This window comes from Ciconia boyciana, chromosome 1, assembly GCF_034638445.1.
Source record: "Ciconia boyciana chromosome 1, ASM3463844v1, whole genome shotgun sequence".
NCBI classification, from domain to species: Eukaryota; Metazoa; Chordata; class Aves; order Ciconiiformes; family Ciconiidae; genus Ciconia; species Ciconia boyciana.
The window spans coordinates 17,444,824-17,589,002 of NC_132934.1; the positions used below are offsets into that span (position 1 = coordinate 17,444,824).

General features: G+C 40.4%; 1 protein-coding gene across 2 annotated transcripts; it reads left to right on the top strand.

Annotated features, from left to right (window-relative positions):
• Positions 1-598: 598 nt before the first annotated feature.
• On the top strand, positions 599-113,382 carry CPNE8 (copine 8). Of its 2 annotated transcripts, XM_072860038.1 has the most exons (21): positions 599-1,130; positions 13,413-13,453; positions 20,974-21,020; positions 34,162-34,265; positions 38,101-38,140; positions 39,375-39,451; positions 48,941-49,004; positions 53,695-53,798; positions 55,589-55,693; positions 62,067-62,108; positions 68,033-68,108; positions 79,048-79,101; positions 82,190-82,251; positions 91,919-91,965; positions 92,728-92,909; positions 94,859-94,986; positions 98,588-98,690; positions 102,146-102,203; positions 105,018-105,091; positions 111,194-111,264; positions 111,633-111,820. In XM_072860038.1, exons 1-21 carry the CDS (start codon positions 991-993, stop codon positions 111,679-111,681), a joined length of 1,668 nt encoding a protein of 555 aa, XP_072716139.1. In that variant the 5' UTR covers positions 599-990; the 3' UTR covers positions 111,682-111,820. The 2 variants fall into 2 exon arrangements, with proteins under 2 accessions (XP_072716139.1, XP_072716130.1); XM_072860029.1 differs by lacking the exon at positions 111,194-111,264 and having other exon boundaries at positions 602-1,130; positions 111,633-113,382.
• Positions 113,383-144,179: the final 30,797 nt, after the last annotated feature.

Here is a 144,179-nt window from a genome sequence, read left to right on the forward strand (position 1 = left end):
GGTCTCTTCTTTCCCTCCCACGACCCCTCCTCGGAAGCTCCGCCAGCGCCAGGGGAGGCCGCGCAACCCGCCCCGCGCGGCCGGCGAGCGCGCGCCCTGCGCCCCGCCACGCGCGTCCGGTCGCGTCGCCCCGCGCTCCCCCGCCGCGGCCCCTCTGCGGCGCCCCCTGGCGGCGCGCGGTCCGCCCGCCTGGCAGCGGAGCCGCCGCGCCCCGTCCCTCCCCTGCGGCGCCGGGCGGCAGCCGGCGCTGCCCGGAACGCGCCCGGCGTTTGCTGCCGGGCTGCCTTTTCCCCTGTGGCCCGGGAGAACAAGTCTGCCCCACCGCGGGCCCGCCCGCAGGGCGCTGAAGTTGGGGACGTGACCGTCCGGGGCGCGGCCCGCCCGCCGGCTCCCGCGGAGGCCGGGAGGTGCTCGGCTGCTCGCTCACTCACAAACGGGGAAAGGAGTGGGGGGGGATTCCCGGGCTAGCCTGCGGGACGGGACGGGAGTTTCCGCGCAGGGGCCGAGGGGGAAGAGACCGGGGAGGCGCGGGAGCGAAAACGCCCTGGACCGCCCCCCGGAGTGGCTTCCACGGCGGCCCTTCCCCGCCCCACACCCTTTGGGGTCGCGCCGGCCCCGGTGCCGTTTCCTCCCCTGCGGGCTCCGGTGCGCGAGCGGGGCAGGTCGGCGACGTGGCGGCCGGCGCGCTGCGTCCCTTCGGGCGGCGACGAGCCCGCCCGCGGCCGCTGCCGCTCCGCCGTGGGCCGTCCGTCCGCCCCTCACACCGGCCGTCGGGCAGCCCGCGCGCCCGCTCGCGGTGACGTCAGCGCCCCGCTCCCGCCTCAGTCGGCGGTGGCAGCCCGTGGGCGGCGGTGCGGGCCGGTGCTCGCGCCACGGGCGGCGGCGTCGCGCTGTGGAGGGCGGCCTGGCGCCGCCTCTTCCCCTCCCTCTCCGCCGGCCGGCCGGCCTCCCTCCCTCCCTGCCTGCCTCCCTCCCTCCCTGCGCTGCCCCATGTTCGGGCTGGAGAAGCCGGCGGGGCAGCAGAAGCCGGGCAGAAGTGGTGGGTTTCCGAACATGGCGTCCGTGGGGGATTTTAACGTGCTCAGCTCCAGCATCCCGGCCACCAAGGTGGAGCTCTCCGTGTCCTGCAGGTACGGCGGCGGCTCAGGGCCTCCCTGCCCCCTCGCCCCGGGGCGTCGGAGGGGGCAAACAAGCGAGCGGGCTGGTCCCCGCGGGGTGCCGGGGCGCGGGGCCCCTCGCCCCGGGCTTGTCAGCGGAGCGGGGCGGAGAAGGGGCAGCGGCCGGGCGCGGCGTTTCCCTCCACATGCCCGGCGCTGTGCGAGGCGCCTTCCCTCCTGTCCTCGGAGAGCGTGCCTAGCGCGGGGAAGTTGTACATCCTCAGCCTCGGGCAGAGCCTGCGAGCAGCCCGAGGTCGGCTGCCGGCGCGCTGCAGCCCGCTTGCCGCGCACTAGGCGTGCCCGCGGCGCGGGTGCTGCCGGCGGACCCCGGGCGAGAAGCGCCGGCGCTCGCAGCGGCTGCGGGCAGCTGTCGGCTTTGCCGAAACGGGCAGCTGCTGCTGCCTCCCCCGGCATGGGGGAAGCTGGCCGGAGGGGAGCGGGAGCCCCGTCGCCCTGCGCGCAGAGCGTTTTCTCCAGCGGGTAGTGAACTTCTGGAGCTGTCCCAAGTGCCGCGGGTGGGGACGGGGAAAACTCCCATCCGGAATAATCGTTTCGTAGATTGTTTAAGGCTCTCTTGCAAAACTGTTACGAAACCGGGCGCGTTACCTCGTCACGCTTTATCCTAACGCTGCTGCCGATAAATTAAAAAAATGCCAACCCGTAGCACAAAACCTAGTGCATGCGGTTTTGTTCCTCGACATTTATGTGGCCATGGTTTGTTTATCGGTATTTCAAAAATCCTGCTTTCTCCCTCGAACCACAAAGAATTTCCCATTAGAGGTCTAAAAATATTTTTGTTTGTGGGCTTGTATGTTCCTATTTTCATTCACGTTTCGCAGCTTCATTAAGTATTCCCTAGTAGGTGCGGAGCAGTGGTTCCTTTCACCAGCAGAGTTGGCAGCTTCTAGCGGATAATTTGAACTGTTGGTGTTGTTTCCTGATGGGAAATGAGACAAAGTTTGTGCTACAGTCCGTTGCTCCATTTTCTAACGTAGCTGCCCGGGAGTTGCTGCTGTTAACACTACTTCTCCGAGGACAGAACAGCAGTGCTCTAAACTTAAATTGTCAGACCGCTGCCTCTCTTCCCTTAGTAAATAAAGTATGATTTGATGTTTTATCAAGGGCGCATTTCAAAAGAAGGCTGAGATGATGAGAAATATAGTAAGATTGAATTTGGAACACTGAAACAGTCTCTAGGCTGACTTATGAACACACTTACTGCCTGTCTCTGCAAAGTTCACTGGCAACAACCACAGAAAACCATGGTCCCATGCAGGGCGTGCTGCTATGCAGGACCTTTAGTATTACTCTGAGGTTCTTCAAATAACCTGTCACAATTACAGATGTTGGAACATTTATGCTGGATTTGACCCAGTTCACTTATAACAGGAGTTTCTTTCATTCCAGGTATCGTTTGTATAAACTTGCAATGTTTTCTTCAAACCTTAGTTTTATAGTGATTTGAGGATCCATCAGATAGTTACAAAGAAATGTAGGGATATGACATAGTCAATCATTCTGACCTTAGTTACCTTACTTGTAACTAATTTCAGTATATAGTTTACAATGTTAATTTCTCTGTAGGTATCTTCAAAAGCCATGGCTGTTTTGTTAAAACTGCTTTTTTTTCTTGTTTAAAAAAATGGTCTCCCATCCTGATATGTCTCAATGTCAAGTGCAGAGGATGGGAATTTCCATGGTGATTCCTTTCTTCTTTGTGCTGGAATGACAGCTTTTGATTACAAAATCATGCTTCAAAATTGAGTGTAAAATGAATGACATTGGGGCAGCGATTAATGATTAACACGTTTGTGATTCATCTGTAAACACATTCATTGGCTAAAGCTCTCGAAAAGTAGTGTTAAATGAAATTGTGACATACAGTGAGAGTAAACTGCAAAGTTCAGAGAATGCTGAAAATTCTTTAATAATTAGCAGTTGTGTATTCCTTAGCACCTGGAAAGAAATGCTTTTAAAAGTTTGGGTCATGACATTAGTTTTCCTTTGATACCTGAAGAGTTGTAGAACCAATTTGATCACTAGTTTATGTCAACAATTATCAGCTGATAACTATTCTTTCTTCCTGGATTTTTTTTTTCTTCTTTTTCTTTTCTTGTTTTCATTATAGGAAATATGGGAACTTCTTCCAGTTTGTACAGGTGGTGTAACTCGGTGGTCAGTGAAGCAGTGAAAGCTGTTTGTGCCACAAAGTATATTTGTGACTCTAGACAGTATTTTTTTCTGTCTGTCTTTCTGTCTGTCTGTCTTCTTATTGAGTAAGGATGCAGCTTCTAGTCACTTAGCTTTTAATTCTGTATGGTTCGTCTGTCAGCACTTCCCAAGTTAATTTGCCCTGCATGCCCACACTGTCAATGTTACCAAATTAGCCAGGTTCCAGTACTGTGCAGATGGCACTGCACTACTTCTTGTTCTGCAAGCCAGGCTGTTTTAGCTTCAGGGGCATATCAGGTAGGCTTTAGGAGAAGTGCATCTTGTAGGATAAGAAATTGTCTATGAAAATTATAAAATCCAGAAATGTTTTGGGTATCAGGTGATGCTCTTTCTGAGGTTTCTTTATGACTAAAAGCTTTTAATATCATTCCCATGGCTTATTGAATGCCAGCATTGGCTGTAGTTTTACAAATGCTAGAAAAGCAAGAAAGGAATTTAATTCTTTCTAGTTGTTACTACTCAATGCCTATCAAACAAAAAGTTCATGATTCTTTTCAGACTCTTGTAAGATGTAGATTTCCAAACCTCCGAGTTTTTTTATCAGGAATCTGTATTCTTTGGCTCAAGAGACAGATCTAATGTGGCAGCACAAGTTAAATGTGTCATCCCAGAGGATCCTCTGGTGTTGGTAATAGACCACTATTGTCTGGATCAATTGTTCTAGTAGCCATCTCCCTCTGTGCCCCGTAGCTCCCTTCATCACATGCCTTGAAGGGCATCCATGGTCTGATGGATCCCCTGTGATTTCACTGTCACCTGCTATGCGATCTTTATTTGTTGCGGCCTGGTATAGTTTTGCACGACTGTCATGTAGTGAAGGATCAGGACCTTGGCCCTCCAGTCGGTGTGGAAGAGAGAATATAGGCTGCTCTTTGTCTTCTACTCCACTACTATTTTCCAGTGCAAAGGCTTCCCTTCCTCTGAAGGGGTGTTTGCACTGCATACTAATTATAGGCCTGTGCCTATACTACTGAAGATCCTACTTGGATCTTCACTTACCAGCTGTGTGTGTAAACTTGTGGTCCCACGTGAGCTTGAGGTAAGCTTCAGGCCATGTGTCTGTCATCCTGTATCTCCCTTTCTGGTGATGTTCTTCTCTGATTCCAATCTAGTTAATCTTGGAAAAACTTCATATTCTGTTCCCATCTTCCCTACTATCAGTGCCATTGCTGTGTTGTTGACTGAACTAGCGTATTTAATGCTGAGAACACAGGTAGGTGATGGTTATCACATATCTTGAAGTTGGTGCTGTGTGTGAGCATATGAAATTCAATGGGCTCTCAAGTTTTTCACTTTTTATTGTGATCTGTATAATGGTGATTTATGCTCCTCGTGGTTACTGTGTGGACTGACCTAGTTTTTTTCCTGTGGTCTCCTGATTCAGCCACAGCCTTTATGAAACCTTATCTTACAAGAAAGGCCAAGAGTTTCATTATGCCTCATGTTAATGTTTATTTACTTACCAAATGAGGAATTATCAGTCAGAATTATCTTTTGAGAGTAATTTTTTAATATCTATAGGAAAGTGAAGCTGTAGTTTGATCTCTTTATGACTTCTAGTAGTGTATCAAAGATGACATGGTTATCTGAAAGATGGTAAAAGGGTTGTAGAATATTGACATAGTACAGGATCACTTTGCTAATTCAGAAAGTTTGTTATGATAGTATTGCTGTGCTAGGCTTTATGCTCAATCAGGCAGTCTGTCCTCATTGTTCTGGGTTTATGCTGGATAGGCGCTACACTGGCTGTATTCCCATACCAGGCATAACGTGCGTAAAGGCAGCATAAACTCCTTATCATGGTTAATTCAACAGAAATACAATTGGTTGCCCATGCCTGGTTTGGATCAGTTCTATGCTGCTTCAAAATTTGTACAGAACTCTAATATTAATGAATGGGCTGAATGGAATTAAGCAACTCCTGTTCTCAGTAATGAAGATAATTTAATTTCAAGTTTCTTGCACAGAGGAACAAAATGTATTACTTCAGAATTTTTGCCTTTCCTTTTGTTTGGCAGTCTGAAAGTCTTAACCAGCCACTTTCTAGTGGTTGTAGTACCCCAAAGTATATTTAATTATATCTTTGATTGTCCTAGGCATTGATTTCTGGCAAGACCACTTCTCTCCAGCCTGTGTACTTATCTCCTGTTTTTTTGGAAATATTAATCTTTTGTTAGAAATCTCTGTCACAGAAAGATGCAATGGTAAAAGAGATATCCATAACAAATTATTTGGGCTTGTAACTCTGTATAGTACAAAATACAGAATATAAAATTCATCCTGATTGTAAGTCTGGTTTTCATTTTCCTGCTTTCTCGGTGTATGTGTGTCCAGGTTGCATTAAAAGTCTGTAGTGTGGTTACGTGTGACTGAAAACAGAAAGTTGATCTTGCGTGTTTTTGCTTTGCAATGAAACTGCCTAGACAACCAGCTGGCTTCAGCTGAGAAAAATGAGTGTATTGGGAAAAAAAATATAAACGGGTGACAGTGTCCATCAAAATAGTCATGGAGCTGCATTCCTGATAGCCTACATAGTTCACCTATGTGTTTATATTGTTTAAGCCTACATAGTTCACCTATGTGTTTATATTGTTTAAACTTTAAGTGTGCAGCCATGTGACTTCTGGAATTTAAGGCAGATCTGTTGCCCTGTAAATTCAGTCTTGTGATTGCTACGAATAGGCACCAGGTTTTATGCTAACTGTGCAAGTCTCAGGACTTGTCAGGTTTTGTCTAAATTTGTCTTTGCCTACATGGGGCTTTGGTTGGGTTTGCTTAACTACAAACCCAAACCCAGTGTTTTTTCTAATGACCAGGTGGCTACTGCTTAGTTAGTTTCACTTTGGCTTGTCTTTGTGTAATTGTGTGGTATAACCATATTTCTTTCTGCAGATAGTAGTAGCAAGTAGTTATTCTGTGTATAATGATGTATCTGTGACCCTCAAAGAACAGTGTAGTGCAGAGGAGCATCGGCATGGTGTGCTAGCAGAGGCCTTGCAGGTGGGGACACAGGATGCAGGGTGAAGGAGCAGGAGCAGAGGCTGAAAAGCAGGGGCTTGGGATGCCACTGGGGACCCCAGTGCTGTGAAGAGGTCACCAGTGGTTGGTAAAGAAGTGCAGGCTGGGAGCTGGGCAAAACCAAAAGAGATAAAAGAGCAAGTCTCAAGCAGGTGTAAAACACACCATATACAGTAAATTTGGACGTAAAATGGAGTTGCAAACCAATGAAGCAAGAGCAAGATGTAAGAGCATGTTGGAAAAATAGCCCAGGTGGGGATCCTCAGAGTGGGGAGGAAGAAGCCATCAACATCATAATCCTGAGACCACTGGCTCCACCCCTGCCACCACTGTAAACTTCATGCTTCTCCCCAGACAGGGTGTGGGACACTGATGGACGGCTCACTGTAACACCCTCCCACAGCTGAAGCCAACAATCTTAGGCCTCAGAAGGGTGGTATAAAGGAAAGCCTGACAGCAAAAAAGGGCTAGGTACTAGGAAGTATGTAACAACTTTAAATGTATTATTATGAAGACTTTCTGTAGTAGTAGTATTTTCGTCTTTTTTTTTTTTTAATTTCTCTGTCCATCTAAGCAGTGCCTCACCTACCAACACCTCTGCAATGGCTGAGAAAGGATGAGGAGTATTACACTGATGGTATACGTTTGCTTCAAAAGTGACTTCTTTGATGTATACCTTTTTAAAGAGTTGTTTCAGAAAAACTGTGCAAAACCAATCTGTATGTTTTATATATTGTTATACATTAATGAAACACTGTATTAACTATACATTACTAAAGAAATCAGGTCTAAAATAGGACAGCATATCCATGGATTTGGGTGGGCTGGGTGAAAGTAGCTGGAAAGGACTGGTGAGTTGACACTAGATTGTCTTTTGACCACCAGCAATCCTTAGTGCCATCTCCCAGGATACGTTGCTAGTAGCTCAGAGCCAGAGACTGTTTATCTGCTCAGCCTTAGAAGCATAAATGTAGATGGTTCATTCTGTTGGTTTCAAATAATAATTGGGTTGGTATTGTAGCAGAGTTCAACCAGTTTGTGATATTCCTAAATGGACTTTTTTTAATTTAAACTGGAACAGTCCAAGATTGTGTTCTGGTCTGCTTCATCTGCAAGACTATCTTTTCATAATCCAGTACGTCCTGTCTGTTTCCACAGAACTGCTTCAAAACTATTGCTATGTTTAAGTAAATAAACTTGGCAATTCCTTTGGGTTTTTTCAACCCCCAGGAGCAGTCAGCAGTTTTAATAGAGGTTTCATCCTAAAACTGTTTGTGTAAGTCTAGCCAGAGAAGACTTTCTGTGGGTTGTCATAAAACTCGTGGAAGCACTGCTGGTCTAACCCTTCTCATTGCTTCTTTCTTTTCCCCTTAAGAGAATGGCTTCTGAACCAATATATGTTTAAATTGGCAATGAAAATTACTGGGAGGCTGAAAATTATTTCTTCATCTTCTTGTGAACAAGAAGAGTCAATTACTTCTCCAAAGGTTATGAAGCGGTATTGTGGATGTTTTCTTAAGCTTGCATATCAGAGATATGTTTGCTTTCTTCCCAGTCCTTCTAGTGCCCCAAAGAGCGGAGGCAATCTGAACAGAAAGGAAGAGGTCATCCTAATTGCATCTTAGTCAGGAGAGCCACCATTTTCTCACCTGTGAGCCTTTCCTAAGAGAATCAGTTATTTTGACAAGAAGATAAAATTCTGAGAAATTGTCTAATCTGCTCTTAGGTCCAGGGCATTTTGAATCTAGAGATCTGGAGGCTAATAGCTTGCTTTTTATTGTGTTCTGACAATACAGAAGGAGAGAGTAAATAGCTAAGGAAGGGTGACTACGTAAGCTAGCACTACAACTGAAAAGCTGTTTGTAAAATTAATCTACAAGAAGTCAAGTGTACTCTTCACTCAGGTAGGCTCTTTGGATCATACGTCATCTTACCTAGGACTGACTGTTGCAAACCCAATAATATCAGTTAAGGCTGAGGGACAGCAACTACTAGAATGTAATACAGTTATATTACAACTAGTAGTAGAATGGATACTATTCTGCACAGTAAAAAGTGAGGAGATGCTTCTTTTTTTCAGGATCTTCCTTGAAAAAGGCACATGGGCCCAGCATTAAGTGAGGGAAACAGAAAAGCATTTGTTTATTGAACTGTTTAATGAACTAGGGACAATTCCTCTTCCCATCGATTGATACAAGTGTACTGTGGGAAAAGTAGTGTATGCTTATATGAGAATATAATATATTGAAAATGTATGTTTTCTAAAAATTAAAAATAATTTTTCCCGGGTAACTAACTTTTGTGTTTGCAAACTGCCGAGTGCTTTATTTCACAACCAAGAAATCTTTGCATGCACTTAAGTGTAATCTAAAGATGAAGAGAAACATAAAACCTTAGCACTCGCAGAGATTCTGATAAATCCATCTGAAGTAAACCACATTTTTATCATTAAGGATTTCAGAGCTGTTGAAAGCAATGTATAAATAAGTATTTTTCCAGTCATATGAACACAGTTGGGTTTGTTTTGGTTTGGTTTTTTGTTTTGTTTTGTTTTATTTTTATTTTTTTTTAAACTAGAGAAATCGATTTTAAACAATTCAGTTCCATAGTTACTGTGGTCTGTTCTTCAGTGCCAGAATTCTGTCATTTCTGAAGGGGGGATTGGATTTACTTCTGCTTAGCAGTTGGGCTCAACAAATGGTTAAATTTAAAACTAAAAAATTACAGAGCAGGAAGTTCAGATATTGGTCATTAAAATAAAGTCAAATTTGAAGCAAAGTATATGTAACAAGGTGAGTAAATGTTACTTTTTAACGTAGGTCCGTCTTTGCCAACATACGTATAATGCATAGAGTATATGAGATTGTACAAAGCAACATAGACTGTAATGATTTCTGTTTAGCTACCACTGCTAACTAGATCAGTGAATCTTGAAGTATCTGATTTATACATATGAGATGTTTTTACATTAAACATAGTACAAAAGACTTGACGTTAGGAAGCATTTCTTTGCCGAGAGGGTGGTCCAACACTGGAACAGGCTTCCTAGAGAGGTGGTTGATGCCCCAAGCCTGTCAGTGTTTAAGAGGCAATGGACAATGCCCTTAACAATATTCTTTAACTTTTGGTCAGCCCTGAAGTGGTCAGGCAGTTGGACTAGATGGTCATTGTAGGTCCCTTCCACCTGAAATAGTTTAGTCTATTCTAAAACAATTCTTGAAGCAAAGCACTAGGTAGAAACTGTTATTTTGACAAATCATGAAACTGTGTGAACAAAGTGATTCTGCAAGTCATAGCTAAATATGTTTTAACTTTTCTTATTTACTAATTACTTTTTTTTCCCCTGGGGAAATTGCTGTCATTATACAGAAAAATCCCAGCATTTCTAATCTGTCTTGTGCTTTCCAGTTTAGACTAAGTAGGTGTTATTGCTATGGCTCCTATTTGTTTTTTTCCCTTAGTCATCTATGCTATTGCAACCATTTTGGAAGGTCCATTCTAGAATGGGCAGGTGCAGAATGAATTCCTTCAGGATCTGTGATGGTAGAATAATGCTTTCTGCACAGATGTTCCTAGACTTCTTCGCTGTAGGTATTTGATGTGCGTGTTTCTCCAGGTAAAAGCATGTATCTCTTTTTTTCTTTTTCCTTCCTCATAATTGATAGCAATTGCTTCTCTTTTCTTTTTGCATTCTTTATCTAAAAAGCTTAATGGGCATAGAAAAAATATACTCACCATGTTCAGTCAAAATAGGAGTCTGTTTCTCTTGATACTTTGATTAGGAGGAAGAAACAGAAGTTTCAGGTATTTCTGGTTTCTGAGTTTGTAAGCTTTTCTAGGACTGTTTCCTGAGACAGAATAGTGTACTACCAAAGAGAACGCTTTTCTCAGGAAAAAGGGAAAGAAATACACCCTGTGTCACTCAGCCTGTGCAGAAAGTGCCATTGACTATTAAGGGGATAAAGACTACATAAAGTTCCAGAAATGCATCCAGCGTTCTTTCTCCTTTTGCTTTTAGCATTTCTTTTGGTTGTAGATTGTCCTATGCTTATGTGCCATGCAGTTTTTATATATTTAAAGGAGCATTTTGATTGTTTTCCTCCTAAAATGAAAATGCACAAATGAAATTGAGCAGCTTCTTTGTTAGGTGATTTAGTGGACAAATCAGACTTTTTTTTTCTGTTGGCAATAGTCTTTAAGTTCCTTCTGAAACTGCCTGCATTGCTTGAACAGCTTGTTAAGTTCTTACGTTACTATTTTGGTTGGTTACTACTTATTTGGAAGATCGGGCATGTCTGCAAACTTTGCTGAAGACATTGTTTATTTATGGTAAAATGTATGAAGGGTCGAATTGAGGATATTACAAGCTGTATTATTTCAAAACTGTGAATTAATGACACTTACTGACATTGAATTACAATGTTAAGCTTTGGCATCTCAACCCTTACAATCCTTTCAGGGATACTGTCTATGTAGAAAGGTTCTTAATTCGAGAAGTCCCTGAGCAGCAAGTGGTTGGTGACCAGGAACATTCTTGGAAAGTATTACAGATTCTTACTTTGTTTTTACGCTTTTCCCACTGCTGGAATAAGAGTATCAGGATAGACTGAGCTTTACAGTACCTGTTATGGCCAGTCTTTATGTTCTTATGTATATGGGAAGAACTCTATGTGCTTTCTTCCTCTATTCCTCTATGAGAATAGAGGAAGAAAAACTGAAACCTAAAAAGGAACACAATAAGAGTAGAAAATATTTAAAAAACTCAAAGCACCGTAGCTCAGTATAAGAATCATTAAAATGGTTTAATCTTAATCTGCAGTCACAAACACTAACATACCAATTATAAGGTCATTGTATAGTATTTATGCAGAGGAATTAAAATTGCTTGGAATCCTAATGGCGAGCATGGGAGGCCTATCCCAAAATCTAATGTACTATTTCTTTCATATAACCCTAATTCTGGGGTTTTATAGCAATTCATTTTGGGTTAATAAAACCAATTCTAGTTATGGTTTTCTATATCTGGCATATCTAGGTATGTATAATTAAAGAGGAATAGGAGGCAATTTTCATTTTGTATTGGCAATTTTGATATTGCAGAACTTACTGTACTGTCTTTTAAAGCAGTTTGTAGAGTTCATTGTCAAATACAGACTTGGAATCGCTGATTTTCCTGGGTTTGTTAATATTTCAATTTATATTTGCACATTTTTGGTTAAGATGGAATACAGTGTCTCTGAGTATAATAAATGCATATATAAAAATCCCACTTCTGAATCGATTAGAGAAGCTCTGAAGAAGTAGCATGTGCAGACTTCAGGTTCATTCACAAATACTAATTATAAACCTAGTGCCTACTTTGGCTAAAGTAAATAAAACAGATGCGCCCAACATTCTTTTAAAGCTATCTTTTGTTCATATTGCTTGTTCTGAAATGTGGACTTGGCAGTACCTAAACTGGGAATACAGTATCTTTTCCACCACTGTTCATTAGCACAAAAATAATGTGATTTAGGTCTGAATGAGAGTAATAAATGGTGACCTTTGAAGAGACTGTACTAATTATTAAAAATAATAAGCTGTAAGGGTTGTAAACTGGTTATTTAATCCTTCCTCCTGCTCCAGGGTAGGATAAAAGAACTTATTAGGACTTGTAGCTACCTAACATGTGCTTAAAGACCTTCAGTGGTGGAGATTTTGCATCATGTCTGGCCACCTTTAACAATGAAAGATGGTAAAACGATGGAGTGCAGTGCAGAAGATTCAACTTAGGGTTAAACCTGTTCCTACTTGCTCTGTCTACATGGAGATCAGCTTCAATTTGCAGCACTGTTTTCCTCATAGATATATTCTATAGATTTCTGATTAATTCTGTTTCCGCTGGACTCTGGTGGCTCCATGTCTGTCTCAGATTGCAAGAAACTGGAATCCCCAAAACATTATTGCCTGAATGGAGTTTTTCCAGTATTATGAAGACCAGACAATTACTCTAAAGTGACACTTTTGTTCATGTATTACAGTATGCCGTCTTCCCAAAGGCACAAGATTCCTGACTTGCATTCAGTTTGAGGTCTACTGTGATGTAGACCATTTTTGTGGTCTACTGTGATGCAGAACCATTTTTAACATAACTGCTGTATATCCAGCAGTAAAATGCTGTGCTGCATTTTAGCTGTTGATTAAGTTTAATACCTAACTTAAACTACCTGCCTAAGTTTAATAGCTCTTTCTTGTCCCTGTTTGATAGCGTCCTGTTTTCAGACCATTCTTCTAGTTTGTCAAGATAATTTAAATTTTATTTTATTTTGTTTTATTTTTGAATGATGAAATGTTGGTAACTATTCTGAGAATTGTTTTCTGGTCAGTCCTGCTTCTCTAGACTTATTGTTAATTTGAGTCTCCTCATCTGTGTATGATTCTCAGTTGGTTGAAGTGTGACTACGATATCGGGACTGCATTGTGTAACAAAGAAATTAGTTCTTACTACTTTTTCCTAGGTATTTTGTAGATATTTAGAAAAATCCTAATTTTGGTCTATGTCCTGTGTATGCTTTAGTTCTTTCTACCTTACTCATCCATGACAGATCCTTACAGATATTTGCTGATGGCTCTGAGATGTCATAGCCATTCTTTTAAGTAAAGTCTAAAGTTTTTGGGTTCAACTAGCATGTTAATATCTGGTAAAAGTCTGTGATTTAAAGGTATTTCTGTGGCTGATGTCCATTATATATATTTAATGTGCTTGTTGTGTGTTGCTTTTCACTTCATGGTATTGGATTATAAGAGCCACTGTTTGCTCAAATCCAAAATGTATAATAAAATGAAATATAAGAAGATTCAAGTGTTAGTGCTGACTGACTTCAAGTAAATCTTACATATTAGGAGGGTAGAAACCTAAGCTGACTCTCAATCAAAATGGTTAAAAACATATATGCATTGGTATCTGATTTGTATCTTTCACCATTTTTTATAAATAAGATTATTTTTCTCTCTTTTTTTTAACAGAAATCTTTTGGACAGAGATACATTTTCTAAATCTGATCCAAGTAAGTATATAGCATTTTATTGTTTCTTCTCATCATATATTGCAAAAGTGTAAACAGTGGATTAAAAATTAGGTGAGTGATTTTCTTCAGTGTCAGTTAGGTTTACATTGTCTTTGTGTCAATTATTTAAAGTAATTAAGTTACTCTTAAATATGTTACACTTACAGGTTCTGTTATATGAACTGGAATTTTAAAGACTCTGTATTCAATATTACTTTCCTGAGCTACATTATTTAGCAGTCAACCTACATTTTCCTAAAATTAATAAATGCAGAAAAGTTTTTCTGTTTTTCTATCTGTTGTTCTAGATTTATTTCAAAGCTAGTAAGCAAACTTCTAACTAAACTAGAAGTAGTTGTTGCTGCTGGTACATAGTGTCCACTAATCTTAGAGTCAAACACTGAAAAATAAAATCAGGTTAATTCATCTCCGGGAAACATGACCTTTCCTGATCAAAAATAGTATGGTGGTTTATGAATTAATGTTTTCAGATATGTAAGACAGTGACATCCATTTTCCCCTTAAGTTTTATTAATGTATGACTGGATCCCAAAAACCTCTCGTGCCTATGAATTTATATATGATGGGACTTTTGATTTAAAATCCATTACTATCTTCCTGTATTGGACATTTTATAAAAAATTTATCAAGGAACTGAGACCGCAAAAGATTTCCTTTTTTTCTGATAGTGTTTAATCAAAGTACTTCTGTAGTGTTAATTGACTAGTCCTTAGGTTATGGTGTCTTGAGTCATGTTGTCTCCCCTACAACTCTCTATATCTTTTTATCTGTAAATTAATTTTCTTTTTTTAAGCCTGGGCTTTTCTTCCTTAGAATACCACGTATTGTGCTTACTAACATTGGAAATAACCTGAGATGCATACACTCCTATCAAGTGTCTGGACATGTAATCATGTCCTGATGGGATATACTTGAATATTGAGTCATGTGACAGTATGAAACATTTGGGTGCTTTTGTGAGAATATGTTTGTCTGTTCTTAACCAAAAGTTTCTTGAGAGACATCCCATGCTAGACCTTTTATAGGAAAAGCTTCTGCTTCCTGGGGAAAAGCTGCATGAAGTTAGGAGTACCTTTGACATTCCTAACCTATAAAACATTTTTTTTAAAAAAGGAGACATAGGCAATACCATGCCTCTGGTGTAGGGAGATCATGCAGAAGCAGAATTGAGTGTCTTGCATATGACTAACTGTTTTTCAGTTGGCTAATAAAGCCTCAGTTGTCTGGGTTAAGCAATTTTGAAGAGTGGTCAGTGACCTATTGCCCCTGATAGATTGAATTCAGAGATCTCTCTGTTGAATCAAGGCAGCTTTCAATGAAAGTGACGAGGTGTCTACTTTTTGAGCGCAAATATTATTAGGGACAAGTGCTTCAAGTTTTTATCAAATAGGGAACTGTATTAGGCATAAATTGCAGGGTTTGAGTAGCAGGGGACTGCAATGTGACCTGTGTTGGAGGAGGCCGTGAACCACCCTGTGACTGTCACAGCTGGTTCCAGTCAGCTCTGAAAGCCATGTGAGTAACCATTGCCTGCCAGAACTTCTGCCAGCCAGGGGAGCACACGGTGCCCCTGCCCAAACATATTTTAGAAAATAATGGCAGCAGCTAGGAGCTAGAGACACAGCTGCCAAAGATACTACCGGAGCCACACTTCTGAAAATACGCTGCTGGAGATGCATTCTTGAAAGGAGACACTCCATGCGGAAGGCAGTGCACCTCTGATGGGTCTGTGGCCTGTGGGCAACTCAAGCTAGGGCAGGTGGGCAAACCAAGTGATTGTGGCTGGCAGGTGACCCATGCTGGGTAAGGGACACAAGGAAACAGAGTGGCAGGAAAACCTGAAGAAATCTTAATACCTATCCTTAGAATATTTCTGAGAAGTAAACTGGTGGTATTTTTTATAGATTCAAAATATATGGAAATATTTTTTAAAGTGTCATAACCTTGCCTATCAATTCAAAACATACTGCTTTCTTGTTTCTGGTGAATAGCTTATTTAAAGCACTCAAATTGGTGGTGTGCTTTAGAGGTCTGGTCTCAAGTTGTGAGTACCCAGTTACGCTGCCAATCAGGCCTATCTATCACAGGTTAGCAGTACAAAAACGTGGAATACAGTAGTACTGTCCTTGGTAAAGAGAGAAGGGGGAAACTCTTGGCTCTGGAAGTGCTCATACTGTATTTGCACTCAAATTACTTGGCAAAGCAGCTTTGATTGTGGGTACTCTCCAAACAGTGTACATTTAGTTTTAGTATTCTGCAGGTTTTTTTATTGGCCAATTTAGTTTTGTTTGCTCTTAGTGTCCTTTAGTTGCACACAGAGATACAGCCCTACTGTAAAAGTGAAAGGAGTAAGGGTGTAGTATAAAAAGTGCTGTTCTTTTCTGTAGTTGGAAGTACGACAGGATAACTTCCCTCAACGTCTGTTTGCTTGGACAAAGGCCATTCTTAGGCTCGTCTGTATACAGTAACTTTATCCTGTTAGCTAAAAAAGGTGTCAAAAGCAGCATCATACCACTTTCACAAGATCCACTTTTAGACCCACTGAATTTGCAACCATTAGATCTCACAGAAGACAGAACCGTGTAGAGTTACTCTGTATGTTGAGGTCTCATTGGATTTGACGAGGCCAATTCTAGTATGCTTTTCAAACTCCAATGCAGTTATCTAGGGATCATACTGATAGTGAAAATCCAATTTTATCCTCTTGGTCATTTTCTCAGAGAGGGAAACACGTTAATATAGTTGACTACCATGTCCACATAAACAGCCTTCTCCTGAAATTAAGAAGGAGGTTGCAATTTCTCTGGTTCTCTTAGGAGGTTTGCTTAGCCTTTTTTTGATACTGTAGTTGCTACTCAGTATTTATTCCAATTCCGACCACTTCCCTGCAATCTAGAATATTTGTGCCAAGAGGAAGCTGGCACTTTGCCTCCCTAGAGGGAAGTTACACAAATAATGTAGAGATACTACATATAGATGGGACAGACTTGGATAGCCCATGTTCATGAAGTATTTTAAAAAATACTGAAGTTTTCTACTGACAGTGCTTTCTCCTCAGTGGTGTCAAAGCAAGTCATATTGATTTACTGTAGCATTTGGACCATTCTGTTCTTCCACTTTGGAGACTGCTTTTTCTAGGAATATTTTTGAGAAAACCCTTTTTTTTTTTATTTTCTTGGAGAGAATGAGCTAAAGCAGTGCTTCCCTGATGAGGCAGGGATAAGACCTGCAAAAGAGATGCAGATTAACGCATTTGGCATGTTTCTTCTAATGGCAGTTAGGCAGAATCGTTTTCTTCCCATGCACTGGCTAGCCAAACTGAGCCACTGTGCAGCTGTGGTAGCAGCACCATGGTCAGGATGGAATGTCCTCTTCTTGTGGAGCTCTGACTCCTGAGTATGATAATGAAAAGAGTGGAGAGGTAAAAACTCTTCCCCTAGAGGATCTCCCCATGGAAGATAGTAACAATGAGAAGAATCTCATGACAATTTGGACAAAAGGACCTTCAGGAAGCTCTGCCTAGAAGGTATAGAAGCTGGTCAGTGAAGAGTAATGAGGAGCACATACTAGAACTGGGTGCAGGATCATGGAAAGATTTAGGTAGCATGGGAAAAGGCCGACTTTATTGTGGCTCAGTCTGTCTTGAAGGGGAATAGATGTGTTGTTATGTTTGAGAAAACTGAGATGGGCAGTCTGAATGTAACAGTAGTTGCCAGGCTAAAGAGTAAGCATATATGCATTGAATGGGAAAGGACCAGAGTAGGGTAAGGGAGGCCCAAACTATCTGGGAAAATAAGAAGGTGCAGACAATAATATTTTGGGAACTGAATCTACAGCTGAGAGATAACTGTTGATGCTTCCACCCTCTTCTTCATTGTAAGATTTCATTAAATTTACCTTGAATTTGACACTATGGTATCAGTGTCCGGAGTTAAAAATTACTAAATGTTAATATTTCTGACTATAGGTATGGATGTATCTTCCCTTGGAAGAGCTCATTTGGCAAAGCCTTCCAAATGGCTGCTTCTCAGACAACTTCCTTGTGAGGGTGTGTTACTCTTCATCAATGTGCTGCTTTGAACTTCCTCATTGTGCTCTCAGTTTTCCAGCTTACAAGAGAAGAACTGGTTTTTCAGCTCCATCTTGGGATGTGGTTGCATGATATGTTGGCTTTTGAAACTTAAGAATTTCCTGTTTATCCCATTTTATTCCTTCTCCTCCTACATGACAATGCTATTAACTATTTTCTGCTCAAAAAAACCCAAACCTGGTTGCTTCTTGAAGCCTTAGATCTCTGGTTTGAGCAGTTCAAGTGCTTTAGATCAACTTCAACATATTTATCTGCATTTCTCCAGTTGGATATGACTTTGAAGATGTTTTTGAGGAATTATTGTAATTAGTATGATATCAGGGTCTTTATAAAACCGTCTCTTCGAGAGCCTTAAAGGATAGTGAATCTTACCACCGATGGAGACCAGTATCACGGACGGTTTCCTGAAAATTTCTGGGGTGAGTTTTAGAGGACAGATAGAAGAAGTTTTTAAATTATTCTAAATTTGCAAAGTATTTATCAGAAAGTCTGGAATGTATATCTCTTCTATAGCTTTCATTAGGACTGACTTTTTTTTTTTTTTTTTGAAATGTCAGTTTGAGGTGCATATATATGTATCACTGTCAAACTTGCACCTTGCACTTACAATACAGTAAATATTACGAGATGATTATTAGTCTTTGTCTTCATGGTATTTATAGTACCTGCCACATCTGCAACCTAGATAAATAGCAGAAAATTGCTAGTCATACTACAAATTCTTAGGTCTTTTCTCCTCATTTAAGATTTTATATAAATGATTCTTAAACTAGAGAGGTGGTCCCACTCCTGGGATATACCTTTGGAAGCACTGGGAGCCACTGGGAGTGGAGGGGAATAGAAGTCTACTAATGCCTCAGCAATGAAAAGGTCAAAATGATAGCATAGCTTGCTGTAAGTCCTCCAAAGATAAAAAACCCAAATGATAGTAAACTGTCTATGAAGAAACTGAATTTGGAAACTAGGATTCTAACAGACAGACAGGTGTGAGGAGCCTTCCAAAAAGTAGGAATAGAGTAAGAGACTGAATTAGTTTTAAGGTAGAGCTTTACACCTGTTTTTTAACCCTTTTATATTGTGTGACTCCCATCTCATCAACCATAGTAGAAGACTAAAATTATACTACAGTAATCTTTTTTAGTCTTTTTGTTCATAGCTGTTCTTTTATTTGGCTTCATAAACTAGGGAGATAAGGTAGAACCAGCATGTTTCTTTTCTGAAAATTTGATGGTAGTGGATATTTTACAGTTGTATTATTGCTTTCTTCTCCTCAATATTAAATCTCTCATTTTTTAATATTCTTTTTGTTCCACAGCTGCAATGCACAATTGTTACTTGGTTTACTGTATTAACACTAATACACAGGGCAGGATGTAGTACAAAAAATAAAGCAGCAAATCAATAGTGAAAAATGATTATGTTTAAGAAAAATCTGGACAATATAAATATCTGAATAGCAAAAGTGCACATTGTAAAGAGTGGCTTTTCCTCTAAATGAATTTCAGTTCTATTCTCAACTGGGGTTATAGGTATGAGAAATTTTTAATTGAAAACTTAGATGTCAGCTGTTGGCAAAATGGACAAAATCCGCAATTATATCTGCTTTTAAAATTAGTAAGACATTTGCATTCTTGGAAACCACTACTGAAAATTGGAAAATATTCATTATTGCAGAACTGCTAACATTAGTTTAAAAGTTTCCAATGGGGAAAGTGAAAGGAATGCTTGTGAGAGCCTACCTGATTTTATGTTAGCAGTAAGGGTATTTACAGAGAATATTTTTTTGCTTCTTTTTATCTATGGAAACTTCCTTTGACAATGTTTCCTTCTTCTCCCAGGGTTACCTTGGCACAGATCTTACTAGATGCAAAGGTTAGTCAGAAGTTCAGTAACCTTCAGACACTTCTGTAGCTGATTTCATAGCTTCCATTTCACTCTGTTTTCTCACATTTTCCCATTTAACTTCATGTTTCATGTAATATAGTTCAGCAATCTACTCCAAAGAGTGCTGTAAAAATAGGCTTGTTGGTTTGGATTCATCCTACTATAAGCAGGAACCAAAGCTAGGAGCATGATTGCCCAAGGTTTCATTTAGAGTAAATGGAGAAAGACAGACATCTCCAAAGAATGATTTTGAATTTTTTTGTAAAAGCTTTTTTCCTTCTACAAGACATCTTATTTGAAAAAAAGTTGGATTGTGTTAACTTTTAACTTCTATGTCGAGCTAAAATATTGAACTTGCTTTTTTCTGTTCTTCCTCTTATTTGCTACTGCCTAATGGTTTTTGGTTTTTTTTGGTGTCGTGCAAATACCTTTCAAGTAAGAAGAAAATGTAGTTTGAAGCTTGACTTCACTTCTACTTTGGTCAGTTGATGATTCTGACTACACTGAGAACAAAACCAGGCTTCTACCTTTATCATTCAAGGCTGCAACCCAAACCAGTATTATTTTTAACCTTCTGCTGAAAAATGATGATTGGCACAGGAGAAGAATTTGTCAGGAAAAAAGTGTTCAAATATCTGTATTTCCATTGTTTAGAAAAGGGTTGTAGTGGAGTTTCAGGTAAAAATTGCTTTATGGTTGTTAGCTGCAACTAGTTCAAGACTGTAGAAAATAAACTTTATAGTACTCCTTCAGTGCAAATGATTTGTACTTATAATAGTGTTTAAAAGACCTGATTATAATCACTGTACCTCTGTCATCAGTCCCTGCTATGGAAGCTGCAGATTAATGTGTAGTGGGTTCTGTACTGGAAAAACAGATCTGTAAGGAGAATGCCGCCTGTGGGATTACGCTGCTTGATCTTTCAAAAACAGCTTAGGTTGATAAACTTCATTGATTCAATTTTTTATTAGGTTTTAGTTTTAAAAAAAAAAAGGATGCATATGCAAGATGCTTAAATATATATAAATAATTTGAAGCAGAATTAAGGAAGAAAACCTGAGAAGTTATTTTTTTCCTTTTTCTACTTTTATTTATTTATATTCCCCTGTCTCTTTTTCCAGTAGGGTCCTCATTTGTTTTTATTTTAATTCTCTCATCTCTTGGAGGAAGCATAATTTAGGGTAATTATGCATTAGATTAACTAGGATAGCCAGACCATCCACATTTAATGAAGACCTGCTTTTATCCAATTTTACTGCTAAGGATTGTCAAGTGATTTGCTGGAGGTCAGGCATAAGTGTTGCCTCCCATTTTAGAACCACCCTATTTATTAGGTCATTGCTGCAATAACTAAACCATATTGTCACTGATCTGGTTAGGCATACTGAAAACCGAGGGAAAACGTAGTACTATTTGATTGTCCTAGTTACTAATTTCAACAGCACAACAGACTACAAAATTGGTTTACTTAATTTAAGAATATGTTAAATTCTGAAAATGACCAGACATTTTCTTCTTTTCACAGTCTGTGTTTTGTACACGCAAGCCATTGGAAACAAAGAATGGAGAGAGGTAAGATACATATTTGTAGTTGTATAAACTTTTTGAGTACACTTAAGGCTGGTCATTTGCCCTAGCAGAAATGGGCATGTCACAGCCTCTTGAATGCTATGCTAAACAATGGGAGTCCTGTGTTCCAGTAAACCCTTAAAACCTAGTCACATTAATCTCAATTTCCATATCTGTATTGCATATTTCCATTAAAAGGGAAAACAAAATGAGAGAAAATATGAGTTTCCTGTTTTACAGTCTCCCTGAGATAAATGAAATCAAACTTAGCTATCAATCTGAACAAGGTTTGTGGATATCAAGAGAGGAAGACACTCAAGCAGTACAAGATATATGGAAGGATTGAACTGTGGTCGTGGTCAGTGCCAGCAAAACTAGCCTGTAGTTGTGGTAGAGATCTACGTTTCCTGTGTAGTGTTTGGGAGAAGTTAGGTACTGCTGAATAGAGTATACACCACGCAACAAAGGAGGGAAGGTATTATGCATAGGTTGGACTATGTCTTCTTAACCCATTGGTGTAAACACTGCAGAGATATGTCTTCACAAACTAAATTAAGTAGCTCTAAATTGGATATCTACAGCAGATCAACATTTATAGCCTGGAACTGTCTCCCTGCACTTAGTCATCTAATTTTTCTCCTTTAATGTTATTCTTTGAAAGAGTTGACAGCGTTGGGGGAAGGGTGGTCATTTTTCCTTTCTACTGATAAAATGCTGCCTTACAGAGAGGGCTGATGGAAGCGTTCTTCACTGTAGGTGGGCCGCTGCATGGCCATGCATTCTAAGAATAGAGCCAAGAAAGGAATGAACTATCTTACTATTTTTCCCTGTAAAAGAGAGGAGGTCTGATGTTCTTGTTTTCAGAACTGATATTGTATGTGATTACTGCTGTGTAAAAATTCCAGTGGAGGGGCCAGGGACACAGAAACCAGACCTCTTCCCTTATATTTGGTGTCCTTGCCAGCTGGCTGGAGAAACATATATTATGCGTTGCTGAAACATGGTGGATGTGGGTTTCAGTCTTGTCGAGATGAGAGCATTGAATTTGTCTTCTGCTTGGAGAAAAGCTCATATAATTGGGCAATACGTGAAACATTGCACCTGTTTCATTTGTAGCTTTTAGTTAAATTGCTGCTTTCTGTTGTTCTGAACTGTGTACTAGACATCCTCTCAGTATGCCTACTGGATCACATTCCTCTGATAATTTGTGTGAAGAAATGTCAGTTTGAGGACCCTAAATGGGAATTCACTAGTCTTAATTAAATTGGCAGAAGTAGTGGACATACACAGAGTTCTAAATGTCTGGATAGCTAACTCTGAAAACAGAGGAGTCTTCAGGCATTCAGGTGACTATGTGGCTTGGTGCGGTTTGGTACTCAAGCCTAGATCATCACTACAGCATTTGGGTCCTTTTCTGGTCTAGGGTTAAGAGGATTTTGTCAGAAATTCTGGCTTTTATTGTTGTCTAAGGTTAATATGTAATTTTGTGGAATTTTCATACTGTTAAAATAAGTATTAACCATTTTTAATATCATAATTGTCCTGATGGTAAAATTATAACATCACCTTATTTAGAAAATGTTCTGTGTGCTTGTTTTGAGGTGATTTAGGAGATAGTCCTTGGAAAGATTCCATCTCCTCTCGATTTTAACAGATCCAAGTTTGTAATGGTTGAAGTGTGTCAACACCTTATAGCTTTGTATGGTCTTCTGCCATTTTGTCTCCTTGACCAAAGCAAAAACACCTGAACAGGGCAGCGTGCAACGTTATTGCTTGTATTGCATCTTCGCACTGATTAGAGAGTATCTTGGTTAGGTGATGCACTTTGGCATGTGGTTATGATACCATATGCCAGCTTAGGAACTACAGGGGTTAAAACAGACTTTTGACATGGCAGTTGCTAGAAAATGTTATGGGTTTTTTTCTTTTAAGACATAATTATCTCTATCTTGTCTATCAGGAGAAGCTCTAGGTATAGATATGTACAACTCAGTTGACTGTTTACACTATTTATAGTTAATGGAAAAAGATAACATCCTGAGGGCAGTTCATCAGACCTAATTTAGATGTCTGCATTAGATCAGATGAATCATTCTTTAGAAATGCCTCCAAGTGGTGATCAAAAGCCTACACTTATGACTATGTCAGATGTAAAGTTTGGTGAGTAGAATCCCATTCCTAGTAGCTGTTATGACAGCCAAAATTCAGAGGTTGGCATGATAGAGGGGCTGAGTCAGGATTGCATTTTATATGTTGTGGTCTATTATATTTATACCAATGGGGAAAAATAAGGTGGTAGGTAGAAGAATAGTTGATGTATACATTAGATGGGTAATCTCATATCTTTATTTTTGTGCTTTTTCTGCCTGCAGTGGTGAATGCACTAATACTGTGTTTTTTCAATAAAATTCTGTATATGTGTCCATTTTGTTGCATTTAAACACTTATTTAACATTTTACTAGCTTGTAGAGGTGGAAGTCGCCTGGAACTGTTTGGAGAAGACAAAACTGAGAGAAATAATAAGCCCCTGATGATATGTGCAGACATTAAAGAATGGTGTTCAGTCATGGCAACATGCTTTACCTTGTTTCTGTTCCATATCCTTTTATGCATAGTTCTCTTCCTTCTTTGCCTAATTACTTTCTTTTGAACACTGCAGAAAGTGCTCAGGGATCATAAAACAGTACATCATTTCATAATCTCCATAATTTCCCTAGCACTCTGTTCTAGCAGTGTGCTTTTTTTCCCCTTCAGCTAAGCTATTCAGATGGATTCAATACAATAGTTAAATCAAACCCTTCATTTAATGAAGGGTTGATGTTTTCTGGGCACTGACTCCTGTTTGCCTGTGGTACAGATTCCAGTGTTTTTTACCCGTGTTACTCTTGCCTCAGCAAAGAATGAAAATGTTTCATTCTCAATTTAATAGGGTGTTGTTTTTCAAAACAGTTTCCCTGTTTTCACTTAGTGTGATCATCAGGTATTTCAGTTAATATAATTGGCAATAAATGCATCATCAGAATCTGTGCTTTGGTTTTAAAATATTTAGTTCCCCTTACTTGGTGAGGACACATTTGAAATATGGCTAAGTATAACTTACTGTTTTCTATGGAAGACTTAAATAATGTATTGAAAGAATCAGAATTTCTTCATTTCGAAGAGGGTGTTAATTCTGAAAACAAGAGAGAGCACTTCAAAGGTGAATGTTAAATAAATAACAGACATTGTAAAATACTCGACCAACTGCAGTTTTACTGGCAATATCCACTAATGGTAAGTGTTAAGGAACTGCCTATAGAGCAAGGCTCTGAGCCTCTAGTCCATCTACTGTAAGAATGCATTGGATGCAAATTAAATTTGTATACCTGTCTGGAATTCTGTTCTCTCACTGGTCCCCATCATGCTGATTTCCAGCTTCATGAGCTGTCAAATGTTATTTTACATCCTCAGTAAGTTTCCATTGTGTCTTCTAAAATTGTTCATGGCTTCCCATTCTTCAGGCCTTCCTGTTCATTAATTCTGTTCACGTTTTTTTTTTTAATCTGGAGTAAATATGCTGGAGACAAGAAAAAGCATCTTTTTTGACTGAGTCATCAAATTGAGAGAGAAGGCAGTTAGGGAAGGTTGTAGTGGAATCCCAGGATAGCAAAGGTGACCACTTTGTAAGGAAATTAAAAAATACTGTCACCTAGTCCCTATACTGTACAGTTTATCAACAGTACGACTTCTCCCTTTATGTGCTTACATTGCTTATTCAGCCATCCTAACTTCTGTATTAAGTTAGCTGTTACTTTTTTTCCTCATGTGCATATAGTGTTTCATTCATCCATATGGAATTTTCATCTGCCATTTTATTGTCGGATCACTCAGTATGAATAATGTTGTTCTGCCAGGTCTTCATACTTGCCTTTTATATATTTATCCTGTTTAATTCTGTAAAAATCTGTTCGTTCTGTAACTTTGTTTTTTCAGTCCCTGCTCCAGATTGTTTAGGCATGTATGGTGCTGTATGGGTCCATCCATGGACATCCAAGTCCATAGGAACTTGTTGAGACCTTGGAGGGAGTTTTCATCCAGGAAATTGACTGCTTATTCTTATGTTTTCTTTCCTATCTAGTAATAAGTCAATAAATTATTGTAATGATACAAATAATTAATTAGTAAATTATAATCAATGCTAATTGTCCCCCTGTACTCTGGTGACGCTGCAGTGGTGGTACACTGGTGAGGCCGCAGCTCGAATACTGTGTTCAGTTTTGGGCCCCTCACTACAAGAGAGACATTGAGGTCCTGGAGTGCACCCAAAGAAGGGCAACGAAGCTGGTGAAGGGTCTAGAGCACAAGTCTTATGAGGAGCGACTGAGGGAACTGGGGTTGTTTAGCCTGGAGAAAAGGAGGCTGAGGGGAGACCTTATTGCTCTCTGCAACTACCTGAAAGGAGGTTGTAGAGAGGTGGGGGTTGGTCTCTTCTCCCAAGTAACAAGTGATAGGACAAGAGGAAATGGCCTCAAGTTGCACCAAGGGAAGTTTAGATTGGATATTAGGAAAATTTTCTTCACCGAAAGGGTTGTCAAGCATTGGTACAGGCTGCCCAGGGAAGTGGTTGAGTCACCATCCCTGGAGGTATTTCAAAGATGTGTAGATGTGATGCTTAGGGACATGGTTTAGTGGTGGACTTGGCAGTGTTAGGTTTATGGTTGGACTTGGTGATCTTAAAGGTCTTTTCCAACTTAAATGATTCTATGATAATCTGACTGATTTTGTTCAAAGTGGACACTTACTCATGTGTCTAGTAGTTAAGCATTTCACTGCAGCATCTACCAATTTGATTACCATTTGAACCATAATAAGACATGCTTTTGAGTCTCCTTTGTAGATTTTGAAGGCTGTCGTAATGAAAATGACAAAGGCTAGACCTTTTATAATCGACATTCATTGGGATTTAGAAATTTTTTTTGAGTACTAGTGAAGTTTCTTTGCAACAATAGCTTGTATCTTCTTTAGCAGAAGGACATGGCGTAAATAGGAATGTAGTTTGTAGCAGATTAGTAGAAAAAGTTTCAGTACAAGGAAGCAAAGGATGGAGGGCATGGAAGAAGCCTATACTGTCCCAGTTGTGAAGGAAGAATTAATTTTGCTGTTGCATGACATTCAGTTCACTGGAAAGCTTTCCCTGGCAGATTTCTCAAAAGAATCAACCTGTCTGAGGGAATTGAGACAGTTAGAATAAAAGAACATAATCTTTTTCAAGGAAGTCATGTTTCCTTTCAAAGGAAAATGGAAAAAAGCCAAAGCACATAAAAATGAGGAATCCCTTCTGGTTTTTATATACTCATGATTGTATGACCATCAGTTAAATAGTTACGTAGAAATCGCCATCATGTGTACATGCAGTATACAGATTTCATATGAGTGCCTGCATGCATGGTAGAGGAATGTTGTGGTTTTTCTGATAGTTAGTGTGAGTTTATATATTAAAAACATTATTCTTCCTTTGGGATAAACACACTGCAGAACATTCTATGACTATGCTTTTTCTAGAGTGGGGTTGGCAGTTGTGAATTTTTTTTGTTTCCTTGTAGTCTCTATAATTCTGATTATTTGAGACTATTACTCATTCTTATAACAGGCTCATTTTATTGGTACTGCATTTCCTTCTCCACAATTCAAGTATCTTATTTGTTCTGTTCACACATAGTGAAGCTAGGTTACAAACTCTGAGAAGAGGATTATCTTTTGTTATATGTTCATATACCATTTTGTGCAGTGAGCTTCCAATGAAGAGTGTTACCTGGAGCTTCCTGAAGAATTTCAAAAGCCATTTAGATCACAGCCAAGAACCTAATGATAGTTTAAATCATTTTTTAGTTCTTTAGTTTCCTAGAATTGCAACAGAATCCTAAGTTCTGACTGTTCACGTTTTAAGAAAGATGCTTAAAAGACAAAAGACTAGAGATAAAAGTAATGAATTATTAAAAGATTAAGTAACATGCTACACTGAAAAACTTAAGCTCAAATTGTTTTCCTAATGAAAGAGTGAATGAATGATAGTTGTAACCAGCTATAAATATGAACACTAAGAACATAAATTTCATAATGGAAAACATTTCTGTCTAACAAAGGTATAGAAAGATCCCAAAGATGGAAAAGGAAGTGAAATAAATATCAGGCAAGAAACAAGAATTTATTTTTCAGAATGGGGGTGATTAATTATTGGAACAACTTCATTGCAATTGTGGTAAAACACTGCAAATTTTAAAAAACAAGAAAAGACGGCTTACTAGATATTTTTCTCAAGTTCACTCACGGCCGTAAAGTTGAAGCAAGAATTAATTCAGAGAATTCATATAGGAGGTGGTTAGCAGAGGGTTGAGTTAGACCCTCATAGTTACAATAGTTGCTTTGTATCTTTGATATTGGACTTCCCAACTTGCTAGTCTTTTATAACTCTGATGTTAAAATGAAGGTTATGATTTTCCGTTAACTTCATAGCCCCTTAGGCTGGATCACTAGATTGAGATGCTGTAAAAATTCAAATGACTAAATTTTAGAAATCCCTTCTACCTCTTCTAGAGTTTGTATTACGAGGTGACAAAGACTCTCCATCTCAGGAAATCCAGAAAAGGGACTCTGTTCTTAATTTTCTTTGTTGAACATTTATTTTCCTTTAAATAGTTAAATTGATTCTGTTACTCTCCTGAATGACATTTCTAAAGGTATTTGCTTGTTGGCCATGTTAAGATTTTAGCTTTACACAACTGTTAGGGGAGAAACTAGGCCATGTGGAGAACTAATTAATTAGCAGCTATGTTATTAGTTGTAAGTGACTAGATTATAGAAATAACCTGTTCTGCTTAAAAAAGGCGATAGGTAATTGGGAAAACAGATTTAAAAAGATGATGCTTCATTTAGCTGAGAAGTGTAGACTGGTGATTTTTAGAGGCCAGCATTTTAATGTCATCTGTAAGATAAATTTTAACAGTAATTTGTCAGTTAAGTAATTAGTTATATTAGTTTAATGTGAAGGAATCATTTGTGTAGCCTTTGGAAAAAAGTAAACAGACCAAAAACCTGAGGCCTCAATTAAAAAAAAGTAATTTAAAATAATTTAAAGAAAAGTTAGCAGTGCCACTGAATTCAATCTCTTGAGTTTTGTGACAATTTCAGTGTAACCAATGAGAGATAAAGGTAGCAGTGTAATGGGCATTCTGTTAGGCCTTCTCTGGTCTCAGTGTGATTTAATCATCAGCATATTGCATATTTATCTTCTTTTGCCAATACACTTCTGTCATGCATTTTAAATCAAGTTCAAAAGATTTCCAAAGTGTAACATAGTTATAGTGTAAAGTGAAATATTGTTTACTGAAAAAAACGCAGATTTGAAGGGATGAAAAGTACTTCTAAATTTATTATATTTTACCGTTTTAAAAACTTAAAACTGAAATTTAGCTGCCATTTTATAACTATTTTTTTCCTTTTGAAGGAGAACTTTTACTTTGAATTCATACATAGTTCTATTTCTAGTAGAACTATAAAACTTAAAAACCCGAAATATGAAATATGACATAATCATGGGATAAATCAGGTGAAAGGAACCTTTATGTTATCCAGCCTCCTACTCATCTGCTGTGTCTGGTTCATCCTCCTGATCCATGCAAAGCCATCTTCAGAGTTAGGCCAGGTTGCTCGGGACTTTTCCCAGCTAAGGTTTGAAATTCTCTAATGGCAGAGACTGCACAACTCTCTGGCCGACCCATTCCCATGCTTAATCACTCATTCTGGAAGAGTGTTTCCCTATATCCCTTCATAATTTCCTTTGTTGCAACTTTTGACTATAGCATCTTGTCCTTTTGTTGTGTTCTCTGTGAACTGTCTGGCTCTGTCTTCTGTAATGCTGTTTAGGTAGTGGAGGCTGTAGTGGAACTAGATCTTCCCTAAACCTTCTCCAGGCTGAACAAACTGAGCTCCATTGGCTTTTCCTCAAGCTGTGTGCTCCAGCCTGCTGATTTTTTTTATTATTATTTTATTTTTTTTAGGGTCCATTTAGCTGAACTGCCTCCAGTCTGTTGATTCAGTTGTATTTAGAGCCCCAAACTGTACCCAGTTTTCCAGGTGGGCCCCACGTGTGGAATAGAGGGGGGAATGATTGTTGCCTTTGATCTGCAAGCTGTGCTGACGCTAGAACGACCCAGTGTGGTGTTAAACCCTCATGGCTGCATCAGGACCTTTTCTGCACAGCTCATACCCCACCACTCAGTCCCCAGTACCAGTACAGGACTTTGAATTTGTCTTTGTTGAACTTCGTGAGAGAGTCCACAAGACTGTATAAATAAGCTGTTTTTTTTGTCTGAGGTGAGTGTCTGTGTCCCCCTCCAGTCACAATCATTTTAGGGTATGTAGGAACAAAGGGAAACAGTGCTTTCCTTTACCTAGCTACGTGCCTGTATCTTGCTTTTTCATGCACTTGTAGAAGTTGTCATGCCCCCACTCCCTTAGTCTGCCATTTCATCTGATTGAAATGGAGAGGTTTTTTGAGTGTGCAAGCCCAACATCCTGTGCTGCATTAGGGATAGCATTTCCAACAGTTTGAGGGGGGTGATCCTTGCCCTCAGCACCAGTGAGACCATAGCTGGAGTGCTGTGTCCAGTGCTGAGCTCCCCTGTAAGAGAAAGATACAGACATACTAGAGTGGGTCCAGCAAAGGGCCACTAAGATGTTGAAGGGACTGGAGCATCTCTCATATAAGGAGAGGCTGAGGGAGCTGGGATAGTTCAGCCTGGAGAAGAGAAGGCTTACATTTTATCCATGTTTATAAATACCTGATGTGAGGCAGTAAAGAAGGCAGAGATGGACTATTGGCAGAGATGTATCCAGTGGAAGGACAAGAGTCAATGGGTACAAATTGAAATACAGAAAATTCTATTTAAACATAAGAAAAAAAAACCTTTTTACTGTGAAGGTGATCTTATACTGGAAGAGGTTGACCAGAGGGGTTGCGGAGTCTCTATCCTTGGACATACTCAAAACCTGACTGGACAGCCTACTCTAGTGGATCCTGCTTTGAGCAGGAAGGTGGAACTGGACAACCTCCTGAGGTCCCTTCCAAGCTCAAGTATTCTATGATTCTTGTCTGTTTTCCTTAGCCATTAATTTTCTTTTCCTCTCAATGGTTTTTCCAAAGTCAAGTATATCCTCTTTACTATTTCAAGAAGGATCATACTGTCAGAAAATGATCTGTTTATGAAGGTGTCAAGCCAGAGGTTTGTCAAGAGGGGTGTTAGTGCCCCTAAATGGATTCTTTTGACAAGTTATCCTGTGAACTCACTTAGTTATTTTGGGTTTGTGCCTTTCAATTTAGATTATGACTTTGGCAGCAGAAAATGAACTTTCTTAGGCTACAGCTCCCTGTGTTCTTTGTTTCTCTGTGTCTTCCATGTATATAGAAGTGTAGGTCCCATATGATTGAAGATCCTCTTACTATCCTTCAAGCTTGTCCTAATCTGAGGATTTAAAGAACTTCAGTAACCTTTCTTTTCCTGCCTGGTGATTAAGGAGTCTCCTAGGACAATTTGCTACTTGAATCTGCACAGGCTGGGAGATGTTTTCATTGATATCTTTGTATATGTGTGTCTGATTCTGTTGGACATAGCATGAAAGACTACCAGAACTTAATACATGTTCTTTGCTTGCTTGCTATGCATGTGGTAGCTTTGCCAGTTACAATGCAGTCATCCTTGGATCTTCTTTTTGAAGGCCCAGAGTCCTTTGCTTCTAGAGTAGGTCAGTGTTTATCAGATTTCAGTACTAAGGGTAAATCTCCTCTTTATGCAGCTGATTGCAGTCTTTGAGAGAATTTGGACGGTTTGCTGTAAGAGTGCAAATGGAAGAACTAGGACACTTGAGGGGAAAAAATACACCGATGAGATATGCCTTTTCAGAACTGCAGAATGGGTGGTCCTTATGACCCCATTGTTTTCATTTCTCATCCCTGGTCTGACTGTTTACTGGCTTGTGTCAGAGCATGGCGTCTCATTTTCAGTGCATACCTTCAAACAGTACTAAATGCTTAGATATTGCTGCATATTTCATTTTATCAGCTGTTCCAGCTTTCAGTTTTTCCTGGCTCCAATATTGTTGAATATTATGAAGCATGCAGCTGACAGGAGAAGATTTTATTTATAAACATTGAGATTTATTTGACCTGGAAACCGATTGGAGACTTTGAAAGTACATAAAATTTGAACGCTGCTATTCAGAGGGGAAAGAAAGGCCCTTTAGCCTAGGGAAGTATTCCAGAAGGTGCTGGTTTTGACTGGGATAGAGTTAATTTTCTTTATAGTAGGTAGTATGGGGCTATGTTTTGAATTTGTGCTGGAAACAGTGTTGATAACACAGGGATGTTTTAGTTGTTGCTAAGTAGTGCTTATACTAAATCAAGGACTTTTCAGCTTCCCATGCTCTGCCAGGTGCACAAGAAGTTGGGAGGGGGCACAGCTGGGACAGCTGACCCCAACTGACCAAAGGGATATTCCATACCATATGGCGTCATGCTCAGCATGGGAAGCTGGGGGAAGAAGAAGGAAGGGGGGCACGTTCGGAGTGATGGCGTTTGTCTTCCCAAGTACCTGTTACGCATGATGGAGCCCTGCTTTCCTGGAGATGGCTGAACACCTGCCTGCCCACGGGAAGGAGTGAATGAATTCCTTGGTTTGCTTTGCTTGCGTGCACAGCTTTTGTTTTACCTATTAAACTGTCTTTATCTCAACCCACGAGTTGTCTCACTTTTACCCTTCCGATTCTCTCCCCCATCCCACTGGAGGGGGAGTGAGCGAGCGGCTGCGTGGTGCTTAGTTGCTGGCTGGGGTTAAACCATGCCGCAGCCATACTTATTCCCATAGAAACACCAACTTTCTACCACTGCTATCGTTTCTCATTGATTAATACTTGGCCGTAATAGTCACCAGTGTTGGTTCAAGTGTTTTTTACAGCATTTTGCCTGTCAACTTTATCCCAACTTTTCAGAGAATACCTTGAATCATTTCTCAAGAGACTGACTTTTTTCATCGAAAACAAACAGTAAAGATCAAACTATTTGCTCATGTTCTGATCTGTTTCCAGGATCATGTGCATCCTGTGCTAGTCCTCTCTTAAGAGTCTTAGGGATTTTAAGTTGAATATCCAGCATCTTCATCACTCTGGAGAGCTTCTGGAGATTTCTCTTGCCCACACCTGTGTAATGCTTACCCGCCATCATAGCTATTGCTTTGGCTTAGGAGAGCTGAAGAAATACAGTGATTGCTAATGAGTAAACTTGTTTTCTAAACAATTTGTGCCTTAGGACGTATTTGGAAGCCTTTTTGCAGGGGATATCAAGGTTCCAGGGAGACCAGGGTATCATTCCACCTACGTTTTAAGAAATGATGTAAAGTCTTGGCAAAGGAGTGTGGTAATTGACACTATATGTTAAATATTCTTTGCCTTTTTATTTGGAGATGGTATCGTTCATTGGGAAGATAGTTTTGCTTCTCTGTCTTTTATAGGAAGTGCTGGAATATGGAGATCTCTGAATAAGACTGTCCCAATTGAACATCTCACAGCATAGTGAAAGTGAAGGTACCGAACAGGATTCAAGCACACTCTGTAAACAGATGCAAATCACTACTGTGTCACTTCTGAGGATTGTTCCTTTTCCTGAGACTTTATAGAGCTGTGTCTTGAAGATGTGTTAACTTTTGTGGAACATTTTATTGTACCTGAGACCTTTTGGGTGGGTAGTTGCTTTTTGCAAAGCAGTTGTCCACTGAGATACAGGCCCGCTTCTCCAGATGACCTGTGTGAATGAATGGTGCTTAGAGTCAGTCCCCTGCAGTTTGAATGCATGCATGCACGGTCATTCAAAGGAGAAAAAAGAGTTGCTGACAGTAATGGAGTTTCTTTAAAGCACACAAATAATGTGGCTGGAGTTCTTTGCCATTTTATTTTAATAAGAATCAAGCAATGAAAGGAAATGGCTTGGTTTTGAGAGGAAGAGACAGAGTATGCTCTGTCCTTTCATACCACATACATGTTAAGTATGCAGGGGCTGGGATAGGGAGGCTCCTGTTGGAGGCTGAGGGGCTCTGTGCAGGTTATAGTGGTTAGTTCACATCCATGATGTGAAAACATTTTTAGGCAATACATCTCAAAAACCTTCAGTAACAAGAAGGTTTATTCTTTCTTTATCCATGTTTATTGATTTAGTTAAGTCCTGTCAATGAAGAGGTTGGCAGTCTTTGAGTCATTCAAAAGTCTCTAGTCACAAATTGCAGTTTTGAGGACTCCTTAATGATGATCTTTCAGCAGACTGTCAAAAAGATTTTCAGTAGGCTATATTGAAATATGTCTCAATATGTTCAATGTGTAGGACAAAATGAAATGCTAATTTCAATAACTCATTCTTTTTTTGTTTTGTTTTCTGAGTATCATGAAAGAACAGCTAAAACAAGAACGAAATTATCACATTGATATTTTATGATTGGTCTTTTATATCTGTGATGTATATGAACTGAAGTCAATCAAAATTTATTTATTTTTTTTTAAATTAAAGTATTTTCAGCTTGATGAGAGCTGAGGTAAACACCAAGAAATAAAAGGCATTTTGCAGAAAGCTCAGAGAGAGGAGGGATGAAGAGAGAGCTGAACTGAGGTGAAATAGGAGCTGTATAATGGAAAAATGATACGCTTCTAATGGAAGGACTTTATTCCCTAATATTTAAAGCTATCTGAAATAAGCAATACATGCAAGCTTTCGCTTGCTGTTGTAATTTTTGAGGAAACAGTGGATTTTTATGTTACTGAATTTCTTCCCCAAATTTTTGTGGATTCTGATCGGCTTTGGGAGCTGATGTTTATAAAGTTTAGGTCATATGATACAGGGCTTGCATGACTCTTTATATTGAAATATGAGGTCTTCTGCCAGTCTGTCTTCATCCACAGACAGCTGATCTATTCATGTGAACACAGTCATTTTCTTTCATGGCATCCGTTTAAGAGAATTTTTTACAGGCTCTCTCATATCTCACAAATTGCCGATATTATAGCATGTGGCTATTATAGCAATATTCATTATAGCATGTGGCTTAAACTTATACTTTTCTTTTACAGTTTGGAAGAACAGAAGTAATTGATAATACTTTAAATCCAGATTTTGTAAGAAAATTTATAATGGACTACTTCTTTGAAGAAAGAGAGAATCTGCGATTTGATTTGTAAGTTAACAATCTTTGACTCTAATGTTGCAGCCTCTGCAAACAGATTAAGTTTTGTCCAGCATAAAATTAACTTGAAAGGAGATAGTATCTATTGACATGGAATACATTAATAAACATGAATGATTTAGCATTGCTTCCTCAGAAATAAATGTGTAACATAATAATGACCGAATTTTAAGAAAATGACAGGTGTTAACTAGTCAAAGTACAATCATACTCACAATCATTACTTTTAGGAAATAGTTAGAAAGCTAAGGGTGTCAAGATGTTAAAATATTCTTGCAGCGTAGCCAATAAAACAGGTGTGGACATACTGTCCAGAAATAAAATATTGTACAATTAGTAGAGAGCCAAAATTTTCTTTACTAAAATAAATGCCAGTATGCATCTAAGTATACTTAGATTTCATTTTAAGATTTTAAAATGAAAGCAGTTGTTCTAGAAGTAGATGGCTTTTGACATTATTTCAGATGCACTCATTTCATTTCACTGGTGGAATTGGTTTGATTTTCACTTTATTCTTTGGAAAATAGAATTGAGAGTCCAGTCACCAGGTCACCTTGCATGTCATCTGTTACATTTCACCCCATTCTTATTATTTCAGTCTTTGTGATAAACCAGCTTGTCTTTTTTTTTTAATTCTCATCCTCTTTTTTATTAGCAATTCTTCCTAACCTTGCCCTATGAGAGAGCACTTGAATAACCCCCATAGGTAATTAAGGGAAAGCCATTCACTCAGTTTTGCAGTGTAGTATGCATAATGGCTACAAGTTTTCTTTACATATCCTTTTTAGTTGAAGAACCCTTTTCCTATTTCTTTTCATTTCCTTTGCAAGATGTACTTTGAGTTTTGTCAGTTCTTATTTTGTGTTCCTAAGATTTCTGCCTTCATGTGTATTTCTTTTAGTTTATTTGTTCTTGAGAAAGATTTAGCAGAATCATCTGTTAAGTTACTTACTGAATAAATGTATCAAGCAAGATACAGGGTAGTCTGCCTTCCTGTACTTTCTAATCCTAAAGATTGAGGTCTCCTGATACGCTTTATGGAATTGCGACAAATCCTACTCAGGTGTTGATTATAGTAGTGGTAAGTTGTAGTATTATCACTTCCCAATTTAAAGTTACGTTGTAAGTTTGCCTTGATGTAGCAACTGCATTTATTGCATTTCTGTCTTGTAGACAGCAAAACAGATGAAGAAAGACCTCATAATTTGCTTAAAATCTCCTAGCAGGTTCATGGTAAAGCCATTTTTAAATCTTCTAGGCTTTAGTCTCAATGTGCCATGTTCTTATCCAAGTAGTTGTTTCAAAGTGACACTCTGACAGTCTCTCAGTTCCCCCCCCCCCCCCCAAGTTTCTGGAATGCAAATCAATCTGTACATTAAGCAGCGCATAAAATAAATAGGGCAGCCATCACATTAGTGATAATTTTTCCCATAGCAGTGGAAGAAAAATTATGATGCCTGATAGATGTATGTTAGCAATGTTAATAAAGTTACATATAGTTTTGCCGATTTTGTTTTAAGTTGCCTGCAGGGTATACTGAAATGCTCTTGAATGGCAGCATTTCCTATATCGTGGAAACAAAAAACCCCTCATGTCTAATTTTTCTTTAGCTGTAAATGTCGTCTTATAGCATGTCAGAATGCTTTCTAAGTTAACGAGAAGTGTTGGAGGGATGAGTGAGGAAAAAAGTTCCATTGTGTTCAATACACATATAGCAGCTAGCTGTTTCCATCTAGACTTCAACTGTTTCAAGGAGTGAAAGGAAATACTTAATGCCAAGATAGATTACAGGGTGCTTCTAGATGACTAGGTACAAATTCTTTCATCTTCATCATGGAAGCCTGGTGCAGACTTTATTTTTTATTCTAGAGGTTGGGTTTAATGTCATTAAATCTGCTGAGTATAACTGTTGCCTGCTATTTAAAATAACTTTAAGTAAGGCTAGTCACTTTGTGAAATAAAGGATTCTCCTCCAAGTGTAGTTAAAGCATTGCTGAAATAAAGAAACAGTTGGAGCTGTGTAGGAATCTTGATTTGGTTGCCTCTTGCTCCTTGTAGGATGCATGTATGTTATGGGGAGGAGGCAGTGCAATAGAAGAGAAGAGCAAAAGAAATGAATCAAGAAAGAGAAAGCTAAGCTCAGTCTAGGCAAAGAAAGGAAAGTCTGTAAAGAACTTCTGGATGAGTACTGTCTGAAAAGGACTTGGACCTGAAAGGGAAAATACAATCTCCTGTTTGATTCTTCATGTACTCGGAGAAATGGACCCCTGTTTGTTTATTTACGAAAAGCTGTAAATATCAAACATACTCTGTACTTATCAGAAAGACCTGACTGCTTTCTGCTGCTGTTCTGGATTACCTGGACACAAGACTATTCTGAACTCAAAGCTGAATAACTGTTTTTAATGTTTGCCGGCAAGTGACCATATAGTCATAGGCTGTGAATTTACTTTAGAGCCCTGTAACAATGACAGATGAGAAATGAAATGCCATAGAACTCAGAGTTAAAAATACGAATCTCATATAGCTACTCATGGAATAAAACTCTGATTTAGATCAGGAGAGAAACTTGTTTAGAAAGCTTCCTTTTTTAAAATTCCTTAGCAAAATTGTGTACTACTGTTGGCCAAAGTGTTATTTTTCAAAGAAAGAAACTCCTCATATGATTCTCATTTTTTGCAACAAAAAGAAAGCGGTGAGTATATCTCTGTTTTTTGGTGTTCTGATAAATGAGCATGAGCCCCCTCCTAAACTGTACAGCCACCAATGTCTCAGGCCCCTTTCTGTTCATATTTGATGATTTGTTACTGATTTTGCCAGTGAAGTAGTTCTTTGTTTTAGTTATGTAGCCAGCCCTCAGGTCAAATTACCAGTTGTGTTTTTCTGGTCAATTTCACCAGACAGTATGCAATTACTTTTTTTTTTTTTTGGTTAGTGATTTTTATAGTCATTCCTTTGTTTACAAATAAGTTTCTAAAACTTTGACTGTGCTGCACCACATCCAGCTACCTTATAGTATTCCAGTGATCTGGGCCATAATGCATCCCAACAACCGGTTGTGGCAGCACAACCAAAGGGATAGCATACCACGTGGTGGGAATGGAAACATGCAGGGGAGGCTGAGATAGGCATAGAGGATACTTTTTCAATTTAGTTACTGGTATTAAATCTGAATGTAGGATTTGATAAAAATGTTACTGTGGATTATCTGATAAAGATGGAAGACTATGAAAGTATAGAGATTAATATAAGAAATTCTTGGGGGAATTACTATTTTTTTTTAATTTATCTTGAATTCACAGACTAATTTTTTTGAAATCTGACTTGATAGTGGAAGGGAAACAATGGCATTTTCTAGCTGGAGGAAGAACAAGATTATGATAAGCTGAAAAGAACAAGTCAAACTCTTGCTAAAAGCAGTTTAGTTTATTGTCAGTTATTTCTATTTAATTAGTTAAATGACTGAAAAATTACCTAAGAAAATAATTCACAAGTTTGTTTTCTAAGAGTAATTTTTAATTATTTTTTTCTGGTTTTTGGCAGCTTTCATTTTTCAAACAGGAATATCAGAATAATTTCTCTTAGTAGCCTGCACTTTGTTGAAAACTATTTCATTTCAAATAGCTAGTGAACCATAATTCTGTAATCTCTGACAATTCAATTTGCCTTCCATACTGGTGAGACTTCCATTCACGTATCTGTTTGTGTAAATTTCACACACTGAAATAGGAGAAAGAACTGTTTGATTTTTGTTTCTTTACATTGTCCTCAGATCTGTCATCTGGCAACTCTGATATAACTTTCCTTTTTTTTTTTTTTTTTTAAGCTATGATGTTGACTCAAAGAGTCCTAACCTATCAAAACATGTAAGTTTTTCCTTGTTATTATACTTTGTTGTGCTGAAATGCTTACACTTTCCTAAATATATTTATTTTCTTTTGACTGTGATACCAGATGCACAGAGACAAATATTGTTTTCTCATTGTGTTGTCCTTTTCTTCCATGGGCTCAGCAAGATACTCAAACCTTCAACTCCTGTTCCAGTAATTGAACAATGAAATCTAGGCTACATATTTGCATATATCTTTGGTAAAGATAATATTTGGTAAAGATAATATTGATCTTTATGGAAACAGTATTGCAGTGTCAGATCAGTTAAAGGACATAGTTCAAAAATTTATTTTTTGCAGGGTTATTTTCCTCTTCAGTGGGATTAGTTCTGAGATCCAATTTGCTATATGGACCTATAACTAACACAGCTCAGAGATGGGAATGAGTGACCTGGGCTGAGAGAAGAGTCAGAACTACTTGTACAGCTATTTGCTACTATACACAGTATCATAAAGTTATGGTTTGCTGTATAGGAGTTATAGTGTCTCAGTTCTCATTACTGTTTGTGAACAAATCTCACAAGCTACTGTTACCACTACTGCCAGTGATGCCGGGAAGAACAGAGCTAGCAAGCTCTTTTCACTTGCAAGATAAGGAGTTGGACTGCAGCATACAATTTTTTTCAACGTACATACAACAGTTTGAAAATCCATTCATATTTTTATACTACTTATGTTACAGGGAGATATAATATGAAAATTAGCTGATTTTTAGTGGTATAGTTAAATTATAAAACACGAAAATAAAGTCTTCCATTAAAGCAATGCTTGTGTATAATTGTCAGTCCAGGATGCTCATACAGATCCTGCACAGGCTTGAATTTATGCCAACATAATTAACTTCCAAGAAATTAATAGAATCAGTGTAGAATCTCTTCATAAAAGAGAAATTTATTAAAATGCGCCAGTTAAAGAAGGTAAAGAAACAGTCATGTTTCTAATGCTTTTAAATTTTCCATCTCAGTTTCATTTTTGTTGATGAAAAAGGCAATATAAAAACATTAAGTGGAGTACATAATAAATGTAACCCAGTGTTATGTAAAATATGTAATAGTGAGTCTGTTTTATGATTCATTATTGCATAATTATTATTAAGATGGGATGTTCAGCAGAATGTGTTCTACAATAGTGAACAGCCCAGATAAATGGGAAACCGAATTTGTTTCAATGTGAAATATGAATTCTGAGTTTTTATGTTACTGCCTTTCAGGATTTTTTGGGACAAATGTTTTGTACACTGGGAGAAATAGTTGGATCACAGGGGAGCAGACTGGAAAAATCAATTGTGTAAGTATGTCATTCTTGAATGTTGGATGAATACATGCTGCTTCATGAGGTGAGAGTTGTGGGGTTTTTGTGCTGTGAGGTATCTTGATATACGGAATTGACAGACATGGCTTCTAAGAGGGGATAAATTGTTAGGTACAATAGAAGTCTTTCTTTATAGACTATGATAATTTAAGTTTCAGTTTGGACAATTAGCAAGGGAATTGACTCATTCAAAATTTTTGTCAACTTCATTACATCTTGCATTAGAAATAGTTTGAGTATACTAATCTTAAAAATGTTTTTCTTTCTAGTTTGCAAATAAACCATCATAAACCTTTATTGCCTTTTGTTCAAGCATCAAGGAAGAAAGCCCTCACTGTTTCAAATCCAAACATTCCTACTTGTATTTCTATTGTTCCCAATAATACAATTCCCAAACAAAACCTGTCCAGGAAATAGCCTTGAGGACAAGTATAATAAGTGGTATAATAGAAGAGGTGTGTTAGGTTACATGATTAAAAAGCTTGTCTGCAGACAAAGGAGAAGAGAGGCACAATGGGCAGGTGGGGGAACCCAAATAATACCTTGCCCTGGCTCCTTCCAGACCCATTCCAGGAGACCCATCAGCCCATTGAAGTCCCATTTCCACAACCATAGGAGCACAGAGGTACAAGGCTGGTGGGAGAATGCCAGTAAACCAATTAGAGCAACAGCCCCTGCCCAGCTCCTACCAGGGCTGACCCAGGAGAGCCTCAGCACCATGGGATGGGGACACACACTCTCTAAGTATTCTGGACATGTTTTTAGTTCATGATGGTGAGCAGGTTGGTTGCATACTTTGACCGTCTACTTGAGCACACAAACACTATCCTGTCGATCGGGACGAGAGGTTGGGCCTATTTTGTTTACTTCTACTAAAACAAAAGTTCACTAACTTTTCACTATCTAGGCCTAATTTATGCTAACTCCTACAGTGAACTGCACTGTTGCAACTCTATTGACTGTGTCATGGTTTAACCCCAGTTGGCAACTAAGCACCACACAGGCCCTCACTCACTCCCCCCCCGGTGGAATGGCAGAGAGAATCAGAATAGCAAAAGTGCGAAAACTCGTGGGTTGAGATAAAGACAGTTTAATAGGTAAAGCAAAAGCTGTGCACGCAAGCAAAGCAAAGCAAGGAATGCATTCGCTCCTTCCCGTGGGCAGGCAGGTGTTCAGCCGTCTCCAGGAAAGCAGGGCTCCATCACACATAACGGGTACTTGGGAAGACAAATGCCATCACTCCTAATGTCCCCCCCTTCCTTCTTCTTCCCCCAGCTTTATATGCTGAGCATGACACCATATGGCATGGAATATCCCTTTGGTCAGTTGGGGTCAGCTGTCCCAGCTCTGTCCCCTCCCAACTCTTTGTGCACCCCCAGCCTACTCACTGGTGTGGTGGAGTAAAAAGCAGAAAAGGCCTTGACTCTGTGTAAGCACTGCTCAGCAATAAGGAAAACATCCCTATATTAACAACACTGTTTCCAGCACAAATTGAAAACATAGCCCCAAACTAGCTACTATAAAGAAAATTAACTCTAGCCCAGCCAAAACCAGCACATTCTCCACCCCTTATTCCATACCATTTACGTCATTACCATTTATGTCATGCTCAGGTCCCACACTATCCAATACATCCTCATTAACCACCCCCCCCCTTCTCATCCTTTGATATAATACACGGATGTCATTCCCATAGTCTATGGACCACCCCTGTAAAATGCCCATAAAATGTGCACAAATATCCACAAAATGTCCATTGAGTTCATTTAGTTCATGAGTTTGGGCTCCATCTGTTAATGGTGGTCACTCAGGACAGGAGAGGTGGTGCGTTGCGTGGAGTTATTTGGCATCAAAGCCAGCTCAGGCTGGGTCACTGCTGCACTTTGCACTGCACTGGCTTGTCCTGCACTGGTTTGGGTGGTTCCTGCTATAGTAATTGCCATAACATGCAACTCAAATCCAGGGTTACAACAATTTAAAGGTATATCCATTACAGTCTCCACCCCGGTCCCTTTGGGCCAGGTTATAGGGTTTAACATTGCAATTAACTCCTTCCCTTGCTCCTTGCCTGGCTAGCAACAAGGGGTTCCTGTTATGTTGTGGGCTTATCCATGGCTACATGCTTTTGAGGTTCTCCAGCACGACCTCATGCACAGCCACTGATGCTTCAAGGTGTAGCTGCTGCAGCATGGACTTATCCACAGCCGCAGATGCTTCGAGGTGTACCTTCTCCAGTGTGGACTTATCTTTGGGCCACAGTCCCTTCAGAGGTATACCTGCTGCAGCACAGGCATAACCACGGCCACAGATGCTTTGAGATGTTCCTGCTCTGGTGTGGCCTTATTCACGGCCACAGACGCTTCAGGGTGTCCTGCTCCTGCATGGACTCATCCCCAGGTCACAGTCCCTTCTCCTCAAGTTCACACGGGAGTTCCAGCCTGTCCAGTGCAGCAGCACAGAAACAGCAGCGATGCCCTGGCCATCTGCCAGCCCAAGCGCATGGCCACTGCTGTTATCAAAATGTTCCCAGCACAGCAGAGTAAGGTGATCAGCAGTACAGCTGTACAGCAAGAAGCAAAAGCAAGAAGCAGCCACTAACGAGCACTAGACTCTAATATACAGTAAGGCAAAAAAGCCCCATGGCAAGCACAGGAGCCTGTCAATTAATAGCTAAACAGCAATAACAGCTATAAATCTGATCTAGCACATTCCAATCAAACCTGTCGTTATCTCAAACCCTTCAAGCCCTGTGTTGGGTGCCAAAAAGGACTGTTGTGGTTTAACCCCATCACTGCTCAGCAATAACAAAAACATCCCTGTATTATCAACACTGTTTTCAGCACAAATCCAAAATATAGCCCCATACTAGCTATTGTGAAGAAAATTAACTCCATCCCCACCAAAGCCAGCACAGACTGTTTTGACTAGTTGTCAGTTGACTCTACTGGAAGCCTGTGGTGAATTGGTCAGAGAAAGGTGCTGACTTTGAAGACACTGATATTTGGTAAGACAAATCTTGCTGATTTCTTGAAGGTCTTTATAGTTCTTTCTGTCTTCAAAGTGGTAAATTATTCAGTACCCTACACATTTTTTTTCTGAGAAAATTCCTGAAATTTATTTTAAACAAGTAAATTAAAAATTGTCCATTCAGCAGTTTGTTATCACTTGGTACAGGTTAAGTGAAGTCTGACGTGAGTAAAAGATGAAGTTTAAAGTTTGAAATCTGCAGTGAGAAAGGAAGAGATCTCAGTGAAGATTCTATGGAAAAAAGGTCTTATAATTATTTCACAGTTCTGTGGGCCTGTGTAATACACTTTCTCTTGGGTAAACAAGCATTGTTCAGGTCTGGCTTTTGATACTGTGTTGTATGGCAGTTACTAAATGGACCCAAATCAGTTGTCCTCCTGAAAGATTTTGAAATATACCTTCCTTTTTGTATATGTGGTGTGGGTAGATGTTTGTTAATGAGAAAGTATTCATGACTTTATCAGCTCTTCCCAGTGTTCAGGTTTTATTTTGTCATTGGTGCTTTTGACAGTGCTGTGGCTAGACAACTGTGTCTGGTTGATTGTTCACTCTGGACTCTCTGAAGTCTGGATACCTTGGTGTCTAGGAGACATTTTTTGTCTTATTTTATTCATTAAACCATTGCATTGCATTTCAGGATTGTTTGCTTATAGGCATGTATTTAATGTCTCTTAATATTCAAATAACAATAATTCAGTTGACAATATATTGCATGTTTTCCGTTCCTAAGGATATTTACTGCTTTAAATTTACAGTTCTCTTTACAAAGTCAAGTCCACGTTCACATAACTTGAATGTTCTTTACGATGTGTCACTTGAGATCAGAGAGCTTTTTCTCTTCATAGTATTTCTGAAGTTCATTAACATTTTGTCTTTTCTGTTTTCTACCAATGGATGTACAAAGAAGAGAATTCCCAGTGCTGTTTAGTCCCAGTCAGCAACCCTACTGAAGCAGCGCTTTTTGTACTTAAGCAGCTTGAGAAGCTTGAATTCCGTTCTCTGATTGGCATTCAAGCTCTGACATTCTTTCAAAATTAATATTAGAAAGACCTGAAGCTTAAACTTCAGATCTATCTACTTTGGACATTTACAAACTCTCATGAGATTCAGGACTCCATGGCTGCCATGAGCTGGCCAACGCCCAAGTCAGATTGTGTATCACCAGGGACAGTTCCCTGAGAAAGTCTACCATGAAAGGATACTCCTGTCCTTCATCAAAATGAAGGTAAAACATCTCAAGTCTAGAGGGTCACCATTGCAGTGGTCTGTCAGGCAGGCTGAAACATACCTTGCTACTAACCTTCATGGTGAGTGCAAAAGTGAAGATATGCATGCACATTTTTCTTCTTCACCTTCATGACAGGCATGACTTGCAGTTTCATTGGTCTTACAAGCACCATCGGATTACACCTCTGAGGCATGAACCTAATAGTATTTGGTCTTGGCAGGTATGAGGATGTCTCCTGAACCTCCCTCTCTGTTTCTGACACCATTAAGGGATTTGACTTTGATGCAGTCTGTCGCAGAAGACTCTTGCTCCCAGTATGGTAGTGCACTAGTCCGTTATCCCTGTGACTATGAGCGTTTTTGTTCAAGAACATATTTTAGTGTTGCAATTTATTTTACAGACTGGTCAGGTACAGAGATGAATATTTGATCTGGATAATTTCTCTTGGAAAAGAAATCTAGTCATACAAAGCTGGTGGAATGGAGAATCTGACATTTTAACAGTAACGTTTACTCTCTTTACCTATTGGGTTACTAGATTCATTAAATGCCTTCTCAAGACAAGCTCCATGTGTAAGACTTACTCAGATTGGCCTTGCATGCACCAGTTGTATTAGCATGAAAGGATGAGGTGCAGATGTATCTACTTCTAGAAATGACACAGCTTTATTTTTCTCTCAAGAGAGCGTCACCTTCCCAGACATTATGCAGAATTAGATATTTGCACGTTCTGTCTTCCTAGAGAGAAGATGCTAGCCACATTTATAACTGAGCAATGCTTCTTTCAGGGTCCACTAAGTGCATTCCTGTAGGGATTCCCTTTAATGAGGAGGCAGAGCCATTGCAAAGCTTAATGAGTATTCTATGCTAGTTATTCACATCTGAGTGCCATTGCCTGCTAATGAGGCTGTACTGGAGCCAGCTGGCCTATTTTGGGCAGTTCTTTCTCCTGTCATCTTGTTGTGAACATAATTGATAGAAAAACATCTGAACCCTGGAATTGGGACTTCCTATATATTTGTCCTATCCTCTTATCTGTGATTGTGCCTGCCAGAGGGCTCAGTTCTGTAAATTCAGGGATAAGACTACATTTTTGAAATGATCTGAAAAATGTTCCGTCCTGTGCCTCATTGCAGTTTCAGCTTGCAAAATTGGAGGCTCTGTTTAACCTCTCAGGTTTGAATTTGGACATAAATTGTCATCTTTCCCCAACTTTTTCACAAACTCTGGAAAAGTCCTCCTTTCAGTCCTTGTTAAAGCCCAAGTGGTCTTCAGAGTGTCCTTTCAGACTTCTCTAGGTGCTGCAGATGTGGTGTCTCAATTGTGGAATCATTTGTTCTAAGGAGACAATAATTACTCCTCAAGACTGCATCTTGTTTAGAGACATGCGGGTATTGTTGAGGACCTTTCATTTGATGATGGTTTTCTGTTTGGTTCCTCTGACAGTCAAATTATTTGCTCCCTCAAATACTAACTAAAAAGAGGTGGTCGCTGTAGAACACCTTGAGCTCTCAAACCAGTAGGACCCACTGAAACGTAGATCTTCCTCACATTTTACCTTCCTTTATTCAGTTTGCACCCTATTCACACTTAGGCTGGCACATTTTCTATATCTGAGTGTCAGATAACTAGCACTGAGTGTTGGAGTTGACAGTGGTTATGCAATACAGATTGCCTCATTATTACCCCACAAACCCTGATCTGTAACCCTTTCCAGAGAAACTTACCCTGAGAAATTGGTAGCTTGAACATAAATTCTGTATTGTCACTGTATTGTCACGCTATAGAACCAGTTCCAGGGCAGCTCAACACCAGCTATTCCTTAAAGCTAAAGAAGATGGGCAGTGGCACTGCATTCCAGATTTAAACAGGTGGAACTCTTACATGCTCGTCTTCAAGGTAGTATTAGTCAGTATTTCCCTGGCAATTGGAAGGACTGGTCTGTAATGCTGAGTCTTCAAGTAATGTATTTTCATACAGTGATAAGACCAGCTTGAAATTATTTTGTTATTTTCTCACAAGGCATTATTGCAAGTTAAAGGTCTTTCCATTTGGCTGATCTGTGACCACTGAAGTTTTTGTCAGGGTGCTGACTTTACATTTAAGGATTTTTTTTCCTAATGAAGCATTAGTAAGGGAATTTTTAAGAGAACAAACCCTTTAGTGCCTCCAAATGGTCCAGTAGCTTTTTAATACTTGTAGTCTCAAGACAAGCATACAAAGTTTGTATTTAATAGTGTCACAAACTGTAGAGGTCATTTGGTAGAGTTTTTAGTTCCTGAATAATGAGAACTTTTTGTTCTGTACAGAAATTCTGTGCTAATCTCGATTAAGCATTTCACCTCTTCACCAGCCATCATGGTAATACTATCCTTTTATAAGGCATGTGTCCTCGAGAACCTTGGTGATATGTCAAGCTAAACATTACCACAGGTACTTTCAGATATGACTATACCGTGTGTACTTTTGATGTCTACTCAACAATCACGAATTCCTTTTTTTTTCTGACATACCCACCCAAACATCTTCAGGGGATTGGCTCTCCAGTTTCCCCCATCCTTCAGAGTGATAATTCCAGACACATGTATGTATCTCTTGGGGTTGGGTCTCCCTTGACCTTCACGTTCGTAAGATGAAATGAAGCATATTGTCCTTATGAACACCATATTGTTCGTAAGATTAAATGAAGCAATTGGTTTCAGCTGGGATAGAGTTAATTTTCTTCCTAGTAGCTGGTATAGTGCTGTGTTTTGGATTTTAGTATGGAAATAATATTGATAACACACTGATGCTTTAGTTGTTGCTAAGTAGTGCTTACACTAGTCAAGGACTTTTCAGCTTCCCGTGCTCTGCCAGGTGCACAAGAAGCTGGGAGGGGGCACAGCCAAACTGGCCAAAGGGCTATTCCATACCATATGGTGTCATGCTCAGGATAGAAACTGGGGGGAGTTGGCTGAGGGGGCAGCAATCACTGCTCAGTGATGGGCTGGGCATCGGTCAGCGGGTGGTGAGCAGTTGCATCACTTTCCCTCCCCCCGCCCTGGGTTTTGTTCCTCTCTCTCTTTTGTTGTTTTCCTTTTCATTACAATTTTATCGTTGTTATTATTATTAATTTCTTTTTCCCAATTATTAAACTGTTCTTATCTCAACCCATGAGTTTTCTTACTTTTGCTCTTCGGTTTCTCTCCCCCATCCCACTGTGGGGGGGAGGGTGAGCGAGCGGCTGTGTGGTGCTTAGTTGCTGACTGAAGCTAAACCACGGCACATGTCTTCACATAAATGTCTTCATTTGCCCATCTCAGTGTGAGACAGGCAGGTGTTGACTGCCATGTGTTATAACTGCAGGCAGGGTGGCACAAGGTTCTCTATCAAATGGCAACTGTTTGGTGACTAGTTTGTCAGAAATGGGGCTTGCTTATCAACAGTTTACTTCAGGCCTCCAGCTCTTCAGGAGGTGATCAGAGTTATACTTTTCACAATCTAGCATCTGGCACAATAATCTTTTGGAAGTGGGATAAGTCTATTTGACTTTTCATACCAAAGGAAATGTTTGATGCTTTTTCTTTAAAGTACTGTCACTGCCCAGACTACATCTCAAATATGTCCCTAATGGCACAGTTAACTGGGCTTGAATACTTCAATAGAAAGAATTTTGGTTCAGGTAATGGCAATTCTGATACTGGCGCCTTCTGTTTGAGTTGGCATAACTTACAGAATTGTGGTGCTGGGAACTTCTCGTTTTTTAATTACACTTCTGAGATTTCTATTTCTTCCTTACCTGTCAAAGCCGGGTCATGGTCATTTGTTCTTGAAACATTTTACCATGTAAGGTCAATATCACCCTGATAACTAAGTCATCTCTACTACTGCTCTTACGATCAAATTTCAGAAGGTTTTGGTGCTTCAAGAAGTACTGTTCAAAAGAAAAAATGCAGCTTTTTCATCTTTTGAAAATCTGAGATTTCAATTTCAATATCCCATTGCTACAGAGGCTAAAATGGGTAATTTTCAGTCGTAAGCTGTTAAAGGGTGACAGCTTTAAAACCAGATGATTTGAAGATGCTGAGAAAACTATGAATCATACTGTGTAACATTTGGAATTATGAGATTCTTTTTTTTCTCTTATTTGAAGAAAATTCTCCTGTTTGGTCTTAAAGTATTGTACTTTATAAGTCATATCGCATTAAATGGAAGAGTGCCATAAGTTTTGTATGTATTTAAATTGTCATTTAAAATTTCACAAGAAAAACTTGAATAGTTTCCATATTCACTGTTTTCCTTGTGAAATTCAGACTTACCACGTAGCACTGAGGAGGTCCAGGAGAGCAGTCATGTGTATCTCTGATTATTGGCAAATGACTGCAGCAGTATAGGAGCAGCATTCCCTGATGTATTCCTTATAGACTTAAACATCAACTTGTAAACAAGAGTTTCAGTGAGCTTGCATAAATTTGCATCAGTATTTGCTCCTCTCTTCATAATTTCTAAACTTTTATCTGCTTTTAATAACTATTTTCCCACCAATTCTGTATTAGACCACAGTCTTGCTAAACTTATTTAAAGTTGTAGAGCATTGTAAAAAGTTTCAAAAGGATTAAGGAAACTAATAAGCGAAATAAGGACAAGAGTAGATGTTTACATTAATATTTTGTTGTAACAGAAGAACAGGAGTGCCCTCTAGTTCTCTTAGAAAAACCTAAAAAATACAATCAATGTGAAAATACAATTTTACCTTAATGTCTTCTTAGAAAGTAATTTTATTCAAATAATTAATTATTTTCAAGAAAGACATAAAGAAATAAAGAACTATAGTTTTAAATATATTTTAGGTATTTTGTTTAAGGAAAAATTGCAAAAGGATGCTTTTCACAAATTGGTAACTTGTAGAGTCATCTCTAAATAAAATGTTAATAGGAGGGTGGAAAATAGAATTTCTGATTCTGTCATTTCATCCCATTTAAACTTTTAATGCTATTTCCTTTAAAATTGAAATTGATTTGTTTCTTGCTAAATAGAATAAATATGCAATGCATTTACCAATTCACTTAGGATAAACCAACTTTTTTACACAGGACAAGTGACAGAAAAGGGAAACTATAGCATGCCATCAGTTTTGTGACTTGAAAGCTTACCTTGTGCTTATCTGTGCCAGTTGTAACTTTCATAAATGTTATTAAGGAACTGAGGTGATGTAGTTGTATTTTCTTGTAGGGGAATTCCTGGGAAGAAATGTGGAACAGTCATAGTAACAGCAGAGGAACTGGGCTGTTGCCGAGTAAGTATGTGTTCATTGCTTTTTGAAAAACAAAATGAAAATTATTTTGTGATTTACACTGCAACAAATTGTCAAAGGTATAATGTATAAATTTGCATTTTGTGATATATGTAAGAAGTTGGGATACTTTTTTCCTATCAATTACTCTTTCGTTTTAGATAGCAGAAGCAGAAAGAAGCAGAAAACAATGCAGAAAGAAGCAGAAAACAATACAAAGCATCAAGTTTTTGATTCTTAGATGAGTTTTAAATCTAGTCTTTATTTCCCCAAGTACTTAATCACATTTTAATCTTTTAATGTCCAATTTTTAACAAAGAACCATTTGTTTCAGCCATGGAATTATGTTTCCATTAGGGAATATTGACGTTACATGAACATCAAAGTAAAATTTCCTATTTTTAACCTTATAATTGAAAGTTTTTATGCTAATAGTGAGTCATATTATTTAAAAAATGTGAAGTTAATGTTTATTGGAAAAAAGTAGTAAGGTATTTCAAAGAATCATCATAAAAGAAGAGTTAAACAGTTTTCTTTAAAGAGTGAAGACTTCCTTGTCCTATTAATGGCAGATCCTTACTTGTTTAATAGAAAACAGAAGAATAGCAGGGGAGAGGGCAGTGAGGAATTTGGCTGGTTAAGGGGAGAGACATGGTATGGTCATGACCTTCCCCAAGAGTGTCACCACGCCTCCCCCTCCTAGGGTTCATGGAGAAGTGGATTGCACAGAGGAGGAAGCTTGCTGGTCAGAAAGCACCTGGCAGCCAGGCCAGCTCAGTTGCTTCCCAGCACTGAATGAGCTAGCAGCAATCCGTAAATCATAAGGAAACAGAGGCTGGAAGGAAGAATAAGGAAGGATTATAGATACGGGATGATAAAGGCCGGTTGGAATCTGAGGAGGGGGGCAGTTTGTCAAAGCATGGTATATATTGGATGGGGCTGTAGGGCGTATCTTTGAAGAGTTGGCAATGACCAGATAGCAAATCTTAAATGAAGAAAGCAATAGTATCAGGCATTTCATGAGAATGTACAGGGGATCTGGAGAGTGCAAGATTAGATACATAAACCTACAAAAATACCTTGAAGCTTGAAGAGATTTGTTTCTGGGGCTTAGTTTTTGTAATTTGGTCGTGTTGAGGGGGTAATGCTTCACCTTTTGTGTAACTTCTAACTTTTATACCACATCCTAAGTGGTTAATTTTTTTCCTATTTATGCAATAGTCATGTTTCTCTTTTTACTAATATATCTGATAGCTAATCTGTTTAGGCCTTATTTTCTTAATTTCATTAGATATTCAAAGTAAAAAGAAATCCTTAATTTTGTGCCTTATTTCCAGCTTAGTCAAGTTTGTATTATTTGTCTGCAGAAGTGGTATGTTTGAATAGCACATGGGCTCAAATCTTATTTGCCTTTTCCAGGCACCCTGCTGGTCCTGCACAGTTATGTTAATAGGGTGCCCCAACTCAGTCTCATTTAACACCCATTTAGCAGTAGGAAATTCCCATGTTACTAGTATGAATGAATAAGTATGGTCATGGAAAATGCCTGTCTTTCCCCTCTGTTTTACGTCGGCTCAAAGTTTTGTACATAGTACATGATCAAAATGTTCACACTTTTATCAGATGACAAAATGGGTACATCATTTAATTGCTTTCCTGCAGAAATTGTGCTTCTACATTTCTTAAGAAGTTAAGCTTCTACCATTCTTAAGAGACATGTGCCATCACCCCAAGCATTTATTAGTAACCTTAAAAGAGACTAAAGGCAATTTTTTCCTGATATTCTGGGTTTATCCTCCAAGACCTGCATTTGTATCCTAGGTGCAACAAACTCTGTGCAGTCAGGTTTTGAGTATGTCCAAGAAGACTCCACAGTTTCTCTGTTCCAGTGTTTCGCCATGCTCACAGTAAAAAGGTTTTTTCTTGTATTTAAGTGGAATTTCCTGTATTTCAACTTGTACCTATTACCACTTGTTCTTCCACTGGATACCACTAAGCAGAGTCTGTTTACTCCCTCCCATCAGGTATTTATACAAATTGATAAAATCCCCCTGAGCCTTCTCTTCTCTAGGCTAAATAATTCCAGCGCTCTCAGCCTCTCCTCATATGAGAGATGGTCCAGTCCCTTAATCATTTTAGTGACCCTTTTACTGGAATCGCTCCAGTATGTCCATGTCTTTCTTGTACTGGGGAGCCCAGAACTGAACACAGTACCCAGGAGCAGCCTCACCAGTGCTGAGTCACTTCCTTCAACTTTTCTCTCAGCACTCTTCCTAATGCAGCCCCGGAGGCTATTGGCCTTCTTTGCTGCCAAGGGCAAATTGGTCAACTTGGTATCAACCAAGACCCCCCAGTCCTTTTCTGCAAAGCTGCTTTCCAGCTGTTTGGCCTGCAGCCTGTACTGGGTATTCCCCTCCAAGTGCAGTACTTGGCATTTCCCTCTGTTGAACTCCATGAGGTGCATGTTGATTTGTTTTTCCAGCCTGTACAGGTGCCTCTGAATGGCGGCACAACCATCTAGTTGTTGTGGTTTAGCCCCAGTCGGCAACTAAGCACCGCACAGCCGCTTGCTTATCCTCCCCCCTGGTGGGATGGGGGAGAGAATCGAAAGAGCAAAAGTAAGAAAACTCACGGGTTGAGATATGGACAATTTAATAATTGGAACAAAAAATAATAATAATAATAAATTGTAATAAGGAAAACAACAAGAGAGCAAGAGAGGAACAAAACCCAGGAAAAAACCAGTGATACAACTGCTCACCACCTGCCGACCGATGCCCAGCCTGTCCCCCAGCAGCGATCGCTGCTCCCTGGCCAACTCCTCCCAGTTTCTATACTGAGCATAACGTCATATGGTATGGAATAGCCCTTGGGCCAGTTTGGATCAACTATCCTGGCTGTGCCTACTCCCAGCTTCTTGTGCACCCAGCAGAGCATGGGAAGCTGAAAAGTCCCTGACTAGTGTAAGCACTACTTAGCAACAACTAAATCATCAGTGTGTTATCAATATTATTCCCATACTAAAATCCAAAACACAGCACTATACCAGCTACTAGGAAGAAAATTAACTCTATCCCAGACGAAACCAGGACACTGGTGTATAAGCCTCTACTTCTAGTTTTGTATCGTTTGCAAACTTGCTGAGGGTTTACTCTGTCCCATCATCCAGGTCATTAATCAAGATGTTAAATATTATTTGCCCCATTTTTGATACCTGGGGTACACCACTAGTGACTGGTCTCCAGCTGGACTTCGTGCCACTGATTACGACCCTTTGAAGCCCAACAGTTCAGCCAGTTTTCAGTCCACCTCACTGTCCAGTTATCTAGTCTGTAATTCATCAGTTTGTGAACAAGGACATTATGGGAGACAGTATCTAAGGCCATACTAAGGTCAAGATAAACAACATCCACTAGTCTTCCCTCATCCACTGAGCCACTCATTTCATGAGGGAAGGCTTCAGGTTGATCAGGCATGAATTTCCCCTTTGTAAATCCATGCTGATGACTCTCAGCCACCTTCTTGTCTTTCATGTGTTTGGAAGTGTTTGCCAGGATTATTTGCTCTAGCATCTTCTCAGGGATTGAGGAAAGACTGGCCTGGATCCTCTTCTTTGCCCTTTCTCAAAGACAGGAGTGACATTTGCTTTCTCCCAGTCCTCAAGAACTTCTGAACATCATGACTTTCCAAAGATAACCAAAAGTGGCCTCACAGTGGCACTGGCCAACTCCATCAGCACTCACAGATGCATCCTATCAGGTTCCATGGACTTCTGTATGTCTAGGCTGTTTAAATGTTCCCTTACCTACTCCTCCTCTACCAAGGGCAAGCCATCCTTGTTCCAGACTTTCTCAGGTCTGGGTCTCAGGTGCCCAAGATTCTTGAAGGCTAATCTTACCAGTAAAGACCAAGGCATAGAAGGCTATGAGAAACACGGACTTTTTCGTGTCCTTTGTCACCTGGTCCCCTGCCCCACTCAGTGGTGAGCCCACATTTTCCCTAGTCTTCCTCTCGCTGCTGTTACACCTGCAGACCTGTTTGTGGAACACAGTCTTCTAGCAGGCCCTGCCCCAGTTAGCTGGTGAGTCTGCAGGTTTATCTTTGCATTTATAACCTTCTCACATTCTTGACTCTACCCAAAGAGGTGACCATGTGTGACCATCAGTTTGCCTGACCACAGCAAAGAAACTTTTATCTGTATTTGTCATCAGAATGGGTGTATTCCAGGCTCATTTTCTGGAAGCTTCTAGACTCTTAATAGCAAGCTGCTAAGCTATTTGCTTTACAGACAGCAGGAGCAGACAACTGCAGGTTTAAGTCACTGAAGGAATGAGGCTTAGTTGTGTCTCACTGGAGTTTTTAAAATGAATTCTAATATGCATTCCTTGCCTGTGCATCTGCTTCCCTTGGAATGCAACTTTGGATTTCAGAAAATACTGGAAAAATCCTGAGGCATTTAGCATAGAAATTTACCTTTCCTCTGCACCCCCCTACAGAGGAATTCTTGGTTCCAGCAGTTCAAACTGCACTATAAGGACATTGCAGGGATGCGAATATGTACAGGGTGTCTAGAAGGCAGATACCCTCATTTAGTTTGTTTTCTATTTGTATGGTTATTAGTCAATGATTTTTTTTTTATTTTAGTGTAGTAAACTGCATGTTGTATGTAATTTTTCTGTATTACCCATTTCAGGATTCAGTTTTAATGCAATTTTGTGCGAACAAACTAGACAAGAAGGACTTCTTTGGGAAATCTGATCCTTTCCTTGTATTTCATCGAAGCAATGAAGATGGCAGGTAGATGCCTGTTAAGTATTTCTGCTGCTAAACAGTAGGCAACTTTTTTATCTGCAGATGGCAATATAGTTTTCATTTTTTTATATTTGTCAAATTAAGCTGTGTTTCTTTTATAATGTTTGCTGGATTTAAATATATCATGTTATACAGTATAGGAATAAAACTATTGTAACAAATAGATCAAATATTGCAACTCAGGGTTTTAAGAGTTGAATGTATGATAAATATAAAGTACTACAAAAATTAATTGTAATAAAAATAGTTAAATAGTGTGACTTTGCTAAGATATAGTATGCCTTTAAATTAAATAGAATTCTCAAAGGAAATTGTAGCTGCAGAATACGCTAATGCTTAGAAATTGTTTTAGGTAAAAACATACTGCAAATTTGGAAATATCTTTTATCTTTTTGACAGAGTTCTAGGAAATAGAATTCAAAAATACCTTAAATAGAAAATTTTTTTACAAGTGGCTGTTTTCTACATTCATGCTGTAATTTGTTAAAGTACGTTAATCTCTCCTGTTCTGCTACTAAGACTTGACACGCAAACTTCTCATCAACATACTACTTACGTGGGGGTCTACTGACAGGTTAAGTTTTCTTGGAAACCAATAGTCCTCACATATAACATTGCATCAAACCAAAGGCTAGACAGTTATGATATTAATTGTTTCAGTAGCTTAACTAGAACAGTTGTTAACATAAACCTATGCATGGGTATATGTATGTCTGTTCCCTGCTCTTTTCCCCTCGGAGGCAGATTATAGGAACAGCTTCCTGAATAAATGCTGAATATGTTAAATTGCAAGCCTGGAGGAGTTATGGCTCCTTTGTGAGTGGTATTAAGGTCATTAGTGGAATTTCTCTGGGCATTCCTGGGAGTGCTGGTATATGCGGTTTCTCTTGGCCTTGAGTGCCACACTTCTCCACTTGCTTCCAAGAGGTGAGTGGAGAGCCACTGATTCTTTATTGGTCTCCTGAATCCAACAGGCGGTTGGGGCAGTACTTCTGCACCCGCTGGCAAAAAGGATGCTCTCTTTTCTGTCTCTTAGCTTCAGGCATGCCTTCTGAGTCATAGCCAGGATAAAAACATAAGGAAGATATTCCCTCAAAGGACAACTTTAGTTACATCTGTATGTAGAATTTCAGTAGCTATTTCACCAGTGACCTTGCCTCCTATTTTCTTTTGAACAATTCAGTCCCCAAGATGACAATTCAAAAGAAGTATTTTAATTATGCATCATTTAGAGAAAGCAGAATGCATTAAAACAATTCATTGTATTTCACCTGAGACAAGGTGATCATGGGATTTCACAGAGGCTTATATGTTTTACCTGAGACAGCCCTGGTTAAAAAAGCATAGACATAAAATGGGGAACAAGCATCAGAAAGCCATGACTCTCTCGGCTCAGTTTCTTAATCGCTAAGCAAGAGTCAAGTCCTTACCAGACCGCTTTCTTTCTGGATCTGTGACTGATTCCTGGCTGTACAAGGCCCGTTTAAACAAGTGGGATGGAGACTGCTCTTGCCTGAAATAACTCACCAAATGGTTGTAATTCTTGTCAAAGTTTTGGGTAAAAACTTTTTAGGTTTAGAGTTGTTTAGCACCGTAGTCTGTAATCTCTCTCAAACAGGTCTGTCCTCTGATTTCACTGCATTTCTTTGTTTCTTATCTTAAATTTTATATGGACATTGTATGAGTGAATACAGATGACAGCTGTTTTGATTCCATGTTTGATGACACAAAAGAAAAAGTAAATAAATACAAAATATATCTTTTTTTTATTACAGTTTTACAATCTGCCACAAAACGGAAGTCGTAAAAAATACATTAAATCCAGTGTGGCAGGCATTCAAGATTTCTGTCAGAGCACTGTGTAATGGAGACTATGACCGGTAAGCTATAGGTTAAGCTTTCTTAGCATGTATGATTTTTTTTTCCCCCTAACTCATGTATTCTTTTATATCTGAGTTTTTTCTATGCAATTCAGTTCCTGATGTTATTTAGGTTATTTAATCAGCATTTTGAAAGGATAATATGTGTTCAAAACCATTCATCACATTAAAGAATTTTAAAAAATAAAGCCGATATGTTAAATCTGTAGGAAATGTTAGTGGTGATTTCTGGAAAAAAATTCTTCGCTCTCTATGGTGTGATTAAGAAACAGTTAGAAAGAAAAGACTAATTTGAAGAATGGCCACTGTTACTGTTACTAGTGTGCACAAGTATTTTTTAATAATGTTTCAATGAAAAACAATTATGATCTGTCTTCCTTGGGTGACATTGTAATGTCAAAGGATGCTGATAAATGAAAGCCTTTAAAATATATAGGTAGTTAGATGACAAACACAGAAGGTAATCATAATCTTGTTCAGATTTGAAGTTTTCAGTGACCCCATGCAAAAGGATCCATCTTTGAAAAACATGGTAATAACAAGCAATATAAATAAAAACAAGGTAATAAACAAGGTATAAATAAAAACAAGGTAATAACAATAATAACAAGCAAATTAGGCTGAGGAATGGTGGATATTTTTAGACTCCTTAAAAATGGACATGTTAACTTCTAACAATATCAACAAGAAAAATGTTTAACTCCCTGTTGATGACCTCTTGTTCTGTTGTCACCATTCATATTTTTGAAATGCATTTAGATATTGGTGTTATTATTAAGTACCCAGTTAAATGTCTGGTATTTTATCTATCTCTGCTACCTGAAATCTGGAGTACTGGAATTATTTTAGTAAGACGCTGAGGAAGTATAGACTTATCAATTAGTCGTAATACTTTTAGCAGTGTATAGTGTAATATTTAGTTTAAAATAATGAAGGCAGTATATGAAGACTAGAATAAAAATATGCATGGTATGCAAGCTGAATGTAGTAGATAGATGGATAGATGTGCTAAGGTTCAATTCAGCTTTACATAGACTGTGTGAAAAATACAAAAGATGCAAAATGTACTTGTCTCGGTATTTCAAAGGCAAAAGGTCCAAAATCTGGTTTGAATGCCTTGTAACCCCTAAACACCTGTTTTATTTTATTAAGTTGAGATTGTTATGATCATATCTTATTATCTTATATAAGTTAAGGTATTTTATCTTATTAAAATAAAAAGAGGTTTAGTACTGCATTCTTCTAACCATGAACTAATGTTTCCATCAGCAGAAGCCAAATCCTTTGTTGAAACATATTGCTGCATGTAGAGAAATTAAGACTTTGCTCAAATTGATAATTTTCCTATGAGTATGTCTTTGAAACAATCTTTAATTTGGAATATAAGTAGTTACTTTTCTTTTCTACCTCAGTTTTTATTTTCAGCTTCCATGTATGTGATTACCATCCATTCATGTACATTTTATTTTACTGTAGTACATGATTTTGCCATGTCATAACTCTATTGCATTACTTTATCAAACTAATTATTCAGTGAAATGTGTACACTAAAATTATTTTAATCGGTTACTATGAAAGCCTAGTCTTCCTTGGAGGCATTCCTTGAACTTGTAATTTACTAGCTAATGCCAGGGGATAGACAAACCAACTCTTGAATCAACTGACTGAATCTCAGTAGTCAATATGAAGAAGCAGGAGAGTTAGGAGTGCTTATATTCACTAAGCTAAGCAGAGTGCTTTCACAGTAATAAACTTAAAGCTCTGTCTTTATAAGCTGCTTATTAAAAAGTCCAAAGCTAATTGACTTGCGATTTTTTTTTTTCCTAGGAAAGTGGTATTTTTTTATCATTTTTGGGGGGAATGGCCATTTCTAGTCTTTTCTACTGGATCTTAGCTGCTTTATTTGATCTGTGATATTTTTCTAGTACTTGATGTCATGTTCCTTCAAACTGAAGGAAAAAAGGTTCTCCTACATTGCTAATGCTCTCCTTGTGAAGTACTTGATACAGTCGTTGTCAGTCATGTTGGTTACTCTTTCGATTAGATGCAATAAAAATACAGCAATTTCATAATAGGTACATTCTAAGCAAATAGAATTTTTAACTTGCATATTGGTTCATGTGCATAATGCATAAGCAAAATAGTGTACATGAAGCTAGGCTCTGGACGCTGCACTATTTATCATATTAAAGAAAAAAAAGGTTTTCATAATAATTAAAAAAGATATTGTAGTAGAGGCATATTGAAATAACTCCAGCATTCCAAAAGAGAATTAAAAAGTGTAATAGCGTGCCTCAAATTATTGTGTAACTACTGTTTTCTCATGTTGATTCTACTTTGAATGCTTTCAACATAATGTGCTCAGTGAATGCCTTATGAATAAAAGGCTCCATGGAACTTCATAATCCTGCCGACAACAATAGTGTTTCAAATCAAGAAATACTCATTAGCTGTCAGATTAATTCAAGTTAGTATCTGCTGATAGTCCAGAAAAAGCATCCAAAGTTCAGGGTTTTTTAATTTGAAAACTTTTCTTTCTAAAGGTGTAAGGATTAGATTCCTAAGCTCAGCATGGTAATACATAAAACACAAACCCCAAAAGTTTCTTTCAGATTATGATAGTTTCACAGATCAAATTTTGGTGCTCTAGGTTCTGTGATAGATGTGAAAGGTGGGAATAATATAATTAGTGAGAATATATCACAGTAAACATTTGTTCTAGTTTTGGGGAGAGTAAATCTTCAGTTAGTGTATGCTTCTGAGTGAGCTCCGTCCACTTTTTTATTGTGAAAAGGCCAGGATTTGCTCAATTTTTCTCAAACTATGTAATAATACAATATGTTTTCAGCCATCACAGGGATGGGATTTCAGTACTACAGTAGTACTTAGTATCTCTAATATTTTTGTTCTCTTCTTTCTTTCCCTTAATATGAGCTCTCAAATAGCACTTACACAGTTATTTTCTGCATAAAAGTTTTAAGACAGAGATATCCTAAACCCCAACATTCTCTAACTTTGATTTTTTTTAAATTAAAGATTTTTTTAAATTAAAATAGAGAACCCATCCTCTAAACTGTGTCCTTTAAGATAAAATAGCAGTGTAGAGAGGGTAAAATATCAGTATGTGAAGATTTGAAAGGCCTTTTAATATCTTGCATGTCATGCAAAATAGGTAAAACTCAAGATCTGTGATCAATCCTTTTAATATGAAATAAATTTCAGGAGAGAGGAGCGTTATTCAAGGAAGAATTGCTGTTATTGAAGTTGCATGTCTGAAGATCCTTCTCAAGAATTTATCTTGATAATCTTAAGAATTTGTCTTAATAATTCAAGTTTTCTCTCTGAGGTGATTTGGCTATTTGAACACAGATTTGTAAGACAATTCAAGACTTAAGTCCCACTAAGCCTTATGTAAATCTTAACTTACTAGCATGTCCTTTCTATCTTAATAGTAACAGGTTTTGAAACCTGGAAGTAAAATAATGGTTCTCTAGGGAAAAAAACTCTGTGATATTGCCTTTCTTACTAAATTAAATACAGTTTCCTTTCAAGGGTCAAATACTTAGTGGGATAAAGTAGGTTTGGAGCTGTTCTTGATTTCATTCCACAGAACAACTTTCACTTTAATCAGTTTTCATTCTAAGGTAATTTAACACCAAACTGAAATTCCACAAGAGGGATAAAATGTAACAAACGGTGTGGTCAGAGCCATTACATTTGAGTTGAAAAGAGACAAAGCAATTCCTTCTTTGCCTATTTTGGAATATCATAAAAAACATGAAAAACATCTAGGCATGAATTTGTTGGTGTACCTAATATCAGCTGTTGATCAACCTTATCCTCAAAGGGACCCTTCCTAGTAAAGAAAATTATTCAACATGTATTCAACTGTATCTGACAGGAAGAATGGGGAGCAGCTTCCGTGAAAGCAAATTATAAAGTAATTGCTTGGATTCCTGTCCCCTCTATTAATACCACAGGCCTGATGACTTCACTTCATGTGAAACTGTTCTGAAGAATAAAAGCAAGCACGTTGTTGCTTAAAATATAGGAAGTCTGCAGGTGTTATTTTTCTCTCCCGTGTTCAGTTCATTTTAGGCCAGATAGGATTCATTATTACTGATCGTTGAATTTACTTATATATACACTCTTTCTGTAGTAAAAGGAGATAAATAAAACTATATACTATCTCCATCCTGATATATGTTTCCTGTTTCATTAATGATGCTAATATGCTCTATAGTATTTGCATTTTAAGAAATCCACTCTTCAAGTAAGTATGTAAAATAAGATTGTTCCTTTATATGGGAAATTTTTATTTTCTATATTTTGTCTGTTTCCCAGTCATCCCTGAAGCAAGAATAGTTAGAGCCGTTCTCAGAGGTTCACTTTGCTCATAAGGAAACAGTTCATCTCCACGTTCATCTTCCATTTGCGGCTTTTACGTGTGTATAGAGTCATAGAATGGTTTGGGCTGGAAGGGACCTTTAAAGGTCATCTAGTCCAACCCCCCTGCCATGCCCAGGGACACCTTCCACTGGATCAGGTTGCTCAAAGCCCCATCCAACCTGGCCTTGAACACTTCCAGGGATGGGGCATCCACAGCTTCTCTGGGCAACCTGTTCCAGTGTCTCATCACCCTCATTGTAAAAAATGTCTTCCTTATGTCCAGTCTAAATCTGTCCTCCTTCGGTTTAAAACCGTTTCCCCTTGTCCTGTCACTACAGGCCCTACTAAACAGTCTGTCTCCGTTTTTCTTATAAGCCCCCTTTATATATTGAAAGGCCACAATAAGGTCTCCCTGGAGCCTTCTCTTCGCCAGGCTGAAGACCCCACCTCTCTCAGCCTTTCTTCATAAGAGAGGTATAATCTCATAAATGTGAAGTAATGTATGGGAGGTACATGAGCTTGCCTATTGGATCATACTTTTAGTTAAACTGTTTCGGTATCCTGTCTCAGTATCCTGATTCACACAGTAGCCAGTTGCAGATTCATCAGAGGGATGCTCAAGAAACTGTATGAATCCATTATATACTTAACATTTTTCATGAGGCACTTCTCTGAAAATTTGCCAATTAGTTATTGTTTTATACTGTGAAAAAATATTTTAGATCCATGTATTATTTTGTGTGTATAATAATCTACTAGTTTGGCTTTCAATTCTGATTTAAATGAAATCTAATTAGTTCTATTGAAAACATGTTTGCACTGAGTACTTGTGTGTTGGCGGACTTTAACATTTTATTACCCAACGTGCCCACCAGCTCCAGACTCACTGAGAGGAGGCTGCGTATTCCCACAGTGTCCAGGGCAATCTGTCAGTTTGGGAAAAACTGGTACCCAGAGTCTGCCTCTGTCGTGTTCCCCCCCATATCCCATGATCTGCTTGTCCCATTTCATTCTAGGAGGCCAGAGTCATGGTTATGTTGTATAATCTGATGGTTATCTAGTGTAGTCTGATGAAAGAACTAAACAGCTATCCTGTTGGCTTTATAGGAATTTAAAAAAATTATCCTGCGCTTTTCTGTCCTCTTTGGTCAGATAGCCAAGCAGCCTCCTTCTCTGTTGAGAGATAGGGAGGAGTTTAAGAGGGGAAAAGCACAGTCTTTAAAGAACTACAGATTTCTTTCATCTGCAGCCACAGACAGGGCCTTCACAAAATCTTGGGTGGATCTCACAGAGTTTTCATCTTTCACTGTTGCACAATGTTTAGAAGCAGTTAATACTGTCTACCAGATTGAAGTTTTATTGTATTCTGGAGTATTTATTTTCATTTAAGAACCAAAATGTATGGACTAGAATTCCATACTGCTTTAAATGTGCTTTACTTTGTATTGCAAACATTGCTTTTAATCTGTATTTTACTGTTTAATAATTTTGTTTTATAAGGGCGCTCTCAATCTCTGCACACTTCTTCTCAAATATGGATATATTACTTTTTTCTGTAAGATGTTATTACCCCACAGTAGATATCCCTTTTCCAGATAGTAGCATGTACCAAAGAAACCTTCACAATAAGTTCCAGTTTGTTAATGTTCTTAAAAACTTTGATAATACTTTAAGGTTTAAAGAATCATTTATAAAAAACCACAGAAAATTCAGAGCATCAGCAAGTAAAAATATCTCGGTTAAAATTCTAATATGTTTAGTTGTTTCCTTAGCTTCCACTGTATTTTATTATTAATTTATGAAGATATATTGGGTAACCTGAGTGACTTGCTGTTTTCTGCCCTGTGAGAAATGACTGGAAAATTCTCCCTTCTGGATTTGGCACAATTGATGCACCCATATGCTATTAAAATACAAGTATTAAAGGCAATCCTGGTACATTTTAATATATATTTTAATAGGGTTGTGTTTTTTATTTTTGTAGGACAATTAAAGTAGAAGTGTATGATTGGGATAGAGATGGAAGGTAAGACATTAATTCTATTGTTAAACTTTAGGGTTATCCATGCATATTTATACACATTTTAAAATGTATAAATACATAGTGGCCAGGACTAGAGAATGGTATTTATCAATATTTAGAGGTGCAGGTACTGGAAAAAAAGTTTTGCTGTGCTACAGTTCTGTTTTGTTTTGCAGTTGTGGTAAGTGCTGATGTATTAGCCTATTTCAAACATGATGTGTGTATATTCATATATGGAACAAGCATGATGGAATACTTTGTGATCTGTAAAACCAGTTTTGTGAATCTCATTATGTTATCAGTTAATAATCAGTATGAAGAGAGGGATAATCCATTTTATAACCTACTTTCTTTTGCTTAAAACACTGCTTCATAAGCTGTTGCTTTTCAAGTATGATAAAATGCCTGAGCCTGCAATTGCTACTTCATGGTTGCCTAGCTATTGCAACGTAGAAACTACCTATTAGTTATCATAATTTCAGATTGGGTTTGAATGTTCATTTCCATGCCTGTCTTCATCAAAACATTGTTGTAAATTCTAGAGTGGGAAGACCTGGGTTTTAAATAACTCCATTGCTAGAAAGAGGATGGCAGAATATACGTGAAATTTCTGTTGCTAAATTCAAGAGGGGCAATCTGTTATTATTCAAGCTTGCTGTCTGTACTGAGTATGCCTTTTTTCTGAAGAAATTAGCCTTTCAAATTGCCTTTATTTTGACAAACAAGATAGAATTATTTTTTTATCAGACTGGATTGATACCTCTTGTTCTTTTAAAAATGTTTGAGCTTGTATCTTAATACTATAGTTAGAAAATGTACTCATAAATCATGGTACTAGAACTTGTATGTAATACAAGAATATGTTGATTTCTATTTATCTTTAAGTTGGTCTGTCTTAATTATTTCCTATTAATCTTAATTTATATTTTTAAATATATGGATATGCACTTACATTTGGATTTTTAAGAGTATATAATTTATTATACAGTAATGTCTTTAATATTGCTAATGCAATTTGCTGCTAGTATTATAGCTAATGATATTGTGCTTCTGTGGCCCAATAGATCTTGTAATCATAATAGGCAAATTTATCCTGTGCTACCATTCATTTCCTTGCTGACAAGGTCCAAAACCAGTTTCAGCTTTCTCAGCTTATACTTTTGTCTTTTTGGTTCCATCATGAAGCCTGTTGATTTATAAGCATTCTTATCACATGTTTACCCTCTATAAATACCTGCTAGTGCAAATTCATCCTTCTTGATTAGATATTCTCTGGAGTGACAAAATAACATATTCTGGCAGTTAAAAATACAAAGATTTAAATTAACAAAGCCATATTAGCAAAAAATCATTGCATCACTGTAATGATTAATTTCTATTGACATCCTCTGTTCCTCACTTAGATTTGCCAAATCCTTAAAAATGTGATACATTTACACTTTTGTGTATAAACCACAGTATTTTTTGAAAATAATCTAACAATGAAAAATTAAATTATATTGCCAAGTTAATAAAAAATAAAGATTATATTTTATTAAGGTATCAAACCCCATGTGCTGTTCCATTTTGTCCAAAATCTGAAACTGAGGTATGATTAAAAAGAAAAGGAAGAAATCTGACAAATAATATTGTGTAGATGCAATTCTGAGTGAAATCTTAAACATACTGTGGAATTCAGGCGATCGTTAGCCTCTACACTCTCCCAAACAGTTTGAAAGACTGTCTGCTTTTACTCACATCCCACTCTGAATACCTATAAAATTAGTATCTAAAAAACAAAAAGTGAAGGATACTATTTACATGTATTCCTTTTTATTCTAACTGTATGATTTTTTTGCCTTTTGCTTTCTACCTTTTTTGAATTTAGAAGCAGGCAGAATACTGACATCTTACATGTTAAATTCCTCAGAAAGATGAGACACCACTCATCTCATGTAACTTCAGACAATGTAAAAATCAGACAACCAGATTGAACTAATCATTTAAGCTCTTTCAGTAGCTTACAGAGGAAAATGGTCTGATTGAATCCTAACTGGAATAAATTGCCATTTGGTGGTGCCTATGACTTACTAGTGATCGTAGCAAGAACCTAAGTGTCTAATTTAACTTTGACATTGCCAAATGTATCTGAAGTTAATCCCATTCAAGAATTGGTCTATCAATTTTTTGTACAATGCTCCTGTTACTCAGTTTATGTTAATTTCCATTTTTGATGGACTCTTTGTTTATAAGCAGTTGTTACACTAGCTGATGACCTCAGTAGGCTGAATCTGTTTGCTCCAGAGATGTGCGGTCTGGGCAGGAACAACCTTTGTAAGATCACCAGAGTGCCTGCTAGATACCAAAGCAAGTTATACTGAATATTGCAGGTTATTCTGCAATCAGTAAGGCAACATTACCATGCATATCCTTGATTTCTGAATCTTGACTTGACTTGACTCTGACTTATTCAGCCTTGACTTAGAGGTTTTTTTTCTTTTTCCCCATTCTGTGTTATCTGTGCTTTGGGAAAACAGTGCCAGGGTGCTTTGGGCTGACCTTCTTCCTGTCACTTTCATGAATTACATTGTTAAGAGTAATTGTATATTCTTAGCTCTCATTTATTTTCAAACATCACTTAAAATTTCTTGACTAAAAGGTAACACAGGACCTTTGTAACATTAACACTCTTAATTATTAAACATTTCTTTGTCTCAAACCGGTTTTTGCACAAAAATTGGCAAAATGTGAACCACTTGTACTAATTGATACCTTTTATTGCTTCTAAGAGGTGTGACAAATCCCAAAATATTTGGTGCTGTAAGAAGTCACAAAAGTTGTTTTCGTTCCTTTGGAGAAGCCCACTTGTGTGAAACAAAGTGACATTCTTTTTGTTGAGTGTCCTTATCAATGAATTACTTGCAAACAGGTCTTACAGAAGGAAAAAATAAGATGATATGCAACTTCACATCAGCACATCATCAATACTCTGACTTTTTAATTTCTCTCTGAAGGCTTTTTCACTAATTTCAGATAAATTGTTACTTAGCATACATGGTGCAAAAGCCTTGATGTTTATGATCTGTTATGCAGAAGAAATGTTTTTTTCTTGAATTTTAAAACTGTAAATATTACCATGCTAACCTAGGGCCACCGAAACATTCATATGAGAATCTAAACACTGCAGGAGAGATTGTAAATCTCAGATTCTAGGCTCTCTCGGCTTATTTCTTGTCCTCCATCTTCATCCTCCTTCTCCAGCTAGATAGTTGCTTTTTAGATTATGGCACTTTTCCCCTTACTCATTGACACATTTCTGGTGATGATTGTCCTTTCCTCCATTGTTTTTTTTTCCATTACATTATTTTAAAAAATCAAAGTTAATACAATTCTGAAAGTGATTTTCAGCGCTTCAAAGCATAGTACCAAAAGTGGCAGATTTAGGGAGATGTGGTTCAAGTGATTATTTTGTGTGCTGCGAGTCTCTGATTCAGGGTTCTGATATGGCACTCATGGACAAAAGTCTTTAAGTCTAGGAATATTTGGTGTTAGGAAGGCAAAGAGAATAACTTATTTGGATTCTCAATCCAGAAACCAATAAGGAGATCCATTTGGTGAAGTGTGATCATGAATATTGGGAGGGATTGGTGCCTTGTTTTTCTTAACGAGTTATACTTCTGGCAGAGGCAAATGTTGTCCAATGGGCACTCATTTTTCAGAGCCAGCCTAGTGGAGGGGCATACATCCGTCTGAATACTGAGCATTAAGATCCAGGTTGATGATCTTTTAAGTGCAGAGAACTCTGAGACTGGTTATATATGCCCATACCTTTTTAACATGGTTAGTCAGAGGAATTATACCTTTCTAGCTCAGTTCTTATCAGTCTGTGTATATTGCCACAAGGAAAGGAGGCTTTCCAATGTCTCTTAGAATTAAGGAAACAATTACTTTTGAGCAGTACAGATTTTTTTTTTTTCCCCAGAGACAACCGTGTCTGGAATTGCTTACGTTTCCTCTGTTTGCTACAGCATGTTTGTAGGTAGTCATTGAGCTATTGTTTGAATTTCTGCCTTTGAAATATACAAGCTGACTTGAAAATTTAAGGTAAGAACTGTTATGAAAGGGAAAGATTTCTTTTTAACTAAGGTGCATTTTTCTCCAGTGCCATGGTTACCCAAGGTTAAATACACTTTATGTGTTACAGCCCATATAGAATTCAAGTTCCATAGCCTGTATGGATGGCTTCCTCTGTTCCCCTGGTTAAATAGTCATTGCAATCTGGAGGTCATTTAATCAAAGAAGATGATACATCCAAAATGTGTTTCTTAAGAAAAGTCTTAGTCTGTCTGTCTCAGAAGCAATTTCCTGATCTCCAGACTGGCAGGGGAATGTTTTATGAGAGGTTGTCCCTTCTGAATTGGAGTAATCAGGAATATCTTCCCCATATAGTATTTCTCAAGCTCTCTTACAGGGTGCTTTGCTTATTTCATGTGCGTTAGCATGATGACTGGACCTTTTAATTGTTTGTTTTACATAATTTGTGAATTAATGCTGGTTTCAGAAAGTGAGATTTATATTTGGGGTTTGTTTTTTTCATTTCATTATGAATAAATCAATAAAGAAATTTCATGTCGCTATGGATTGTTTCCTTTTTTCCTCTTCTTGCAACATTCAGATTTATTTAAATTTGCTTTTAATATTTATAGCTTAATTAGAAGTGTGCTGTACTTCTTAAAAACAAATTTTACAAGTCACAAAGTCATAAAACTTCGACTTTCTATTCTAGTTTATCATTGGAGGGAAGGTAAAAAAGTTAGTTTCATAGCACACCAGATGTGGAGGCAGAGTGTAGAGGAGATACAACGCCTTGTTAGGGAACAACTGTGAAAACAGAGGGAGACGGGGGCAGGGGGGAATGGGAGTTGGAGCAGCAGTGAGGAAAGCTCAGCTGGGAAGAGTGGAGAACGGGACCAGGTCTTGTGGCTGCTGGGACTTGTGTAGCCGACTGTTAGGCACTCACCCCTGCGGTCGCTTCCATTCCAGGCACCTGTCTGAGATATGAACCTGCAGTTCAGTCACTTCTGGCAGCCCTGTGGTTTCTGTGCCCCAGCTCCCTGACCCTAGCTGCCTTTCTCAGCAATGCTTCATCCACTACACTCCCTCTGGCCACCCTGCTCACAGTAGCTCCTTGGCAGTGTGCCATCCCCTGGTTAAGAGTTGACAAAGCAGTCTTCAGAACATGGGTGACAGCACAAGAGTGTCGAATGTGTTGTTGGAGCAGGAATAGATTTAGAAAGGAGAAGCTTGATAACCACTGCTTTAGTGTTAGGTTAAGATCTGCTTTCCAATGGTGTCTAATACCACAAGCTCAGTAGCCTCAGTGGATTGCTTTTCTCCTCCCAGATGGGAAGGCATAGCAGCTGAAGTAAGCTTTGGGTCTTCCCCTTAAAAGTACCATTCAATGTCACATTACACAAATTGGTAGGGCTGGTCTTTTCTGGTTTAAGTTACTCCTTTCACACTCTTAATACCTCCCTTTCTCTCACATAGTCTCGCACACAGTTCAGAGTCTGTGGTGCCAATGGTCATCCAGTGAGAAAATGGTGGTAGTTTTTGATAGCGTGCTCTTGTTTTTCAGATTCTGTAAGCTTACATTGGGGTCAGATCACTAATTTACAACCTAGTCCTCATTGTGCAGCTAAGTTAAGCAGAAGCCATCAGAAAGATTTAAGCTAATACTTTTCATCTCTAAATTTTTGTTACTAATAGAGTGAACACACAAGAGAGGGAGAAATGAAGATTTTTGAGCAAATTATATCTTCTGCCATTGCTTCTTTCTTGCATGTCAGTTCACATTGGCTGTGCTTGTCTTTTTCAGAAATAGATATAATACATGTTTAAATTACTAAATGCTGTGCATTTGATTTGAAAACTTTTTTTTTATACAGCCATGATTTCATCGGAGAATTCACAACAAGTTACAGAGAGTTGTCGAGAGGGCAATCTCAGTTCAACGTGTATGAGGTAAGTATTGTGAGTATTTACTCACTTTCAGGAAATAAGTGAGAACAGTTCCAATGTTTTCATGGTAAACTGGCCAAATCTGCACAGCGCTGGTCAAAATCAGACTTTGGAATTATTTCACATTTCTCCTTTTATAAAGAAGAACAGAGAATCTAAAAGTGTTGCTTCATTAAAAGATTTAAAGACAAGTAGATATGCATGCATGTGTATGCACACTGGGCTGTGATAGGGCAAGAAGAGCACTTCAAGCAGCTGGGTTGGTATGACATAACTTGGAGCAAATACTGGGTTACCCCCATTTGTGTATGAACAATTTGTCATTTATTTCTCCTTTTGCCAACTGTTAAGTGTGTTGCATGCTATTTTCTCCTATCCAAAGAATACCTGGTGATTCCTACATCGGATGCAGAGTCACAAGCCTTTGATCTTAAGTGCAGACTTTAGAATCTTTAGAGTTTTGATGCAGGGCTTACAAGTGACAGAGGATTTAGCTTACTTATTGGTAGGGTTTTTCATGTGGTCAGTTACCATCTTTGCTTAAAAATTTGCATCTCATTTCCAGTTTAGGATTCATACATCTGCCAGCTACTAGGATTGACAGGCAGTTGTCAATTCAATTATAGAGTTTTATATTGTTAGATGATTTCTAACTGTGTAAGACCTTATTGTGTATTGTACGTGAATGCAGACTGCATCCACATTCCTTCTTAGTCTTCTTTCTCTTCTCTTTTCTCCTCAGGGCCCTGTGGCCAAAATGTGCAGGCTTGTTTATTTCAGATCTATTAAATCCCTAGTTTAAGACTTCTTTCTTAATTTAGTCTGAGATTACTAGGATTTGCAAAAAAGTAAACATTTTTTTCCCAAGATTAAACTTTACTGAATCTTGAAAACACGCTGTAATTTATTCTCAGAAGCAATCAATGAGTTTGTGGAAACAAAAACTGAGATGCGCAAACTCGAAGTGTCATAAAAGGACTCATCTTTGGCATTTTTTTTCTTTTTTTCCTTTAAAAATTATCACAGATTTGGGCACAAAAAATTGACTGAAAAAAAAAAAAAGTCGAAGCATTAAGACTCCTGCATTAAAACTTCATTTTTAAATTAATATTGCAGAAGAATCTCAGTCTGGAATGAGAAATGTATCCTGAAATTTCAAAATGTGTTAAATAAGGAGAGGCAATAGGAGGAAAAGATTTAAAATGTATTTTGTCACTGAGAAGAGGTGTCAATTTACAGACTCTTCCTAAGGAAATATGTTACATTCTGCAGTATTAAACTCCAGCTTATGTTTTTATAAATCCAAGAAATTTCATTTTTGGTTTTGAGTCCCCATTATTTTTATGCATAACCTAAATCACTTCAGCTTTATCTTCAGTAGATAACAGTGTGTAGTACTGTAACTTCAAATACTGTGAATGTGCCCCCCAGCTAGAAGCAGTACAGGTGAGTTAGAGTTATGCTGCATCTGAGCTAGTAAGTTCTGCCTAGATTGTCTTAGTCTAATGATCAGTTCTGGTGCTGATATAACATGGTTATCCTCCTTTTAGGAGCAGAGGTAGGAAGTCTACCTACACTATGCTTTGTACACATATTGGCTTGTCTAGGTCTGTGTCAAGTGTCTGCACTGTATTGCATCGTGTACTTGGAGCGGTTTTCCAGAATTCCTGTAAAAGGAATTGGTTTCTTTCCCATGGTAAAACAATGTGAAGTGTTTCAAGTTCCACCTCTTTTTTTTTTTTTTTTTTTGGTGTGTATATGTGTGTGTACAAAAGCCAGGAAGTATTACCCCTGATTTAGGTGATATGGGTAACAGGCAACTAAGTCTAGTTGCCTGATTGCCAATGTGTTTCCTTTTACCATTTCTTTTTCACCTAGCAGTAGCCTGGTGCTTAGGTACACAACAGTACCTAAGCATCTAATTCACCACTCTGATGACAGGCATTCTTGATGCATTTGGACAAAAACCCACAACTGTCTCATGATGCTGCGTGGTGGTGGCGTTTGGGAACAGGTGCTCTGCTTAATTAGAGCAGCGTTACCATAAAGAGGTACTCCCTGCAAGGGCTCAAGAGTAGCAATTTTCCCATGGAAGTAATGCATGTGTTCCAAGCACCTGTATATTCCCCTGTGTGAAAATACATGCGACTGCATTTTCACATATGTATGCATATGTCCAGCCATTTGTGTTAAAGCTTTTTAGCACCCTCCATCTCACACATGTTCATAGACAAAGTGTATGGATTGTGCCAGATATTTTCAGTTTCTCTAAGGTGAAGTGCTGAATCTGTAGGTTTTGCTCTGTAGGTCTTTCATAACCACACTTACTGAGATTTGCAAAGAGCCTTCTTTGTTTTATTTTTAACTTCACTGTTTTGTTGTCTTTCTCAGTCAATTCTGTTCTCATTTTTGCTGTCTTTCATTTCTGGATATGAACATTCATACACCACAAGAAAACTACTGTTTAGGCACAGTACAGTCTGTGCTGCATTTATTGTCCTAAGGTGTTTATATACTGGGAACAGAGGAACCTTAGAAGAGTCCAAGTATGAAGTTCATATTCAGTGCTTCAGATCACAGAGTCATGAACCCAAAGAACTGTGTGTTATAGGTAGACTTTTTTGGTGTGCATTTTTTTTACGATTTCCAGCAGTATATCTGTCTGATAACTCTTTGACAGATCCTTTATAAAAATAAACTGATTATAAAATATGTGATCTTTTGTCCCTTTCAGAGTTTATAATTAGTATTAAACACAGGAATGGTCCGGTTTTGAGTTAAGTTGTGGTTTTCTTTCACATTGAAGAGGCTATAGTCTCCTCTCTAATGAACATACAAGATGTTTGTATCAGTTGAGTAATGAACATAACCCAGGAAAATACGGCATCTGCCAAAGTGCCTAAGGGAAAGATAGGAAAGGTGACAGTGCATTCTATTAGAAATTGCCTTATTTTGTCTTGGTTCTTGGAGCCTTGCTCTTTTGGGTTAGACCTTGACTCTTATCCTCATGCAATAGATTGGTGTCATCACACCACAGTACAAATGCTAATTCCTAGGTCTGATAACCAGCAGGATTATTCTAGTTAAAAGCAGCCCTCTCTTGGAAAATGTCATCATACAGAGCCCTCCCGCTCTCTAGAAGTTCTGGTAGCATAAAATGGGTCCTCTTACTGCATCAGCAGTTTCAACCTGTGTCTTATATAATGCAGACCAAGTATAGGTACTGAAGAAAAAATAAGACGCTTAGCATTTTTTTTTCCCTGTTGTTTTGGAAGTCCCTAAAAGTATTTCTTATTTCTCATATTCTGGAGCTCCTTCCCAACTTCTACCTGGGACATTGTGTGCGATATTTTTCTTGGTATTTCTTTAGTGACTCTATCCTTGACCTCCAGTGTTACCAGAAGCCAAGATTTTGATCTTATCCAACCCTCCCCACCTTCCCCAGGGGAAAGTAATATCTAAGGCTCCCCAATATCAACAATGGTCATATGTCCCATCCGAAAAAAACAGGAGTAGCTTTTTCCACCAAATCTCCCTTTAACGTAGTCTTGTTAGTATGAGCATCTCCTCTTTCAAATTAGCAGCTAATTTGCCTTCAAATTATACTGCAGGTAATACAGGCACTTCTGCTATGTGATGCCACCTGGTGACTTATGGATTCATATGGGCTGTAGTTGCTTTTGGCATGGTTCCATGGCTAGCTGTCTTGAGGACTGCTCTATTCCCTTTGTCCATTCTGGTAGGAGACCCTATTCCTGAATTTAGACTCGCATATGTGTCCAGATTGGTGAAACTCCTGACCAGCCTGTCTGCAAGACCTTCATGGATGCAATCTTAATTCCATGATAGGAACTTCTTTCACTTCTGCTTCTCCCAAGGATGATTCAGAAATAAGACAAATCCAGCTAATTAGTAATTTTTATCCTCAAAGACAGTTGTTTAATTTCAAGACCTCCAATGTCCCTCAGAATAAATACTTGAGACCTTCATCCGGGTTTTGGGTATGCTTTTTGAAGGATTTAGACCAGCTTCTATATTTGCACCATGAGTTCCAGCATCATGCAGTTTGCATGCACGGTGTCTCTCAGAACTGAAATGTGTTTTTTCTTCCTCATGGAAAGATATTCTTGCTAATAATGAGAAGACAAGCCTATGTGGCTATAGACTTTTTTTTCTGTATGGTGTGCAGATCTTTTTTATTCCTTAAGCTGTCCTTTAAGTGGTCTCGGACTACTGCCATTAAACTTCAGTATTTTGTAAAATTTCATATTCCTAATATAGGTGATCACAAATATGATGGTTTAGGCAAGCACTAATGCAAGGTAGGGAAGGACAGTGCTCCAATTATGTGCTGCACTTTTATTTTGAAGATGAGCAAAGGTGCTGCTGTGCAAAGCACCACAAAGATAAATGAAAGCCATGGGGGTTTTTTCTTATTTAGACTCAAGATCAACCCCAGAGTTACTGTAATTTACAGCAGTTTCCTATGGATAGTGTCACAGCACAGATTACTGTGTGCAGTGAAAATGTCCTCTCCTGTTGTATCACTGACATGACTCCTACCCTACCAGGAATATTCTGTCATAACATCTTAAGTAATTTTGCAGTTTCTTAAATATAGTATCAATATCTTACTCCCAGCAATAGCATACATTTCCTGAGCATCTCATGTTTGCCTCCCCACATTGCATTCCTCCGTACTTTGGTACTGCTTCTACTTGATCAGTCCATGCAATATCAGAACAAAAGAGACTGGAAAAAATGTTTTTTAATGGTTTTGCATTTACAAACTGACCCAAGGCAGGTAGGGAAGTTTGTGTTTGAGTGGGTGTCCCATATTTTCAGATTAGAAACATTGCTATAACAAGCTCTTTTCAATTGACCTTTTTTTAATGGGTAAGAGTTCATGTAGCTTCCTAGGTTACTGCAGGGGTGTAAGACTTTCAGAGGCTAAAAAATGTTGTTTTACTTATAAAGTTATCTGAAATTTGAGAAGAAACCACATAAATATTATACTAATTATAGTACCTGGAATTATAGGAGAGAGACAAGCTGTGTTTTAATTCATCTTTGATCCCAAGTAGATGCCTTGTTTCCCATGATATTTCATGCCAAGCTCTAGTGCATTTCCTATCAATTCCTGAGAAGCCAGTTGTCAAGTTACCTGAAGCAGAAGATTGAGATGAATCTCCTTTTTGGCATTTAATGACTGCTGGCAAGAAATATGCTGCTAACTCATGCCTGACCACTGGATTCTGGAGAGTTGTGAATGAAGGGCCACAGGGCGGGCAGGCAGTCTGTTAGCTTTGTCTTCCTCTTCTGGGCAATTGTCAGCAGGAGTCACTTTCTGGGGAAGATTCTGGTTCAACAAGAATTACTGCATTGTTTATAAACCACCGTTACAGAGATTTAATCCATTGCTCACCAGTCAAGCCACTGTTAATAGGAGGGACAGGGGTTATTTGGGGTGTTTTAAGTGATAAAAGGCTTATGTATGTGTAAGGCAGCCAAAGCTTTGAAGAAGACTTACTGGATAACCATGTGGCATACTGGAGGGAAAGAAAGAGTCACTCTCGTTTAGCCTGTTTGGGAAGACCTTAAGTGGTATCTCTTTCTGCCTTACATTTCACAGCTGATCTGTGTTGTGCAAGAAATGTGATCTTTAAATGTAATTTCATTTTGGTTGGGGGCAGAGAATTTTTGGAAGGCATGTATTACTATTTTTCCCATTTTCAGGCAAAATTGTTTAAATATTTTATAGCAGTTAAGTGACTAAGATTTCAATTGGGAATGTTTTCATTCCTTGTCATTCACAGAACATCTGTGAGTAGTTTGCAGTAAAACTTGGCAGTAAGCCACAAGGATTTGAGTTTCCTAGTTATAGGGGAGATAGTTGATCGACCTAATTAACAAAATAATGTTTTGCTTTCAATTCCATGTGCAGTTTTGAAAAAAGCAGGAGTACATTTTAATGTGTATGTAATGAAACTGACTGACACTTGCCTTTGAATGGGTAGGTATTCAGAAGGGAAACAATTTTTATTGGTGGCTACAGTGAGAAATTTTATAGCTATGGGTTCAAGACATTCAAGAAAACTGTTCAATGCTTTGTAGTCCAGTTCCATGAAGATTCTTGTGTATGGGGAGTGCATTGAGCCCCCACAACTCCTGTACGCCAGTCAGGTGGTGGTCTGTGCCATTTTCATGAAATTACTGACTAGTTTCTATTCTGGCACAGTATGATCTGTCCCCTCAGTTGCTCTTCTTGTCAGCCAGATCCTGTCATTGCACCAAATACAGAAACTAGTAGTAGAACAACTCTCATGTTTCTGACTGAGGAGAAGATGGAAACAGATTAACTGGAATGTGAAGAGGTGCATTGTGAGATGAAGAAGTGGTGACACAGTACACTGAACCACTGGAATCAGTAATGCAGAAAAATGGAGAATCTTGTGAAAATTCAAAGAAGTGTTTCACTGAGCACTCAGATTTATTGAACACTCTCACTTCTGTTGCCCCAGTCCCCTATTTGTGAAATGCGAATAACACCACTGGCTTACCTAGCAGGTACCATAAAGATAAATTCACCAGTGTTCACAGAATCACAGAATTGTATAGGTTGGAAAAGACCTTTAAGATCATCGAGTCCAAACGTAAACCTAACACTACCAAGACCACCACTACACCATGTCCCTAAGCACCTCATCCAAATGTCTTTTAAATACCTCCAGGGATGGCGACTCAACCACTTCCCTGGGCAGCCTGTTCCAATGCTTGACAACCCTTTCAGTGAAGTAAAATTTCCTAATATCCAGTCTAAACCTCCCCTGGCACAACTTGAGGCCATTTCCTCTTGTCCTATCACTTGTTACCTGGGAGAAGAGACCAACCCCCACCTCTCTACAACCTCCTTTCAGGTAGTTGCAGAGAGCAATAAGGTCTCCCCTCAGCCTCCTTTTCTCCAGGCTAAACAACCCCAGTTCCCTCAGCCGCTCCTCATCAGACTTGTGCTCTAGACCCTTCACCAGCTTCGTTGCCCTTCTTTGGGTGCACTCCAGGACCTCAATGTCTCTCTTGTAGTGAGGGGCCCAAAACTGAACACAGTATTCGAGGTGCGGCCTCACCAGTGCCGAGTACAGGGGCACGATCACTTCCCTAGTCCTGCTGGCCACACTATTTTTGATACAAGCCAGGATGCCATTGGCTTTCTTGGCCACCTGGGCACACTGCTGGCTCATATTCAGCTGGCTGTCAACCAACACGCCCAGGTCCTTTTCCACCGGGCAGCTTTCCAGCCACTCTTCCCCAAGCCTGTAGCATTGCATGGGGTTGTTGTGGCCCAAGTGCAGGACCTTGCACTTAGCCTTGTTGAACCTCATACAATTGACCTCGGCCCATTGATCCAGGGACCTGTCCAGGTCCCTCTGTAGAGCCTTCCTACCCGCAAGCAGATCAACACTCCCGCACAACTTGGTGTCATCTGCAAACTTACTGAGGATGCACTCGATCCCTTCGTCCAGATCATTGATAAAGATATTAAACAGAACTGGCCCCAACACAGAGCCCTGGGGAACACCGCTTGTGACCAGCCGCCAACTGGAGTAAACTCCATTCACCGGAACTCTTTGGGTCTGGCCATCCAGCCAGTTCTTTACCCAGCGAAGAGTACACCTGTCCAAGCCATGAGCAGCCAGTTTCTCCAGGAGAATGCTGTGGGAAACGGTGTCAAAGGCTTTACTGAAGTCTAGATAGACAACATCCACAGCCTTTCCCTCATCCACTAGGCAGGTCACCTTGTTGTAGAAGGAGATCAGGTTGGTCAAGCAGGACCTGCCTTTCCTGAACCCATGCTGGCTGGGCTTGATCCCTTGGTTATCCTCTACATGGCGTGTGATGGCACTCAGGATGATCTGCTCCATCAGCTTCCCCGGTACCGAGGTCAGGCTGACAGGCCTGTAGTTCCCCGGGTCCTCCTTCCGGCCCTTCTTGAAGATGGGTGTCACATTTGCTAATCTCCAGTCAGCTGGGACCTCCCCAGTTAGCCAGGACTGCTGGTAAATGATGGAAAGGGGCTTGGTGAGCACATCTGCCAGTCCCTTCAGTAGTCTCGGGTGGATCTCATCAGGCCCCATAGACTTGTGAGTGTCTAAGTGGTGCAGCAGGTCACTAACCATTTCCCCCTGGATTATGGGGGCTCCATTCTGGTCCCCGTCCCTGTCTTCCGACTCGGGGGGCTGGGTACCCAGAGAACAATTGGCCCTACTATTAAAGACTGAGGCAAAGAAGGCATTAAGTACCTCAGCCTTTTCCTCATCCTTGGTCCCTGTGTTCCCTCCCCCGTCTACTAGGGGCTGGAGATTCTCCTTAGCTCTCCTTTTGCTGCTAATGTATTTGAAGAAGTATTTTTTGTTGTCTTTTACAGCAGCAGCCAGATTGAGCTCTAGCTCAGCTTTGGCCCTTCTAATTTTCTCCCTGCACAGCCTTGCTACACCTTTGTAGTCCTCCTGAGTTGCCTGCCCCTTCTTCCAGAGGTCATAGACTCTCCTCTTTTTCCTGAGTTCTAGCCAGAGCTCTCTATTCAGCCAGGCCAGTCTTCTTCCCCGCCGGCTCGTCTTTCGGCACCTGGCGACAGCCTGGTCTTGTGCCTTTAGGCCTTCCTCCGTAAAGAATGTCCAGCCTTCCTGGACTCCTTTGCCCATTAGGGCTGCCTCCCAGGGGACTCTGTTGACCAGTCTCCTAAACAGGCCAAAGTCCGCCCTCCGGAAGTCTAAGGTGGCAGTTTTGCTGACCCCCCTCGCCGCTTCTCCACGTACCAAAACCTCTTATCATTTCGTGATCACTCTGCCCAAGACGGCCTCCAACCGTCACATGGCTCACAAGTCCTTCTCTGTTCGTGAACAAGAGGTCCAGCGGGGCACCTTCCCTACTTGGCTCACTCACCAGCTGTGTCAGGAAGTGATCTGCCACACCCTCCAGGAACCTCCTAGGCTGTTTCTTCTCTGCTGTATTGTATTTCCAGCAGACATCCAGTAGGTTGAAGTCCCCCACAAGAACAAGGGCTAGCGATCATGAGGCTTCTCCCAGCTGCTTATAGAATAGTTCATCTGTCTCCTCATCCTGGTTGGGTGGTCTGTAACAGACTCCCACCACAATATCTGCCTTGTTGGCCTTCCCCCTGATTCTTACCCATAGACACTCCACCCTATCGTCACCATCATTGAGCTCTAAACTATCCAGACACTCCCTGACCTATAGGGCTACCCCACCACCTCCTGCCTCGCCTATCCCTCCTGAAGAGTTTATAGCCATCCATCGCCGCACTCCAGTTGTGCAAGTCATCCCACCATGTTTCCGTGATGGCAACCATATCATAGTTTTCCTGATGTACAATGGCTTCCAACTCCTCCTGCTTGTTGCCCAGGCTGCGTGCATTGGTGTAGAGGCACTTCAGCTGGGCTGTCGTCCGTGTCTCCTTCATAGAAGAACACCCCTTGTGTGCTTTGAGGTGTTTCACTGGCATTTCCCTCTTGGGTCCTATTGCCTCAGTATCCCCTAGCTCAAATCTGTTCGACTTCAACTGTGCCCCAGCGTACCCTGCACATCTCAGAGACACAGTCTGAGTGCCCTCACTGGCACCCGCTCCCTCTAACTGTGGCACGTCATCTGTCAGCTTCCCTCGGGCAAGCCTGATATTGTCCCCCTCCCCCTTCGAGTCTAGTTTAAAGCTCTGTCGATGAGCCCCACAAGTTCCTGAGCAAAGACTCTCTTTCCCCTTTGAGAAAGATGAATTCCATCAGACGCCAGCAAACCTGGTGCTGTGTAGGCCATCCCGTTGTCAAAAAAACCAAATCTGTGGCGATGACACCAGCCATGGAGCCATGAGTTGATAGATTGGGTGTCTCTGTTCCTTCTAGTGTCACTGCCCACAACTGGAAGGAGAGAGGAGAAAATAACCTGTGCTCTGTAGTCCCTTACTAGCCGTCCCAAGGCCCTGAGGTCTCTTTTGATTGCCCTAGGACTTCGTGTTGCAGCTTCATCGCCCCCCACATGGAAGAGCAGTAGGGGGTAATAGTCCGAGGGCCGTACCAGGCTAGGGAGTATCCTCGTGACATCCTTCACCCGAGCCCCAGGGAGGCAGCAGACTTCCCTAAGAGGAGGGTCCGGCCGGCCTATCGGACCCTCGGTTCCCCTCAGAAGGGAGTCACCCACAACTATAACCCGTGTTCTCTTCCTTGTGGAGGTGGTGTTAATAGGAGAGGTACGTTCTTCTGACCTGGGCGACACCTCTGGTGTAGATGGACTGTCATCCCCATCCTCCATTGCCTGGCCTTCCACCTCCAGGGCCTTATATCTGTTGTACAGAGGCACCTGGGGAGGCGAGGTGGGCAGGGAGGGCGTTCGCCTGCTGCCACGAGCGTGGACTTGCCTCCATTCACTCTCCTCCTTTGAGCTGCTGCCTTCAGCCCGGTGTGGGGGGATACAGGATCCCCTTGATCGTGGGTTCTTACTGGTGGCTGCTGCTGCTCCTGTTCCTGTCTCGGGGGGGGGCAGAGCATGGCACCACCAGTTGATCTCTTTCTCAGCCTCCCTGATGCTCCTTAACCTTTCTACCTCCTCCCGTAGCTCTGCCACCATGCAGAGCAAATGATCCACCTGGTCGCACCTCACACAGCTGTCCTCATGGCTGCCATGCGTGAACAGTGAGAGGCCCTGGCACTCCCTGCAGCCTGAGACCTGGACGGCTGCATGTTTTCATGGGAGCTCCATCTGGGAGTTCAAATATGCATATATCCCAGCGTTGAGGTGCATAAGTAAACGTTATGCTGAATAAATTTAGAATCCACTGAAGACAGACTAGTTTCTGCATTGAAAGTGTCTTAACACTTATCTTTATGTTAAGTCATAAATCATACTGCTTTAATATTTGTATCTGTGTTTCTAGGTAATAAATCCAAAGAAAAAAGGAAAAAAGAAAAAGTATGTTAATTCTGGAACAGTAAGTAAATATATTTTATGTTACTGGATGCTTTTCTTCCCTCTTGAAACAGGGTGTAGTTGACTTGTAATTTAACAAGATTAGAATAGAACCTTCTGTGAAGGCCACAACAATAAACTATTTACTGTTATACAGCATTTATTTTCAGATATTTTTTAATTTGAAGAGTCTTATAAAAGCTGTGTCCAAGTGTGCTGTTAAGTTGCCAATGATTTCCAAAATGAGTTATACCAAAATTTCAGTCAAATTCTTGAAATTATTGGACTGAACACTATTAATTTTTATCTGAAACATATCTAAACTTTTTAAAGTCAATTTTCTTTTAAAATTTAACTGCTGAGCTAGCATCTGTAAGAGCTAGTATGCTTAACATGGCTATACCAAGAAGAGTCAACATTTTTTATTAACAACAGGTTTTTTTAAATGTATGTTGAAAGATCTGTTAGTATAATTTGGGATGAGAGTTTAATGTCCTTTTGTTCATATTCCATATTCTGTTTTATGAACCATTTGCTAGCAACGCAAATAATTCCCTTCAGCACTTTCTCAGCTTCCGTGTTCTGGCATCCATGATGTTCAAAACATCATTTACAAAAAAATGAAGATAAATGTTGAATTATATTGGAAAACCTAATCGGATATAAGATACATTTTTTTGAAAACACATCCAGCATGTGGGTTTTTTTCTACATGAACAGTTCCACTGAAGCCAGTAGGGCTACTTTCACTCTGAACTGTAACCTTGAAGGAATGTTTTGTCATTCTCACATTCTGGTATAAGTCTGTTCATCAGCAGGAGAATAAACACTTATTTTGTACCTCTGCTTTAAATTGTAAAAAATAGGCAGAAGCAGCTTGTCCATGAAAATTTACCATACAAGATCTGATTAGTTAGATAATTTGTTTTTCGCTAACGTATTCCTTTTACTACAATTTAGCGTGTTAAAGTAAAGTTCTTTTATGCTAAATTAGTGAGTCAGAAACTTATGAAAAGTGATTATTTTAAATCAATTCTAAAAGTAAGTGTACTCAAAATTATAGGTATGAAATCTGGCTTAGGATACAGAAGAGCAAAAAATGCATTTACATGTTCCATTTTCCTGTTGATTTTGGTTTTAAATATTTTAACACTTTCACATGTATCTGTCTGCACTTGAAAGAACATATTTTACTCATGTTTGGACAGACAAAATCAACTGTGTCTTGTTATCCTTTGTCTCAAATTATATGGAAATTTCCAGTAAATGGTTGTTAACAATTTTCTTTCCTCTTTCCTTCTCTACCACTGTTCTCTACTGTTGGCTTTGTAATTTCTTTTCAAAAAAAAGAAATTACAGTGTTCTTAAGTTCTTCAGGCTTCCCTTATGCTTCTCCAAATTGTCACTTTCCTATGCGTTTGCCTGCAGTTTTGTTTTTCTTTTCCCTGTCATTTGCCCAAGATATTCTTTATCCCACAGATTTCTAGATTTTCAAACCAGGCACGAAGGCCATCATTCTCACTAATAGGAAGTTGGCTTCTGGAAAACTTTAAGTAAAGTGGATATAGATCATTGACTGCTATCTCACTGCTGCTTTTAAGGGCTACGTACATACAGTAGCCATCTCAAGTCATTATTACTTAAGGGGTCATTTTAAAGTCAGACAGACAAACTACATACTAAGCAGAAATGTTTCAGAATACATGATTCATTTCAAACAAAGCAAAGTAGTGAAATTTAAAATTCACTGTATAAAACTTGGAGCATTGGTAGTCATTGTCTGTATGGAAGTAAACACTTTGGCCTCTTTGGAAGGGTGTTGTCTGTTTCCATTTTTTACCTTTTTAAATCAGATTCACTGAAAACATTTGCTTTAATTAGGAACAAGGTGACCAGCTGTAATAACAGATGAACCATTAAAATGCCTGTGTCCAGTGGGAAAATGCATAGAAATTCCAGTCTAATATGCAAGACTATGCTACTGATAGTCTGGTAGAACTTTGTTATGGTCTTCTGTTCTCAACTAGAAGGGTAATTTGATGGTTTGCAAATTCAGTAACTTTGCAAGTCACTAAGAATCACAGAGAACCTGTGACGAAGTAGGATAGAAGACAGAATTACTACCTGTAATCTCATTCTGAGTCCAAGTTTACAACATAGAAATATTTTCAATTTTTATATTTGCTGCAGTTGGAGGCAAATCAAATTTTCTGACAAACTTCCATCCCCTTTTTATTCCTTGTATCATTATCAGTGAATTTGCTTTGAATAGTTACTTAAGCAGTTTTCACTGACTGCCTGATGCATTTATGTTGTGAGAGAGTTTTGTGTCACTTTGTAAATAAAACAAAAATAGTTTGGATTGAAATCTTTGCTTCATAAATGTTGTGCGATGTATGAAGATCTTAAATGCTGGATCTTTTCCACTTGAGTTTATATTTCTGTGACTCGAGTGCTGGAAATGCCAGTAACACCTTTAGACCACTGTCTGTGTTTTGGACCTATATAATTTCTGAATGATAAAAGCTGGGACTGAAGAAATTTCTTATCTTTACATTTTGTATATATTCCACCTTAAATTTTTTTATGTATTTCATATATATGTATAATTATAATTTACTAGATTTTTGCATTCTTGGCTTGCATCAATACTCAATACCACTTTTAATGTGAGATGAGAAATTACATAAATAATTGAGTTCTACAACAGTGTTGTAGTATTCATATAATAGATGCATTATCGTCTAGCCTCTAATATTCGTGTGTAGATGTAGTGCACAGTGATCAGAAGACATGCGTGTGGTAACCTGCTCTGGAATACAATCTTCCATCTCTTACCTTTTGCTTAAAAAAAAACAAACAAAACCAAAACCAAAAAAAAACGAAACAACAAATAAAAAGCAATTATAGTAGACTTCCCAATTTGTTTCTTCCCTTTCAAGAACTGCCTATTGAAATGGTTTTGTATTTTTTTTTAATATTCTTTTTTCCCCTCATACTGTAGGAAATTATGTCTTAAGGATAGAGCTCCAAAAACGTTGTGCTTATGTCTCTACTTGTTCAACTGGGAAATGACAATTCATGTCTGACTCTCTTTTATTTGCTTTCAGGTAACATTGCTTTCCTTCCTAATTGAAACAGAAGTTTCATTCCTTGACTATATTAAAGGCGGGTATGTGATTGGCAACAAACCTTTCTTGTTTTCACAATCTCATTGTAATTCACTAATAATTTGTATATGTACTTTGCATATGATGACTCTAAGTAGTATCTGTAAAGAGCTGTATTGTTTCCTCATTTTAGAGGCTGTACTTTCCTACAGAAAACCTGCAGATAGTTATTGACGTAAGTTAAGTTATGGAACTTCGCTTATAATTTTGGAATCGGTGTTGGTACTAAAACACTGAGATTGAGTAATGACCTCTGATCAGCCAGTGAAAATTGGATTAACTGAAAAGGAATTACCTATATACTTAAATTAGTAAAATGCTGTTTTATTTCTTCTGATTACACTGACCTTTGGTGTATTTAATATTGGCATTTATTTAGAGCCTTTCCCCTTCAAAGGCATTTTTTCAATACTAATTACGTAAAATTTATAACACGTTCAATTTCTCATTTATCGTCATTTTCCCAAAAGGGAAGTAGAGACAGAAGCATCAAATGGCTTACCCTAGAAAATGTCTGGAAATGGGATCGAATCTCAGAAATTCCTGGCTCTTAACCTCCCTGCCAGAACACAATTCTTCTCTAAGATAAATGGAAATAATTTGTTATACATTCCTAGACACTTAATACAGATTTTTGAGGCATACAGTCTGAATATACATTCCACAGTTATTTTAGAGCATTGATTAGCTGTGAAGAAACATGTTACTTTTTTTTTTGTGCCAGGCTTCACCTGAAATAAAAAAGAAGTCTGTGTTGTGTTTTGGGCTTTGCCTTTGTTCCCAACAGTGGTAATCCTATAGATGAGAATGTGCTTAAGGTTTATTCCTAACACATTCATCACTGAAGTTCATTAAGTTAAAGTGATGCCCCCAATCATAATTGTTAGCTACAGAGAAACTGTCAGTAAGCTATCTCGACTGCCACTGCATTTAAGGTTTTGAAAAACCGCAACCTGAGGTTGTACTCCATACCAAACTGATAACTTGTAGAGGGAATGGATCATTGTTAAGATGTACTCCAAACTGTCGACCCTAACCCATGGGCTGCTGCAGAGTGTAATTTTTGTCTCTCTCAAGGACTAACAGCCTCTTTGATGTTTCAGTTCTCCCAAACAGTTAAATTTTAAAGTTAGAAAATCCAAATTCACTGCTGTTCAATCTCCATCCAAGAAAATAAATATTTTCACTAAGGGTGAATTCAGTTTGTTATGTATCTCCAAACACTGTGTCTGTTGGCTCATTAAGATTGAACCTGACAATATTTTATGCATAGTACTTAAAAATGGGAATGCTTAATTAGGGTTTTTAACATGGATGTAGACATATTCTCTGTAAAATTCTTATTCAATATCGTTGGAGAAATTTGTGATTTGACTTGCTCATCTGGTTGCTCTTTGGTAGCTGAACATATTTTCTCATTTGGATAGGATGCAGAGCCTCTGCAACATTTCAGATTCGATTGTTTGAAATTACAATGTTGTATGGTATACACGACAGCTTACAGGTGGCCTTCAGAGGGAGTTGTATAGGCCCATCGCTGAGGTGTGTAAGTAGTGGGACGCGTTAGTGGAGGGAAGGGGCTGTGTCAGGGAGCATCTGTCCCTCCCCAGAATGGCTGGGAGCTGGGAGCGGAGCCGGGTAGCGTGGCTGGCAGCGCAGGGTCTCACCAGCCGGGGCCCGGTTGTACCGTACATGGGCAAGGCAAGCAGGACAGGCCCAGAGATGGTGGCCAGGCTCAGTTAAGAGTCCAGATCATCAGGGAAGTTTGTGGTAATGAGGGAGACCAAGGTCAGGCTGGGAAGGCAAACCACAGATCCGGGTCAGGATCAGGTCCAGCGATTGCCAGGCAGGCCTATGGTGGACAAGGCAGGGAGGTCAAGCCAGGAAGTCAGCCCATGGGTCAGGGTCTGGATTAATGGAGTCCATGGCCAGGCATGGGCTTGGCTGATCTGGAGATCTGCACTCCTCTGACATAGCTCAGGCAGGGACTGAAGGCTGATCTGAAATGGGGCTCCTGAGCCAATGAAGGGGCGTGTGGTGGAAGGGCCGAGGTGAGTCTGTTTAGGGCCATTAAAAGGCTTTTTAATACCCTCAGGACCCCTACACTTTGTTCCAGGATACTTGTGGACCGCAAACTATCAAGCTCTTCTAGAATTGCTATCCTTGCCTCCAGTTCAGTTCTGTTAACTGGACACGCTGCTGTTGGAATACTTCTTGTCTATGTTTGCACTCTTTGGATCCTACAGTTTCTCCTCAGAGGTGATTTAATTCAGTTGTTGGCTGCATTAGAATCCGTTACAGTTCAGCAAAGGTAAAACTTCCTAATATAGGTCAGGCATGCTGTCGAGGTGCTACTGCATCTTTAACATCTGAAGAATATGTTGACTCTATATGCTATATGCTAGAATTCTTTCAGCACATTTGCGTGACAAGCTGTTCCTGAGGCACCTAGATTGCCATGGTTAGGAAAACAGTTATTTCTATGTTTCTGGGTCCATTTCCAATGATCAGTGTGGCTTGTTGTGCCTGCTTTGAATCACTGTAACAGATAGACAGCTACTTGAGATAATAGAAGAGTACTTGGAGCATCAAGGTTCTGGATGTGATTTCTGTATTAACAGTCATGGTTAATCTGTTGTGGAGGCCTTCTGATTTGTGCCAGTGTTCTGTTTTTAGTAGAGAATCGTAGAGTTTGAGAGAAAAAGGTTACTTTATTAGGACTGCTGTTGCCTTTCTCAGGAACATTCCTGCTGTGGACTTTAACAGAAGTAGAAAATGGCCATCCATCCATGTTAACCAAAAGTTTTTATTGAATGAAGCATATGTATACACAAATGCATGAAGAAACAGTTTACCTCTAGTATACCTGTTTGTTCTTTGAAGTGTGTTGTACATATATGCCACAACCATCTTATCCCCATTCATTCAAAATTCATCTCTACAATAAGAGTGTGTATAAGGAACTGAGGAGTTAAATTTTATGTCTAAATTTGGAAAGAAAATAATATAGTGGGTGCATAAGTATTCTTTTTAGGGTGGTTTATCACATTTCTCACAGACATGTTACAGTACAAGTTAATAAACCTAATTATCAACATTCTATAGACAAATAATATAAATTTTGAATACAAATAATACTTTGTTGTTCTTATTGATATTTTGTATATATCTCTGTAACTGTAAGTCAAAGAAGGCTTGTGATATTAATAATTACCGCTTAAGCTTTTTTCCTATCTTTTATATGAAAAGAGTATAATTCAGGAGAGTGCTCTGTGCTTAAAAGTAAGAGCAGTAACAGTTATCATTTAATTATTTTATATAGAATCTTGTTTAGTGATTCATACAGTTATTTCTATGTACATGCCAGTGAAAACTGGAGAAGTACTTGTACAAAATGTTACCTTTCTTTCTGCAACCTATACAGTTTTGTAAACATGACCAGGAGGCTGAGACTCAGAGTCATTTTGTTGGCTTCTCTCTTCCTTCGTTCGTCTCATTTAATACTACTACATGTCAGTTGCAGTCCAGTTGACAGATTTTGAAGGAAGGGGGAAAAGAAGATTTTTGTCATTAATCAGTCTGTTTTCCCATCAAGTATGTCCTCCAAAATTGATTTTTTAGTTCCCTGTTTTTCTTCCATTTAATTAGGCAAGGGGAAGAAAACACTGATTCTGCAATAGGCACAGCATTGCCTCTTCCATAAATGGATGCTTATGAAATACTTCATGTTCAGAAGTTTCACTGTAATTGATTTGAGGTGTCTAGAACTAATACTGATTTAATGGAAATCTTGACAGCTTTAACTGCGACAAATTGGGATTACAGTATTGATTTTATTTATGTTTTGAGTCTGCATCTGTTCAATTGGGATATTCCATTATAAGTATTATGAATATGACTGTTGTTTTTTTGAAGGGCTTTGAAGAGTGAAATAGAAGTTGTCCGTAAATTCTAATTTCGTTTTACTGCATAACACTGGATTTTATAGCAGTATGGCAGGAAAGAGGTGGATGTCTCTTTTGCATCTGAATATTACATCAAGTGGTGCCATCCTAGTAGCTGCCTTTTCCTTACATCTTGATACTTAATCACATATTTTGCCACACTGACCTTCCCACATTTAAAATTGGTACATTGTGTTAAAAATTAATGTACATTTCAAAATCGGATGTCTCCTGCCACTTACCAATTAATAACATATTCCTATCAAAACACGTGCAAATATATGAATAAGCTCAGGAATGTAAGGGATTCGGCCTTGAAGAGGAATGCAATTGAAATTATCCTTGTTTACAGGAATGACTGTCAAATGCTTAGTTTATAGTCTGCTCTGTTTTTGTCTGGAAGAGAGACCAGGAGCCAAAAAGCTGCAAGACTGAGTGCACAGAAAGGATATTTCTGTGCAGAAGCTTCTAGTCTGTTTGACTTACTAGAATAGGGAGGGAGCTAGCAAGTTACTCTAGGCATTTGTAAATCAACAAAATTAAGGAGCTGAATCCTTTTGCAGCTCAAAAATATTAAGTCATCTCTTCTGTCCCAGATTAGTGGAAGATAAGAGGAAATGTTTTCCTCCCATCATGTTAAAAGCCTTACCTTCATCTAGGTTTTTGGAAATGAACACCCACACGTTGTTTGGTTGCTAAGGGCTTTGGACGTACATTTTTAACTGAACTGTATTGAATCATTGATGGTCAAAATGGAAATTTAGAACTCCTTTCATGACAGCTATTTTCATCCAACCAGTACACCATATAATGTAATGGCATGCATATTTGATGTTTGGAGGAGACCTGATGTGAGATACAGTTATGAAGCAAGGGCTGCCATAGCTACATATTTTGGAGGCTTTACCATATATTTCTTGTATCCTTGGAGAATAATAAGGAGTAAGAAGACTATATAAGAGGAAGATCTTGTACAGCCTTTATCAGAAAAATCTTTATGTTGATACGGCATTTGGCCATTTCCCCTGCAAAGGGGAAATTACAAAATAACTGTCATTGGGGACTTAAATGCCATGGAAAGGATACAGCCTCTTGGTAGCGTTAGTTACTCCATTAGCTCCGTCGTAGAGTTCTGCGCAGTAAGTGGTCCTCAAGCCTTCAACAGCTCCCCCCCACTGCTAACAGACCAGCTGGTTGTCACTCTGAAGCCACAGGAGGAAATTCATGTTTCCTTCCAATGTACTGTTTAAAAAAACCTAATCATTACAAATGTTACAAGCCTAGTCAAAAGCTACATCCAGGCTTAGTTTGTTCCCTTATGTATATCAGTGCTGATAGAGCTCTTATTAAAAGACAATAGGTTTCACCTTGCTCTCCCAAAGAAACAAAAAAAATTGCTGCTCCGTGGTTGTGAGGTGAAGATTACTGTTCCTTTTAAGTTACTTTCTTCATTTCTCGTGGTAGTATAGGGTAAAGTCACCTGTTCAGGTATCAAATAGATCATGTCTTTCTAGACCAACTAAATTCTGGCAGAGTAGTAATGCTCTATCCAGCTCTGAACCGATAAGGCACATTGCTGTGCTTGGATATTCTACCTGAGTTCTCCCTTGGGACAGGACATTCAGCAGCTCAGCCTGCCTAGCAAGGTATCAATGTTTTAGCGGCTTTTGTGCAAAGCCTCATGACCTCACAACATCGCTGATGTAGTGGGTGTCATGAGCTTTTAATGTAGCTCCTTGGAGCACTATACAGCTGGAAAAGCAGGGACACAGCCTTAGCCAAATAATTTCCTTATTGTAAACAGTAAGTTTTGTTGTCTCGATGTGTTTTAAAATTTGCATCATTTAATCAGGCACCTAAATTTGTCTTGAAGACTTCAATTTTATATGCTTTTTTAAATTTTGAGCATCCTTATTCTGAATTAATGATTTTTCAGCTAATGTCCCTTACACAAAATACAGTAATCAATAATCTTATTTTAAAAATACGTTATTGTTGATAAAGGTCAATATGTTAATAATAATAGTAACCTAATACTGTGTACTTGATACATCCTAAGAATTAGTCTGTTAAAAAGAAAGAAAACGTAGCAGAAACAAAAACAGGACAGTGGACTTTCACATATATTCGTTACATTTCATTTGGTTCTAGAATAACATGTGTTACCATGAAAACACTTCTTAAAATGTTATCCAGATTAATTTCCCAGTCATCCCATTTGGCTTCCAAAGTAGTTGTATCTGATGTTTTCATGACACATGGCTTTTAAATTAGCTTTCCTGGATTAATATTTTAGTTATGGATGGTTAATTTTTTCAGTCCTGGTGAAACAGTAGAGAAATTAATACCTTTTCTAAATAATCTTTCACACAAAATACACATGTTCACAATACTACAGCTGCTTTTGAAAATATTTTCTCCAGTGGTAATAGTTTGAAGTTGAATTGTTTGTTTGAAAGACCCAGTTTTGTGTTCAAAAAAGGTTTAATTACATTTTGATAATTTTGACTACAAGGGTTGACCTTTATTTTGTACCTTTTTGCAATTTATTATTTCTTTCCTCAGAGGACACTGGTGCCGTGTGTAACTTAGACTTCTATGTCTCTTTTCCATGAGATCATATTCAGAGGCGTGTTTCTGATACAGAATCATAGAATCATTTAGGTTGGAAAAGACCTTTAAGATCATCGAGTCCAACCATTAACCTAACACTGCCAAGTCCACCACTAAACCATGTCCCTAAGCACCACATCTACACGTCTTTGATATACTTCCAGGGATGGTGACTCAACCACTTCCCTGGGCAGCCTGTACCAATGCTTGACAACCCTTTCGGTGAAGAAATTTTTCCTAATATCCAATCTAAACTTCCCTTGGTGCAACTTGAGGCCATTTCCTCTCGTCCTGTCACTTGTTCCTTGGGAAAAGAGACCGACACCCACCTCGTTACAACCTCCTTTGAGGTAGTTGTAGAGAGCAATAAGGTGTCCCCTGAGCCTCCTTTTCTCCATACATATATTGTACAGTATATGAAAAAAAATGGTCATTGAAAACATAGGGCTATCACAGTGCAGATTTGCCCTAACAGAGTTTGTTCTAGCTTTCCTGGTTCTCTGTAAGACATGAATTATATTCTCTGTGGTCATGAGTCCATAATACAAAGTGATAGTTGCATTAAGAGTGGGATCCAGTTTCCTGAACTATATAGACATATAATGCCATTTTAGACTCCCAAAAATTTCCATGGTGTAGTCAGTACCCTGGGGGCTCTAAAATAACATTAGGAACCTATATTTAGGAAACTGAAATCTAATCTATGTACAGTCATCTATAAATTGTTGAAGTCAAGTAATTGTTTTCAGTTCTTGCATGTTTTTCTATAGCAGCATCATCAAAATGTACATACAGATGGAAACAAATTCTAGATATGTAGACATCTGTTTTGATCTTATTTTATATCATGATTTTTATAGTTGTCAAATTGGCAGATACTCTAATATGCATACTCTTCTGCTTGGACAAAAGTCATGGTCCAGATTACAGTGGATTGTAAATGGGAGAGGGTGTTCTTCTAGTTTACCAGATAGGTTTCTGTTATCTGGAGCAGTATACATTTAATACAGATACACTGCTTTGAGGAATACTCCAGAAACTGATGCTGTCAGTCATTACCTGTAGTCACATGAAAATTAACTTTGTTCTTTTTGCCATAAGATGTGGTTTTAATATTTTTTCTTTTACTTTTGTTAGCCATTTTCCTTTTTAATCTTCTTTTACTGTGCTTTCTCTTGTTTGTGTCTTGAGTTCAGAATCCGTGAAACTCTATTTCTTCTTAGCAATTGGATCAGAATAGCTGATCCAGGAAATGAGTTTACAAATAAGTCTTGCTGTTCTTATGCAGAGGAAAAGCTGTTTGAGTTTTTTTTCTCAGTGACACATTCTTCAGCACGCTGAAGGATTTCTGTACTTGATGTACCTGACATGTAATGCTTGGAGGAGTCTTGTTTTACTCTTCAAACATTGCACCACACCAAAGCCCTTAAAATTTAAGTACAGGGAGATTATAGCCCAAAAGCAGTTTTGCTTAGCAGTGCCAATAAGGACTCTAAGCATAAATCTAGAAATGGTATTGTATGAGACTTTGTTGTTGTTGTTTTTCCTAACCTGTTCTTATCTGAGGAAGACAACTTTTCTGCACGCTGTAGTGATGGTGATAGAAAACTAGGTGACATGCACTTCTTTGGATATTTATTCTTACAACTAACTGACAGTGCAGAAGGACATTGTGGTTAAGAAGTCACAGGGCCTGACATTTGGGTACAGATCAAACAAAATCTGACTTGTCATGCCATTACAAATTTTTTGGTGAAACCGCATAAAGCAGAATGCAGAAGTATTGGCAGAAAACTTCTCTCATAAAGCTTAGGTCTCTGAACTTTTCAGAGGTTGCAGCAGCTTTCACGGGTTTTTTTGTTGAAGTCCATATTGAGGCCACAGCGTTTTTAGACATATTCCGGGCTGACTGTGTTCCAAGGACTCTTCTTGATACTGTGGGCACTGGTAGGCTTTTACCACTTTTTGGAGACAGAGTCTTCCTGTAACCTAGCTTAGTTTGTGTTAGCCTTGATCAGTATGATAAAAAGATTCCATGTGAATTTTTTTTCATACCCAGCTTTTTATGAAATAAATAGTATTTTCTCTGGGTACGTCAGGTTACTTGAGCAGTAAAACCACTACTGACTGCAAGGCTAGGTGTCAGATTATTGACGTTTAATCTAAATATGCATGAGTTAAATCTGTTCAGTAACTTTCAAAGAGCTTTAATCTTTGCTAATTTGGTCATTAAGTTCATAGTTGCACACACTGAGAGGCAGAAATTTGACGGAAGATGTAAAAGACTCAATCTGAGCAAAAAGTCAGTTTTCAAATTCATACAAACTCTTTTTCCTGATGGAGCCTTACTAGCTAAGAGATTACCTCCAGAATGACAGTATTTTGTCCTGAAGGAAGTTGTGGAACAGAACTGTGTTTAATTGGATTGTCACTCTGTGAAAGTCTATTAATGATTAATTTTTCTGACAATAAGTCTATGCTAACAACTGATCCATGCACGATAATGGCTTTATTTGGCTACTGCTCCAAATACAGATCTTCATATTCCTGCTTCCAGATTTTACTTTTGTCTTTCAAGAATTACCTTGATATGCTCACTCAAAGTATTGACTATGTTCACGTGAAAGAAATCCACTGCCAAAAACTATGATATCCTGTCCAAAGATTTTATGCATAGCATGATTTCAAACATGAACATTGAACATTGAGACAGTTTTAGTGTTAAGAAAAGGAGCAGATTAGTAAAAGCCTACTTCCCTTGTCAAAGTCCTCCATGACTAGAGCTAAAATATGTCCAAGGAAAAATCAGTATTACTGTTGAAAATGAATTAATAATGTTTATGGATGTTAATAACCTTATTAATGATTTAGGATTTTTCATAAACAATGAAAAAAGGAAGGATGGAGTAAAGTAACTGTTTTCAGTGTGTTAATAAAATACTGTTGTGTAGCTCTTGGCTGGAACCTTATAAAAGAGTATTTTCAGTGTTTATTTCCAGTATTAGAAAGTCAGTGTCCTACAGTTTGTCCACAAACAACGTTATCATCTCTTGTTTATTTTTCCACATAACAGTGAAACTATTAATAAGATTTGTATTTGCTTTTTCTACAGAACCCAAATAAATTTCACAGTAGCTATTGATTTCACAGCCTCAAATGGTAAGGATAAAAATAAACATCTTGTGTATGTATGTGCTGTGGTCAGTTTTAAGTGTACATATGTGTGTGTGTATGTATCTGTATCTGTATTCTGCTTAACTTCATTGTATTATTGATTACCTGTATGCCTGGCACCACCTGGAATCAGGATTCCATTTTGTTGAGCAACAGACTAGAGGCCAATTCCTGTGCAGGAAAGCAGGGCAAATAAAACAGATAAAGATTGAAAAAGCTACATATAAAATTGAAGAAGTAGGAGCAGTTTGCAAATATCTGTGTACTTTCTGATTTTTTTTTGGTTTCTTTATTATTGCTGGGAGAAAACTGGCTAACTTAGAAGACCCCATTGAGAGGGGCAAAAGAAAGGAGTTTCAGGTGGAGTGAGGCTGAAGTGGGGTGAAGCAGAAATAAGTTTTGATCCTCCTCCAAAGCTGCTTTCAGAATGTCATAATAGTTTTGTTTCATCTTAAAAGTGTATATCATATTATAAAATGACACAAATTTACAAGTCTAATCACAGTTTCTTGCTGCCTTTTCAATGCTGAAAAAGTTTACAGTTACTACTGTTAACCTACTAAAAATGTATTCAGAACATTGCATTTTTACCTGATACAGCCACAGTTATGTATATGGGAAATAAGTTCATTTTCTTTTTGTGATCTTTTCGTTTCAATTTCTGCTTTCTTAGATTTCTATCATTTTTAAGAGAGAAAATTTTGAAGTGATTCAGTTTTAAAGAAAATCTGATCCTTGCTTCAACAGGTAACCCTTCACAGCCTACTTCACTGCACTACATGAATCCCTATCAGCTGAATGCTTATGGCATGGCACTGAAAGCAGTAGGTGAAATAATTCAGGACTATGATAGTGATAAAATGTTCCCAGCTCTAGGTTTTGGAGCTAGACTGCCTCCAGATGGAAGAGTATCACATGAATTTGCACTGGTAAGCAAATAAATGTTTATATATTGTTTGAATTTCTTTACTACAACAAAATTTTGGGAGGTAAGGTTGCAGTCTTAAGCAATTACCAGACAAGTAAGGAACAGAGAATGTGCTAATTCTTCTGTCTAAAAGGCTGTTTCAAAATTTTTCATCATAGTGAAGTTACTGAGAGAAATCCAGAGTCAAGAAGTCTCTGTAGGCCAAAAAATAGTAATAAAGAAAAGTAATCATCTTTAACCTCAGCTGTAGCAGCATGAGAAACAGATGCTTGAAAGACTTCAGATTGAAGCTAATCTATCTTAAGAAGCAAGGGAATCATGATCCAAGATAATCTTTCATTATTATTGTTATTGTTCTCTCTCATTTTCTGGGATCTCTTTATCTTTTGCAGGCTGCTAGTTTAGAAACATAGAGATAACTAAGTGGACTATAAGCTGAGGTGACAAGAACAAATCTGAGACTGGTCCATGTGCCAGTTAAATTACAAATCTAAAATCTAACATGATTTGTCAGAAAGGTTGATGTGTTATAACTGATGCTTGTGATTAGTGTGGATGTTTATCTACTTGCTTATTTTGAGTTTTTTGTTCTTCTCTGAGTAGGATAAAATTGTCAGAATTACAGAAAGTATAGGTATATCAGGTGAGTTTTAATTAGCAGCAAAGACATGGTAGAAGACTGGTGATTGTAGATGTGTATTTCTTCTGTCAGCCTGTGCTAGAAAACAATGCCACATGTCTTATCTCAAGAAAAGGTTTTCCACATGGATAGTAATTTAAAATGTGTGCAGTTGCAGATATTTGTTTGAATTCACATACTTTCTTTGGACTTTTGTGTAGCAAGTTCAAATATATTGATACATATAATCTTAAGGCTATTAAAACAGCAGACTTATTCCTGGCTACTTTCAGTTTTAAAAGTTGTTTCTAAAATGAATTAAGTTAATTCATGAGGCATTGTGGTGCTTTTACAGTGGAAAAAGCAGTCCTTTTTTCTTCCTCCATATATAAGCATATATAGGTGTCTCCCATTTAATGCTAAGCAGTGTTTTCAGCACTCTCTTTTAATGTTCTAGATCAATTCCATGAAAAATCCCCTTTGCTTTTCTAGATTCTCAGGGAGGTATACGCTACCTCAGAATGAGATACTGGCACATTAAACCAATGAGGTGTTGGCACATGAGGGAGAGTAAGGTGATTTGGAAGGTTTTGAAGCCTTACATGGATCATTTGTCTGGCCTGACATTGGTCATTAATCTGGTATTTAGCTTATATGTTTGTATTGTCATCTGTAAATAGGTATCCTCATTATAGAGTCATTATGAAGATAGGTAGTAAAATGCCTACCCAAAGAATTTACAGTCCCAGCCATTTCAGTGGGCTCCCAAAGAGTAAGTTCCTTTCTTCATCTGTGTATAACAGGTTGAAAATCAGTTTTCCAATGCAGAAATGTTGTACCAAAACAATGAAGAGTTTATAGTTTAGCTTATACTCACATAGCATATGAATGTCAGGATCTGGCTACCATTTCTTTTTTTTGCATTTTTAAAATAAGAAATCATTGAGCCAGAACTGTGCTCCTAAACATGATTCCAGTTTTACATCTGCCCTGTAATTCATACCTTAAGTCCACACAGGGAAATGCCTGTTACTGTTGCATATAAGAAAGATTGTTTAATTCCACTTAAGAAGGTATTTATGTCTAGGAACCAGTTCCAGTGATTCAGACTGCATATTACATGAGGCTGCTAGAACCTCCTTCCCTAGGCATTTAACACTCACAACCAGCCATGGCATTTACATTGGGCATTTGTAGTAAACTCTCTGAATAGATCCTAGAATGCTTAGGTTTTTGCTATTTAAAAACGTACACTGGGTAGTGTTCACTAACCTACATCATTTTTGCTTCATAATTACTTTTAGTGATTAATCATCTCTTATTTTCATTAGAATGGAAACCCTCAAAATCCATACTGCCATGGAATTGATGGTGTAATGGAGGCATATTACAGGAGTCTAAAATCTGTACAGCTTTATGGACCAACAAACTTTGCCCCTGTAATTAATCATGTAGCCAGGTAAGCATCACAACAGGTACTTTGCAGAAACTCCTTATTGTCAGTACAACTATAAAAGGCTAACAGTTACACGATGCTAAACATTGAAAAAGGTATTTACAGTTGTTTTGTTCATTCAGTCTAACATGATTAACTTGTACCTTTGAGTAGGTTTGAAGACCATGTGCTAGTATTATGCAGAATTTCATCGCTGATTAAAAATAAATACAAGTGATCCAGTTGATCCACCCTGTGTTAAAATCTTAGGAGAAATCATAATGAAAGAAAATTTTTGTGAGATCACTCTGCCATGTTCCTTTATATCCTTTGGAGCACAAAGTTTTTCCTTCACAGAAAAGACTTAAATCTATAAAAAAATTTATAAAATGCAATTTTTTTAGGCATATGTAGTTCCTCTAATCTCAAAATGTCCAAAATGTCAACAAAATTTTCCACGGCGCTCTGTGGCAACAATTCCCAGCTGGTAGTGGTACTGTTAAGGCAATTGCTTGGGGAGCCACGGTGCTGTGTTATGCAACACCTCATCTGACTTCTCAATGTAAAACACTTCTTGTGTTTGTAGAAGTTTCTTAAGAAGGATAACGTTGCCTTATTTTGTCAGACAAGATCTTGACTTACAGTATACCTCCATGTGTTAGTATAGGAAAAGTGGTATGGCTCAGATAATTTAGCTGAATAGCTACCCGAACAGATTTTATTTTTAGATACAGAGAAAGAACTAGTGTTTATGAAATAAAGCAGTAGGGATGTGTAAATCATTGTACTGTTAATGTTTTATTTATGAGCTTGCAAAATAGTTAATTGTTGTAGCAAGAAATATTTACTATCTGTTTTTGCTGTTGTTAGTTCTACAGCCCAATGAAAAATAATTTGCAAATTCTATGGTGCAAAGAATTTTCTGTGCACCCCAGCATGGCTAGATAGCTGCTTTCAGTTATTTATCATTAGGATTAGTTGTTCCATCTTCAAATCATACCATTCAAATTATGTACATGTATATTCCATTGCTTCTCTTTAGCAACTAGCTGTCTCCTTTTAATCTTTCCTTTGACAGGATCTCTCCAGTAGTTTTCAGACTGTGAGGAAGTATGCCAATCCTTACGAGAACTGCATTCCATATGTGTGGTATTCAGTGTCTGCATTAGCCATGTTAACTGGAAATCTACCCCATTGACTTTTCTGGCTCTTTCTTCTTCTTTAGAACTGGTTGTATCAGCTGAGCTGGCTGGTTCAGAATTTGGCAATTAAGCCTTCTGTTCATTGCAAAAATTGAAATTCTTGATCTAGTACCGTCAAAGCATTGGCATAAATTGCGTTCCTTTTCTCACCAGTTGTTTCTCATGAATATTTGTCAACTTTTGCAGAATTACAGAAGCCTGTCACCAGCATTTGTAGTTCTTCCACTGAATGTTTGTCTTAATATCAAGTTGTTGCAAACTTTGGGAACTCCTTCTGGTAGCAAATCACACTACATTGTAGTGGAAAAGCTAAGTATCTTCATGAGGATTTCTACTGCGTGATCATCCTTAATACAATCCATGTACCAGTCCAGTTCTCGGTAACATCATTTTCCTTCAAGGTTCACTTTCTTGGCTATCCTATTGACTCTCGTAGACATGGTACTAGAAATTATGATTTAGCCTGCAGTTACTCTTTGAACATACCTTCAGTCTCAAAAAAATTCCTTCTTCCCACATCCCTCCTACTTAAAAATATGCCTCTGATGAAACCTCTGGAAACAGTGTCAGATATTACAATCCTGTTGTGATCTCGGAACTCTTCAGAAGCTCTTTAAGCAGATAATGACTTTATTATCCTTCCCCCAGCTAGGGAGTTATCTAAACTACACCAGATTCGACCTAGTGTCTTCTGTCATCTCCCCTCCTCATATAAGATCTTTCTTGCAAAAGACTTCAGAACGTTTTATTCTGTGGAAAATTTGAAATAACCAAATGTCTGTTCCATTTCTTCAGTGTAGGTATATAGAAAGTATTAAGTGCTCAGAAAGGATAATGAATTTTTATTTTACTCTCTCATCATCCCTTGTCACTGCAGTCATCATTGAAAAGATTATAAGCATTGTGGAAAAATGAGATAAAAGAAGTCTCTGCATGGTAGTGAAAATGTATTCCACAGTAGGTCTTGCTAATCTAGATATTTAACTATCGGTCCCTACTGCCAGCATGCAAATAGATGATGTTCAACAGGTTCATTGTCTGTGTGGCTTTTCTACCCATCTGTATCGTGGGAAGGGAGAGGGAGGAATGTGGTGGCTTTCTGTGAGTTGTAGATTCCATTTCACACACATTCCTCCAAACTCTTGTCAATATTGTGGTTATAGCATCTTATTTATTGGCAGTACTCACTTGCAAATGCACTGTGTAGCCTCAGAGTTAGAATTTTCTAAGCCTATGCAATCATCATGAGCATCGTTAGAACATATCCTGTTCACTGACCCAGGCCTTTCATGTTCAGTGACCAATAAGACAGTGAGTTATTTGACAGTCATGTTCAAATATGTTCTGCCCATGTGCTTGGGCATATATTCCACAGTATTCATATGGAGACCTTATGGAGACCTTTTTTTTTTTTTTTTTTTTTTTTTTTTTTTTGTACTGCTCTCCATACTACTCATTGCTACTGTTTTTACAAGGTTCTGCTATTTGACTACTTCACAGCACCAAGAGCTTTCATGAAAGTAGGAACTATACTGGCTGCTGTCAAGTGAAGCAGCAAGTGGAGCAGCCTGCTCCACACAAAAAAGTTCTTCACTAACTGCATAAATGAACTGAAGTCTTAGTTTCTGGTATGCAGGCCATAGAGTTCAGTGGGGCTGCTATGGTCTCGCTGTCTTTCAGGACTTTCCAAATCTTCAAAAGCTGCTCATTTTCAAAGAGCAGTTGCTTCTTGGGTCCTTCGGCTGAGGTGGGACTGGAATGGCACTGGATGTGTTTTGTCTGGTACTTGTGTACAGCACAGGGAGAAGCTTGAAAGGACATCTATGGGTGGTGCAAAGAGATTAATATCTAAGCCAGGGTTGCAGGATGCATGTTCAGCCATTTTACAAATGTGCACTGTAAATTATAAATCTGCAAGCATGGTCAACAATAAGTAACCTGGTTTTGTAAGACAAAAACCAGAATTAATGAAATATTTATGCAATGTGCTGATTCCTGATAAATTTTATTTGTGCTATAAAACCAACCATTCGATATTAATGTATGCCTTTAATACCAAACTATGTTCCCCAGAGGTAATAACTGTTAAATAACTTAGACTTTCTAACGACTCATGATTCTATAAAGGACATTCTGTCCATACTCCTCTTGGTAGTAATACAGTTCCCATTTTTCACTGATTCAACACACGCAGATTATCAGTATCAATATTGTATTAGTTACATTTTTCTAATGTTCTCATTTAAAAGTAGAATGCCCATCTTAATTATAAATGTCTTTACTTTTGAAATCCACTGCATCATGTTTCTTTATTTTTATTAGTCCTTAGTACTCAAATTTTAAAAATACAGCTTCTTTTCATAGTAGTTCCTTTGTATAAAGGGGTTTTTTTACTATTATAATGTTGTTTTTTCTTCCCTTAGATATGCTGCTTCAGTAAAGGATGGCTCCCAGTATTTTGTTCTTCTCATTATTACAGATGGAGTTATTTCTGATATGGCTCAGACAAAAGAATCCATAGTGAATGTAAGTTTTGCTGAAAGTGTTGAAATTTAAAAGAGTTATGTTTCTGGGAATTAATATTTTAGACAATAAACTAAATCAGTTAATATTTCAGGCACTAAATTTGTTCCACAAATTAACCATTTTTTTTCCAAACAGCAAAAGTTTATTATGCATAAAGACAAAAAGAAAGCAAAAGTTGAATCTCAGCTTAATTAGATAGTGTTCTGTGGGAAATGATACTCTTCTCTCTAAAACTGTATGTTCATATGATTTTCCTCATCTGCTTCTTGCTTCCTCCTTCCTCATGCACACCCCACCATGCAGTTTTTCGTAGTGAACTGTTCTTTATCTTTCTACTAATTGCAGACAGCTTTGATCCCCCCCTTTTTAAAAACTGCCCCAAACTTTCTGATCCCAAATGGCAAGCATACCAGTCATCTGATTTCCTTCTAAATAGTCCCCTAGAATTTTGAAAATTCTTAATTGTTTCTCAGTTTCTGCATTATTTTCAATATTTTTCTCTTCAAAACTGCTATGCATATAAGTAATATTCTGTATTATGAACAGGTTCCATTTTGCTTTTGCCCCTGGGAAATGTCAGATGAAAGTGCAGAAACGCACAGAAACAACTTCCAGACAGGGTTTGAAAAGATCTGTACCAATAGTTTTGAACATAGCACAGTGGATCTAGTTAATAGTGAAGTCGTGGGTGAAAAACCTACATTAAAATAATTAAGCATCATGTCAAAATGAGTAGTGTAGAATTAGGTGGCATATTTTTGAAGGCCCACTTTCACTACCTCCTGTAGAGATTCAATACCATTCCACTTTGTAGGGTGCACATGAAAATATTACTGAAATGTTCTGTCTTTCACTGAAGAGCAAGATGCCATCAAGTTCAGCCAGCAGCATGTAGGCAGAGTCTGTGTGTTACTAAGGACTCTGACAGCCCACCTGGTAAGTTTTTACACCCAAAGCTATAACTGTGTTTGAAGGTGCCAGCTTACTTCCCCTCTTCTTCCAGCTTCCAACATTAAAATAGGATAAACTGACTCTCACTTTTAAAGGACATAAACAAGCTTTTAGCTTGGAAGTTCATCCTCTAGTCTAGCCTAGAAGTCTGGAACATAGCTTCTTTTAGGTGACAAAAAGGCTCTATGGAGAAAAAAGAGCAGCTCTTGATTTAACTCACCCCGCAATCTGAAGTCCATAAGTAAGAGACCAGCAAGTCCAGTTAGCTGATAGCTTTTAAGATTAAGTAATTTGCCACTAAGACATACAGAAAAACCTTGTTTCCAGTAATAGTTCATTTCCAGGAATAATAGCTGTTAGTCTGCAACTGTCTGGAAATACAGCAGGTGTGTTGTTTGCTTGGAATGAGTGAAAGTTTGGGAATATTTGCTGTCTTTTCTTTTTATGAAGATGCATTCATTTTTCTGTATACTTTGTGAAGTGTGAGCACAGTATACCATGACAGAACTAATTAAATGCTATTTAATAGTAGTTTTTTCAGTCTTAATAATATCCAAAATAATAAAAAGGGCAGTGATGTTCAATGCAACTTGATATGTATAAAACTCAGGAAAAGTATATTTCATTTTTTAACACTAATTGTGCTTCTAGGCATCTTTCTCATTACAGCATATATGTCAGACACATTCTGTTTTACCAAACTGTTTAAAGGTTATGCTGTCATTCAGGAAATGCCAAGACTTAAGTTTATATGCAAAAGTTTAACTCTTTGTCTTTATGCCATCCTTGCCACTTACTGTTTCATATACATTGTATCACATAATACTGTGTCTGTGTGAGTAGGAATCTCTTTAAAGGATGTTTTTTTTGCAATCAAGCAATAAGATTCTAGAAAACACCTGAAAAACAGAAGATGTTCTGTTCTAAAAAAATGCCTGCATGTCTCGAAAATACTCTATGTTCACTATTATTGACTTATGCAGTGCACTGTAATTCAGTTACAGTTACACTGTATTTATGGCCCTTAATCACAGAATCACAGACTGGTTGATGTTGGAAGGGACCTCTGGATGTCATCTTGTCCAACCCCCCTGCTCGAGCAGGGCCACCTAGAGCTGTTTGCCCAGGACCATGGCCAGATGGCTTTTACTGTTATCTTCAGTAGCATATTGGTATTTAACTAACAAGGGATTAATAAATTTTTTTTAGTCTGCTACAAAATTTTAGCTGGAAGATTGACTATGTAGTAACACTTTGTGACGAATTTGCATAATGTATAGCAGTGTAGAACATTAAATAGTAATTTATAGAATGGCGTATTTTCATTGTTTTAAATAGCATGTTTACAGTAATTAACTGTAAATCTTCTGCTTAAAGAAAGTTGGGTTGATATGTAGTATTATGGTAGCTGAAGAATGGGAAATGGTGATGGTGTTTCTAAAATGAGAATATCTTTTAAATGAGGGAGGAAAACACTTTTTATATTCCAAAAGAAAAATATAACAGTATGTTCTAAAACCACTTGACTTCAGACTTCAGTGAAGCAGAGTTTAATTTAGCAGAAAATGTACGTCTATGATTTTTGGCCAGTGTATACTCCTGTTTAAAATGGCTGTAGACATTTCACAGTTCATCGGAATATCTCAATAAGGAACAGTCATCAACCCTGACATTTGGTAGTTGCTTTTTTTTAGTTGTTACCCTCCTCAACAGAGGCAGTTACAGATTATTTCTGTAAACTAGCAGGTATCTGGTGCTACTATCAGGGCAGGAGAATCCAGCATTTATGATACTGTCTTCATGATTTTAAAAGTTTTACAGAGAGTTTATTCAGGGAAAGCCAGATATCATCTTTGCCTTATTTCATTGAATGAAAAAGATTAAGTAAAATTAAAAATCTTACCATAAGCCAGTTCGATATCTTGTTTACTTTGTGGCATGGATGACTGACGAATAAAATTTCATTAATTGAAGAAATATAAGATAGATATTGCTCAAACAGGTGATTTATTCTCTTGAGAAAAATTGGCATAAGATCTATGTAAAAAATAGTGTCATATAGTTCCAAGCAGCTGTGTTCCAAGCAGCTATGTAATATCAAGAAACAGCAAAGTACATTTAAATAAATGTCAAACTATCATTAGGTACATATTTGCAATTATTGTCGGTTTACAAAAGTTTCTAAGATAAATTTGTCATCTTAGTTGTCATATTAGTATTAAATCCTAACATAGTTTGTTGTGTTTAATTAAGATCCTGTATGATTCAAAGACTTTATAAGGAAAAAATAAATTAAAATAATCATCTGCCTTTCTATCTTCATCTAAGATGTTTTGTACCACTTAAGCAGACAGTTTACACTACTCAACTTTTTAGGTGGGAAAAAAAATTGTTCTTTATAACATAACTTCTGCATGATTTTTAATCAGATTGTCTTCAGATCTCACATATTATTGGCAGAGGTTGTGTAATGTGTTAATACTCTTTTTCTTCTTCTTTTGAAGGCTTCAAAGCTTCCAATGTCAATAATTATAGTGGGCGTAGGACCAGCAGAGTTTGATGGTAAGTGTTGTAGTGTTTTTCCTAGAACTTTTTATATTTGTTTACATTTTAGTAATATGTGGCTTTTCAAACAAATATTGTTCTTTAAAAGAGCATAATATGGAACAAGCAGTAAGCACTGTTGACATTTCCAGCTGGATTGATTGATAACTCAGTATGATTACAAGCTACCATGTGGAGCTGTGTAGCCCCTCAGGCTCTCTGTTCCAGTCACAGAACCATATGGGGACTCAGCATTTACAGAGCTCCAGAAGATGAGTGGGAAAAAAAAACCCACAGTAAAGTAAGTATACTCAAGTAATGTTGAATTTCTTCAACACGGATATTTAGCTGCCTTGTGAAGTGTCAGTTGACAGGAAATATTGATCATCTGTTCTTACTGCATCAATACAATCCTGAGAAAAATAAATACATTTGAGGAGGTGATCTGGGTTAAACTGGGTTTCACTGGAGATAACAGGAGTGAGCCTTACTGTGTAGCAGCATTGAGAGAATATTACAGCAGGAGGGAAATTACCAGGATTATTTACATATTCTTTCATGTGATGTTCCGGAACACTATTCTCTATTGCAATAATTAAGCTGCTTCCATTATTTGGACTAATTTATTAAATGCCATCGTGTATATCACTGCACTATGAAGTGTACACATTCCCTGTATATCTGTTCCTCAAAGTCCTACATCCTTTCTTTTTAATTCTAGTACTTCTGGTTAGACAGTATGCCTTCTTTTGTACAAGAAATATACTTAGTACTACTACAGATGTATAATGTAAACAGGCACTAATGACTGTACATGTTAATTCTTGTACAAATATTCTAAGAGTATGAAAACAAGAGGAAAAAATAACACACAAAAAAATTTATTGGGTGTTGACTTTCTTATGCTTTTTGGCAAGTGGTATATTAGTGATAATTTTAAGTATCTTATTCCTTGAAGAGATTGTCCAGGTGGATGCTTACACTTCAGATGATTGTATGCCACAGGCAACGAGAAAAAGCAGTTTATCTTCATAAACGCATATGAGAGAAATTTGCAAACTTCATTTTTACCCCTGAGAATTCCAACTTTACTCGTATGTTACTTACTTTTCTCTCAACCCTCCTTTGCCTTTTTCCTTTCTCCCTGTTTGGGATTCCAGTCCTTGGGCTTGCCCAGGCTCCCCTTAACTCAGTCAGGACATGTAGATTCTGTCTTCTTTTTAATTCTGGAGCTTGTCTTTGCAGAGTTCTTGGGGTATCATCCCTAATGCTTTTCTTAAGGCAGGATTCTGTTTGTACTGCAGGATACAATTTCCATCTTTGGACCCACACTCCTTGAGTATACTGCCTCAGTGAAATTCACCTATTAGATGTGTGCCAAATCTAATCTAGTCCTCAATGCCCAAGAGGGCAGAGAAATGACTTTTCCATCTGCGGAAATTCCTTCTGGAAAAGACAACAGACTCCATGTCTGATGTGGACACTGAAGAAGCGTGTGTGTAGGAGGGTGTATGTTCCAGGCACACTGTCTTACGATTCAAATGCCAGTCAAGCCTCAGTTCTGCTGTAGTGAGACTAAGCTACTTCTCTCGAGATATCACTGCCCCCTAGATCTCCCAGCCCCTGGGGGCTACCAGTTAAAGGGGGTTCTTAAAAGTCTGGAGCTTAGATAGATGGCACATGCATTTGGCAGAGCTTTACTTAAGGATGTGAGGATGACTATAACAGGTCAGATCAGGGGTCCGTTTTGCCCAGTATTCTGTATCTGATATGGCCATGGGTGGTTATCTAGAGAACGTTAAGAGCAGAATAAGCAAATATGATACTTCCCTGAATACTGTTTTTAGATTTGAATTTCCTGAGCAGGATGTGCTATATGTCTGTTCTGGAAATTTTCAGTGGATCTCTCCTTCAAATACTTGTTCAGTCTCCTGGTTTGAACACATGTACATTTTTTGCATCAACAGCATCATCTGGCAATGTGCTCTACAGACCTACTAATTTTTAATTTGAACAAACATGCTTTTTTTTTGGCTTGAACTTGGCTCCTGGTGGTGTCATTTATGCCTTCTAGTTCTTGCATTGGAAGAACTAGGTTTTGAAATACTGGTTTCAGTGAACTCAGCCCAGTTTGTAAACCCCTGAGAAGCTCAGTGATGCAGGGTTTTGATTTTCATAGCGTATACTGAAAGAAGGATTGTAGGATTGCAGATCCAACGCCTGAGCAATAATCTGTGATCCCAAGTCCATCCATTTCAACACTGACCAGGTAGCAGGTATGCCTTTCTACCTAGAATGGCTTCTGGGTATCTGGCCACTTTTAGAGTTTTCCTGGATCCTGCTCAGAAAGATACAAGAGTTATCCAATACATTTAAGAATTTTTTTTAAGAACTCCTCATTCCTATGCATTAACAGTCATTACTTTTCCGGTATGATTGTGAGTTATTACCTCTTTGTGCTGTATCCTATGATATCTTCTGTATGAATAATTGCTGAAGATGAATTCTTCTCCACCTATGAAAGTGTAAATATAGCCTTACCAAAACAGATACACTTGCTGGTTTGAGAGCTGGAAGGATAAGGACCCTATTATGATCTGGTTTGTTCTGAAGATAAGGCAAAATATATGTATTGTCAGCATGAAAAAGTGCAAAATAACTGCAAAGCATGATGTATTTTATGGTGGAAATGGTCTTAAAGAGTTACCTAAATAACAGTTGTTGGTTTTGTTGCCCTAAAGTGTAAATTGACTAAAGTTTTTCTCAGTAATATTGTTTTTGTTGTGTAGCTGAACTCATAGATGAATTCATTTTATTTCTTTTTTTTTTAAGCTATGGAAGAACTGGATGGTGATATAGTGAGGATTTCTTCAAGAGGAAAGTTTGCAGAAAGAGACATTGTGCAGGTGGGAGAGAAAATTTACTCTAATAGTTAGATTTTACTGATCCAGTTTGTTTTGAATTCATGTTTCTATCTATATTCCTGCCTTTCATTTTACCTTAGCATGGACATACTTTATCTTGGAGTGTTCATAACAAGCTCAGAAACTCTCCGTGATACCTATAAGCCTTTATATAACACATAGTAGTGGATCTGCATTCATTAGGAAATGACTCCTAACTAGCAGCACACTGATATAAAGTCTTAGGGTTATACAGCCATAGGAGAAGAGTTAGTTGCCTCTGTACTGCAATCTTACTAAGAATCCAACTGCAACTTTTGTGGAAGTTGGCAATACCTAGACTTCTAACCAGTGCATTTGAGATGCCTAGGGTGTCTTTCCCTACCTCAAACTGCCAGTCCAGAAGACCATGAGTGTCTCCCAGTTGCTATGTTGCATCCGCCACGTAGGACCATGCAGATGTCTCATGTTTTAAGGTATCTCAGATGATAGCTGGAACAGGTTGCCCAGAGAGGTTATTGATGCCCCATCCCTGGAAACATTCAAGGTCAGGTTGGACAGGGCTCTGAGCAACCTGATCTAGTTGAAGATGTCCCTGCTCATTGCAGGGGGGATTGGACTAGATGACCTTTAAAGGCCCCTTCCAACCCAAACTATTCTATGATTCTATGACCTGTGTTTATGTTTAGGACTGAACCCAGCCCTAAGAGTGCTACTCTCATTTGTATTCCATAGATGCCTGCATTTCTCTGTCAAAGTCCTCTTGTTCTGTTCCTGCTCTCTACAGTCGTTCAGTCAGCCCAGTAGTTGTCATTCAAACCTATGCAACCACTGGCAGGGTGGTATAGCAGTTTTGCATGCAGATACACGCCCATTATAATCCCCCTTCCCCTCAGAGCTGCAGATTAGAACTCCACAGGTTGTCCAAACTATGTACTTCATCCATGCTCCAGGCACCCCATCTTGCCTCCTGATTACCTACCCTCCTGGACAGACATTATTTCATAATTATTTTCTTGATCAAATAAAATTAACTAGCTATGCATTTTTTATTTTCATGGGATACTAAAGTGGAACCAAAGAGAAAGACATTTGATGGCTCAACACACTAATCCCTGCTTGCTAAAGTAAAGTATTAAAGAAGTTGACATTTGAAAAGCAGCAAACTACTGAAAAATTGGATCAACCTGATGACTGTAGAAAGAATTATATCTGTCTAAAACTAAATCTTTTATGGAAGGCATATTTTCCTGGAAGTGTCTGAATACATTTATGAAATAGAATATTCCAGTTGGAAGGGACCTACAACGGACATCTAGTCCAACTGCCTGACCACTTCAGGGCTGACCAAAAGTTAAAGCATGTTATTAAGGGCATTGTCCAAATGCTTCTTAAACACTGGCAGGCATTCTTATGTTCAAACTTTACCTTAGATCTGGCATTTCTTTTTCTCCTTTTATTCCTCCTATTTGTCAAAATTTACAGTCTTCACTTATTTTTCCTCTTGCTTATTTTCACTTATTTTTTTCCAAGCTAGGTTGGATTTTTATATTATTGTTGGTTAGTAGAATATATATATATATAGAATAACTGAGCTATATGAATAGCTCATATTGCAGGTGATAATGTTTTAATAATAATTAAGGTCAGATTGCAGCTGATGAACTTTGGAATGTGTATATTTGTTTTCATTTATATATACAGGAACTGAAACTTTTTAAAATGTTTAATGTTACAAATACTGGTATGTGAATGTTTAAGGATTTGATAACTGCTGGTGGATACAATATCTCAATCCAAGGAAGTGTTCAAAACATGTATATGACACCGGATTTTATAGTTCTTTTTGTTTAGAATACAAAATAAACAAGTCTACATAAATATATGGAAATTAAAATGATCAGATCTTTTTTTTCCAGTCTTAAAGCTTCTCAGTGCAATAAATACTACATTAAAATTCCCTCTCTATTTTTTTCCTAAATGAGGATCAGAAATGAGAGTAAGACAACAGCAGTTAAATTACCCGCGTAATCTGTATGCATATACATTAAAGAAAGTAATAGAGTCCTGAATTACTTTTTCTAGTAGTTGAAAAAAAGACTTTTTTCATTTCTGCAACATACAGAGAAAGCAACTGATGGGTGAGTGCCATATCAAAACCCTTAGAAGAGTAAGACATGCTGGCTGCTTTAGTCAGTGTTGTCAAAAAGGTAATTATAAAAGTAGGGATGAGGAGAAGCTGGACAGCTGAACAGGAGGCAAGAAATAATGTTTCCTATTTTGTCAAAGCCTTTATAATGTTCCTTGGTAGTCCATATTGGGCTAGAGAGGGGCTGTCTGTAATCTTATGCTATATATGTCAGTGCTGTTCAACAGAGCAATATGTGGAGATCTGCCTCCAGAGCTGGAAGTGTTTCTGGACCCCAGATTAGTATTTCTGCAAAGCCCTGTGCCACGTCAGATTTTTTAAAGCTAATTCAGATATCTCTGGCATGCATTGAGCTTATGTTTAAATGCATTTAAATATACGCAACATAATTATACATAATTTCTCCAAACAACAGCAGCTCTAAAAGCTGCTGGTTTTACATGCAAAGAGCATAAATGTATAGAGTCCTTCAAATGTTACAAACAAGATTTGTGGAAATGCTTTGCATCAGAAATATTCTAATTTCTGCTGAGAAATAAAGAACAATATGCAATGAATATCCGTTTCTATTTCTTTAGAATTCATTGCGTATCAGAAACGTAATAAAACATTTATTTACTATTAACATATTTCAGTCAGAACTTTGCCTCAAGCCATATTGAATTACCTGAAGGCAGTATTATTTTGTGCTCTCTTTCTGTCTAAATACTAACAAATACATTATAGACTAGCTAAATAAATAAAAAGGGATAATGTCAAACCCTTTAGGTTTGGTATGACCTTTATTTTATATCTGGCAGGATAAAACTGATTTGCTTGTATAAAATTAACTACTGAAATATTAAAAGTTTATCTTTTTTGTGTATTAGGTTTGTGTATTAGCTAGTGAAATTAATTTTAACAGTCAGTATTGTGAAATATTTTAATTAAATTAGTAAAGGAAAAATTTGCCTGCTAACAGTGAGTAACTGTATCTATTATATTTACTACTGACTGCAATTCACGTAAAGACATGACCTTCATTATTCCCTCCTCACTAGTATACATGTGTATTGTAGGGACTCTGTGTTACATGTGTACCAATTCTTCCTCAGTTTATTTCATTTCTTGCTCCTTTGTTATGCTTTTTCTATTTAAGAAGTTTTAGGAAAATACTTACTCGTAGTAATGTACCTATTGTTCCTCTTGAAAATTTTTTATATTAGCCTTTTAAATTAAATTCTCAAACTATAGAAAAAGCACTTTACATTCCATCAGGTTCCTTTTGGTTTCTCTTACATCTTTCATTCTATTCCTCTGCCACGTCTACTTCTTCTACATGTTAGCTCTAGGCCTTGCTGTCATTGTCAGCTGTCCTTGTATATCCGTATGTATGCTCACCTGTCCATAGTTCCTCCAGCTCCTCCAGTGTCCATAGTTCCTCCAGCTCCTCCATACCATAAGGAGAGGGGAAGAAAAACTAATTCAGGCCATCTATATTGTATAATTGCATTTCAATAATTACACTGTTGAAATAGCCTCCCTTTGCTGCAGAACAGTGGTCTGAGTTTTCATGTCTGCAGACTAATGGGTAAGGTGATCTCTTGGGATGGGACACATTTTGTTCTTTAACTCAGACTGCATGTGGTTTTTACATAGGACTGACATTGCATTAGAAAATGAATAACCACATGAGGGGGAAATGAACACCAAGCTTATCCCTTTCCAGCTGAATGTGTAAGCCAGCAGGCTACAGAGATGCTTGTTTTGTTTTGTTGTTCTAACTTCATGCTTCTGGGGACAGTCAGATGTATTCTTACAGAAAAGTTGATGGATTTAAGAAGGAAGAACCACTTGAAACAGGACAATGCTGAGCTGGCTTCTGAAAACTGCTAGAGCTTTTGTTATGAAATGGAGGAGTCAGTACTAGTAAATGTCACAGTATGTGCTTGTCTCTTGTATTGAAGAGTTACTGAATAAACACAGAAATAGTTAAGACAGCTAATTATGGAACTGCAGATACCTTGCTTCCTGGGCTTAATACCCTAAAATCAGGTTCCTTTTTGCCTGTTGTTCTCCTGCCCTTATGCCTGATACATTCTTGGACACAACACAGTGAAGAGGTAAAGGATGCTCCAATCTGGAGTAAAGGCTACTCTCCTTGAATAGTCTTGCTGACGACTCTGGTAGTCTTGTTGACTATGGCAGCCTGTGCTAGCTGGCTCTGCTTGAGCGGCAAGGTTGGACTAAAGGATCTCTAGAGGTCACTTCTAGCTTCAACAGTTCTGTGACTGTCATCATCATCTAAGAAACTGCGGATCTACTGCTTCCTGGGGAAATGCCCTAATCAGTAGCTGTTCATGCTTAATTGGGTGACAGGTTTCAGTTAAATTCAACATAGTTCAAATACCTAGGCTTGAAGCCTTTTTCTGGCAATCTGAGATCCTTTTCAGGAGACTTATGCAAAGAGTCATCTCTTACTTGAATTCTAAACACCTTTTAGTAGGAGATTGATGCCTAGATAGGTTTCGTAAGTCCAGGGTGAGAAGTGCTTTCCAAAGTTGTTGTAAAAATTATTTAATTAAGTTCAAGTTCTTTATTGTTGAAATGTTGTCTTTGGTTTGGGTTGGGGTTTTTTGTTGTTTTTTTTTTCCCCCAAGAGTTTTTTTTATTTGTTTAATATATTTGACAGATTTCTTTTGTTTATTTCTGTCTTTTCTGGAAAACTCTCAGGATCTCACAAATACAGTGTAGGCTAAACTCTCACTGTAATTCAGTGTTCCCCTAAATCTTGAAAACTTCAATGCTTTTTAGAGAAATGGAATTTAATCTGTAGCCTTGGTTGCTGTGCATCCAAGAAAGCAAACTTTGTCTGGTTGGTATAATGGGCAACCATTATACCAACTCAGATTTTAGAGTTCAGCCAGGAGATGAGAGATCTGTGGGTGTGACTTCTCAATCAGTTCTAGTTTTATTGTGGAGTACAACAGTTAACAGTAAAATCTTCCTTGTTTTGTGAGGGGAGGAAAAGGCACCATTAGGCTTTGAATTCCAGCATAGCATAGCCTAGCATATCAGTACCAGAAGTAGCTTTGGACATTGAACCCCAATTTTGAAAAGTCACGCAGCTGTTGCCCTGAGATAGGCTCCAAAATCTGAGCAAGAAGCAGAATTTCAAATCAGCCTTCCCTTTGGCATAACCTATTAGCTACCTTAACCCACTACATCTCTGCGTGCTGTCCGTTGTGAATAAAAATCAAGGAGCCTAGATTGTTTCTTTTTTTCTATACCAGTAGCACAAGCGTCTCATTAATGATTATGAAATCCAAGCCAGAGCTGGGTAGCTAACTTTTTAGGTGTTGCAGATCTGGGTATCTGTTGTGGTTTAACCCCAGTCAGCAACTAAGCACCACACAGCCGCTTGCTCACACTCACCCCCGATGGGATGGGGGAGAGAATCTGGAAAAAATAATAAAACCCGTCGATGAGATAAAGAAAGTTTAATAGGACAGCAGAGGAAGACAAAATAACAGTAATACTAATAATGATAAAAGAATATACAAAACAAGTGATGCACAATGCAACCGCTCACCACCCGCCAACCGATGCCCAGCCCGTCCCCAAGCAGCGATCGCTGCCCCCCGGCCAACTCCCCCCAGTTTCTATACTGAGCATGACGCCATATGGTATGGAATAGCCCTTGGGCCAGTTTGGCTGTGCCCCCTCCCAGCTTCTTGTGTGCCCGGCAGAGCATGGGAAGCTGAAAAGTCCTTGACTAGTGTAAGCACTGCTTAGCAACAACTAAACCATCAGTGTGTTATCAACATTATTCTCATACTAAACCCAAAACACAGCACTATACCAGCTACTAGGAAGAAAATGAACTCTATTCCAGCCAAAACCAGGGATAGTTCTACTAGGTATAACGCAAAATGGTCAAGAATATAAAGTAATCCTTTCTGTTTTGTTCACTTTAGATGGCAAAAATTCTATTCGCAAACTGCCAGAGCAGAGGCAGTCTGGTAGGAGAGCCCCACGAGCAGAAAATGTAAGCTAAGAATAGCTTTCCGAGACACAATTACCTTCTGGTATGAAAAGGGTTGAGAGATAACCCAAATATATCAATGAAACATGTAATTAGCAATCTGAGCTAGCCATGGCTTATGTGAAGAACTTCGCCCAAGCGAAAGCATGACATTGTTTCTACTAGAAGACGGATTTTTAAAAATTGAGATACAACGTGTATATATAAAATATGTAATATGAAATACAAAATATGTATATGTATATGTACAATGCGTAAGGTAGCATATTCATGTACTGTAACTCCCTAAATAAAACTTTCTTATTTTTATGTTGTAAGATGTATTCTATGTCTGCATAATGACCTGCGTGAACATCTCTTTTGTTTTGTAGTTTGTGCCATTCCGAGATTACATTGACAGAAGTGGAAACCACGTGTTAAGCATGGCAAGACTTGCTAAAGATGTTTTAGCTGAGATCCCAGAGCAGTTTCTGTCCTACATGAGAGTCAGAGGAATAAAGCCATCACCTGCACCACCACCCTATACACCCCCGATTCATGTGTTGCAGACTCAGATATGACTGCTCCAAAGTGCTTAGCATTTATCACAAGTCAAGAGTCTCTGGATGCAGCAGTAGCTTCTGATAAATTTTTGGAGCTAGAAAAATTCTCTTTGAGTACCAAAATTCTCCTATGGTTGCATGAGCAACTGGAAAGCTTTTAAATGCTAGGAGCAAAATGTTGATGTTCTCTCTGAGTCTTTTTTTTTTTTTTTTTTTTTTTGACAGAAAGCCCTACTTTTTTGATGTATTTATTGGAGGGGAAAGCACAAGTCAGGATTTCAACTCAGAAGATATTGTCCTCTCTGAATACTGTGTGTGTATATAAATGTATAGGAATGCTATTACTCTGTATCAATGTTTACATGTTACTATTTTTAAATTTCAGTACTTTTATAACTATTCTTAAGAATAAAAGTTTGGAATATTGACTCATATGTCTTCTAGCTTGCAATAGTTTGTCACAAGATAACAAGAGAAGCAATATCTCTTTGAATGTTTGTCCAGACAAATACAAATGAAAGCTAAGAAAAGGACAAATATCTGTGTTTTCCAATACCAGAATTGCTTCAATCAGTGCTCAGTAATCCATTCATCTCACAGTTTGAGAATAAACTCCTAAAATGTGAATAACGTAATTGCATATGACTTATCACTAACTCCAAACTTTGAGGGGGAGGTATGTGTATTTTTTCAGAGATTCTCCAATTTCTAAGTTTATCTAAGTTTACAGTTTTTTAAACTAGTTACTGAAGCAAATTAGAAGAGTTACTTGCTATAAGTAATTAAAGAAAATTACCTCAAATCAGAACTATCAGAGTATTATAGTTGACTCACTGAGCTCATTAAATCTTATCATGCATTCCTTAAAGCACTGGAAATTTTGCATCAGAAAAGTCTTTTGGAGTGATTGCAGCAGATGTTTTATAATGGACCGTTTTAAACTTAATTTAAAATTTTAACTTTTTTTGTCTAGATTGCCCATTCAAAGGGATGCTGGCTCTTAATATTTGGGTTTAATATTGTCATTTAATCACGTTTCCATTCAGGGTGCATGAATGATAATGTTAATTAACTGGTTTAAAAATTGCACAACCATGTTTCTTTGTGCACAATTTTGTGTACGGAACTACCCAAAAATTTTATTATATGCCTGTTCATATATAATGATAAAATGGTTTTGCATGTACAGTTTTTACAAAATACACAGTTTTGTGAGTTTGTGTCAGATACATTTTATTTGGAACTAATGGCCTTAAATTTCACAAAACTCCTGAAATGATTGTGAATTGCCTTCAAATACTGTTAAAACTGAACATTTTAATTTTTTTGTGTCACAGTTGTAACTGTCTTGTAATGTAACTTTTTTTCTTTGCATATAACCTGTTTACTACTTCTGTTTCTTACTACTGTATGTTGTAATGTACAGTATAAAACTAAGGTGCGTTTTTTAAGCATGAGAAGTATTTTGCCAGAAAGCATATCTTCAATGTTAATGGCATATAACTCTGTAAATGCAGAATCTTCCATTTTTAAATATATTTAACTTCCTTTAACTATCTCATGTGGGAAATTACTTTTTCCAGATAATTATTCTGTTAGTAAAAAAAAAAAAAAAAAAAAGATTTTTTTGGTAAAAATAAATCTTGTTTTATTTTTATTTCAAAACAGTTTTTACATAAATATGGACTTTAATTTTCTCACCAAAATATGTATTTCTTAGTGGATTGATGTTGCATGAATGAAATTTGATACCTGGCAACTACAAATTTTGATGAAAGTGCATCATAAAGAATAAGTTTAAATCTATTGAATGGTGGTGGTGTTCTTCCCTCTTCTGCATTTATTTTTCGTACTTACAGTGTTGGCACTGTAGAAATAACTGAAATAATATTATATTTCTGTTGTTTCATTTGGTTAGACAAATCTTTATGCTGACATTTGTATTGGTTCCCAGTGGCCCATGTATTTAACAGGTTTTCATTCTAAGGCCAAAACTACAAAATTCTTTTACTCAGTAAAATTAGAGTAATTTATTAGCTCTCATTTAACCAGCACCTTTTATTAATCCAAAGATCAGTCTCAAAAGTAATTTAACAACTCATTTAACAAGTGAAGGAACTTTTAAAGATAGGTATCACTTGATCAAAATTATTTTTTCTACCCAGCCTAAGTACCAGCCTATCCTATTCTGCACTGCTGTTTTTTCTTCTGTTTGGTATTGGATTCTAAATCTAACATATTTAATGGAAAGAAATAGATGTGATCAGTGGACTAAGTATCCTAGTGGGAAAAGGAGCCTTTTTCCAGACTTGTGACATTCCCTATATGTTTGACATCTTGATTCTGTAATGTGTATGAGAATTATTATGTAGATTCACATAGTAGCCTCAGTCGTTCCAGTATTAGAGGTGTGAGTTAATGGTCAGAACTTGAATTTCTCCAAAATATCATATGCAGCCTTTTTTACTTCTGGCTTTATTCTTAAGAATAATGGAACACAAAACTCGTATTCCTTCCCAAAAAGTGCTAGCTGCTACCAAAACTGGAAAATTTTCTATGACTGAAGACTAGCAGAGAGTATTTATGTTTAAGAAAGGTAAAACGTGACATGTTAGGTGACAAATGAGTTGCCCTGGAAGGGAAACTTGGCCTTGATGACAGCTCTCTTCCTTTGGTATCCATCTTGGAACAGATGTTTTCTTTGTAATACATGCAGAAAATCCTGTGCCAGGGTGCAGCCAGTACAAACATTCTTACAAATGAGGAAGGACGCTGTCTCATGGAGGATGTAATTTGAGAGTGACTGTTTTAGGTTTGATTCTGACTAGTGAGGAATTGTTTGCTGATCTGGAAGAAGAAACTGGTTTGATCTTAGTTACAAAATAGCATATTGTAATTTTAGGCAAAGATGGCAACCCATACAATTGAATTTACGTGGACTTCAAATCAGCTCACTTCTATACACAAGGTTTGTTACATGTGGTCCCCCAGGGAGGTATCTGAAGGGGAGGAACAGAGTTCAGGACAGCAGGTATTCTCTGAAAAGACACATTTTGAAAAGCTGGAAATTCTCACCTAAGTAGAGACAGATGAAATTCACTCCAGAGTACTTTATAAAATGGCTGAAACAATCAGAATGATAAACGATTATCATCTTTGAGACTAATAAAAGGACACATAATGACAAATTATGCCAATGCAGTGGGAAACCAGGGAGCATAGTAAGAGGCTATTATGACTGTATCAGAAGTTCTTTAAACAGAAAAATCAACAAGAATAGAAAGGGAGAATATGTTGCTATGGATAAATGTAAAAGATAGCACAGATATGTGTGAAAAAGGACAGAAAAACACAAAATAAATTATGACTGCTAAAGCCTAGTAAAACCCATACTAGAAAGGGAAGGAAAGTTGAGTCTGTTATTTAACAAAAGAATGAGCAAATAGTAAATCTAGGGAAAACTGGAATGTTCTATGTCTTTTTCCTTCAGGCTTCACAGAAGAGAGATAATCCCTGAATTAAATAGGCAATTAAAAAAAAAAAACTCTAGACTTATATTGTTGTGGTTTAGCTTCAGTTGGCAACTAAGCCCCACACAGCCACTCGCTCACCCTCCCTGCCGGTGGGATGGGGGAGAGAATCGAAAGAGCAAAAGTAAGAAAACTTGTGGGTTGAGATAAGAACAGTTTAATAATTGGAACAAAATAGTAATAATAATAATAAATTGTAATGTAAAGGAAAACAACAAGAGAGCAAGAGAGGAACAAAACCCAGGAAAAACAAGTGATACAACTGCTCACCACCCGCTGACCGATGCCCAGCCCGTCCCCGAGCAGCGATCGCTGCCCCCCGGCCAACTCCCCCCGGTTTCTATACTGAGCATGACGCCATATGGTATGGAATAGCCCTTTGGCCAGTTTGGCTGTGCCCCCTCCCAGCTTCTTGTGCACCTGGCAGAGCATGGGAAGCTGAAAAGTCCTTGACTAGTGTGAGCACTGCTTAGCAACAACTAAACCATCAGTGTGTTATCAACATTATTCTCATACTAAACCCAAAACACAGCACTATACCAGCTACTAGGAAGAAAATTACCTCTATCCCAGCTGAAACCAGGACAGTATCCACCCCTTATTTTATACTATCCACATCATGGTGGGTCCTACCCTTTCCAATACATTCCAATTAATCACCATCACTTTCCCTGTCTTTTGGTATACACACACAGATATCGACGGTTGGACTAGATGATCCTAGAGGTCTTTTCCAACCTTAATGATTCTATGATCATTCCCTTGGTCTATGGGCCATCCCTCTGAAATGTCCGTTGAGTTCATTTATTTCATGACTTTGGGCTCCACCTGTCATAACAGTCCTTCAGGGCAGGAGAGATGGTCTGTGGTGTTGGATTGTTGCATGCTGAAGCCAGTTCTGGTTCCATCACTGCTGCACTTTGCTTGGTTTCATCAAAGTTCATTCTTCATTAATCTGGGTGATTCTCACTGAAATACCGTTGATATGGCATATAGCAACCATAAAAGTGATGACATACAGTATTATATAGCAATTGACATCATACCGTTCAGTTCATTGGCTATTCTCACCCAAAATCAAACCCCCTTGAGGTACACATGGGACTTCCCCATCCTTTGGCATTACCCACCAAGTGCACCCAGGTCCTTGAGCAAAAGCAATCCCATGAATGGGCTTTCCTTTGCCCGAGGCAGGAGTAACCCAGACTGTCTTCCCCAGCATATTTTTTATGTGCACTACAGGGACTTTATCCCCCTCTGCAGTACGTAGAAGTTTTGATTGGGCAGGGCCAGCTCGACTGGCAGATCCCCTAGAGCTGATTAACCAGGTGGCTTTTGCTAAATGTGTATCCCAATGTTTGAATGTGCCAGCACCCATTGCTCTCAGCGTAGTCTTTAACAGCCCATTGTATCGTTCGATTTTCCCAGAGGCTGGTGCATGAGAGGGGATGTGATATACCCACTCAATGCCGTGCTCCTTGGCCCAGGTGTCTATGAGGTTGTTTCGGAAATGAGTCCCATTGTCTGACCCAATTCTTTCTGGGGTGCCATGTCCCCATAGGACTCGCTTTTCAAGGCCCAGGATAGTTCTGGGTGGTGGCATAGGGCACGGGATATGTCTCCAGCCATCCGGTGGTTGCTTCCACCATTGTAAGCACATGGCGCTTGCCTTGGCGGGTTTGTGGCAGTGTGATATAATCGATCTGCCAGGCCTCCCCATATTTATATTTCAGCCATCGCCCTCCATACCACAGAGGCTTTAACCGCTTGGCTTGTTTAATTGCAGCGCATGTTTCACATTCATGGATAACCTGTGCAATAGTGTCCGTGGTCAAGTCCACCCCTCGCTCACGAGCCCATCTATATGTTGCGTCTCTTCCTTGATGGCCCAAGGTGTCATGGGCCCACTGAGCTATAAATAATTCACCCTTATGTTGCCAGCCCAGATCCACCTGCACCACTTCAGTCTTAGCAGCCTGATCCACCTGCTGGGTGTTTTGATGTTCTCCAGTGGCCCGACTCTTGGGTAGATGAGCATCTACGTGACGTACTTTTACAACCAGGTCCTCTACCCGGGCAGCAATATTTTGCTGCAGTGCAGCAGCCCAGATGGGTTTGCCTCTGCGCTGCCAGTTGCTCTGCTTCCATTGCTGCAACCACTCCCACAGAGCATTTGCCACCATCCATGAGTCAGTATAAAGGTAGAGCACTGGCCACTTTTCTTGGTCAAGAACATCTACCAATAAAAATTTCTTAATAATACACACTTTTGAAATAATTTTCTTGAAAAGTAATATAATGAGCTTCAGGACAAAAGAGAGGAACAGCTGCTTTAACATGACATTTTAAAAGCAAAGCAGGAGATAATGGCCTCATTTGAAGTATTATGAAATACTACAAAACTGGTTAGGCTGTTCAGAAAAATGCTATCAGTCTTTCATCATCAAGCTGGACAGACACAGCAATTTATATTTTCCATAGGGACCTGTCTTGCTTTTGGTATTATTCAGCCATTTGCATTGATGATGCAATATATAAAAGATGGTTATTAAATTGGCGGATTATATCAACTGGAGATAGTTTAATCACTTCCAAAGATGGGATTAAAACTTGAAATGATTTTTATGAATTAGAGAAAATACCTGAAAGAAAAGCAAATTCAGTCAGGGCAAATAGGTAAGAGTACTTAAGTAACAAAAACCTACCACACAGTTGCAGTAGTTTCTGGCCATGCAGCAACTCTGCAAAACGGTGTCTGAGGTTACAGGGGATCACAAAATAGACATTGAGGGGAAGGTGTCTAAGGAGAAGTTTTGAATATAGGCCACCTGAGATAATCCTTTCATTGTTCTCAAAATAATAAGGCCTCAGCTACTGTACCAGGTCCAGTTTTGAGACTTCAAACAACATGTGGGTCAACTGGAAAAAGTCAGAGAGGATTGTCAGGTCACCAAGGACTGTTGGAACAAATTGGGCAAATGATCAGGGAAGGTTTCCCTGGGGTTGCCCTCCTGCCAGAGGTTGCCTCTAACTCTTTTTGATGACGACAGTGGACTACCACAGCAAGGGTCACTGCGTGAGATTAGGGCAGATGTGAATACATGTGGAGGAGCAGGTTGATGCCATCGCAGCAGAAATATTTTCAGGAAGGACTGACCATGTCTGTTCACATTGTTAGGCTGTTGTTTCACATTGCTCCTGTTTTTCATATGAAATGCGCTCTTACTTTCTTTCAAAATGCTTTATGGCAATAGTACAAATTTTCTTCAGCACTGAAGGGTTATTGCTTCTTTGCCACTGAATTGACACGTGTCGTGGTTTAACCACAGTCAGCAACTAAGCACCACACAGCCGCTCGCTCACCCTTGCCCCCGTGGGATGGAGGAGAGAATTGGAAAAAAAAAAAAAACCTGTGGGTTGAGATAAAGACAGTTTAATAGGACAGCAGAGGAAAATAAAATGTAATAATAATAATAATGATGATTATAAAATAATATACAAAAGAAGTGATGCACAATGCGATTGCTCACCACCATGCCCAGTCCCCGAGCAGCGATCGCTGCCCCCCGGCCAACTCCCCCCAGTTTCTATCCTGAGCATGACACCATATGGTATGGAATAGCCCTTGGGCCAGTTTGGCTGTGCCCCCTCCCAGCTTCTTGTGCACCTGGCAGAGCATAGGAAGCTGGAAAGTCCTTGACTAGTGTGAGCACTACCTAGTAACAACTAAAACATCGGTGTGTTATCGATATTATTCTCATCCTAAATCCAAAACACAGCACTATACCAGCTACTAGGAAGAAAATTAACTCTATCCCAGCCAAAACCAGGACAATACAGTATGATTTCAGGTTTTATTTCAAGCCAGCATTGTGCATTTATATTCATTGCCATTAGAGTGCGAGTGACTGTAGATGACTGGTATTTTCAAGCTGGCCATCTAAACAAAGGGTATAGAGTACTACATTTCTGAGCATGTGCCTACAGCCAAACATTCGATAATAATAAATTTCATCATTGGGATTCTTACTTGATGATTTTATTTTGCAAACAAAGGCATTGACATGACCGAGTGTTCTTGTAGATATTCCATGCTACAGAAGGTGTACGACTGCTGTGAGATACCTGCCCCGCAAGCACGCAGCGTGGTTCCTAGTGCCGTGTGTGCCACGGGTGTGGGACAGCCTTCCCAAGGCACCCAAGCAGGCTGTGGCTGTGCACTGAGCAATTCCATCACTTCTGCATTGGTCTGTTCCCGGGGGAGCAAAAATTCTGCCCAGCCTTGGGAGGAACGTGATTGTCATAATAACTGGGTGGCCTCTGCGTCCCCGTGCCACAGGCTGTTATGTAGTTCGGTTTGCTTCAGGCTGATCATGAAATCAAAGCAATTGACTGCATGTGGAAAGTGATTAGCGCTGAACGCTGTGTCTTCAACTGAGTGGGCCATCAGGACGCAATCACGAGCCAAAGGGAGTTCAGGGGGGAACGAATTGGCTAGTTTCCGTGAGCACAGGAGTACTGCAGACTGAGGAACTTCTCTGTGGAGAAGAAGGGAGTGAATAATCCCCTCACAATGCCATTAAGTACTTCCACTGGCACTGGCAGAAAGCCCCCGAAAGTACAGGAGCGAGCACACAGCCTTGAGTGATTGCTTTCTGTGAGCAGGAGGGATCGGGAAATATCAATAGGTTGTCAAACCTGAAGGAAAGGAGGGGAGCCCAGCAGGAGTCTCTCGTGGCTGTTTCTGGCAAATATTGTCATTAACGCAATTAACAAAGGGATTAGAGGCTACATTTATAAAACCAACGAATGTATCAGCTCGCCAGGGTTGCAGGCTGGGAGGCCTGATTAGAATTCAGAAATGGTTTTGATTAATTGGAGGGAAGGTCAGGAATCAGTGAGATAAACTGCTGTGAAAAAAAAGTGGAAAATACTGCATTCAGGAGGGAAATAAACAAGCACAAATGAAATGAAAATGAAAAATACCTGGATAAGCAGCAGTTCTGGACTTAATAATCTGCAGATTACAGCTGGGCTCCAAACAGAATACGAATCAAATTGTGATACTGCTGCATAAAAAGCAAAGATCACCCTGGAAGATGTGAACAGCGGTCATGTTCATATGGGAAGGGAGATAATCATTGCTCCAGGCTAAGCCATGCTGAAGCCTTAGCTTGGCACTGTGTCTGGACCATGGGGCCACACTTTAAGGACAATGCAGACAATTTTGAGAGTCCAGGAGAGAAAAAAAGCAGATGGTTTTTAACGTGTGAGGAAGAAATTAAAGCACTTGGGTATGTTTCATATGCAAAAGACTAGAGGGAGCGTGCTAACTGTGTGTCTGTGCAAAGGGGTGCTATAATGAGCTGTTCTCAAAGGTCAGCGATGACGGGTGATGTTATCATCTTTGGCAGCACGGAAGGCTTATGCAGGCTGATAGACAAATCTCCTTAACTAATTGGAGGCCCCTTCTAGCATATCTCAGGAAATTACGGCATCTTTGTCTTAGAAATTGTTCAGAACAGGCTGGACAGCCGCTAGGGATGGCCTAGTTGTGTGGCTTCCCTCCGAGCAGGGAAATAATACATTAAATAGTTAAACATCCTCCCGAAGCCCCGTTTGTCAGTTCTGCAAATGTAGGCAGCCTGATTAAGATAATACATTGGGAGAGGCAAGGGTAGTACATTGGGAGAGGAGGACTGGAGTGGGTGGGTGGGTAGGAAGGCACCGGGAGGGCCGAGGAGGGCTCTGGTGACATTTCGTCTGAAATACGTGTATGCTTCCAGTCACCCGTTTTCAAAGTGATGGACTCAACGGGCTGGTGAAGAGAGAGGCTGTTAGGAGATTTCCATTCGGTGGACAGGTGAGATGACCAGCCCCCGTGTGTGACCAAAGGCTACGAGGAGGGAAAAGTCTCACGGTGGTCGCACCAGTATGGTGAACGTCAGGTGAGGAGCAAGACATGCCAAGCGAGTTGGCACAAGAGGACAGCACGATGGGAGTCCCTGTCTGCACATCTGAGATTTCTAAGCATAACTGCAATGAGGTGTTGGAACAGCAGTAAATCTGGCTTGTTTCCAAGAGAAAATGAGTTTATGAAAGAGCTGACATCACATTATGGCCTGCAATATCTGGGAATTTAATTCCCCAGTGTTCCATTTTTCTCACTCACCTGCAGCACGAGACATCTCCCCTCCGCCAGACTGCTTACGGAGGCTCATGGAGCACGGGCGGTGGAGAAGACAAGCAGCACGGCCAGCTCGCTGCTGTCATCAGTGCTTCCAGCTGGATGTGAAAGCACGTGTTCAGGGAGGATTCAAGGAGTCCAAGGAGTCTCAGAAATGTGCTCAAAGCAATAGAGCCAGAAGAATCTCTGTGTCTAGCATGGCCTACAACATGGTGCTGGGTACTCCGGGAAGCCAGGTCACTGGCATTGCAAACTGGGCACCAAAATCTCTGCGTGCTTTAGCTCTTGCTGTCACTGGCCGTCAATTCCTATTGATAATTAAGTACAGTCAATTCTACAATCATGACGCCTTGGCTCGATGTACACAGTCAGCTATCGTTACCTGTCATTTAATAAATGAATATCACACGTGTTACCATGACTGACGCACAATAGCTTGGGAGCTAGAACTCACATTTTAAGCATGTGGGCTGGTAAACAAAAAAAATCAACAGAAATATTCTCTACAATTCCTTTACAGGGAGGGACACAGAATATGCTGTTGGATCCTCAGGATTCATAGCACCGGGCTCTACTGAAACAATCAGTTTCTTCAGCAACAAGAACTGGTATTTTCCTCATATCTCTAATTCACTCACTCGTAATAGAGAATTAAGTCTCTTGATAAAAGAATTGAAGAAGCATTTAAGGGATGTTGGAATAGAACTATAATTGGATTAACATTATCAGATGCCCTTAAAATCTGTGCTTTGCCTGTTCATCATGTAAAAATTCAGAGATAAATGCCTCCTTGGCGTGGAGGGAAAATCGTTTTACAATGCAAGCTGTCGGTTAATAATGCTCTCCCCCACTGACCTTCTGTTGAGCTAATGGTTTGCTTCTCCAGTTGGAGTTGCAGACACTCTTTTGTTGCAACTATGACAAGTATTTGATAAAAGAAACCCCACTGGTTTTTAAACCTGAGTCATCCTCATTTTCTCCTATCTAGACCTCCTCAAAACTTGTCACCTTTCTCTAACTCAGACCTATACAAATCTCCTCTTCAAATGCCACTTTGGTAGCCCTTCAAAAAGCTTAGAATAAAACTCCTTTTTAGCATTTTACTCTGCGATTCAATCAGTAGAACTCACACTATGGAGAAGTTACATCTGCTAATTAAATTAGCTATTTACCCCTCACTAAATTCCCTCCAGCGTAAGAGGTGTTACAGCAGATAAAGCCTTAAAAAAAAGCCCCAAACCAACAAGTCAATTGCAGACATGCTGCAATTGCTTCTGAAGTAGCTTTTCTCATCTTGCTAAGCCTCTTGGAAGAATACAAATGGGAGGAAGGTGATGCCATTGTGAGTGTGGAAAACCATCGAATCGCAGCATCTCATTACGTGAGAGATGCTGTCAGCTGTGCTGCAACATTTCCCACTGCCCTGGAAGAATTAGCAAGAAAAGAAATACACGTTTTACCACACACCCACAGTATTAGCGACGTTTTTTTCTGGCACTGTTAGGTATTTCACAGTACAGAGAGATTTTAAATGCCCGTTCATGCATGCACTGTGTCGTTATCAATAGATCTGTCTATTACCTGTCATTGCAAGAAAGTACCAGACTTCCAAAAACTCTTTTTAACAATGGCAAAACCAGCTGAAACATTGCTTTATTTAAAAAAAGCTCATAGCTCTCATAGCTCATAGCTCTCATTGCTGTGAGACTGAAATAGGAAAAAGATATATTTAAGGTATTGCTGTACTTTGTGGGCAGGTGCTCCCTTCCTCTCCCTCCCTTTCCTCCCTTCTCTTCCATCCCCAAGCCCGCTCCGCAGAGGCGAGCTCCTTCCCCCCAGCTCTGCGTGGGCATTGACCCTCGCCCCACGCCAGGCAGGGGGACCCGCGCAGACACGTCCTCGCACCAGCTGTCTGGGACCGACAGAAGGAAACCGCATGAAATTAATGTTGAACTCTTGGTGCCGCAGAAGCGCTGTATGTGGTCAAGGGCACGGGGCAGGAGCCACTTGCCAACGCTTGCCTGGCGGCTGCCCACAGTGATGGCAATGTTTGCAGAGCCAGATGCGGCCCAGGCAGGGATAGTCAACGAGGTGCTAAATGAGCTCGGACACCCGGCCGACACAGTGCTGTGGCCAGCAGAGCCGGCAAGTTATGTCCCAGAAGCTGGGTGACAATTTAAAAGCAGTATTTACCTTCCAGTACACGTGCTCTGGGCATCGACGCCAGCGGGGCTCTGCGGCCGGTGCCCTGGGTAGTGCACACACCCCTACCTTGGGAAAGGCAGGACAGTGCTCAGGTTTGAGGATACTCACGTGAGCATGACAGCAAATAAGGTAAAAGCCAACTATTTAGGACCATTTTCTCGTGGAAAAGTGCCCTGTAAGGCCATCCTGAAGCAGCGGGGACATCAGTGAATCAAGAAAGCTTTGGGAAGCAAGGGGAAAATATCCACCGTCACCAGCGAGCACACCCTGGTGCTAAATACGGCACTTAGGGCTTCCTTTGGTATTGTGGGTGGAAGCTAAATGAGGGTGACTAGTGTGATTATCGGAGAATGAGATAGTAGTCTAGGTTTGTAAAGAGAGAAAATGGAGTGAGGAAAAAGGTAATGGAAAGTTTATTCCTCCAGGAGTGCAGGCGGATGAGGGCAGGGGCTGGAGGTGAGTGGCCCTGCCAAGTGGGTGGCCTGAGCTGGGGTGGTGCAGGCAGCGAGGGCTGCTAAGGGGCCATACCCCACCCGCCTCTCCCAGAGGGGCAGCCCCGTTTTTAAGTCCAGTTTTACCACAAAAAGTCATAGCAGCAAGCCCAATTAGTATAAGACTACAAGTCTAATATATATATTTTAAAATAAATGAATTAGTAACCACTGTGGACACAGGAAAGGACACCAGCACAAGGTGTTAACTTGCAATCCTCCACCATGGTGACATGCAAAACCCGTGCTGACTTCATTGCATCCAAGGCATCAGAGCTGGGGCCCTGTGGCACCATTTGCTGCAGCTCTAGGGACAGCGATGGGGACCACGGGCCACGAGCCCGGCTCTCCTCCACGGCAGCGCTGGGCTATGGGCAGCGCCGGAGGGATTGAGGGATGGAAAGAGATCGCTGCCAGGAGCCTGGCAGGCACCTTAAATGTGTCTGGCAGCTGAGAGACGGTCGAGAGCTGACGGGGTGTTATGGGAGCGGGATATGAATGGCAATTGAAAAAAGCTGCTGAAGAAAACACAGTAAAAAAATTATTTGTGATTTTTGTATCATCAGAGAGCAGATTCTCCCATTGCAATGCCACTGGCGGAGCTGACGCCCCAGCCAAGAGCCCCACAGCTCCTGCTGCACAGTTACCAGGGCCATGGCCCCTCCTGCCCAGGCTGAGGCCTCTTCGCCCGCCGTCCTCCCCCCAGGACATCTCCCAGCATGGGATGTCCTCCTTGATGGACATGCTTCTTCCTTCACGCATGCACACTGATAGATCTCAGCAGCCCGGCTCCTGCTGTACTTCACAGCTGGCTAAGGTTCCCAGATCACTCCACAAAATGATAAACTGGATTTTTAGGAGATGGCTGAGACTGGCAGGGCGGGATGCTGTGAGAAGCACAGGCTTCAACGGGAAGGAGGTGGAGCTGCTCCTCAGCCCTGCACATCTCCTGAGCGGCCGGCGCGTGGCGAGGGACGCTGCTGAATTTACACCGAGGACACTTGGAGCCCCTGGACACAGCAGGCGGTCGCAGGCGTGAGCTTAGGATATATCCTTGTCAACGGTCCTTTAGTTTTCCATCATCTACAGAAACAGAAGTTACTGCTGGAGAAACCGAAGGCAGAGGCAAATGGTACTGAACCTGCTTTTCTGATGAAGCTGTAAACGCGTGAGGGCTAGGGGAAGGTGAAACCGGCTGAACGCCAGTCCCTGCCAGGAGCAGCTGGCAGCAGCGCTGGTGCTGAGCTGGTTTGCTCCCTGCGGGGCTGGAGGCAAGAAGCCCCAGAGCCCAGGCGCATCCCCGGAGCAGCCAGTGCTCGGCGCTGGGGAGGGGCGGCGGACACCAAACCTCCCCGCGCTGGTGGCCCCTGAGAGCCTGCACGTGGCCTTTGGCCACTGTCCCCGAGCCCTGCTCCTCCCTGCAAACCCCCGGGAAACCATGCAGCGAGAGGCGGCGGCAGGTTGCTGGTTTCTCCTCACTTCTCCTGCTGCCCTTTTTCCTGCAGGTTCAGGAGGAAAATGCGAAACAGCAGAGTCGTTCTGCACTAACGGTGCCAGCAGCTGCTCAGGGAGGGGAAGGGCCAGGCCCTTTTCTCTGGCTTTTTAATCAGTAAAAGGGACTTTTTGCTTTTCAGAGCAGGAGTAGGTAAGGGTGCAACTTGGCTGAGCTCTGTGCTATACGTTATACACGTTAGCTGCGGCTCCTGCCCAGCTGACGAACACCAGCCCTCCCCAGATGTAAAGGGAGCGAAATGAGTGCTCACTGGTCAGCACAGCACAGGAAGGGTTTTATTCGTTTCACAGAGATAGCTGCAGGTAAGTCTATGTATAAAATATATAAGCAGGTGCACCAAGCTCTGTGTTCACAGTTTGTAGGTAAACTTTGCCGGCTTGAAGGCAGTGCTCTGCGATGCAAGCCGGGACTTTCCAAGGGCAGACGTGCCTCTGCGCTCTGGCTTCAGTGCTGCGGGATGCTCGGACCGAGCTGGGCACACACTCGGGTGACCAAGGGCCCTCGGAGGGGCCCAGCTGAGTTGGTAGGAGCTGACGTACGTGCTTTGGCCTCTGGCAGCCGCTGGCTCTCGCTGTGCGCTGGGCTGCTGTGTGCCGAGAGGTGCCGCGGGGCAGCCGGGGGCACCGAGGTGTGCGGGGCGGTTGTGCCTCTGGTCAGTGTGCTTGGCCGGTGGGGACAGTGACAAGCAGTTTTATTGCAAGGTAGGACTGCAAAGCGGTATTCCTGACATGGCAGGACAGGGCCTGCCTGGCCGCTGTGTTGCAGCTCATCAGGCCCGACAAGCCGGCGAGCTGTTCCAGTTGTCGTTCCCTTCTCGCTCTTATTATATTACAGGGCATCTAAATTGCGATTAGTGTAAAGAAAACTAAATGATCCTGTCCTCCCGGTGCCTCATTATGGCTTCCGTTAGAAAGAAGCCAGTGACAGGTGGAGGAAGCTCCAGACATCTCAATCGTTTTCTAAAATTTGCATGAATTTCATTAGGAGCCGGAGCGCAGCGGCTGGGGGGATGCGCTGCTTTGCCTTCCCCACCAGCTCATGCCCATGCCTGCTCTCCCAGGCAGGAGGAGGGAAAAGTCCCTGCATGCTTTGAAAGCTCTCTCACCTGCTTGTTTTAAGTTTGTGTGCTGTGTTTAACCTCAAATCAGAGCTTCAGTGGAGACTCAGAGCAGTGGCACCTTCCTCTGGTCCCTTTCCTCCTTCTGCCATGGTTTCCATCCCTCCACCCTCATGGCTTGCCCAGCACCTTCTCCCGTGCCCAGGGCTGGAGCATGGGGACATCGCTGTGATGGCCACCCCTCGGTGCATCGCGGTCGCCCACCTTGGCCCCACCTGTGGGCGCCCGAGGGAGCAAGCCCCAGCGGGGGCTTGGTGGGCTCTGGGCGAGGGGAGCGGGGCCAGTGGGGACCCCCTCCTGGACTCCCATCTGGCTGGTGCAGCCTCATGCTGCCTCCGCTCTGGCCCAGCGGGTTGGTTCAATAGCTCCTCTCCTGGGTTTGGGGTTTTTTTATAGAGATTGAGTCATTACGTACAAAGTCTGTCCATCGTATGGACAATCTGTTCTGGGAAGAAGTAATAGCCCTCCTTACCCGGAGCAGCCAGCTGTACCTAAAGCCAGACTCAGCAGGAGCGTGAGTGACACACGGCTGTTCAAAGCCACAAAGGGAGGCACTATTTTTGGGAAAACATTTGTTTCCTCCATTATTTCCATCTGGCAGAGGCAGGAAAGCTGACATGCAAAGACCTGCGGGCCAGGCAGCTGGGAGAGCCCCGCCAGCCGTGGGGGACGGGCAGGTCTTGCTCTGTCAATGGGTGCAGACAGCCTGGGAGATGGGTGGCACGAGTGGTGACCTCCCAGATTTTGGTTTTAAAGCCCCTTCTGAGAGCTGTCTCTGACCTCCCACCCCCCCAGCCCCCAGCTCTGCTTCCCAGGACCAAGGTCTGTGCCAAAGCAGCCGAATGGGAGCTCTCACCAGATGGGATGAGATGCGGTGGAGTATTGAATGAGTCAGGCATGAAGCTATTTCTGATTTACACCTGCGTAGCTGCTGACAAACCTTCAGTTAAACCCAAGCAAAACCTGAATAAAATGAAGGCAGAATCAGAGCTTCAATGGCCTTTGGAAAATCACTTTTTTTCGCAAGGAAATCACCATTTTCCCAGCTTCTGGTGGGAGGCAACAGGAGAAGAAGCAAGAATAACCCACCATCCTGCTGCATCAAAGGGTGGGAGGCAAATTTCACAAAGATTGAAGATAGGAAATGGGTGAGATTCAACAAGGTAAGTCTTGCCTGCTGTCAGAAACCACCATTTAAATGCCTAGTATTAAATATTTCACAGCGGACCCTCTGAGCAGAGGGGTCCCACCAATGTGCTTTGCCCCAGTGCTGTATCCCCCTGCGTGATGTCCAGGACAAGCAAGGCTCAGCACAGGCTCTGTCTTCCTGCAGGGCTGAAGCTGAGAACTCCTGGACATGCCTGGGGTAGGCAGACAATATCAATTTTACTAAGAGCCATTTACAGGGAGGAAGAGAAACTGGTTTGCATCTGTCTGGATGGGATTTATGGTGCTCTGGACCTGCACTGTGCCATGGGAAACACTGGGAAGCTCTGGGGCTGCCAGAGCAGGGTCTGGGGCTGGTGATGGCACTGGGGCAGGTCAAACCCATCTCTTGAGAGGACTCTTGGCCAGTGGGATTTTTGTCACTTCTTCTCCCAAGCCTGGAAACACGGGTGCAGCAGCCACCCTGGCTGAAGGGAGACTGACACCCAGGCTGGTCTGTGCAGCTGTTTTGGGGGGCACCAGCAGGCTCTTTGGGTCATTCACAGAGCCGGGGGCAGCCCTGGGCTTGAACAGTGCAGGAACGGTGATTCACAGTGCCCCAAATCTCTGCCTCAAAACTGAACCGATGGGATGTGTCGAACCGCCATTGAAGGCTGCATCTGCACCAGCATCTTCAGGAAGGCTCAGAAGGCACTGCTGTGCATTGTCCCCTGAAAAATGAGAGCAAACAGTGTTCGTTGTAGGCTGGCTTTTCCACATGAAAGACAAACTGCCCCCACTCACCTGGAAGGGGATCCAGGTACAGAGTCACACTGCCACCTCCAGTGACACCAGTGGTTGGCTGCCACCAGTGTTGTATTTATATTGTCTCTGGCACCCAAAGGCCTTTTAAATCCACACCAGCATGGTGCAAAACCTCCCCTTTCCTTCAGTCTTCCAGTTTCATTCCTCCATCCCTCCCTGCCCATGCTCCCTGGTAGCCATGCGGCACATGGAAACCCTCACCCACCCCTCACCACGATAAGGGCAGGTGTTCCCTGTCAGCAAAGTTTGCTGGCCCAGCTTCAACCCCCTTGAGCACTGAGATGAGGAGCCCCATGCCCACAGAAGCTGCTCCCACCCTTGACCTTAGCCTGTCTCCCTTGGCTAAGAAGGGAGCCAGAAGATGCTATGAGCTGAGGAACCTGTCTGGGCAGGGCTGGCAGCCAGGACCCCCACTGGTCCTCCTCCTGCAGAGGACCTCAGCAGAGCTGAGGGAGCCGCAGGTCTATCTGCAGCAGCACCGCTTGCATTTGCAACAAGCGGCTGGATGCTCAAGCGCCTTGTAGTGAAGAAGAGCAGTGGTTCTTCCCACAAGGCATGAACAGTGATTCCTGTGACCCTGGAGCAAGAGATGGGGCGGGAAGAGTGAAGGTAGCCTATGCCAAGTGACAGGACCTCAAAGCTGCACTCCCCAGGCGAGGCGCTCCAAGACATTTCAGAAGCAGCAGCAGTGTTGTTCACTGCCTGTGACAGGAGTCTCTGCCTGGAGCCTCGACTGACGACCGATTGTCACTGGAGGATCCGGGAGTGATTGCACAGAGGGCCCTGGCCTACAAGGAGCCTCTTCAAGGAAGTCTCCAGGGTTTAAATTCAATAGAAGCACTTGGCACTTAAAGTAATGCCGTAATAGTGCTCTGTGAAGCTGATGAAAATCCCTTCTCAAGTCAAGTGTTGGCTGCAATGGAAGAAAAGGTTGTCTTGGAGGGTTTCAGCTGTTGTCACGGACTCTAGTAGAAGAAACAGGACAGAGCAGAGGTGCTGGCATTTCTGTGCACGTGAGCATCCGTCTTAGGCTTAGAGGAGGGCAAGGAGACTTGCAAACACAGTCACACCTCCAAAGGGACCCAAATACTCCCATCACTTCTTTCCCAGATCAGAGGGCAGCCCCGCAGCCAGCAGACAGGGGTCGGGTGGGACTGACTGCCAGAGCAGCGGTGGGCTGGCAGCTGGGTGGGTGTGTGGTCAGAGGGTGGTGGTGGTGGGCACCGCGACAGGGACGTGGGAGATGGTAGATAGATAGACAGATAGGTAGGTAGATAGATAGATAGAGGGACAAGCACAGCACAGGGAGGGTGGTGCAGCCCCACCACCACGGTTGCCGGTGGGCACTACAGCGCTGGTGACACCGGATCCCTCAGAGGCCAACGCTGGCGATGCCATCACCCAGCGAGCCCAGCCTGCGGGAGCGCAAGCGGCTAAGAGGGGCTCCCTTAGGGGCGAGGGGAACCTGTGGAGGTATGAGCGTCTGATTCTTTGTAGCGACAGAGAAAGGAATTGAGCACAGCCCCAGTTCCCAAAAGGAACAGCAATGCCAGGGAAAGCTGTGAAGAGAATATTAAAGGGAGAAAACTGATGAGTTGTTGCTGGCCTAAAAGCAGTGGTGGGGAAGTTGCTCTAAAATTGGGTCCTTCTCCTGGTGCCTGGTGTCCAGCCAGGGAAGTGTTCCCGCTGCAAGGGCAGGAGACGCACAGCTGCGAAGCAGATGGCTTGGGAAGAGCAGAGAACTGTTCAAGGGGATTTTAAATTTCAATTAACCATATATTTTATATTTTGTTTTTTTCTCTCTTTCAGCACATTCATGCTTTGCTGAAATCAATACTAGCCTCAAAGAAAAGAAGCCTCCGTGTGTTAATTACATATATTAGTTCATATGTTTATCTATAAAAATAAATGTGGATAAGCTGTCCTAAGAAGTGCATTTTCAGTTGTCCCAGGTTGGTGGCGGGTTCAGTAAGTCAGCAGCTGGCGTTTATCCCATTGATCATGTCAGTGCCACTTATCTTTTATAACCAGATCTGAAAGGAAGATTGTGTACAAGACATTTCCCCTGGCAGCATTGCTTACTCCTGCCTAGGAGGTACAAGGCTGCGCTCCTCTTGTGCAACAAGTCTAGGCATTTTCTTAATTAAGAATACATAAAAAAAAGAGAAAAGAGCCTTCTTTAATCTGATTAAGTAGATAATAAAAATACAGATTACCCTTAAGCGCAATCACTGATTAAACACTTGGACACCGAACAAACAGGCTGAAGAAAATTTTAATATATAAACAAAGGACTCATCTACTAAGTAGCCAAAAAACTATCACTAATTGGGAAGACTCTGCACAAGGAAAAAGAGAGACCAAAGGGGAAAGCACATCATTTCTATAAACAGCAGTTTACATGAGGGTGAGGGGGCCGGGGGCAGGTGGCTCAGGCTGAGGACGGGTCTCCAGTGCTGCGGAGGAAGCACCCCCATGCACCCCGGAGCGAGCCTGGAGGAACCTCGCACTGCCAGGGCAGCTGCTGCGGGCGGGGGTCCGGGGGCTCCCCCGGACCAGTAGCCCAGCAGTTTGGGCAGCAGGAGAGGGGAAAGGAGAGCTCAACATCTTCACAGTCTTGCGGTGGGACTGCCAGCAGTGACATCCTTCTGCTCTTCACCCATAGGGATGCTTTGCCAGGGCCGAGTCTGGTTTGGCAATGTTTGGAGGAGTTCAGGTGGCAGCATTAAAACTCTTTTGGATTTCAGTCAGAAAAGAGACCTCCACTGCTAATTTGTCCCTTAGTGTAGCGTTTGTTTGTGGCAAGTGTGGTGGGATTTCCAGCACGCCGGAGAGAAGCACTAAACCTTATGAACCAAAGATCTCTGTAGTATTTATCCGCTCACAGCACACTGCATTGCCATTCACCCAGAAGTGTTAGATAGACTTGGATGCACCAGCAAGCTCTTTGCCCTGTTCCTGATAGTGCTGTTTCATTTCCAGGCTCTGGTTCCCATCCCTGCCCCGCTTTCAGGTCCTGCTGTTCCATTTTTAAGAAGCACAAGCGGTGGCAGATGTCACTGGCACGAGCAGTCGCCGTGCTGATACAGCTGTCAGCAATTGCAGCACCGAGAGGCTCTGAACTGAGGGGCTGAATCCTGGTCTGCACCGGCAATGCCATGAATCGCGTTGGACAGTGATGAATTTGAAGGCAGCCATGGCAGCCTCCTGGCCAGAGGGGTGCAGAACAAAACCTCCTACAACTACAGTTACATGACAAGGCTTAGCTCTCGCCTAGCTGAATGCAAGATAGCGTCCCGTGTTTCCAAGTGCTGGGAAAACAGCATTAGTTTTCCTTTCAATTACTGAGTGTGGTTTTTGTTCATTCTTTTAATGACTGAGCTTAAGTAGGAAAAGCCTTGGAGGAAGTGGGATAACTGAGCAGATATAAACCCAAGCCAATGATTTTGCTTAATTTGTTCCAAAGGATATCTGCAAGGACATTAGCCAGGACAGATCAGTTGGGAAAACTTTATTTTTCACCTGGGCAACAGCTAACGTCCCCCAAAGAAAATACTGTCTTGTTCTTCTCTGGATATTGCATCTCTTAATTAGTATAATCTATTTAGTCTGCTCTGTTTGATTTTTCACTCATAGAGGCTGCGAAGCATCTGCTCTTAATCTTGGACTTGCAATTGTCTCCTCCGGGTAGCAGTGAGGCCCCCGTGCCACACGGGCTCCTCTTCAGAGGAGATGGGAGCAGCAAGGGGAGCACTGTACCTCACTGCCTGCCTCCTGCTGACCTCCCTTTTTGGGAGAAAAGGGCAACGGGGCAATCCCTGCTGCGAGCAGGTCGATGCTAAGGCAGAGCAGGACTTAGCCACGGGGCATGGCTGTGAAGACGTTACTGATAACGACCACATGCCTTACATGTCTGGCTGCTCTTTGTGTCTCGAAGGTTCCACTTCACCCTCAGTGAAGCACTGCAGGAAGCACCGCTGCCATTTCCACTTGGGTCTACACCTTTGTGGCACATCTCTCCCTGGTGAGGGGAGGCAGAGCCCTTTCCATTTGGAGGTACAAGGACAAAGACTGGTTCAGGTGACTCTGCAAGAAGTTTCTGTATGAGAGAAGTCCATCTTGTCCATACAATTTCCATTGCTACTAAAATAGTTGTTAAAAGAAAATAAATGTCCTTTGAGTGTTCTCTTCCTTCACTGTTCGTGTTGCCTTCACTTCTTGTACATGTCCCTCTTGTGCTTCATCTTGCTGTCATGTCCTATTTCTGCTCACAGCTCTGCCATCTCTTGATTCCTCTCTCCTTTATCTGTTCATCCACAGTAAAAAAGTGTTCTGAGGTGGCATCTCCCTTTCTAGGGCTGGTCAGGTGGGTTAAAAATATTTCAACCAGAGGAAACAATCTGGATGGCTTCAGAGGCTCCCAGGCCGCGTGTGGAAGCGAGCTGGCAGTGCAGAGCAGTACAGGTGTTGCTGACATGACTCAGAGCTCAGCTCTAGATCAGCACTACCCTGACCACCAACATCTAAATCAGGGTCCATCCTCCAGGCCAACTCAATCTCTACATGTTTTGCCTAGAGGAGAGAAGATCTTCTCCTTTGAACAGTCAACCTGTCTCTTGGAAATATTCCCAGCTCAACTGGATATGACCCTGAGAAACCTGGTGTAACTTCAGCAGGAGATTGGACCAGCTGTCATCCAGGGGACCCTTCCAACATAAAGCCCTCTGTGAAAACATTATCTCGAGGCAATGGAGTCTGTGGAGGTGAGTACCAGGACAGGAGTGGCCTGATGTACGTCCTCAGAAGGAATCTCCTCATGCATTCAACTCTGTGTTCCCTGCTGGATACACAGCGCCATGCTGCTTTAGAAAAAGCAGAGCAAGTATTGCAGGAGCGTGTTTGCTTCGGCACAATGATGCGGTCCCACTGAGAGTGGCCCCTGGATTGCCGCCCAAGAAATAACTGGGATGTTTCATAGCTTCAGTGTGTCCCTCTTCCCAGCAGTCATCAATGCTTGTGGAGATGGATATCTATATGGGCTGTGTGACAGCCAGAGCAGCTGAGGTTCCATCTGTGTGGGACAGCACTTCTGGTGCCTTGCCCCCCTGCTGCAGGAGGCAGGTTTATGGTGGAGCAGTGGGGTCTGGTACGACACGACCACATCCCCTGCACGTGCCATAGCAGCAGCATCCCCCTTTTCCAGACTGGAGATGGATCTGCTCCCAGACTCTCTTCTGTGCTCTTGAGAAAATCTGTTTGCTTGACAGTGACTAAGGAAACAGGCAGGAGCATTGAACAGGGTAATACATGGAGATTTCTCTACGTATATCAGCCAAATATAAGAAGCTCTAATGGGCTACAGTCATGGGAGCTCCCTCCTCTAGCCAGCTCTTCAGGGGGGAGCTGAGCCCGCCGAATGCAGCTCTGACACCACCGTGTTATGCACAAGGCCTGGGGATGGCTTTGAGATAACAACGTCAATGGTTTTCTGGAGCAAGCTCCAGTGATGAACACCTCTCTGCCTGCAGCTGGGAAAGCCGAGTGGTTTCAGGGTGTCCTGGTATCTGTATGTCACACCGGAGGATCAGCGACTCTCAGGTTCTTGCAGTCCCGGTCATAGGGCATATGCTAAGCACTGGGTAACTTGAGCACTGTAGTGGGACCAGCTTGCTGGCTTCAAAGGCCAGATTCAAATCTCATGCCTGTCTTCTCTACTATATGAAAACTGTGCATTTCATCCAGTGAATGCTATAGTTAGAAATTCGGGATTACTTTTTCCACCATGTATGGCAAAATTCACATATGGTGTCATGGATGCTTTGGAGTTTTAATTGGGATGAAAAACATGTCAAGACAGCAAGTCTGGGGTGCACAGATGTTGAAAAGTGTAAGTCCTTGTACACCCTCTGATGGAGACGAGATGCAGTGGATATGTTGGGGCCAGTTGCACCTTACTGCCTCGTTCATCGGGTTTCACTGGGAATCCTGAATCCTTAGAGTGAGCTAGATTATTTTTAACTGTTTTGAGACTGAACTTCAGATACGCTACTCCTCTTTTCTTGTAAATCCTGAATACTTGCAAACGAGCAGCCAAGTGTTTTTGACATGGTTACAGAAGTGATAGTTGCATTTGGTATTTAGAAAGTGACTTTGGAAAAAAACTAAGAGAAGGAACTGCTCTAGCAGCAACACTTCACACATTTCAGCTGCCTTACTTCAGCTTTGTTGTTTCTTTTTTTTTTAATTCTATAAAAATGGCCTTTTGTTCTTTCACCTTTCTGTTCCCTCCTTGTCAGGTTTACTCAGATTACAAGTCAAAACAAGCTTTTTCTTGTGTTCCGTGGTGTAGATTTACTGTCAGAGAAGAATAGGCCTTCTCCTTGGTTATAAATACCGTAACAGACAACAGACAGATGGTAATAAACCATGCTGAATTTCCCATGACTTGCTGGAGGTGCGAGAGCTCGCGGCTCTGTCTGGAGAGCCAGGAGTCGGCCAGGAGTGGAAAGGTTTCAGGTGAGACACCACGCTTCGTTGCACTGGTTTTGGCCAGCACCGTATATTTCTGGTGACGGCTTGTTCTTGGCTCATTTGCTGAGCCTCGTGGGCCAGGCCAGTTTTAATCTCACTGACAGCTAGGAAGAACTTGGAAGTTATCTTTTCTTCACCAATGATATTAGCCATTGAAAGGACACATTGCTCTGCTTGGCTGCCTCAGGAAGGGTGTCTGTGCAGCAGCGTGAGCCCTCGCCCAGCTCCTGGCTGCAGAGATGACCATACCGACAGTGGCTCCTGGCAGATCTGCCAACGCCCCGGCTGGAGCAGGGTGCCTTTTCTTGTCTTCTTTCCACCCGTAGAATCATCTGTCAGGAGTTGCTCTAAGAGATGTTAATGTAGTTTTTAGAAGCAAAACAGACTTTATGATCTGCATTTCTCTTTAGCATAGGTCAGAGAAATTCTCATAATGGTGCCTAAGACAACCTCAGGCTGATGTGCTCTGTATTTTTCAGAAGACTGATTAAAAATCTTTGCATGAAGAAGAGGTGCTCCATCACTCTTCCCAAGTACAGCCATGGCCTCCTGAAATCCTGATAACCGATGTTATACCTGTTTTCAGATCAGGGCCAGAGCTTTCCACACGCTGGTCCAGCTCCCTCTGACAGTGAGTGGAGCCATTTGCTGTTCTGCTTTCTTGTCTGTGCCTTGCACAGAGCAGGTCCTTTGGCTTGAGGAGCAGTTCTTTGGTGGAGCGCATGAGAAATGTCCATCAGCTGGACCTGCTACAAGTTCATGTGTCTTCTCCTCCAAAGCACCTTCCCTGCCAAACAAACAGAGCATGGAAGAGCTTTTGGGAGCAGAGCCTTTCCCCAGTCTGGAAAAGGGCAATGCTGCTGCTCTGGCACATGCAGGGGATGTGGCAGAGTGTGGTTCCAGGCCCCACTGCTCCACCCCAAATCTGCCACCTGCAGACATGGGGTCCGTCAGCGGCTTCTCCCTGCTTGCACGGGTATGGTGGTGGCAGCCTGTGCCTGTGCCAGAGCGGGACCAGTGAGACCAGGAGCTGACTGAGCAAATCTAAGGTTGCCTGCAGGTCCTGAGCTGCATTGGTTTGTGGCTGAACTAGAGTGCTTGCAGTCAGGAGGGTAAACATCTGCACAAACTGGGGAGCAGGACAGAGGGATGCTGGCAATGTGGGCTCAGTCCAGTCCCTGTATAAGCAGCACGGGTCTTGGTGGCACGTGTGACATAGTGAAAGAGCCGGTCAGATCACATTGCACTTAAAGCTGTGAAAAAAATGGGCTGGAAAGAGCCTCCGGAGGCCACCAGTGCCGACTCTGTGCCTTTGCTGCAGCCATTCCCAGCTGAAGTTTGTCTAACCTGCCAGGAGTAACTGAGTATTAATTAAAGTCCAGGTCTGCTCCATGTAGTTTCCTTCAAACTGCAGGGAGAGAAGGGCACCAGGCTCGGGCTGTGTCCTCCCTGGCTAGCATCACAGCAGGCTCATTGCCCTGTGTCCCTCCCTGCTGCTCCGACATGAGCACATCCAATACCGGGTGAGCCCTCCAGGGATGCCAGCAAACATGTATCCTCTGCGCAGGTGGGGCACAAACCCGCCGCAGTTCGGGGCTCTTTTTTGCCTTTCTGCCCAAGGTGTTGGGTGGCTGCCAGGCCAGCACTGTTGAAGGTTGGCAGCACTCAGGGCAAGCAGGTTCGCATGCCTTTTAGCATCTGGACATGCAGATGGACCTTCAACAGCAGCTACCTGTTCCATGTGTGTCTATAGACTCACACTCCCTGAAGCCCTTGCTGTTGCTGAAACGCAAGGTACCAGCTCTAGCTTACCCAGCCCGTGAAGTAGTGATGTTATTTGGGACACTCAGAGGTTAAAATGCAAACAGAGCAGTAGGGTGGATGCAGAGAAGAGCATAGACTCAAAATCAGGCCTACAAGTCTGGGAGGGAGATAGCAGCCATCTGGTCTTCCCTTTAGCATGGCCCACATCATAGTACTTCCCTGTGGACTTCCCTGTGCTAATTGCTGTTTCAACTAGAAGTCATTTCCAAAGTACGCAAAACTGAAAAAAAAAAGCCAGTAAAGGAGAATTCCCGCATAGATTTAAAGACCATAGAAGAAATTCAAGCATTTCACCCCTCCAGAAGGGGACACCTGATCTTCAACAGACACAGAATATTCCATCATCCCAACCCAGCCATTTTACTGATTAATTACTCTGCTGAAAGTCCTTATTTTCCTGCTAGCTTAAATTTATCCAGGATCAGCTTCCAGTCACTAGAGCCCCATTTTAGTGTCATTGCACAGATAGTACACATCTTCTAGATTATTGTACCTTAGGCCTCCCCCTGGATCTCAAAAACTTTAATGCCAAAATATAATTTGTTCCCATTGGCAAGATCTTGGGACTGCTGTCTGAAGGGACCAAGAAGGTTGGACCTATTAGGCTTTAGCTAAGACAAAGAAGGGGATGCAGCAGTAGGCACAAAGCAATAAGTGCTAGAGGGAAGATAAATCAGGTGTTTCTCTGAGCCTTCTCCCCAAAGAACAGGGTGATATGGTGAAAGAGCACAATGCAACCCCTGTCCAAATTAAAACTGATAACAGAAAATAGGCTTTACAGGCTAGATAATAAATCTTTGCAGCTCACTGTTCCCAAAGTGCTATCGAGATTTTGCCTGCAGCTTGGGAGCCCCGCTGTCCCCGGCAGGGTGATGCCTGCTTGCCCCGTCACCATGGCACGTGGCCCCACTGCAGGAGGAGGCAATGGTCCTTTGGGCCCCACCGGCTGCCATTGGCACCCAGCACGGGGGTCTTTTGGTGTGAGGACTCCATTAACCTTGGACTTTTTTTCAGGCTGCAATTTTTGGTTCTGGATCCTGCCAGGCTCCAAGTGTTGTGCTAAATGATCTATTCCTGTCCTACCTTTGTGCCACCAGTCGACTGTGAACACAATTTTCATGCTTGTGGTCAGCCACAGACAACATGGCTTTTCCTTCATCTCTCAAGCCTGTCTTTAAATTACTGATTGAATCTGTTTTGATTCTCTCTTCTGTGATCCCAAAGCCCTGTAAAGTTTCCTTCCAACTTTAATGGACCAAGGAGCACAGACCACTTCCTCTCAGTAATAACTGCTAAGCTGTTTTCTAAAGAGCTTGGATCACATACTGCATATTTTGTTCTCTCTCTCAGTTTTTAGTCCTACCATGTCAAACTAGTCTCACCAACAGCTCAGCATCCAGGAACAAAAGATCTCAGAGCTGCTGGAGAACGACCAAAGCCCTTAACTAATGTCCTTCTGGACAAAGATGAAAGCCAACAAACAGTGGAAGAAAATTAAAATATAGGAGAGAGCTTGTATGAATGGGATATTCTGCTGTATTGGGTCACTGCCTCTTTAAAGAAAAGTTGTTGGCTGGGATATTCAGAGCATGAACACTTTTAAGAGATCATTAATACCAGCCTGAATGTTCATTAGGCTCAAACCTCCAGAGGAAGGGAGCTGCCGGGAGAGCTCTGAACACCACGCCTAGGAGCCTGCTTTGACTCCTACTCAAGCAGCTTCAATTTTCAGGGCAGTCAACAGGTTTCCTGGACCCTGCACCCCTCCAAAGATCAATTTCTTTGATTGCAAAGCAATCTGCATGTCTGGAGCATGGTAGAAATCAATAATGGGAGCAAGGGGCCACTTCTGGACTCTACAGCAGCAGACAGGCTGCAAATTAGCACAACTGTGCCAAAATTATCCATTTACAAGGCCTTTAAATATTGACAGGTTTTCATCTCATCTCATTTCATCTGAGTCTATTTGCTGTATCAAGAGGGTATGGTTCATTTTTGTTCAATTTTGTTTGTTCTTTTCCCAAGGAAGCTTATCTTATAAGTCATACAATATTTCTGAAGACAGGAAAAAAACCACAGAGGCAGGAGGTGTTGGAACTGAAGCTAGCTACGGAGGAATCAAAGGATTCATGTGCCTTAATGTTAGATGTCTGTGGTGCAAATAGCTATAGATGAGCTCATCACCCTGAGCTCCCTTTCTAGTGAAGAGCAAGAAATGGTCTCTTACAGGGTGCGACTTAGCTGGACTATTTCAGGCAGCTTCATTAGGATGGAGTGAGTTTTCACACAGGCTGTGCCTGTTTCTCTCTGGTGACTATAAAGGAAGACCAGCTCAGATGTGGGTATTTACACATGCAGACTGTGGTTGCCCTCTGACACCTCCGGCTCTTTCATCCCTGTTGAAACACCCTGTGTCACTCTCTTTCATCCCCAGTGTTAGTTTAGAAATAGCGACTCCTAAACCCACCGTCCCGATAGTGCAGGATGTAGGAGGCTTGAACCTTCCCTGCAGGTGCATGCGGGTGTGGGCGGTGTTGCAGGGCGAAGGGCCCAGGGCAGAGTGGGAGGCTGCCTTTGCCTGCAGTGCTGGACCTTTTAATAGTGCAGCTCACTGGGCTCTACCTCTGCCTGCAGGCAGCGGTATTCCCCGAGCACTGTGGGAATCTGGAGGGAGTAAGCACTGAAAACAAAGCCAAGCCTTTTGAAATAGTTTAACTAAAAACTTCTGCCTCTCCCAGTTGTTCAAATGCCATTCTCTTTGTATTACCAACTCATTCGCTCTCCAGTCTTGCAGAAAAATTACTTGCATGATCTCATTATACATGCACACACCTAAGAGTACACAAACGCCTTGTGAAAATCAATTGGAAATCTCCAAAGGACAATGAAGAACTAAAAATAACAAAAACAACAGGAAGTCTTATACCCTTGTGTGTGACGTTAAAAGAAGATGCTTACTTGGTAATGAAGCAGAAGTGGTATGGCTTCTTTCCCTTTCAGGCCATCTTTAAAGATGTCCTAAATTGATTTAGTTGTGTTTAATCAATTGAAATTGAGTGAGGTCACAAATTTAAGCAAGCAAATATGCTGTGTTGAAGATCTTAATAAGAGATAATTGTCTAATACAGGAGGCAGAAGTTTGCAATATTCCTTCAATATATTTCCTTTTAGTCCCCACTGCCTGATAATGCATCCAGAACGTTTCCTCTTTTTCTTACGAGCTTTGTTTTCCTCATATGGTACTTTAACTTACCCATTCTTTCAGGCAATTTCCTCACACCTGTACTTTCCTCTTTGTCTATGCTTTGGTGTTATTTTTCAGCCCTCAAAAGCTCTGCTCTTTGATTGGCACATCTCTGTAGAAAATACCGTGTCTTTCTCTGCAGCGGATGTGCCCTAGGGATTTAGTGTTGTTCGGGGACATTTACATTTCTGGGGCAGGAGAATGTTACTCCTCCTTTCTCTTCTACAGCCACCAAGCAAAAAGACTGATCTCCGGCCCTGATCCTGTAAGCACAGGACTTATGTCATTACAAAACACAAAGCCCAAAATCTGCTGAGCAGATTGTATGGTTCGACTCCAATATAGCTGTAAGAAAGGGGCCTATGAAAATGTTAATAGACTTAAAAGCATTGGGAGGCAATTTGACATACTTCCAGTAGAAAATAGCAGCGTTACCACATAAGCATCAGAGAAGGTAAGGTAAGATATTTTGCTATGGTTACAAATAAAAGGACAATAAATATGTCTGATCCTTTTCCAAGAAAACAGGAGAAAAATAACTGGCAAGATGCCTGCTTGTAAAACCAATTTCAATGTATAAAGGGGCCTGCGAAAAGGATTCTGACTATTACACTGCCAGGCAGAGAGAAGAAAAACCATTTCTGGACGCAAGAGGCATTGAAAGTGTAACCAGAAATAAAATAATAGTTCCTTTTGAGCTTTTCAGGAGTGAAACGAACCCAATAAAACTGATAATGCCCTCTCCAGTTCCAGCATCCAAGCATGCCAGACAGCCTCTGTCCTTGCTGATAGCCAGAAGAGGCACAAAGGATAAAAGAAATGGATTAAGTAGATGAAGCAAGTGAGGGAATTTTTTACTCTGATCTCAGATCTGCATTTTGTATCACTGGCAAACTCCCTTGACACCATCCGGGAGCAGCTTCACTGCTGATGTGACCCAGGAATTGTAACCTGGGTCACCTAATTCCCTCTTGCCCGAGAGCAGTGCAGGCATTGCTGGGAGCTCGTTTCTCCTTCTGAGGAGGAGCCAGCAGGAGTTTTCCTCTGAAGAGGCTAGACTTAATTCCTGCTGAGAGATGCTTGCAACAAGGTTATCTGTGGAGGCAGGTCATTTCCTTTGCAGTTTCTCTTGGCTACATGGAGAGGAGATTGCCGTAACTGTGTTGTGTCAAGCTGATACGCTTACTAGTGTAGAGCTATGCACAGGTAGCTCTCATACCTATAAACTCTCCCGCACATGCTGTTTTCAATCATCTGCCCTCAGTTTAAGTCAAAAATAGAGACCAAGAGTGCCTCTTTCCCTGCATGTTCCCTGATTCCTTGTGCGTGATGGGCTGTAATTCTCCCCAGGGCATTCAGTCTTGTCTGCCCCAGCACATTAGGGTCAGTTTAATACTCTTACCTCCAAGGAAGGATCAGGACAGCCTCTCCAGTCCTCTCAGCTCAGCTCTTTGCGACATGGCCAGACCTAACACTTAGGGTCCCATCCAGGTGAATGTGGTAGACACCATCCCAGCCTGGTGGACACCCCCTAGGCTGATGGACACCCCCCAGGCTGGTGCTTCTGGCTATCGGCAGACTCAGAGGGACAACGGCACGTTTTTCAGAGTACTCCGTATTTGCCTTGCAGACAAAAGGCATTTGTCTTATGCAAAAGATGTGGGAAGAAATTCCCCAAGCCATTTATGGCAGCTGGGCACCTGATACCCATTTTTATTATGGGGAAAAAAATGGCTTTTCATCCTCAGATTCCCCAGTTGAGCACCATGGGACAGACACAGCTAACAGGTACTTTAGGCCCTCTTGTTGAATTAGCTGCAATGGTTACAGTTATTAAAAATAGCAGCTGTGATGGGGATAGCTCATGGTAACCTCTAGGTCTGAGCATCTGTGTCATGGTTTAACCCCAGCCAGCAACTAAGCCCCACACAGTCGCTCGCTCGCTCCCCCTCCAGTGGGATGGGGGAGAGAATCGGAAGGGTAAAAGTGAGACAACTCGTGGGTTGAGATAAAGACAGTTTAATAGGTAAAGCAAAAGCCGCGCACGCAAGCAAAGCAAAACAAGGAATTCATTCACTCCTTCCCATGGGCAGGCAGGTGTTCAGCCATCTCCAGGAAAGCAGGGCTCCATCACGCATAATGGTTACTTGGGAAGACAAACGCCGTCACTCCGAATGTCCCCCCTTCCTTCTTCTTCCCCCAGTTTCTATACTGAGCATGACGCCATATAGTGTGGAATAGCCCTTTGGCCAGTTTGGATCAACTGTCTTGGCTGTGCCCCCTCCCAGCTTCTTGTGCACCTGGCAGAGCATGGGAAGCTGAAAAGTCCTTGACTAGTGCAGCAACAACTAAAACATCAGTGTGTTATTAACACTGTTTTCAGCACAAATCCAAAACATAGCCCCATACCAGCCACTGTAAAGAAAATTAACTCTATCCCAGCCAAAACCAGCACAGTCTGAGCAGCTGCATCCTTCCAACAGCGACGCAGTGCTGGAGCCTCCTCAGCTACCGCCAGCCCCTCGACACTCGTGTCAGGCGTGACAGTGCTGCTGCGGCAGCTCCAGCTGGGCGGGCCAAACCAGAGCCACGTCTGCCCTGACAGGCGCGGGGTGCCCTGGGGGGCTGCACAGGCACGGGCTCTCCCCACCCTGCTGCAGCTGGCAGGCAGCAGGGATGCAGCCACCAGCGCTGAGGATGGGGTGGCCGAGCATCAGTGAGAGCCATCGTGCCAGAGGGCTTGAAATAAAACAAATGTCACGATACTTCCCCACTTTCCGATGCAAAGGCAGAAAAAGAATAGGTTTCTAAGAAGTCCTGCTACTAGCCTTTATTTTAACTCAACTGGCTGATTTCCATCAGGGCTACTGGGGAGCCTTTCCCCAACAGCACAGGGCAGTTTAGAGAATGAGTCCTGAATCGTAATTCAGCAGCCAATTACCACAAATATTAATCTAGTCATACTTAAAAGGTGGGATGAAACCTTTTTTTTTTTTTTAAGTATGTCTCCCATTGGAAATCTGCAGCTTGCACAGCAAATCTGGGGTGCGGTTCATTATCTGTCTAGTGACACGAAGGCCGTTGCCAGGATTTTTTGACTAAGTGCCAGGTACCATCGTAGGTGGAAATGTGAGCCTCAGTTGCTTGCGTGCACTTATTTGCAGTCATAAATAATGCAGTGTTTGGAAGCAGTTCAGAATACTGCTGCAATCAGATAGCCTCAATATTGGCCGTTCAGTGCCAGAGACACAGTGATTGTGTGAGAGTGCTTAGAGCAGCAGGGGTGAGAGATGCTGCGAGCTCAGCCTCCGCGCAATTCCTCTGTGAGGAAAAATGCACGTTGTCTCTGATCGCTGTACTTTCCTGTTATCCACTGATCTTAAATGTCTCACATATTTGACCCCATTTACATAGGCATCTATCTCAGGAATAATTTCCTAACAGCGAGTGCAGGATTGTGTTTTCTGAGGTCAAGAGAAGCAAGATAGTAATTACAGAGATAATTGCTTTTAATGCATTTTTCACCTACAGAGTCCCATTAAAATGTTCTTTGCAGAAGAACAGAAAGGAACAATGTTTTAATCTTAGGCAAAGAAAGGTTTACAAGAAACTCTTTCTTCCTCCTTTATTATATCCAAGTACCTTGACAGTGATCATGAATTAATTTTCACATTGCGCAGTCTGATTTTTTGTGGAGCAGGCTTTGCTAGCTACATCTGAGTAATGAAACTTGGAAAACACTGACAGTGGTTATGATAATTAA

Coding starts and splice junctions, on each gene's coding strand:
- CPNE8 (XM_072860029.1), top strand. CDS start 991: ATGTTCGGGCTGGAGAAGCCGGCGGGGCAGCAGAAGCCGGGCAGAAGT. Junction 79,102..82,189: donor AGTATGTTAATTCTGGAACA/GTAAGTAAATAT, acceptor ATTTGCTTTCAG/GTAACATTGCTTTCCTTCCT. Junction 91,966..92,727: donor TGATTTCACAGCCTCAAATG/GTAAGGATAAAA, acceptor TTGCTTCAACAG/GTAACCCTTCACAGCCTACT.